Raw genomic sequence first — 144,179 nt, 5'->3', positions numbered from 1 at the left:
TGGCAAATGGACAATCCGCAATGGGTGGCAGGTGACGTGGCAAATGAACAATCCACAATGTATGGCAGGTGACGTGGCAAGTGGACAATCCACAATGAGTGGCAGGTGACATGGCAAGTGGACAATTTGTAATGTGTGGCAAGTGACAATCTGCAACTTGTGGCAAGTGGACAATCTGAAATGAGTGGCAGGTGATGTGGCAAGTGGACAATCCACAATGGGTGGCAGGTCACGTGGCAAGTGGACAATCCGCAATGTGTGGCAGGTGACGTGGCAAGTGGACAATCCCCAATGTGTGGCAGGTGACGTGGAAAGTGGACGATTTGCAATGTGTGGCAGGTCACGTGGCAAGTGGACAATCCACAATGGGTGGCAGGTGGACAATCCGCAACTTGTGACAAGTGACAATCTGCATCTGGTGGCAGGTGACACACTCGAGGCTCCCACTGATTCTGCATTATGATGAGTTGAACTATTTAATTTTCTATAACAATGCAATAATAGAAATAATGTGTTTCAATCATCCTGACAGCATAACACAAATGGTGCCGTGATAATTGAAGCGCCAACATCAGCCATTGCCCCCATAAAAGTATTTTCTATCAGTGCCCCTCCCGAGACTAGAATCTGGATCCGCCCCTGGGTGGGGGGGGGCCCATACAACATTTTGCTATGGGGCCCTGTGATTTCTAGTTACGCCCCTGGCCGCCACCTTCTGTTCTTCTGTTCCTCTGTTCTTCTGTTCTCTTCTTGAGCTGTTACCTCGTCGCTGTCTCTGGCCACAATGACAGGCACGCGGCGTGCGACGACTTATATGGCCCATTATGATGTCACAGTCCCAGCATCCTCTGGGACTCGAATTTGGTGCGTCACGGCCCGTAATTCAGTGCAGCATCGCAGTGCATTGCTGGCTGCTGATTGGCCAAGCATGCACTGTGACCCGCATGCTTTGGCCAATCACAGCGCAGAAAAAAACGGAGAGAGTCATGATTGACCAAAGCCAGGGTGGCTTTGGCCAATTATGTCTCGGGGTTTAGCACACGCCCCACACTATATAAGGCCGCCTGCTTGGCGGCCTTGTGTAGTGTGTTGCGGCGATGGTTAAAGACATAGAGAGAGAGAGAGAGAGACAGTGTCATTTAATTTGAGTTAGATAGAGTAGGCAGGCGAGTCAGTTAGCTTCAGTTACAGTGTGTAGAGGATATATATGCATCCCAGGTGTGTTGTGTATATATATTTATACACTGTATTCAGTTTAGCTAGATCCGCTCCTGTTATTCTCTTCATAATATACTGACAGGCGGGGAGCTGCAGTATTTTCACTTATGCCGCGTACACACGACCAGACTTTTCAACATCAAAAGTCTGACGGAATGATTCCGGCAGACTATTCGATCGTGTCTGGGCTGCAGCGGACTTTTGATTTGCAAAAGTCTGACAGACTTTAGAAATGGAATATGTTTCAAATTTTTCCACCAGAACTCCGCCGGACCCAGTTCCTACCGAGAAATCCGCTCGTGTGTGTGCTAGTCCGACGGACAAAAACCGATGCGAGGGCAGCTATTGGCTACTGGCTATGAACTTCATTATTCTAGTCTGGTCATACGTCATCACATTCGAATCCATCGGACTTTGGTGTGATTGTGTGTGGCCAAGTCCGTTCATTCGGAAAGTCCGTCAGAACTCTGTCAGAACTCTGTCAGAACTCTGTCAGAACTCTGTCGGACCTAAGTCTGGTCGTGTGTACGCAGCATTAGTGTACTGTGTCCTTTGCACAGTGTGCACCTAAAGCTTAACAGAATACAATTTCCAGTGTTCTCATATAAATACAGGCAGGGAGCTGCAATATTTTGTTTTAGTGACCTTTGCACAGTGTGTACCTAAAGCTTTATCTGAATACAGTTACCGGCGTTCTCATACAAATACAGGCTGGGAGCTGCAGTATTTTGTTTTAGTGTCCTTTGCACAGTGTGCACCTAAAGCTTTACATAAATACAATTGCTGGCATTCTCATACAAATACAGGCAGGGAGCTGCAGTATTTTGTTTTAGTGTAATTTGCACAGTGTGCACCTAAAGCTTACCTGAATACAATTTCTGGTGTTCTCATACAAATACAGGCAGGGAGCTGCAGTATTTTGTTTTAGTGTCCTTTGCACAGTGTGCACCTAAAGCTTTACATAAATACAATTTCCGGCGTTCTCATACAAATACAGGCAGGGAGCTGCAGTATTTTGTTTTACTGTCCTTTGCACATTGTGCACCTAAAACTTTACCTGAATACAATTGCCGGTGTCCTCATACTAATAATACTACAGGCAGGCAGTTGATTCTGCTAGCTGCAATAAAATCAGTGTTATATATATATATATATATATATATATATATATATATATATATATATATAACGTCACAGTTTTGTGCAGCTACATCTCCTTGCAGGCCATTAGTATTTCTGGAAGGCCAACAAGGAGAGGCAGACAGTCACAAGCCAATAAGAGGGCAAGCAGGCTCTGTGTCTAGAGGCAACAGTACTGGTCGGGGACACAGTACATCCTCCTCAGCACGTGGCCATGGGACACGCTTGTTCTTTTTTTCGGCAGCTGGCCATGTTGAGCCGCAACATGCCGAAGACTTGGTAGAGTGGATGACAAAGCCGTCCTCATCCTCCTCATCCTCTCTCACCCAGGCTCAGGGTCCTTTGTCTGGCAAAGCAGCTGCCAACGCGACCTCTTCCCTCGGCTCAGTGGCATCAGTCACTCCTTCCCTATCCCCACCATGCCCTCCTGAGGAGTCCCCCGAACTGTTTGACCACAGTGTTGGGTACATGCTCCAGGAGGATGACCAGCATTTTGAAGGCTCTGATGATGATACCGTGGTAACGTGAGCCCAGAGTGAGGGAGTGCCCAAGAAGGACAGCAATCTGGCAGTCATGTTCCCCCAGCTGCAGCATACTGCCAGGTTTTCTCCAGTGAAGAGGAGGGAGGGGGTGATGAGGTCACTGACTCCATGTGGGTGCCTGATAGGAGGGAGGAGGAGGAAGCACATCTCCGCCAGCTTAAGGGCGGCACACTGACTGCATCACACCGCAGAGCTTCGCATGTCTAGGGCGCTGCTGTCTCTGTGCATTATTCCAAAAGTTCTTTGGTGTGGGCCTTTTTTGAGACGAGTGCATCAGATCGCACCTCTGCTATTTGCAACATTTATCTCAAGCGTATCTCAAGAGGACTCAAGAGGGATCCTTCTTCAGGAGACTATGAGCCCAGGCCTGGGGTTCATCTGCCAGCAGAGAAATGACAACCCCCACTTTGGTAGCCTCGAGGGAAAAGGTCCTTGGTTGCAAGGCAAAGAAAAGTTCACAGGAAATGCGGAATGCCCTGAATTTACCCCGGTTGCCAGAGAATTTCAGGTGTGGGAACCCTGGGTTCTGGCGGCAACATCACCACCGAAGGCGCAGCAGTAGTCCCGGAAGCAGCTGGCGAGGATGCAGACAGGGCCTGGACACGTTCCTCCAGCTGGCTATAGCCTTCCTGCAGATTCTTCACCACCTGAGTAAGTCCAGCAAGGTAGCGGCAGAGCTTGTCCATAGGGGAAGCTCCCTGCGTGGGCTCGGACATGGCTGTCCAGTACTGTCACGTACCTGGTATAGGAGCCCAGAATGCAGGGAGCGGCCTCTCGTAAGCCTCTGGCTCGAGAACCCCTGGAAGTGGAGACAGGGACTCAAGAGTTCAGAGGGCACAAGTGCCAAGCTGGTGCAGGACTGGTCCGGACCCTTGGGGAAGCGGAAGAACCACAGGAGCGCTGGGTCAGCAGGCACTCGGCAGTCAGGCTGGAACAGCAGATGGCAGCAGGCACTCAGTGGTCAGGCTGGAACAGCAGATGGCAGCAGGCACTCAGCGGTCAGGCTGGAACAGTAGGTAGCAGCAGGCACTCAGTGGTCAGGCTGGAACAGCAGGTGGCAGCAGGCACTCAGCGGTGAGGCTGGAACAGCGGGTGGCAGCAGGCACTCAGCGATCAGGCTGGAACAGCAGGTGGCAGCAGGCACTCAGCAGTCGGGCTGGAACACCAGGTGGCAGAAGGCACTCGGCTGTCAGGCTGGAACAGTAGGTGGCAGCAGGCATTCAGCGGTCAGGCTGGAACAGCGGGTAGCAGAAGGGGGTCGAAGGTACGAACCGGATCGGTAACAGGCGGGCAGCAACAGTACCAAGGAAGAGGCAAAAGCGTAGTCAGACAAGCCGAAGGTCGGTGACGGGCAGCAAACAGACGTTGTCAGGAACAGGCTGGGTAAACAGCAATCAAAGACAACTAGGTAGCCGATAGCAGGATCACCGGACACGCTGTAGACTGGACAGCAAGGAGGCACAGTGACAGATTCCTTTAAGTAGCCCTTTGGGCGCCAAAAACGGACGCACGGTGTGTCTGCGTTCGTATCATCGCGCACCCGCGTGTGCCCGTTCGTACCAACGCGCACCCGCGTCCGTTCGCGCCAACGCGCGCCCATGGATACCGGTTAGCTCTTAACATGGGGATTCTGCGAGCAGGTCTCCCATATGCCACTGGATTACCGGGACGACCATGACAGGGGGTCTTGTCCCCCTCTTCGGTTCTTCTTGCCGGGTCACCACACCTTCTTCTAGCTCTTTTACAGGCGGTGGCCCGGTCTTCTGTCGCCACTGTTGCCGTCTTCTGTTCTTCTCTTCTTCTCTTCAGATGTTGCCTCGTCGCATCCTCTGCTCACAATGGCAGGGACGCTGCGCACGGCGACTTATATAGGGACATCGCCGGATGAAGTCCCCGCCTATTATGATGTCACAGTCCCAGCATCCTCTGGGACTGTGACATCATAATAGGCGGGGACATCATCCAGCGATGTCCCTATATAAGTCGCCATGCGCAGCGTCCCTGCCATTGTGAGCGGAGGATGCGACGAGGCAACATCTGAAGAGAAGAACAGAAGACGGCGACAGCGGCAACAGAAGACCTTGCCAGCGCCTGTAAAAGAGCTAGAAGAAGGCGCGGTGGCCCGGCAAGAAGAACCAAAGAGGGGGACAAGACCCCCGAAGTCGGAAGAAGAGGGCGGCGGCGGCGGCGAAGAAGAAAGCCGGGCTCCTCCGCTAGCAAAAGAGCTAGCAGAAGATAGCGGAGGAGTCCGGCGAGAAGACCCCCAAGATGGACAGAAGACTCCCGGAGCTGTGCAATAAACTACTTTAACCCTTGTGTGTTGTGTTTTATTTTTACTTTTTTCCACAGGTGAATGGGTAGGGGTACATTGTACCCCATACTCATTCACATAGGGTGGGGGGCCGGTATCCAGGGCCCCCTTATTAAAGGGGGCTTCCGGATTCCGATAAGCCCCCGCCCGCAGACCCCGACAACCAACGGCCAGGGTTGTCGGGAAGAGGCCCTTGTCCTCATCAACATGGGGACAAGGTGCTTTGGGGTGGGGGGGCCACGTGGCCCCTCCTTCCCCAAGGCACCCCCCATGTTGAGGGCATGCGGCCTGGCATGGCTCAGGAGGGGGGGTCCGCTTGCTCGTCCCCACCCCCTTTCCTTGCCGGCCGGGTAGCGTGCTCGTATAAGGGTCTGATGTGGATATAGGGGGGACCCCCACGCCGATTTTTCAGTGTAGGGATTCCCCTTTAACCAGGTGGTGGGGCCAGCGACGCCTCCTTCACTGGCCCCGTCTACCTGGAGACACGCTCAAAATGAGCGGACTTTTCTCCGGGCGGGAAAAGTCTGTTCATTTCAAAAGTACGGTGGACTGGCACTCACACGGCCGGATTGTCCGCCGAAATGCGGTAAGATTGGAGTTCAAAACTACTTTCTAAGTCCGCCGTACTTTTGGGTAAAAAAAGTCAGCCGGGGGCTACACACGGGCGGATTGTCCGGCGGACTTGAGTTTGCCGGACTTTTCTACCGGATTGTTTGATCGTGTGTACGCGGCATAACACTGCAGCCCTTGTGTATATTACTAAGGAGGTTTTTTCTTCAACCATTTTAAGTTTGTAGTAAAAAATTGGTGCTTTAATCGCATCCCAGAGTGGGACTAAGCGTAGGAGGTCCCCGTCCATTGCTCAGGACACTCATGCTGAGGAACAAGGGGTGAAAGATGACGAAGTTCTTTGAAGGATCAGGTTCACAGGAAAGGTTGTTGGTACAGTCTCACTGAATTGGTCCTCTCCACATTTTTACTGGCAATAACACAGTCAGTCGATGAGCCCACTTCTGGTTTGGGTTCACTAAAGCCTCCCCAATCTGTTCATGCTTTTCCTATCCATACATGGCTAAAAAAGCTTACCGTGTTTCCCCGAAAGTAAGACAGTGTCTTACTTTCTTTTTATCCCCAAAAGCCCCACTATGTCTTACTTTCGGGGTATGTCTTATATTGGAAAAAAATTGTCGAATTTTTTGTTTTAACCATAAAATTAACATTTATTAACAACCTGAACAGTATTGTATTCACCACAAAACAGTTTTATAAAAGGAAGTGCCAAGAATGTCTTGTTACAACATTGCATAACATGTAAAACAATGAAAAATGGTAAGAACAAACAGTGGAATACTGGAGGATAAAACAGATTTATGTGTGATACAGTACCACCTGCTGTATTTAATCCAGTGTGACACCTGCTGATACCCACTGGGTTACATACAGCAGATGATACCCCAGTATGCCAGTGTGTATGTTTTACTGATGTATGATTAATACTGTGTGCATTACCATATTTTAAGCAGGAGGCGGCAGTGACAAGTGCAGGGGACGGCGCGGTGACGTATGGAGAGGGGGACGGCTCAGGCGTGGGCAGGAGGCGGCGCTCATTAAGATCAGAGGGAAATGGCAGACGCGGCGACGTATGGAGAGGGGGACGGTGCGGACGTGGGCAGGAGGCGGCGCGCAGCTAGATGAGAGGGAGGCGGCAATACCCCCATGTTTCCCCGAAAGTAAGACATATGTCTTACTTTCGGGGTACGGCTTATATTAGCCGACCCCTCTGAAACTCCCGATACGTCTTACAATCGGGGGTGTCTTACTATCGGGGAAACAGGGTAGGTATTCTAAGTGGGAGCACCCAGATAAACAGTTTTTTCCTCTGAAAAAGTTTTCAATACCTTAACCTATGGAAGAAGAGTTCTATAAGAAATGGGGAATACCAGCAATTAACACTGCTATATCCTCTGTAAACAAAAACCTGACCAGTAGACAGTGCTCATATGCTAAAGGATCCAACAGATAAGAAGTTAGAATTCCTTTTTAAAAACAATATTTTGCTCGCAGGTTCAGCCATTCAGCCTGTGCTGGCAGCGATCGGTATATATCAGTCCTTAAAGGACCAGTTTATAGAGGTGCTCAAGGTTATTCCTGATCAGCAGGCCCAGGATTTGCCCGGCATATCAGAAGCATTGTGTTTTACAGCAGACGCTATGAAAGATTCTATTCTCCAGGCCTCACGGCTCATGCTAGGGATGGTACATGTGCATAGAATCCTATGGTTGAAAAATTGGTCAGCCGAAGTGCCATGCAAAAAGCTCTTGGCCAGTTTCCCATTTCATGGTGAATGGTTATTTGGAGATGATCTGGATAAGTATATCCAAAGAATGTCTAATGGAAAAAGTTCCCTTTTACCGGTTAAGAAGAAGTTTATGCATTTTTCTTTTGAACGTGCTTCTTCTCCAGTGCCAGGTACATCAACCTCCAGGCCTCCACCTTCAGGTTCAAGAGGTAAACCTCGGGGTCAGTCCCAGGGACAAAAGAGTACCTGGGGGAGGAAACCCACAAAACAAAATACTAAAGCCTCCTGATGAAGGGACGCCCCCGCTCGCTCGAGTGGGGGGAAGTCTTCTACAGTTTTCAAAGATCTGGCAGGGACAATGTCAAGACAAATGGGTGGCTTCCTCAATTTCTCTAGGTTACAAACTAGAGTTCCGAGAGTTCCCGCCTCCTCCTTTTCTCAGATCAAATTTTCCCAGAGATCCAGTGAAAAAGAAGTCTCTCTAGCTTTGGAGCATCTCTTGTCTCAAAGAGTGAAATCGGTGGTCCCCTTTGAAGAGCAAGGATTATTCAAACCTTTTCAGGAATCCAAAACCAAACGGGGATGTCAGACCCACTTTAGATCTCAAAGATCTAAACCAGTTTTTGAATAGTGATGGACGAACTTCCGACGGGACGTTTAGCGAACGCGGCCGATAGTTCGCGAACCGTAACGTTCGCGGCGGGCCCCATTGACTTCAATGGGAGGCGAACTTTGCAAACCTACAGGTCAAATTTGCAGCCACAAAATAATTACTAGCTGTGCAAACATAGTCCCACCACATAGCCAATGACATAACACATGTATGAGGTGAATTTGGGATCGACAACTACAAGCATTCTTTTTTTATATGTGAAATTGTTGTGACAATTCAGGACTGTGGCGCGCATGAAGGCAATGGAGGAGAGGGAAGGTCAGGGTAGGCAAAGAAGAGGGTGCAGGAGATGATCACCAGCAGCGTGACATACAGCAATGACACCTGCACCGTGATAGAGTGATCTGACACCAGCACCGTGAGAGAGAGCACTGACATCAGCAGCGTGACATAAAGCACTGACACCAGCACCGTGATATACAGCACTGACACCAGCACCGTGATAGAGAGCACTGACATCAGCAGCGTGACATAAAGCACTGACACCAGCACCGTGATAGAGAGCACTGACATTAGCAGCGTGATATACAGCAATGACACCAGCACCGTGATAGAGAGCACTGACATCAGCGGCGTGACATACAGCAATGACACCTGCACCGTGATAGAGTGATCTGACACCAGCACCGTGATAGAGAGCACTGACATCAGCAGCATGACATAAAGCACTGACACCAGCACCGTGATAAACAGCACTGACACCAGCACCGTGATAAAGAGCACTGACATCAGCAGCGTGACATACAGCAATGACACCTGCACCGTGATAGAGTGATCTGACACCAGCACCGTGATAGAGAGCACTGACATCAGCAGCGTGACATAAAGCACTGACACCAGCACCGTGATAGAGAGCACTGACATCAGCAGCATGACATAAAGCACTCACACCAGCACCGAGATATACAGCACTGACACCAGCACCATGATATACAGAATTGACACCTGCACCGTAAGCAGCCCCAGGAGGAAGTCAGCATAGCACAGGGATGGTGGGAGCCCCTCATAATGAGCATAGCACAGGGATGGTGGGAGCCCCTCATAATATGCACAGCAGAGGTACAGCCCCAGGAGGAAGTCAGCACAGCACAGGGATGGTGGGAGCCCCTCATAATATGCACAGCAGAGGTACAGCCCCAGGAGGAAGTCAGCACAGCACAGGGATGGTTGGAGCACCTCATAATAAGCAGCCCCAGTAGAAATATGACACTGCTCAACCTCTTCAAACAGGAGGGTACGGGCATATAGTACGGTGTGCTTTTTTTGGACAAGGAAGTGAGCCAAATGAAGAAAGGTCTGTGTGCTTGATTAAAAAAATCGTTTATAGACATATACATGGTCTACTGGTTACATGTGTTGAATTCCTCCGAGATCCATGCCTCATTCATTTTTAGAAATGTGAGGTAGTTAACACTGTCGTGAGCTAGGCGAGTACGCTTATCGGTCAGGATCCCCCCTGCTGCGCTGAACGTCCTTTCGGACAGGACACTGGACGAGGGGCAAGCCAACAGTTCGATTGCAAATTGGGCAAGCTTTGGCCAGAGGTCAAGCCTGCCCACCCAGTAGTCCAGGGGTTCATCACTCCTCAGAGCGTCCACATCGGCCGTTAACCCGATGTAGTCGGACACCTGACGGTCTAGGCGTTCCCTGATGCTGGATCCGGATGACACCTGTCAATGGGTGGGCTGAAAGAATGACCTCATATCCGAAGTCACCAACACATCTTCAAACCGGCCTCTTCTTGCAGGCGCTGTTGAATTGGTACCCGCAACTCCTTCTCTGGGCGTGGGAATTGCTCCTCTGCCAGCGCACGCAAAAGCAGAATGCAGCATTTCTCGAAGCAAGGCCTGGAAGTGCTCCATTCTGACAGCCCTCTGTGACGACGGTAACATTTCCGTCATTTTGTGTTTGTACCGGGGGTCTAAGTACGTTGCCACCCAGTACTGGTCCTTGACCCTTATGCTTTTTATACGGGGGTCCCTATTAAAACACTGGAGCATGAAGGCCCCCATTTGCACTAAACTGGAAGCGGTGTGGTGGTCTGGCTCCTGCTCATCATCCAGGATAATGTCGTCCTCTTCATTCTCCTCTCCCCATCCACGCACAACAACAGGGATCCCAGAAAGGTTTAAAGCATGCTCTTCTTGCTCCTCCTCATCCGCCCCGGTACCATCCTCCTCTGACTCCTCTTCAGACTCCTGTTGTTGACATGTCTCAGATAGAGTAGCCCCCCCTGGGAATTCATCCAGCATTGCGACTTCCTCATCTTCCCGCTCCTGCTCCTCCACAGCTTGATCAATGACACGACGCAATGCACGCTCCATAAAGAAGGCATAAGGTACCATGTCACTGATGGCACCATGGCTGCGACTGACCAGTTTGGTGATCTCCTCAAATGGCCGCAGAAGTCTGCATGCGTTGCGCATGAGCAGCCACTGGCACGGTGAAAAAAAACCCAGCTCCCCAGAACCTGTTCTGCCGCAGAGTTCATACAGGTAGACGTTAACTGCATGTTTCTGCTGGAGCGGCCTATCAAGCATATAGAAGGTTGAGTTCCATCGCGTCGGGCAATCGCAAATAAGACGTCTGACCGACAGATTGTGTCGCCGCTGAATGTCAGAAATGCGAGCCACGGGCGTGTAAGATCTTCTGAAATGGGCCGAGATTTTCCTTGCCTGCCGCAAGATGTCCTGGACCCCAGGGTATTTGACAACGAATCGCTGCACGACCAAGTTTAAGACGCGTGCCATGCATGGCACGTGTGTAATTTTGCCCTGTTTCAATGCACTAAGCAGATTGACACCGTTGTCACGCACCACTTTACCAACTGGCAAATTGAGCGGTGTTTGCCACTGATCTGCCTGTGAACCCAAAGCTGAAAGGAGTGCCGGGACAGTGTGGCTTTTGGCTTCCAGGCACAACAGACGCAGCACGGCATGGCAACGTCTCACCTGGCATGTCGAATAGGTTCTGGGGAGCTTGGGGCGGCACAGCGGAAGAGACGCTAGCAGCGGAAAAGGAGGAGTCAGCCAAGGAGGAGAGGGAGGAGGATGGAGTAGGAGGAGGAGGAAAAGAAGAGCCAGGCCTGCATGCAATCCGTGGCGGTAAAACCAAATCTACACGGGTGCCACGGGTTACATGCTTGACGGCCGTCAGAAGGTTCACCCAGTGGGCAGTAAAAGTGATATACATTCCCTGCCCGTGTTTGCTAGACCACGTGTCTGTGGTCAGATGTATCTTGGCACCGACACTGTGTGCCAGAGATACATTCACTTGCCGCTGAACATGGCCATATAGCTCTGGGATGCCCTTCTCTGAGAAATACTTCCTTCCTGGGACCTTCTATTGTGGTGTTCCAATGGCCACAAATTTTCGAAAGGCCTCCGAGTCCACCAGTTTATATGGCAGTAGTTGGCGGGCTATCAGTTCTGACAAGCCAGCTGTCAACCGTTGGGCAAGAGGGTTATCCGGCGTCATTTTTTTACGCTCGAACATTAGGCCCACGGAAGCCTGCCTTTTTGCAGAAAAACGTGAGCTTGGCGTGATGGAAGGTGGAGTGGAGGACAATTGTGAGGAGAGAGGAGAAGGAGAAGTAGAAGACGAGGCTGGACGGTGAGAGCCTGGAGTGTGGCTTTGTGTGTTCTGTTGCTCCCACTGGGCTCGGTGATGGCTGCTCATGTGCCTTCTTAAGACGGTCGTCCCTAGGTGAGTGTTGGGCTTACTGCGACTAATGCGTTGACTGCAAAGATTGCAGATGGCAACGCTATTGTCAGCAGCGGACACGTTAAAAAAAGCCCACACTGCGGAGCCATGTGCCGGCGTCCAGGGAGCGCCAGATGTGACCCCACATGGTCGATGACTCGCTCCTGATACATTAGCAGTCTGCTTTGTCCCTCCTGTGCAAGTTATTCCTGCTTCTCCTCCCTATCTGCTGGTCCATATCTCCCTCTGAACTCCCCTCCTCTTCCTCTCTTGTGGGCACCCACATGACATCACTAGACACGTCATCATCGACGTCACCTTCCCCACCGCTATAAGTAGAGATCTTGGAGTAGGCAGCAACACCGTGGACCAACCTCCTCCTTGGGCTGATCTGGGTACTGTCGTCAGACTGCTGAGTGGAGGTTGTTGCTACCTCCTCTTCCTGATCCAATGCCAAGAGTGGCTGCGCATCAGAAATGTCTTGATATGGATCGGAAAATAATTCCTGTGACTCAAGAGGAAGGTATGTGGTGTTGGTGGTGGTAGTGTCTTTGGGGGTGCACATAACAGAGAGTGAAGAAGAGGGTGCAGATTGAGAGGATGAGGAGGGTGCAGAAGAGTAAGGCTGAGTGAGCCACTCAACCAAGTCTGGTGCGTCCTTTAAAGTAATTGAACGCACCTTCTGCAACTTCCCACTTTGGCTCAAGCCTGTTGCTCCTGCCCTACCCCTACCACCCATGTGGAAGGGCCTGCCTCTTCCTTTGCCTGTCATTTTTTTAAATGACCCTGTGACAAAACGCTCAGCCCCTATACTGATAAAGGACTGCTGCAGTATAGGGCAGCAGTCAGCAGTAGTGCACCTCAACCCTATATATTGTGGACCTATACCAGTCCTTAAGGAATAGCAGACTGTACCTCACTCAACCTTATGTACTGTAGTACCCTATACCTTACCAGTCCTTATAAGGACCTTTGTGGAACTAGTAGGTTGTGAATGATTAGCAGATTGTACCTCAGTCCCTATACTCATAAAGGACTACTGCAGCAGAAGGGCAGCAGTCAAGTATAATATTCTTTCTACATTTGGAAGAAAGAATATTATACGTGTACAAGCCTATTACCATACCAGTCCTGAAAAGAACCTTTGTGGACCTAATAGTAACAGCTACTGATTAAACTGACTGTCCCTCACTGCCACACACAGCTTCCTGCCTGTCCCTATTTAAACTGACAAAACACAGGCTGCTGGAACAATAACTTGAATAGCACTCAAAACTATATCCTGTATTACTTTACCATACCAGTCCTGAAAAGGACTTTTGTGGACCTAATAGTAACAGCTGATGATTAAACTGACTGTCCCTGCTGCACACAGCATCCTGTCCCTCTCTGTACACTGACAAAAGACAGGCTACTGCAACAATCACTAGCACAGCAGTGCCTCAAACCTATATCCTGAACTACACCTAACACCTATACCAGTCCTGAAAAGAACTTTTGTGGACCAAATAGCTAGCGATTTGGGTCACTGCAGTCTCTCCCTGCTCCACACAGCAACCTCTCCCTATAGTGACAGTAGAAAGAATGTAAAATGGCCGCCGGATCGGGTCTATTTATAAGTTAGGGGGAATGTCCAAGTGTCCATGTGCTGTAATGTCTCAATTGGCTGTCCTGTACCCCATGATGGATGTGTCATCATAGGTCAAAGTTATTTTACACAGTAAACACGGAAGTCCGCCGGGCGAACGGCGGCAATAGTCCACCGATCGGGCGGACGGCGAACAGCCGAAATTCACCGTGAAACGACCGCCGGGCGAACCGTTCGGCCATCCCTATTTTTGAATACTTTCGCATTGAAGTCAGTAGTCTCCACCCTACAAGGGGGAGAATTTCTGGCATCAATCGACATCAAGGATGCTTATCTCCATGTGACAATTTTCCCCGCTCACCAGAAATATCTACGCTTCGAGGTAGAAAATCTTCATTTTCAGTTTGTAGCTCTGCCTTTCGGTCTAGCTACTGCACCGCCAGGTTAAGGGTTCAAGTTATAACGATACTAGCCTACTTAGACAATCTACTCTTGATAGATCAGTCAGTAGCCCGCTTAAACCAAAGTTTGGTAACCGCAGTCATCTACCTGGAATAACTAGGTTGGATTCTCAACCCAGAGAAATCCTCCTTAAAACCATCAAGGAGATTGCAGTACTTGGGGCTGATCATAGATACAGTTCAAAAGAAGGTGTTTTTACCCCAGGAAAGGATCAGTTCCATAAGGGATTTGATTCAGTTGGTCAAAACAAAGAAGAATCCTTATATTCCACTGCATGAAGTTATCAGGAAAGATGGTGGCTTCTTTCGAGGCCGTTCCTTTTGCAGCAGTCTTGAATGAAACTGTGCATAACAGTATCCTGTCAACTTGGAACAAGGAGATCCAAGCTCTGGACTTCAAAAAGGAAAATCCTTTCTTCCAGTAACCTGAAAGGTGGTAACAACAGATGTCAGCCTTCTGGGCTGGAGAGCAGTCCTGAAAGAAGCGTTTGTCCAAGGGAAATGGTCCAAATCAGAGAGGACCTTGCCCATCAATATTCTAGAGATTCGGGCAGTACAGCTGGCCCTAGAGGCCTGGATTCTCAGGACTACGGAATTGTCCTGTCAGGATCCAATCCGACAATGCCACAGCAGTGGCCTATATCAATCACCAAGGGTAGTTCTATCTTGGGTAGAAAACAAAATTTCTTGCCCATCAGCAATTTTCATTCCAGGAATAGAGAATTGGCAGGTGACTACTTGAGTCGGCAACAATTGTTCCTGGGAGAATGGTCCCTTCACCCCGATATCTTTCTGTCAATATGTCAAAGATGGGGAGTTCCGGACGTGGATCTGTTTGCGTCCAAGTTCAACAACAAAATTGAGAACTTTGTGTCAAGCACAAGGGATCCATTGGTATACGGAACAGGTGCCTTGGTTTTTACATGGGATCAGTTTTCACTGATCTATGCGTTCCCTCCTGTTCTGCTACTTCCACTCCTTCTTCGCAGGATCAAGCAAAAAGGGAAAGAGGTGATTCTTGTGGCCCCAGCGTGGCCCAGGAGATCTTGGTTTGCCGAGATCATAAAGATGGTGGTAGGGGACCCTTGAACCCTACCACTGTGGCCAGACCTTCTCTCGCAAGGTCCAGTATTCCATCCTACTTTACAAATGCTAAATGTAATGGTTTGGCTAATGAGACCCGCATTCTGAAAGACAGTTGGCTGGCAGCTTCAATAGTTTCTACTTTGGTTAATGCTAGGAAGCCTGCCTCCAGAATCATATACTATGGAGTCTGGAAGGCATATGTCTCCTGGAATGATTCCAGGGGTTGGCACCCCAGGAAATATGTCATAGGTAGAATGAATTCCTACAGATGGGATTAGAAATTATGCTGGCCTTGAGTACTTTTAAAGGACAGGTGTCGGCCTTATCGGTGTTTGTTCAACGACCACTTGCTTCACACTCTCTGGTTCGTAACTTTATTCAGGGGGTAACACAGATTAATCCTCCTGTTAGGTCACCCCTGAGCCCTAGGGACTTAAATTTAGTCCTGTCGGCATTACAAAAACCTGAGTCTATACGAGATATTTCCTTAGTCCTCTTGACGAGGAAAATCATTTTCTTGGTTTCCATATCTTCTGCAAGAAGAGTATCAGAACTGGCTTGTAAAGAGCCACATTTGATTATTCATAAGGATAAGGTTGTATTGCAGCCTAATCCTAAATCCATCTAAACCAGGATATTGTTCTGCCTTCATTTTTTCTAGAACCTCATTCTGTGGAAGAGATGTCACTACATTCTCTTGATGTGGTGAGAGTGGTCAAGGTCTATTTGAAAGTGACCGCTCAGATTTGTAAAACAGATGTTTTGTTTGTGTTGCCAGACGGTCCTAAAAGAGGACAGGCAGCGTCAAAATCGACTGTTTCTCAATGGATTTGTCAAGTGATTGTTCAAGCATATGGTTTAAAGAAGAAAATTCCTCATTTTCATATTAAAGCGCTCTCCACCAGGGCTGTTAGTGCTTCTTGGGCAGTGCATCACCAAGCCTCCAAGGCTCAGATCTACAAGGCTGCAACTTGGCTTACAGTCCATACATTTACCAAATTCTATCAAGTAGATGTAAAAGGTCATGAGGATATTGCCTTTGGGTGCAGTGTACTGTATATTCTCTTGGTGCCCTACTTTTGTTGTGTCTCCCTCCTTTCAGTTGGCATTGCTATGGGACATCCCACATAGTAACTACTATGGCTGTGTGTCCTGTGATGTACGATAAGAAAATAGGATTTTTATAACAGCTTACCTGTAAAATACTTTTCTTTGAAGTACATCACAGGGCACAGAGGTCCCTCCCTTCTTTGGTATGCACATGTATTGCTTTGCGACAAAACTGAGGTACTCCCAGTAGTAGTTTTGTCTGAAGGTGGCCTATAACCCACATAGCAACTACTATGGCTCTGTGTCCCATGATGTACTTCAAAGAAAATAATTTACAGGTAAGCTGCTACAAAAATCCTATTTTTTATCTTTCAAAAGGTGTTTCCCAGTGTTAAACCTTTCATCCAACTTCCAAACTGCTGCATTTGTAAATTTCAAAAGCCAGTATAAAGGAATAGTAGTGGTAAAAAAAAACATTTGTGTTTAATCCTTTTTTTTGTATATGCTTCCTTTAAGGAGGAGGTGGCAGGGGGTGTGTCCTATGTCAAGGACTTCTCATCCACTGCCCAAAACAAATTTGAGTCAGGCTAAGCACTGCTTAGCCATTCACAGGAAGTCTTTTTTATTTATTATCAATTAATCCTTCTTCTAAATGACTGAGGTGGACTGCAGGGGAGTTCAGCTTTAATTTAATCCTTGTCTAGAGCTGAAATTACCCCTTACTGTGCTGAAATTTTCCAGAGCCACCAACTTATATGAAAGAGAACCACTTACAAAATGGCGCCTGCAAATGTCTTAATATTCAGTCTATAATAATTATGCTTGTGCAGGATTACTCATTTACATTTCCCCCTTATTTACAAGTGCTAAATATCTTTTAGCCCTTGGTTGGGCACAGTGTAAAATGATAAAGCTTTGTAGGTAAAAGTAATAGAAGCAACTGCAAGGCTCTGTTTTTTATATTCCTATCACAAATCAGCAGTTAGGAAACAGTTTGTGAGGTAATGTGATTCACAGGGGAGCAGCTGTCAGGCCGGCATTGGTGCCAATACTGCATGAATGAGGCCTTTGCGTGCAAGCAGTGCATGGAGCTGAATGCAGAGGCAGCAACTGCATGAACACAGATGCATGTAAAAAATGTGTCTGCATTAACTTCCATAGGTTGCCTGCACATAGCTCTGATACAGGTGCAAAAACAAAGCCCTCATTCAGGTAATATGGGTGCCAGAGCCTGTGCAAATGAGTCCTTAGGGCTCGTTTACATGAATGTCACTCTACCACCTCTCTGAAAGTGATTTGCGGTGGATTTTGTTTCAGAGGGCTGTAGAGTAGTGGTTACTCAGTAGCAGACACTGTTCCCTCCAGAGTGCCAATTCAGTCCTTTAGATTTTAACACCACTATAGGCACAACAACAGTTTGAACTAAGCAGAATAAACATCAAGTAACAAAATAGTAAAGCACTCAATTTGTGCAGAAAAAACATTGCCGGTATGCAGGTTTAGGAGACTCAGTATTGTAAGATGAACCATTTGGGGGCCCCCATAGTACCCACAGGCACCTGTACTGACATCTTATATTCCAAATGATTGCTACTGACCACCAATGAAGGGGTTAAATAATACTGCCAAAGAGCACCTGTGAAGAAGGTGTTTATGTAATAAGGTGGAGTGTTCACAGTTTAACAGCTCTGCTACTGACCACCAGTGCTGGGGGTTATTACTGCAGACCTTGAAATTAATGCAGGTAGTACTTCATACTACCACTAACAGCAATGATGTTTTTTTTCTAACATTTGTGTGAACTGTGGTCCACTGCAAACAATTTGGGGCATTAAGGTGCATTACAGCTCATTAATTTAGAATTGAACGCCTAATTCACGCAATACTCCTCTACAACCAAAAATGTGATGCCCTCGCGCGGCCCTCTGGCAGTGTCGGGGGCACAGTTGGGGCCCTCTATAATATTTAAGTTGATTATACTGTTCTATGGCATCTCTCTTCCACTGTCTAAACAAGAGACGATTTCCTATCATTTCAGTTTTGGCAAACTAGAAAGTAAACCCCGTCAGATAAGTTTTCACTTTCATTTCACCAGTAGAAAGATAAACCCAGTAACAGAGTGGACTGTATGAATTGGCTTTTACAGAATATGCCCAATACAAACCCACTTTCAGGTAAAGTGTCTACTATAAACTTTTTCTCATTTGAGTAGTGTAGGTTAAAAAAAAAATAGTTTTGAGAATTAATGGAAATGAGAAGCTGTTATGGAGTCACCCAGTATAATGGTTAAATTAAAGCAAAAACACTTAAGGCAGCTTGTTTATTATTTTGCATCCATGGCTTTTTTATAAGGTACTTACCTATTAATACTCTCATATTTTGGTGTTTGCAGAAAGATTGTGCAGCAATAAATGCATCACCATTACTGGTGTCTAGAGATTAATTACATTCTGTTACTAGACAAAACACTCAACAAAGAACAAGCAGAAGAGGATTAGAAGGCTCTTTATAGATCAGTTGTATCATTTGTTCAAGATGTAGACAAAAGATGATGTACTTTTGTAAGAAGAGCTCTCCACTGGCATGGGAGTACAAAATGAAATTCTTCTACATTTAATGATAAAACACGGAGAGTGGCTCATTTGTCATTTTATTCAGAGACACGCATTAACAGTTGCTTTAAATTCTACATTTAAATGTTAAATGCATGGCAATATTATCATTATCTGTGCCTAACTAAATAAATCCCTGTAGTTCTAAGCATCATCTTCTTTGCTGTGACATGATGCAATTTGTTCACTGGTTCAAGCATAACCCTTACTCTGACCCCTCTGGTTACTCACCAATGAACAGAGCTTCTAATCATGTCACAAATCACTGTGAGAAGCCTGGTATAGCTAATAACACTAACTCACATTAAAGAGGAACTCTGGCAATTTTTCTTTTCTTTCGTTTTGGATAGACTACAAGGAAAGAATTATGCCCCATACACACAGTCGGAAATTCCGAGGGAAAAAGTCTGATCGGAATATGTTGTCGGAAAATCCAATCGTGTGTGGGCTCTATCGGACTTTTTTTTCTGTCGGAATTTCCGACGGAAAAAGCTTGAGCGATGGATCAAAAATTTTTCCGATCGTGTGGAGTGAATTTCAGACGCACAAAGTGCCATGCAAGTGCCATGCAGTGCCAAAATTTGGAGATGAAAGCTATTGGCTACTGGCCTCTACGTAGTCCCGTCGTCTGTATATAACACCACCTCATTCCGAACGATCAGATTTTCTGACAACTTTGTTACTACCGTGTGTATGCAAGACAAATGTTGGCCAAAATCCGTTGGAAATAATCAGACGGTTTTTGTGGTTGGAATGTCCGACTGTGTGTATGGGGCATTAGATCTTCAGATTTTCCTTCACTACATGTCCTGGTAAAATGCAGAGCATTGCTGCAAGATGTTTCCCATCTTAGGAGTGCACTTCCATGTATTTCCTTGGAGAAGTCACAGGAGGAGCAGTGACAATGCCTATGGGAAATCCACCAGAAAGCGTGTATTAATATCCTGAGCCTCCAGTGGAATATCCAGAAATATATAAGGACATACATCAGAAAGAAAACACATGAATTCATCTGACAGCAATGCTCTGGATGTAACTGGGACAGGAAGTGAGGGAAAATCTCCAAAATCATGACACAAAACGGCAAAAAAGACTGATGTAAATTGATCTATGTATATATACTGTACCTCTCTGTGAAATATGTCAATTATATACCAAATTGGAAATGAATAAATGTTGCAAATCATCTAACCCCTGCCCACTCTTACCCATATATTTTAAGGATAAGGCAGTGAATGTGACACGTTTCATGTGCTATTAGACCTTACCATCATGCAATTACTAAAAGAGCTTGAGGAACAAGGAGTTATTACAGAAAAATTGTAACAGCCATAGCCATATAAGAAAATGTATATATGGTTAACAGATCCATGCAAAAGGTGAACTACCTTTTCTACTCAGGAAAAATTGCAGTGCAAAGCGACAGGTTCACTTATAACATCATTTTCTTGGAGTACAATACAGGACACAGGTATTTTTTTTTTCAGAACAGATGGGTTATAAGCTGCCACCTGCAGGTGATGGGACACTGGCAAAGCCATTCAAATATTTTCGGTTCCATTCTTCTTTCCTGTATGATCGCTTTGGTGGAGTATGATCTGCTTCTCTAATTGGAGGATATTTTGCATCGAGTTTGGTTTTGGAGGAGTTTCTATACCAACTAGTTCCATACCTCACGGTTCCTCGTTGACCATCTAATCGATTTATATCAAAGATGTTTTGATCCTTCGGGCATATGTCTGTTTGGGTCAAAGACATCTGGTAAGCCTTGAATTTGTTCTAAGTGGTGGTATTCACACAAGGGAGTATTGTGCACTTTTTTGGATTTCCTGAAAGACTTTTTCATCATTTACTTTTCACGTGAAAGTGGGGGGCTGTTGTTCATCCCTTGCATAGACATTGCATTAATCCTTATCAGAAGGACTCTGTCAATTTATTTTTTGTATTGTTTTTTCACGTATAACGTATAGACACTTATTCAACTGATATAGGGGTCACCCGATAATTGTATACAAGTTTGTTATTTTTGTGTAGAGGTCTATGTTTGCACATTCATCATTATATTACTTTATTTAGAGCTGCACTTTCTTTTACAATTGACCTTACTAAGATTTTCACTTTTAGTGTGTCAGCAGCTGGTTTTCTAGAGATAGCGCAGTGTTTTTTGGTAATTTTTACATTCAAATATTTGGACTCCCCTCCCACCTTGTAAATCAGTTTTGTAGCAAGCAATGCAGGACCAACAGCACAAAAGAGAGGGGGTCCTATACTCTATTTCAAAAAAAGTATTTTACAGGTTATGTAAGAAAATCCAGTTTTCTTTATCATACAGTACAGGAAACAGATTTTCCTAACAGATGGGACATCCTAAAGCAGTCATAAAGGGGAGGGTAACTAATGGACAACAGCTATTTTACAGCCAAAAGAAGCTTCAGAAAGATCTCCAGGCCGAAAGGGCCACCAAAGTAAAAAACAAAAAACAAAAAAAACAATGAAAAGTTTTGCAGCAGAAACTGACACCAGCAGAAGCCACCATCCACCATGTAAAACCTTACATAAGTGTGTACAGAAGACCAAGTAGCGGCCTTGCAAAACTGTGGCAGTGCATTCTGATGTGGAAATGCCTAAGTACCAACAGATCTAGTAGAATGAGCCTTAAAGAGGCTGTAAACCCTCTTCGTTTTTCACCTTAATGCAGTCTATGCAGTCTTCTTTACTGCAGCAGTGCCTCCGAGTTCCCCTTATACTTACCTGAGCCCCGTAATTCCCGCAACGGGAATGAGCACACAAGCTCCGGCCGGTGTCTGGTATCCTGATTGAATAGATTGATAGCAGTGCAGCCATTGGCTCCCACTGCTGTCAATCAAATCCAATGACGCGGGCGCCAGAGCCGAGTCCTGCTGTCTGTGTCACCAGATGCAGCAGCAGGAGAAATAGGTTTTTTATCCATGGATGGGGAGTCGCATTAGAAGGCACCACCTCTCCATAATAGAAACATTAGTAATAAAGTGCAAAAATGGGAGTTTTAAGGTGCTAAACTAATCAATTGAAACAAAATCAAAAATTAAAAAAATCGTATTAAATAAACATTAAAAAAATTTAAAATTGACATATGAACATTCATACGGTTGCAGCACATATTTTTAGCTCTACGTGTTTTGCCATAAGCATGGCCTCCTCAGGAGCTTATTATAAACCTTGTGTACAATATCACTATAAACAAGCAGAGAGAAAAGAGAAAAACATTAAGTATATTCAATCAGTATAGGATACCCAATTTATAAGGACCATAAAGGTCTATTAAAGATATACAAAAAACTCACACACACACACAAACACACACACATACACACACACATACACATATATATATATATATATATATATATACACACACACACAATTAATTATAGGTCATTTGATAAATGAACTCTCACCCAGACTACAAGAACCGCTCCAAATAACTACCAGAACCCCAAGTGGACAGTCTCTTGCAAAGTATTAGTATGTCTCAGAGGGGACATATACCCCTAATTGAACCTGCAAGGAAACATTACTATTTAGGTTTGGACAAACTGAATGGTCTCCAAAGGTGTAAGATTGATCCGTCTCTACCTTCCCAGCATGTGTAGAAAACTCAGGGGAGGTCGAAAGTGACTTCAGAAAGCAAAAAGTCTCATCAAAAAAACACGTAAAAAAAAAAAAAAACACATCAAAAGATGGGTGTAGATTGGGGAGACTATGTGACCTTAAAGGACATATGATATGATAATACATATCTAACGCTATAAGCCCACTCATTCAGAATAACCTCAGAACTCAAATTTGTCTTACCTAGACATTGTAATATTTAGGTGCCACAGGAGCAACATCTCTTTATCAGCAGCAGGATATGGGAGTGCGCCCGCACAGGTGTCCAGTCAGAGAGTGATTTTCCGACTGGACACTCAAGAAGAGGAGGAGCCAGGAGAAACACGGAGGGACCCCAGAAGAGGAGGAGTGGGGCCACTCTGTGCATAACCAACTGCACAGCAGAGGTAAGTATGACATGTTTGTTTAAAAAAAAACTGAAACTTTACAACCCCTTCAATTGGTGAGGGGAGCTCCTTACCCTTCAGAGAATAGGACTGAGAAATTATCCCACTAATCCACATAGCAATTGTTGGATTGTGAAGCAGAAGAACCCTGTTTGGCCCCGAGAAAAATTCGATTTTCTGGTTGAGACAGTGCTTGCAATATAAAACCCTCACAGATTGTACCACATTCAAACAGTGTAGAGCTGCCTCCTTATGGCCTTAAGAAGGACATAGGGAGGGCAAAAGAATATCCTCATTTAAGTTGAAGCTAGACACCACCCTTGGTAAACAGAATTTGGACGCAACACTGCTTTATCCTTATCTAACACCGAAAAGGATTCCCTACAGGACAAAGCAGCCAGCTCTGAAACCTCTCTGGCAGAGATAATGGCCATCAATAAAGACCCCTTTTGGTAAAATACGCCAAGGGAATATCCTTTATTGGTTCAAAGAGCAGTTTTTGCAGTGCCGAAATTGCCATAGGAAGGTCCCACAACATCACTAAGTCTGGGGTGAAGTGTAACATCCATTGAACAAAGAGCCTTCAACGAGGAGTGAGAACCAAGGGGTCTCTGTAACAGAATTTCCAAGGCTGAGACCAGATATTTCAGGTTACTCAATCCAATTTGTGATAAAGGCCAAAATATAGAAAAGCAAACAAGTGACCCTTGGAATAATGGTGAGTGTGAAAGTTCCTCTGCTTACACCCATTTTCTTTTCACGTAAAATGGTAATCCTTATAAAAAGTAGCTTTTCTTGCCTTGAGAAGTGTAGGAATCATCGACTCCGAGACACCAAATGCCAATGACTGTGATGAAGGATGGTAAATAGGACCTTTTGCAACAGAGGGTACAGAGGTTCTGGAAGGTCATTTCTGACAACAAAGAATGTCTACGAACCAAGCCCATTATGGCCAATTTTGAACCACCAGAATCATCACAGCTCTTTCCACCTGGATCCTGGAAAAGAAACTGAAGGAGGGTTTGATGAACACGGCATCAGACCACTGCCACCTTCATCCACTTGTGACAAATATCCAGTCAAATTCACTGATACATGACAATGCCACTTTCAGCCTCACCCTGCACAAATATATTCCAGCTTGCAGAACCACAATCAAGTGCAAGCTGGGGACATGTATCAATGCAAAAAAAAGTAAAAAAACTAATGTTTTTTTGGGAGCAGTGATTTTAACCACTTGCTTACTGGGCACTTAAACCCCCCTCAGTCCCAGACCAATTTTCAGCTTTCAGCGCTGATGCACTTTGAATGACAATTGCGCGGGCATACAACACTGTACAAAATGAAATTTTTATCATTTTTTTCCCACAAATAGAGCTTTCTTTTGGTGGTATTTAGTTACAGCTCGTAGTTTTATTTTTTGCTAAACAAACAAAAAAAGATGCAAAAAAAATAAAAAATCATGTTTAATAGTTTGTTATAAAATTTTGCAAACGGGTGATTTTTCTCCTTCATTGAAGTGTGCTGATTAGGCGGCACTGATAGGCTGCATTGGTGGGCACTGATAGGCTGCATTGGTGGGCACTGATGGGCTGCATTGGTGGGCACTGATGGGCTGCATTGGTGGGCACTGATAGGCTGCACTGGTGGGCACTGATAGGCATAGTTAAGGCGGCACTAATAGGCACAGATAAGGCGGCACCGATGGGCACAGATAAGGCGGCACTGATGGGCAAAGATGGGCACAGATAAGATGGCACGGATGGGTGGCACGGATGGGTGGCACGGATGGGTGGCACGGATGGGCACTGATAGGTACCACTGATAGATGGGACTGATGGGCACTGATAGGTGGCACTGATAGGTGGCTCTGATAGGTGGCACTGCTGGGCACTGATGGGCAGCACTGGGGTGCAGCACCTTTGAGGCAGATTGTGGGCACTGTGGGTGGCACTGTGGGTGGCACTGTGGGTGGCACTGTGGGTGGCACTGTGGGCACTGCTGTGTGGCACTGTGGGCACTGCTGGGTGGCACTATGGGCACTGCTGGGTGGCACTGATGGGGGGCACTTACTTTTTATTAGGGTGGCACTGCAGGGGGCAGGTGGGCACTGGCAGGGGGCAGGTGGGCGCTTGCATTGCTGGCCGTGATCGGGACTGATGTCCCGATCACGGCCGCCGGTGATCGGCTTTTTTTTTCTCCTCGCGCTGTCAGCACGAGGAGGAATACTAGCCGATTACCGGCTCCGTTATGTCACCTGATCAGCTGTCATTGGCTGACAGCTGATCACGTGATAAGGGTCGGGATCGACCCCTTGCACGGATCGGTGATCAGGCGAGTCTCATGGACTCGCCGATCACAGAGCGCGCCGCGCGCGCCCCTCAGGGCGCGCGCAGGCCGCTCGTACACGGGACGATGTCAATAGACATAGTCCCGGAAAAGGAGATCCGCGCTGTAGCCGTCAATTGACTATAGCGCGGATCTCAAGTGGTTAATGATGCTTAAAGTGAAAAATATCGTACCTGGGGGGTACCTGGGGGGTGTCTATAGTATGCCTTTAAAGTGGCGTGTGGTTCCCCATGCTTAGAACAGTTCCTGCAAAAAATTACATTATTAAAGGAATAAAAGCCATTTAAAACTGCTTGCAGCTTTAATGTAATGTCTGATCCCGGCAATATGGATGAAAATCAGTGAGACAAACGGCATGGGTAACCCCCACAGTCCATTACCAGGCCCTTTGGGTCTTGTATGGATATTAAGGGGAACCCCGCACCCAAATTAAAAAAAGGAAAGGTGTCCGGCCCCCAGGCCCTATATACTCTGAACAGCAGTATACAGGCGGTGCAAAAAAGACAGGGACTGTAGGTTTGTTGTTAAGTACAATCTGTTTGTAATTTTGAACTGGTACATTGTTAAAGTGTAGCTCCAGCCAAAAAATCTATTTTTCAGCTTTTTGGAAAACATAGGGAAGGGTTATCACCCCTGTGACATTTGTTTTGCTGTCTGTGCACCTCTTCAGAAGATTTCACCTCACTTTCTGTCCCAATGACAAATGTTTTTTCAAAATTTGGGTTTTTTAGTGAAACAAGGATTGGTGATAAAGCATCAGTGGAGAGGAGACACGTTTTTCCCATATAAACTCTGAGGCCGCGTACACACGGGCGGATTGTCTGTCCAACTTAGTCCGCTGAACTGTGTTTCAGCGGACAATCCGCTCGTGTGTGGGCTTCAGCGGACTTTTTCAGCGGACAATCTGACGAACAAAGTCTTACGGAATTTCCGTAAGACAGTCCGTTCAAACTTGGTTTTGTCCGTCCAAACTTGGTTTCAGCGGACAGTCCGCTCGTGTGTAGGCAAGTTGGACGGACTAAGTATGGCGCATGCTCAGAAAGGATTTACACGGCCGAAGGTTGCATTGCAGTGTATAGGACGTCGTTTTTCTAGTCCCGTCGTACGTGCTGTACACGTCATCACGCACGCTTTCAGCGGACTGTCTGCTCATCGTGTGTGGTCAAGTGCGTTCATGCAAATTTTGAACGGATTGTCTGTCGGATTGTCTGACGAACTTAGTTGGGCAGACAATCCGCCCGTGTGTACGCGCCCTTACAGGAGAGAATTTCCCTTCCTAGGGGTAGATTTTATCTCACTTCCTGTTGTCTCCTTCCATTTGCAAGTAGGAGTCATTTGAGTCGTTTGTAAGTTGGATGTTTGAAAGTAGGTGCCTGCCCTATATGCTCTGCAGAAATTTGGACCTAAGGTTTTGGTGTTGCCACAACACTGTAAGCCCTCACAGTTACTTTTGGTGGGTGCTGGAACGCTCGGCTGTGAACTATTATTTCAAGAATTGTAATGACAAGCCATTGTTGAACAGTGGTAGAAAAATTGGGCCTTTGGTGGTGGTGGTGCTGGTGCCACAACACTGTAAGTCCTCACAATTACTTGTGGTGGGTGCTGGAACGGGCCCTGCTGTGAAATATTATATCAAGAATTGTAATTACATGCACGTGTTGAACAGGGGCAGAAAAATTGGGCCTTTGATGGTGGTGGTGGTGGTGTTGCCACAACACTGTAAGCCCTCACAGTTACTCTTGATGGGCGCAGGAATGGGAGCTGCTGTGAAATATTAGATCAAGAATTGTAATTACATGTCCCTGTTGAACAGGTGAAGAAAAATTAGGCCTTAGGCACTGGTGCCACAAAACTGCAACACCTCACAGAAACTCTAGTTGGAGTACAGGAATGAGCCCTGCTGCAAAGTATTGCATTAAAAATTGTAATTACACGCCCCTGTTAAGCAGGGCCTGAAAAATTGGGCCTTAGGCACTGGTGCCACAACACTGCAACCCCTCACAGATACTCTAGTTGGAGTGCAGGAATGAGCCCTGCTGCAAAGTATTGCATCACAAATTGTAATTACACATCCCTGTTATGCTTGATTCACACCTATGCATTTTTAGTGCTTTTTGCATTTTGCAGATTTGAACTACAGTCCATTTAACATGGTTTCCTATAGAACACATTTTGTAGTGTAAATCTGAAAAATGCAAAAAAGCACTAAAAATTCTTAGGTGTGAATCAAGCCTTAAAGAGGGGCTGAAAATTGGGCCTTAGGCACTGGTGCTGGTGCCACAACACTGCAACCCCTCGCAGATATTGTAGTTGAGAGCAGCAATGTACTCTTCTGCAAAATATTGCATAAAAAATTGTAATTGTAGCTCTGGCCAGTGATCCATCCTCAAGACCCAGTAACCAAGAGGATTTTCAGTGGGAAAGGTGTCCAAGTCTGATCTTGCCCCTAGGTATTCCTGCACCATGTAAATCAGACGCTGGCGGTGGTTGCTGGAACCGATCATACCTTGGGGCTGCGGACTAAAAAATTGTCTGAACGCACCGGTCAAATGGCTACCTTCTCTACCGCTCCTTCTGTGACTGACCAAAGCCTCAGCAACATGTTTTCCAGGACCAGGAATTTGTAACCTCTCAGTCTCTGGGAACGCGTTGCACAGACCTTTCTGCAAGGCCTCCCAAAGATGTTTCATTCTCTGCAATGGCAGGAGAAGGTTCGCAACCTTACCCTTGTAATGTGGATCAAGGAGGGTTGCCAGCCATTAATGATCCCTCTCCTCAATCCAACGAATACAAGGATCCTCCCACAGGCTTTGCAGGATCAGGCAGGCCCTGCAGCGTAGTTTAGCTGAGGCATTCGGTCCTCTGGGTCACTAAGGACGACATGATCCACAGCCACCTCCTCCCAGCCACGTACAAGTCCATGGGTTTCTTGGGACTGTAAATGATCCCTTAAAGACTGCTGCTGATGCTGAGTGCTAGGCTCCACCTCCATGCTGACACAATCCTCCTACTCCTCTTCCTGTGTTTGATCGGCAGGCCAGCAGGAACACTGGATGAAGGGGGCCTTGAGAGATAAGGAAGTCCTCCTCTTTCTGCCTCAGTTCTGCCTCAAGTGCCCTGTCCATTATTCCATGCAGCGTGTGCTCCAATATGTGGACAAGGGGGACAGTGTCACTGATGCATGCACTGTCACTGCTCACCATCCTTGTGGTCTCCTCAAATGGTCACAGGACAGTGCATGCATCCCTGATCAAGCTCACCTGACCCTGTCGTGGTGCCATAGTCGCACAGGTACTCATTGATGGCCCTCTGCTGCATGTGCAGCCACTGCAGCATGGCCAACATTGAGTTCCACCTGGTGGGAATGTCACAGATTAGGCAGTTCTTGGGCAGGTTAAATTCCTTTTGGAGGTCAGCCAGCCAAGCACTGGCATTATATGACTGGCGGAAATGCACACAGACTTTCCTGGCCTGCCTCAGGACATCCTGTAAGCCTGGGTACCTGCCCAAGAACCGCTGTACCACCAAGTTAAGGACATCAGCCACACAGGGCACATGGGTCAGTTGTCCCTGTCAGAGGGCGGAGAGGAAGTTGGTGCCATTGTCGCAAACCACCATTCCTGGCTTAAGCTGGCATGGTGTCAACCACCTCTCAGCCTGCCCCTGCAGAGCTAACAGAATCTCTGCCCCAGTGTGGCTCCTGTCCCCCAAGCAAACCAGCGCAATCACCGCATGGCATCGTTTTGCCTGCGTACTTGGGTAGCCCCTGGAACGCCTACGGAGCACCGCTGGTTCTGAGGACAGAGCACTGGAAGAGGCCATGGAGGAAGAAGAAGAGGAGGGGGTGGAGGAGAGAGCTGTGTCAGAATCACCAGTAGTAGCATTTTGGAGGCATGGTGGCGGAACAACCTCCAACACTACTGCACCTTGTCCTGCATCCTTCCCAGCTGTCAGCAAAGTCACCCAATGCGCCGTGAAAGATAGGCAATGTCCCTGTCCATGCCTGCTGGACCATGAGCCAGCAGTAATATGCACCTTAACGCTGATCGCCCTGTCCAACGAGGCCAAGACATTGCCTTTCATATGCCGGTAGAGAGCCTGAATCACCGTCCGTGAGAAAAAGTGGCGTTTGGGAACCTGCCACTGAGGAACCGCACATTCCACAAACTCGTGGAAGGGGGCAGAGTCTACCAACTGAAAAGGCAGCAGGTGAAGTGCTAGCAATTTAGCCAAGCGCTGGGCATGTGGATGGCTGGGAGTGAACTTCTGAAAATTGTCCATATATGTTCAAGTGCAGAGACCATCCAAAAAATATTCCAATATAGATGCTGTAGTAATAAAATACGTGCAAATAAACACAGAAATATGACCATAAAAAGGTTCATAGGTGAAGGTGTCCAAACGAAAAAATGTTTTTCCAAGTCAAAACCATAGGTCTGTGCTTTCCACCACTAGTGCTGCCCGTCACCTTTCAATAAACAATGGAGGCTTACTGGAAAGCCTGCGACCGCCCTTATTCAGGGGTGTCAAAACAGGCTTAGTAGAGGAAATACCAGGAACGCTGTTTAGGAATTCAGGAACTTCCCTCCAGGGTGGCCAGCAGACATCAATGAAAAACACCTTCCATAGCACACTTACAGGAAAGTAAACCCTGTGCACCAACGAATAAGTATTTCCACAGCGCTTGATAAGTTCACCACAAAGTATATGGAAAAGAAAGGAAATCCAATAGTGCAAAGATTCCTTTGATGATTTATTAAAGTATCAAAAAAAGTTCCAGTATATAAAAAAATTCCTTGCAACGATAAGAATAAAAGCTCCGCTAGTATCAATAAAAAACAAACTTGCGCATGCGCAATGCATGAAAACGTGCCGACCCTACGACTGTTTCATCACAACTGACATCAGGGGTACCCCATTTCTATTGATATCTGTTGTGCCCTATATCGGGGTTATAGTGCTTAGCTGCAGGATATCTTTCACGGTTTTTACTTTTTTGTTAAGAAGCATTTTTTATAATTTCTTATCACGCACCTAGCACAATTTTCTTTCTTTTTTTTTTCTTGATTATCGATTTTGTGCCCATTAACTGACCGAAAAAACGAACGAATGGTCTAATGACTGAATTTCGGCCCGTTTTTCGTATAGTGTATGGCCAGCATAAGTCATCCTGTGTCTATTAGGGGCACATGGTGACCAAGAACCCCAGTCTGAAATGCACTAATCAGACTCAGCGTACAACCCCACCGAACTCAGCATGTTCTTTTAGCCTTTATGTAAGGTCTTATATGTGTGGTTTGTATTGAAGGAATGAAGGGGGTCTTTCACTTGGGACATTGGTAGTTCTGAACAATATCCCTCAAGGATATATGAACATAAAGTTCACCTTTCATCAGAGACCATTGCTAGATGGTTTGAGATGGGGTGGGGGTTGCTATGTGTTTTTTAAGTGCCTGTATCTCATTGTTCTATTGTTTGTGTCTGCCTTGGGAGCAACCTATTATGGGATGTATATGTCTATGTGGATTAGCTGTGAGAAGGGAGGGATTTCTCCAGCAGCCCCTCCCACAGACGGTCTACTATTGGAAAGTTGAATACACCAGTGTCATGCCACAAGTGGAGGTACAGTTTCCCCCGCCCTGAGTAATTTACATTTTGACACTGCGTCGCTTTAACTTGTGTGGTCGTTCAAAGCTGTACCCAAACAAAATTTTTGTCCTTTTTTTCCCACAAATAGAGCTTTCTTTTGGTGGTATTTGATCAACTCTGCGGTTTTGCTTTTTTGCACTATAAATAAAAAAAGTGACAATTTTGAAAAAATATATATTTTTTTACTTTTGCTATAATTAATATCCCCCAAATCTTTTTTAAAAACACATTTCTTCATCAGTTTAGGCCAATATACTTCTACATATTTTTGGTAGAAAAAAATCACAATAAGTGTATATTGATTGGTTTGTGCAAAAGTTATAGTGTCTACTATGGGAAAGATTTATGGCATTTTTATTATTTTTTTTTTTTTTTTTTTACACAAAGAGTTTATTGAAAATTCACATCAATGAAAAGGTACAGAAACAGTTATGGACATATCGCATACAAACAGGTGTTCAACTGTAGGATGCCAAGAAATCAGTCTGAGATTCGAAAAATTCAAGCCAATCCATAAGCAACCAAGAGGAAATTTGGGTGAACTGCAAAAAGATGTCTACACCCCATGAGTCCTGGCAAGATAACAATCTGTCAGTCTAGGATTTACCAATTGTCGTTCTAGGTCAAGTGTAAATCATATAGCAGGATAACTTTATAATAAAAACGATTATGGAGGAAGGAGAACAACCTAGACTACTTACATGGGGAAGTGTAACATTCCCCAGTATAGAAAATAAACTGCGTTCTATCAAGTATACAGTCCCAGCAGGGTCAGACCTGTGGGCTAAAGTGACAGAGAAAGAGAAGAAAGAATGGATGAAAAGTCAGTGAGGAGAAGGAGGGGCTAGAAAGATGAGTGGCGTAAGCATTCCATGCTGAGGAGAATGAAGGAAGGGAAAGGTTGGAAAGGGATGAGTGGGGTGAGGGAAAAAAGGGGGGGTCCCTGGGGTGGGAGGAACAATCAATAATACGGCAGTGAGTTTCTCATTCACCATGATGTAGTTCACGCAGTTTTTAACTGCTTCAAAGCTGTGGGTCAGGGTCTTCCAAGCCCACGCTATGGTCAGTTTAGTTGTAGTAAAAATATGTGCTGCCAGCTGGCGTTCAGGACGGAGAAGTTCTGTAATCGGTTTCCATAAGAGGGCCTCAAAGGGGTCCCTCTTTATAGTGGCGTTGAAAAGATTGCAGAGTAATGCATATATTCTGATCCATAGTCTGCGTACCCTGGGGCAGGTCCACCAGATGTGCGCCATAGTACCCTCTTGAGAGCATCCACGGAAGCATAAGGGAGAGTAGGATGGGATAAAAAATGAAGGTGAAACAACTGTGCTAAGGTGAATAAACAATATATAGAAAATGAATCTCAAAGAACTGAATTCAGCTGCGGCTTAGCAGTATTAAATTATTACAGAAATAGATAATGTAGAAAAAAATATTAAGCCGCGCTAAGTGCACTTTAGCAAAATAAAGTGACAATATAAATGCAATACTATTCTGCCCCCAGCCAGTGGGGGAGCAGATAATGTAAATGTTGTTCCTTGCCACACCCTTAAGTGGGCAGACCACAAACTTAGTGTACAATAAAAATATGAACCAGATGATCACATCTGAAAAGCACCCCATGAACTAAAAGTCTCTATGAATACACAGATTGATGAACAAATCAATGAACAAAGAAAAAGTCCAGCTGTAATGGATTAGATACAGATGGAGTCCTCCATAAACGAAAAAGTGTTCAATCCGCCACCAAATATCTGAAGTTACTTCTTACCGGAACTTCATGACCCCCCACTACAGAGGATCACGGTGAGCATACAGGTATAAAGTTGTCCCCCACTTTAAAGGAATCCTTCCTGTTCGCCTTACACCACCCTTTCCATATACGAATAGCTGGATAGGTTTTTCATGGGATATCTCTCATATATTTAGAAGGCTCAAACCGTGCACCATGGAAAAGAGAATAGGGCTCCAATAATGTAAAAACCCTTTATTAAAAGAACTTAAAAATATAAAATAACACTTACAATGTAATTGAAGTTTCAAAGCCTTAAGTCCGTTGCGTCGGCCGGACGCACACGGACAGACCCGTCCTGCCTGGACACTGAACACGAGGTGACGTTTAGCGTGTCGCTCAGCCCTACGCGTTTCGCAACAAAATTGCATCATCCAGGGTTCATTAATTTGTTCATCAATCTGTGTGTTCATAGAGACTTTTAGTTCACGGGGTGCTTTTCAGATGTGGACAACTTTATACCTGTATGCTCACCGTGATCCTCTTTATTGACATCTAAGGACAGAAACATTGTTTCCAGGGATCTATTGTGTACTATATGTTGGATTTGAAGTAGCCGTCTAATGGCATCCCCTGCCTGTCTACGAGGGACAAAATCCACCTGGTCTATTTTTATCAGCCATGGGAGAAAGGAGTTCAAGCGATTGGCCATAATCTTCGTTAAAATATTCATGTCAATGTTAATTAGGGAGATTGGTCGGAAGTTGACCCAGGAAGAATGGTCCTTATCCGGCTTAGGGTTCATTACGATATTGGCAGTCAACAAATTTGAAGTAAATGAATGACCTTCCTTTACCGAGTTATACATGGCCGCCAAATGTGGGGCAAGCACATCAGCAAGTTTACGATAGTACAAAGCTGTAAAGCCGCCTGGTCTCTTTCCCACTTATAATTCTTTAATACAATGAAGAACTTCAGAGACCTGTATGTCTCGATCCATAAGGGACACCTGGGTGTCGGATAGGGAGGGTAAGCATAAATCCTTGAGAAAAGCATTCAGGTCCTGGGTAGAGGCATGAGTCGAGACGGAATAAAGTTTGGTAAGGCGATGACGGAATTTGTCTAAGACCAGGCGGGGGTTGCTCATTAATGTATTATGGCAGGTGCGTAACGTTATGGGAGTGAACTTCAGGGTGAAGGTTCGCAGTCTATTGGCCAGCATCGCGTTGGGTTTGTTTGCTTTAGCGTACCATTTCTGACGGCCCAGCGGAGAGTGCGTTCTGCCTCATCTGTTAGACATAAATCTAAGTCCAATCGGGCATTGTCTAGGAGCCTGCGGTTGGCAGGAGTGGGGGCTTGTTTGAAGGCCGTAGAAAGGGCCTCCAAATTTTGTTCTAACTTGCGCTGGGTCTGGGTTCGCTCTTTCTTGCACTGTGATGCTATATGGATAACATGGCCTCGAAGGACTGCTTTATAGGCTTCCCAAAGAATCACCGGAGAGGAGTCTGTCCCTGCATTGAGCTTGAAGTAGTCCACCGAGGCTCTGTGTATGTCATTAAGAATCGGCTCTAAGGACAAAAGAGTCATTCATCACCCATGAGGCACACTGTGGTTTGCTGAAGAGGGAATGGCAAACAGTCAAAACAGGGTCGTGGTCTGTCCAGGGGGCTGTTAGAATAGAGACCGAATCTACTAAGGGGAGATGCTTAGGTAACACAAACATATGATCCTGGAGTGAGAATGGTGAGGGTGGGAATAGTGGGTATAATCTCTACTGAGAGGGTAGAGCTCCCGCCAGATGTCAATTAGATCATGGTTTTTAGTGCATGTGAGAATTTTTTAGCTGCTGGAGAGGGAAGTTTGTGATCCAATGGATAGTTGTCTAGAGAGGGATTTAACGTCACATTAGAGTAGCCTGCCAACAGAAGGGTGCACCTCTGGTCGGCCCTCAACAGGGAGCAGACATGGGTCAGAAATGGGCCCGGGTTGTGGTTCGGGGCATAGTAGGTCATGATAGTGAATGAATGAATGAATGAAATACTTATATAGCGCACAATGCGAACTGAATCGCCTCTAGGCGCTGTGGCGAGCTTTGATCATCTGCTAAAAGAGGAAGGTCTTGAGTTTTTTCCTAAAAGCCAGGTGATTTTCTTCCAGGCGGATGTTTATTGGTAGAGCATTCCATAGCCGAGGCCCTTGGACAGCGAATCTCCGATCCCCCTTGGATTTATACCGGGCTTTGGGCACGAGGAGGAGGTTTTTGTTGGCTGATCGAAGACTGCGGTTTGGTGTGTAATGATTTATTTTCTCCATTAGGTATTGCGGAGCTTCTCTATGCACGCATTTGTGGGTGAGGCAAAGGGTCTTGAACGTGATCCGATTTTTTACGGTTAGCCAATGTAAGCTCCTCAGTGAAGGAGAAATGGATTCCCAGGGTTTTTTTCCTGTTATCAGCCTTGCCGCCGTGTTTTGGATCAGTTGTAATCGCGCAAGTTGATATTGTGGTAATCCTATGTAAAGCGAGTTTGCGTAGTCCAGTCGTGAATTAATGATTGTTCCAACTACCACTGCTTTGTCATTCTTTGGGATAAAAGGGATGAGTCTGTGAAGCATGCGCAGCAGATGGTGAGATCGACTGACTACTGCTCCTATTTGCGCATCCATTGACATTTGTGCGTCTAAAATAACCCCGAGACTCTTGGCTTTGGTCTTTGGGGAGATAGTCTGCCCAAAGACGGTTGGTGGAGACCAGGAGGTTTTGGTTGCGGGCTTATGATTTGGGTGTAAGATAAGAAGCTCTGTCTTTGATTGGTTCAGCTGGAGGGAGTTGGTGGTCATCCAGTCCTCTATTGATTTGAGGCAGTTTTCAAGTTGTTGTTGGTGATCTTTTTTTCCATTGATCCGGAAATAAAGTTGCGTGTCGTCAGCGTAAGAGTGGAAGCAGAGATCTGAGCATCTGATGATTTGAAGGAGTGGGCGAATGTAAATGTTGAAGAGAACGGGTGACAACGGAGAGCCTTGAGGGACTCCGCAGGTGACTGCCCGAGTTTCGGAGAGGAATTTTCCTAGTTTCACTGTCTGTGACCGATTTCCTAGGAAGGACGCGAACCAATGGAGATCTATGTCTTGGACTCCGGCTACTTCTGTGAGGCGGACGAGTAGAGTATTGTGATCTACTGTATCAAACGCTGCACTTAGGTCTAGCAGTACGAGGAGACACGGCTCTCCGTCATCTGCCGCTTCGAGGGCGTCATCCCAAATCTTGAGGAGAGCTGTTTCTGTTCCATGACCCGGGCGGAAGCCTGATTGCAGCGGGTCCAGGAGTTTGTGAGTATCCAGGTGAAGTTGTAGCTGATGTACTACAGCTTTCTCCATGATCTTAGAAATGGTGTTGAGGCTTGTAATTGGCCTACGGTTGTTTGGATCCTGAGGGTCCAGGTTTGGTTTCTTGAGTAGAGGTTTGACGATGCCTTGTTTGAGGATGCTGGGAACAATCCCTTCGTGGAATGATCGGTTTATGAGGTGGGTTATGGTTGGAGCCACGATGTCGGAGCATTCTTTCAGTAGTTTTGTAGGGATGATGTCAATAGGTGAGGTACTGTCACGCAGTTTATTAATGATGTTTTTTGCGGTGTCTACGGTAATTGGGGATAGTGAAAATTTTGGCGGTTGCGGTATGTTGGTGCGGACATCCTCTTTATGCATTTGCTGGCTGAGGTCGGATGTTTTCTTCTGACAAATTGTTTCCCTGATGGTTTTGACTTTATCGATGAAAAAATCTGACAGTTTGTCACAGTAATCCTGGGATTCGCTTTCTGGGGGTTCTAGGCACACCGGATTCATTGATTGATTAACCAGTTTAAACAGTTCCCGTGGTTGGTTTGCGGCCGTTGAGATTGTATATGAGAAGTGATCCTTTTTGGCTTTGAAGATTGCTTTCCGATAATTCTCTGTCAGACCTTTGTAGTTAAATAGGTTTTCCTCGGTGGGATTTCTTCTCCATGTTCTTTCCGCTCTTCTGCGTTCTTGCTTTAGTACGGAGAGGGAGCTATTAAACCATCCAGCATTTTTCTTCCTGATGAGAGCCCTGCGTTTTGGTGCTACCGAGTCTGCTGATTGCAGTAATGCCTTGTTCAGGGAGTTGAGCGTTTCCTCCGTAGAGTGGTTTAAGGTTATTGTAGATATTTTTTTGGACAGAGTGGTTTTGAAGGCTTCGGAGTACAGTTTTTTATGCGATCTGGTCCAGTGCGTTGTTACAGGTTTCTGTTTTGCGTTGGTGATGTTGGTAGTGATTTTGAATTTGATGGCGTGGTGATCCGTCCATGGCAGAGTTATGTTGTCGCATATGTTGACGTCGATGTTCTGTTTGAAAATGAGGTCCAGGGTGTGTCCTGACCCATGCGTGGGAGTCTTTATCAGTTGCTGTAGACCCAGTTCTTCTAGTTGATTGATGCAGGCAGTCGCGATGGGGTCTTTAGGCTCATTTGCCCAAAGGTTGAAATCTCCGAGTGCCAGGAAATTTTTGAATTTTAGGGTGTGCATTGCAAAGATTTCCGTGAGGGGTGAAAGAAGATTGGACTTTGGTCCCGGTGGTCTGTAGCACAGTAGAATATGAGTGGTGTCATGGGGTGTTGGTTGAAAATGTAGCGTCAGGGTTTCCATAAAAGACACTGGGTTCTGAGATGATGGTTTAGTGAGATCCAGGTGACCTTTAAAGATCACTGCTAGGCCTCCTCCTTTTTTCCCTATCCGGTATTCGGTTAGGATCCTGTAGTTTTCCGGCACCAATTCGGTGAGGATGGTGTTGCAGTCAGAGGTTAACCAGCTTTCGGTGATGAAGAGACAATCTACATTGTTCTCGATGATGAAGTCGTGTACTTCCAGTCTATGTTTGACTGCAGACCTGGCGTTAATCAAGGCGCAATCTAATTGTAGTGGTCGAGTAGATGTCTTCCTGTGGTTGGGAGCTGCTTGTCGTCCGGTTTTTAATAGTTGTTCTCTTTGAAGTATTTTTTGTATGGAAGATGGCAATGTGGTGTTGATGTTCCTTAGTCTGTGCAGAACTTCAGCTGAGTATTTGAAGTAGCACATGGTTTGTGGATGCTGTTGATGGTACTATGGGCCTAAGATGATGATCCTGATCAGGGTATTGATCCTGAGGTGGGGCTAGGTATCAGACTTGCCGCCGTGCTTGAGGCTATTAGCGCGCAAGTTGATCAGGGGATGCCTATATGGATGCGGAAGGAGTTGTTGTATTCGGTTGCTGGCTGTTCCAGCTGCCTTTACTTAAGGTGGAGGTCTCCGCTTAGAAAAGAAGTCTGGCTGTGATCTGGAATAGTCGTCCTAGGATAGCGTAAAAAATGGAAAGGAGGCCGGAGGTAGGGGTATGCTAACCTATGGTTGTTCCAGAGGAAGGCAAAAAACCCCCTGACAGTAGCAGCCAAATGCACCAGTGGGGCAAAAATTCCTTCCTGATCCCCGTAGGCGGTCGGACAGAGTCCCTGGAACAATCACTGGGGGGGGGGGGGAGTGGAGGTGCGAGCTTACCTGGCTGCGGTTGTCCCCTTAAAACACTCTGATCCGGTGAATCTGGCTTGCTGTCAGCCTGACATTTCTGGAAAGCTGTCTGGTTGCCCCTTGCAGTGGGATCTTTAAAATGGAGGGGAGGATGGATGTAGGATAGAGGTTAGAGACTCCTGTCTTAACTCCTGTTTTCAACTCCTGGTTATTAACTCTCCACTTTAGTTCAAAAAAATCCACTTATGTTCAGAAAATCCACATGCAAGCCACAATCAGGGAGCAAGCTCAAGGGGGAGTTTGTATAACTACCTTTATACACCTGTGAACAATTAACCCCTCCCCTAATTTGGGAGGAAGAAAGAGGGGAAAAAAAAAAATGCTGTTTAAAAAGTGTCAGCAAAAAAGGTCTTTTAAAAACTGCTAGCAAATGTATCAAATAAAGGAGGGGAGAAAATAAAACACCCCCAAAAACAACACTTGCAAGCAGAAGCAGTCAAGCAGAAGCAGTCAAAGCACAACTCCTGGTTATTAACTCTCCACTTTAGTTCAAAAAAATCCACTTATGTTCAGAAAATCCACATGCAAGCCACAATCAGGGAGCAAGCTCAAGGGGGAGTTTGTATAACTACCTTTATACACCTGTGAACAATTAACCCCTCCCCTAATTTGGGAGGAAGAAAGAGGGGAAAAAAAAAAATGCTGTTTAAAAAGTGTCAGCAAAAAAGGTCTTTTAAAAACTGCTAGCAAATGTATCAAATAAAGGAGGGGAGAAAATAAAACACCCCCAAAAACAACACTTGCAAGCAGAAGCAGTCAAGCAGAAGCAGTCAAAGCACAACTCCTGGTTATTAACTCTCCACTTTAGTTCAAAAAAATCCACTTATGTTCAGAAAATCCACATGCAAGCCACAATCAGGGAGCAAGCTCAAGGGGGAGTTTGTATAACTACCTTTATACACCTGTGAACAATTAACCCCTCCCCTAATTTGGGAGGAAGAAAGAGGGGAAAAAAAAAAATGCTGTTTAAAAAGTGTCAGCAAAAAAGGTCTTTTAAAAACTGCTAGCAAATGTATCAAATAAAGGAGGGGAGAAAATAAAACACCCCCAAAAACAACACTTGCAAGCAGAAGCAGTCAAGCAGAAGCAGTCAAAGCACAACTCCTGGTTATTAACTCTCCACTTTAGTTCAAAAAAATCCACTTATGTTCAGAAAATCCACATGCAAGCCACAATCAGGGAGCAAGCTCAAGGGGGAGTTTGTATAACTACCTTTATACACCTGTGAACAATTAACCCCTCCCCTAATTTGGGAGGAAGAAAGAGGGGAAAAAAAAAATGCTGTTTAAAAAGTGTCAGCAAAAAAGGTCTTTTAAAAACTGCTAGCAAATGTATCAAATAAAGGAGGGGAGAAAATAAAACACCCCCAAAAACAACACTTGCAAGCAGAAGCAGTCAAGCAGAAGCAGTCAAAGCACAACTCCTGGTTATTAACTCTCGTGACCTCGTTGTCCTGAATGGAACCCTGCAAAAGGAGGTATCTGCCGTCGGGGTCAGCTACTTGTTTACTGCAAATAAACTGGACTGGCTTTTGTATAGCAATGAGAACCCCTTTCTGCTTAGTGGGGCCATTAGCTAAGTAAACTTGGGGGTAATTCGCAGAAAATTACTTAGGGTAGGAAGAGGAGGAGAAGTGGGTTTCCTGTGAGCATGCTTTGCCTATATTGAGATGCTTGAGATATTTAAATATCTTGACCCATTTTTGGGGAGAGTTCATGCCCTGAACATTCAGGAACAGCCAATGAAGAGTCATTGGATCAGGAATCTGCGGCCGTGAGAAATCCTGTCCACACACCCCAGGGAGCAGGGGAGAGGGAGGGAAGGGGGGGGAGGAGGAGAGGAAGAGAAAAGAAAAGGAGGAAGGAGAGAGATGGTAGTGCATGAAGCGTAAGGATACAGAAGTGAGCTCGGAATGGAGCAAGTACTGAGAACATAGGTGTGTTACAGCGTGGGCTAAAAGTCCCACTTTAGGGTGCGACCATGGCCGAGAAGATCGTCTCAGCCAGGCGTCCACACATAAAGGGGAAGCAGTGGTCCGTTGGAACCACTGGCCTGTAATAAACCTATTGCAACAACTTAAATATTTTAACATAGAATCTAGGTTTTATCTGAAGATTCAATCAAAATGGTAGGTGGGAACAGTAACAATAAGGCAACATTTGTACATAAACAGCATATATAAAGATAGGGATGCGGAGGCCCCCCAAACCCCCGGCTCCAGGAGGCCAAGCGAACCCACGCGATCTGGCCGTGCCTCCAGTCCAACCAATCCACCAAGCAGGAATGGAGAGCTGTGGTGCATAGGTGATAAAAAAATAAAAGTATATGCAACCAACTAAACCAACAATAGAGGAGTAACCCCTCCTAAAAGCGTCCTCCCCCCCGCCCCGCCACAGTCCCAGAGTCTGCTGGATTGGATACACCAAAGGGCAGACCCAGCTGGTTGAGGAGTCATGGGGACGGCAGTGCAGGGGAGGCAGGAAAGTCACAAAGTCCTGTCTAGTGGCATTTTGGGGGGTAAACATTGCCCCAGACCACCATCCCACTAGCGGCGTGGCCTATAGTAGGGTGACCCCCTCGGGCCAGCAGAAAAGCTCAGAGCTGGGCAGAAATGTGGTGGGGATAACTTCCAAACACGCCACCCTGAGCCACGTGTCAAATAGTAATTAGACAGAGAACCATCAATGCGACACGGTGTCAGGTGGCCGGAGAAAACCAAGGTTGACAAAAGGTTGAGATTGGCATCCTCATCCACTGTTGGAGTGTTGAAAGCGTTGGGCCTGCAGGTCCCACAGCGCTTGGGATCCAGATTGGGATCTCTGAGATGTTTGAGATGGCTGGCGGGATGGTCTGCATGGTCCAGGCTTGGAGGGACCGAGTCTGGAAAGCGAGGGCAGAGCCTCAGGCTGAGATGGAGGAAGGTCCAGCTGTAGGTCCAGGAGGTGGCACCTCATGTCAGATGGGGAAGTGGCGTGAAATTGACGGCCAAGATGGGAGAAAGAAAGTTTGAATTGAAACCCCCATCTGTATTTGATCCCTTGGGATTGGAGAACCTGGAGGTAGGGTTTAAGGCCTCGGCATCTGGCAATGGTGGCCGGTGAGAGGTCGGAGAACAACTGGAGGGAATTACCTTGAAAGGAGAGGGTCTGCTGTTCTCTTGCTGACTGCAGAAGCCTCTCCTTGGTACGGTAATAATGAAATTTAATGATGACATCCCCTGGGGGGCCCTCGGAGGGCTTGGGAGCCAGAGACCTATGGATGCGGTCAAACTCGAGCCTTTCCACTGGGATCTCAGGGGCCAGTTCTTGGGAAAATGCTGTAGCTGTTCCCTGCAGGTCAGTAATCGCCTCAGGTTATCCCTCCGGGCCCTATTTTCTGCGTCCTCTAACTTATCTCTCAGGGCCTCCAATTCAGCGGACATCCTACCAACCTCCTCCTCATGGCCCTCTAGCACAGTGGTAACCAAGTCCATGCGGTGCTCTAATTGATTGGTGCAGTGGCCTATCTCTTTAAGGCCCTGCACAAAGTCAGAGGAGAGTTTGCGGGAGGCTGCTGTAATTTTTTCCCTCGCAATGCTGCGGAATTTGGCCAACATGTCATCAGTGTCTGCAAGGGGAGGACTCACCCTATCCGTAGGGAACAGATGCTGGGCCCACAGCCGAGAGCTGGGTGTCATCATCAGGCTCGGGAGGCTCTGGTGCCATTTTATTTCTGCCTTTGCCGGAGGCAGGGGAGGGCTTGTTCTGCTGCCTGTTCCTCGGATGCTTTTTAGCTGTGCATCACCGGAGGCTGCCTGAAGTGTTCCGAATCCTCCGGAGGTGTGTGCGCTGCGTCCCCACTGTGTCTATGTCGGATTAGGCCAGGTTTTGGGTTCCGACGGCGCGGAGCGAAGGAGTCAAGCAGCCATCTCCATCACTTGCGTGCATGCGCCCCCTCTATTTTATTTTTTTACTACTAATGATGGTGATCTGCGATTTTTAAGTGGTACTGCGACATTGCGGCGGACAGATCTGAGACTTTTGACACTTTTTGGGACCATTGGCATTTATACAGCGATCAGTGCTATAAAAAAGCACTGATTACTGTGTAAATGTCATTGGCAGGGAAAGGGTTAACACTAGGGGGCAATCAAGGGGTTAATTGTGTGTTCCCTCAGTGTGTTCCAACTGTGGGGGGATAGGATTGACTAGAAGAGGTGAACACATCGTTTTTCATACTTAGTAGGAACAAAAGATATGGCTCCTCTTCCCTGACAGCACAGGGATTAGTGTGTTTATGCACAAATCCCTGTGCTGGCACTCGTGCACGTGCGTGGCCAGCGACGATCGCGCCGCCTGCCAGATGCATCGGGTCCCCCGCTGTCCCTCTGATGGCTGCTAAAGGAATGCACGTAACCATACGGAATTTTGCCCTGGGGAGCCATTCTGCCACAGTATATATGCGTGAGTTGGTTGGGAACTGGTTAAACAAGGCACAATTAAGAAAATTTGTGGGGCGTTTATTTGCGCACTGTGGATGAGTAAAGCATACAGCTTAGCAGTACAACTAACATACCGTGTAGACAGTTCACAACTTTGGAGGAATAGAGCAGACAGGCATTTTACACCAATTGTTACATAGTTACATAGTTAGTCAGGTTGAAAAAAGACACAAGTCCATCCAGTTCAACCTTAAAAACAAATAAATAAAATAAAAAATAATCGTACAATCCAGATACCCAATTTTATGCCCACAATTGATCCAGAGGAAGGCGAAAAAAAAAACCAGCAGAGCATGCTCCAATTTACTACAGCAGGGGAAAAAAATTCCTTCCTGATCCCCCAATAGGCGATCGGATTTTCCCTGGATCAACTTTACCTATGTTAGTACCTAGTTATATTATGTACCATCAGGAAAGTATCCAAGCCTTTCTTAAAGCAATCTACTGAACTGGCCAGAACCACCTCTGGTGGGAGTCTATTCCACATTTTCACTGCTCTAACTGTGAAGAAACCTTTCCGTACTTGAAGCTGAAATCTCTTTTCCTCTAGACGTAAAGAGTGCCCCCGTGTCCTCTGGGTTGACCGTACAGAGAACAACTCAACACCAAGTTCACTATATGGACCCCTAATATATTTGAACATGTTAATCATATCCCCCCTTAATCTCCTCTTCTCAAGAGTGAATAAATTTAGTTCCTCTAATCTCTCCTCATAGCTGAGTTCCTCCATGCCTCTTATCAGTTTGGTTGCCCTTCTCTGCACTTTCTCCAGTTCCCCGATAATTGTAGATTAGTATATAATAAAGTGCAGCACTAGAAATTCAAATAATAAATGTGACATTATCTAACATATCAAGTGATACATATACAATCATAACAAAATCCATATACATAAATCTTGATGTTTAACATCCTCAAACAAACACATCTCCCAATTACCTCAAAAGCAAGATGCGAGAGACACTTCCATTGTGTAAAAACATTTCATAAAATTTATTATAAAATAACACATTGTCATATTTATTATGTAAATATGACAATCGCATCCAGATAGCGGCGTTCCTGTAGGTTGTTGCAAACGGGACATCAACATGTCATCAACACATGTTGGTGTCACTTGGGAATAAGAAGGTTTCCTCCTTTCTTCTTGAGCAGATTTTAAAAAAATGTTTTCATCTACTATGTACTTTCAATAATTAGTCTTATTCACAAGTTTTATGTATATGGATTTTGTTATTGTATACAGTGGGGAAAATAATTATTTGATCCCCTGCAGATTTTGTAAGTATGCCCACTTACAAAGAAATGAAGGGTCTATAATTTTTATCATAGGTGTATTTTAAATGATAGAGAAAGAATATCAACCAAAGATCCAGAACATCACATGATACAAATGTTATAAATTGAGTTGCAGTTAGGGTGACCACATTTCCAAACTGCCATTCAGGGACAGTTGCCCAAACAAATATTTTTTTTATACTTTTGTTTGCCAATTTTTGGAAAAAAAATGCAAACAGTGGTAACCACTCTTGCAAGCCACATCTTTGGAGCAGTGAAAGAGCTGGAGTATACACCGCTCCTAAACCGCTCCTGCCCATTGATCTGAATGAGAACCGCCAGCAAAGCACCACTGCGGCGGCACTTTGCAGGTAATTTTAACACTCTTTCGCCCGCTAGCAGGGGTTAAAACCGCCCCGCTAGCGGGTGAATAGTGCCACTAAAACAACGGTAAAGCGGCGCTAAAAATAGTGCCGCTTTACTGCCAATTCCCAGTGTGAAAGAAGTTCAATACCAAGCTGGTCACCCTATTTTGAATAGATAGCCAGACTTTCTGCCACACAGAAATGCATATGTAAAAAATAAAATAAAAAAAAAGGAAAAAAATAAAATAGAAAAAACAGGAAATTTTATTGTTACGAACATACAGTATCAGATTCTAGAAGACAGTTTGTTTGGCTGCTTCGGCAATGTTTATCAGGGTGGTGGACTGGCGGTATGTTTTTTTTTTCATTCCGGGACACTGTATTGTCCCGGAATGAAGGGACACAAATATGCATTAAGGGACAATCCTGGGCAATCCGGGACTAGGGATGAGCTTCGTGTTCGAGTCATACATTCGACTCGAACATCGGCTGTTCGCCCGTTCGGCGAATTCCGAACATTATGGGCCGTTCGCGCCAAATTCGTGTGGCGCTCACGGCCCACAATGCACTGCGTCATCGCAGTGCATTGCTGGCTCATGATTGGCCAAGCATGCACTGTGACCCCGCATGCTTGGCCAATCACAGCGCCAGCAGCGAGGAGAGCCATGATTGGCCACAGGCAGGATGCCTATGGCCAATCATAGCTCAGGCTGTGTAGTACATGCCCCACACTATATAAGGCCGCCAGCACAGCGGCCTTGTGTAGTGTGTTGGCGTCTGAAGCAGTTAGTGGGTGTTCTGTGTACCTTCAACACAGTATACACCGATCATTATCGGCCGATTTTCGATCTTGCTCTTGTGTAGTGGTTGTTGTCTGCGTGCCCTGACCGCAGTATACACCGCTATATTCACCTCACCTATATAGCTAGTGATCTATCTTTTATAATAGAGCTTGCAGTCAGTAGTGTTAGGAGCTTGTGCGTGCTGTCTGCGTGCTCTGTACCCAGTACACACTGCTATATCCACCTACATAGCTCTTCTCTATTTGAGCCATCTGCCATCTGCAGGAGTTATTGGAAGTTGTGTGTGCCTCCAGCACAGCACAGTATACATCTGTATATACCCCTTTATCTCTGGTGTTCTATAATAAAGGCATCTGCAGGAGTTAGTGGGTGTTTTGTGCCTCCAGCACAATATACACCTGTATCTACCCTTTATTGCTGTTCTCTAATAGAGCCATCTGCAGGGCTTAGTGGGTGTTGTGTGCCTCCAGTACAGTATACCCCTTTATCTCTGGTGTTCCATAATAAAGGCATCTGCAGGAGTTAGTGGGTGTTTTGTGCCTCCAGCACAATATACACCTGTATCTACCCGTTATTGCTGTTCTCTAATAGAGCCATCTGCAGGGCTTAGTGGGTGTTGTGTGCCTCCAGTACAGTATAGCCCTTTATCTCTGGTGTTCTATAATAAAGGCATCTGCAGGAGTTAGTGGGTGTTGTGTGCCTCCAGCACAATATACAATACCCAACTGCTGTTTTACCCAACTCCCTTCAGGCCATTACCATGTCTGGAAGGCCAGCAAGGAGAGGCAGAAAGGTGCGAGACGATAAAAGAGGGCAAGCAGGCTCTGTGTCTAGAGACAACAGTGCTGGTCGTGGACACGGTGCATTGTCATCAGCACGTGGCCATGGGACACGCTTGTCCTTCTTTTCGGCAGCTGGACATGTTGAACCGCAACATGCCAATGACTTGGTAGAGTGGATGACCAAGCCCTCTTCATCCTCCTCATCCTCTCTCACCCAGTCTCAGGGTACTAGCAAAGCAGCTGCCAACGCATCGTCTTCCCTCGTCTCAATGTCATCATCAGTGACTCCTTCCCTAGACCCACCACGTCCTCCTGAGGAGTCTCCTGAACTCTTTGAGCACAGTGTTGGGTACATGCTCCAGGAGGATGCCCAGTGTTTTGTAGGCTCTGATGATGACACTCAGCTAGAGGAAGGCAGTAGCGTGAATGCAGAGAGAGGGGATGCTCAAGAAGGACAGCAATCTGGCAGTCATGTTCCACAAGCTGCAGCATACTGCCAGGTTTGCTACAGCGATGAAGAGGGAGGGGATTATGAGGGCACTGACTCCACGTGGGTGCCTGGTAGGAGAGAGGAGGAGGAGGAGGAGGCACATGTCCAACGAGGCAGGATGCCCTCCGGGGGCCAGCTTAGGGGCAGCACACCGACTGAATCACACCGCAGAGCTCCGCCTGGGCAGGGCGCTGCCTCTGCGCGTTATTCTAAAAGTTCTTTGGTGTGGGCCTTTTTTGAGACGAGTGCATCAGATCGCACCACTGCTATTTGCAACATATGTCTCAAGCGTATCTCGCGTGGCCAAAACATCAGCCGCTTGGGCACCACATGCTTGACCAGACATATGTTGACCTGCCATGCAGCTCATTGGCAAGCGTACCTCAAAGACCCACACCAAAGAACAAAGCGGACCTCTCCTTGCTCCTCATCAGCTGGCATCTCCAACCCCACTAGACCTTCAGTCCTCTCTGAAACCTGCTCTGAGAGGAATGAAGGTGTAGAATTAGGTGTGTCACAGCCAAGTGCTTCCGGGCACTCTGCTAGCAGTACACCCACGTCCGATTATAGCAGGCAAATGTCCCTGCCCCAGCTGCTGGACCGGCGAAAGAAGTTCACTCCCAGCCATCCACATGCCCAGCGGTTGAATGCTAGCTTGGCTAAATTGCTAGCACTTCAACTGCTGCCTTTTCAGTTGGTAGACTCGGCCCCCTTCCGTGAGTTTGTACAATGTGCAGTTCCTCAGTGGCAGGTCCCCAAACGCCACTTTTTCTCACGGAAAGTGATTCCGGCTCTCTACCGGCATGTGGAAGGCAATGTCCGTGCCTCGCTGGACAGGGCGGTCAGTGGTAAGGTGCATATTACCGCTGACTCATGGTCCAGCAGGCATGGACAGGGACGTTACCTGTCTTTCACAGCCCATTGGGTCACTCTTCTGGCAGCTGGGAAGGATGCAGGACAAGGTGCAGTAGTGTTGGAGGTTGTTCCGCCACCACGCCTCCAAAATGCTACTATTGGTTGTGACACACCTCTCTCCTCCACCCCCTCCTCTTCTTCTTCCTCCATGGCCTCTTCCAGTGCTCTGTCCTCAGAACCAGCGGTGCTCCGTAGGCGTTCCAGGGGCTACGCAAGTACGCAGGCAAAACGATGCCATGCCGTGCTTGCGCTGGTTTGTTTGGGGGACAGGAGCCACACTGGGGCCGATGTTTTGTCAGCTCTGCAGGGGCAGGCCGAGAGGTGGTTGACGCCACGCCAGCTTAAGCCAGGAATGGTGGTTTCCGACAATGGCACCAACTTCCTCTCCGCCCTCTGACAGGGACAACTGACCCATGTGCCCTGTGTAGCTCACGTCCTTAACCTGGTGGTGCAGCGGTTCTTGGGCAGGTACCCGGGCTCACAGGATGTCCTGAAGCAGGCCAGGAAAGTCTGTGTGCATTTCCGCCGATCATTTAATGGCTGTGCTCGGCTGGCTGAGCTCCAAAAGGAGTTGAACCTGTCCAAGAACCGCCTTATATGTGACATGCCCACCAGGTGGAACTCAACGTTGGCCATGCTGCAGCGGCTGCACATGCAGCAGAGGGCCATCAATGAGTACCTGTGCGACTACGGCACCAGGACAGGGTCAGGGGAGCTCGTTTTTTTCTCACCACGCCAGTGGGGCATGATCAGGGATGCATGCACTGTCCTGTCACCGTTTGAGGAGGCCACAAGGATGGTGAGCAGTGACTCTTGTCCACCTCTTGGAGCATACGCTGCGTAGAATAATGGACAGGGCACTTGAGGCAGAACAGAGGCAGGAAGAGGAGGACTTCCTTGCCTCTCAAGGCCCCCTTTATCCAGACAGTGTTCCTGCTGTGCCACCCATCACACAGGAAGAGGATGAGGAGGAGGAAGAGGAGGAGGAGGATGATTGTGTCAGCATGGAGGTGGAGGCTGGCACTCAGCATCATCAGCAGCAGCAGTCTTGTATGGATGATTTACAGTCCCAAGAAACACGTGGACTTGTACATGGCTGGGAGGAGGTTGCTGCGGATCATGTTGTCCTTAGTGACCCAGAGGACTCCGGACCGAATGCCTCAGCTAACCTACGCTGCATGGCCTCCCTGATCCTGCAAAGCCTGCAGAAGGATCCTCGTATTCTTCGGATCAAGGAGAGGGACCATTACTGGCTGGCCACTCTCCTTGATCCACGGTACAAGGGTAAGGTTGCCGACCTTATTTTGCCATCGCAGAGGGAGCAGAGGATGAGACATCTCCGGGAGGCCTTGCAGAAAGGTCTGTGCAATGCGTTCCCAGAGACTGGGAGGTTACAAACTCCTGGTCCTGGACAACGTGTTGCTGAGGCATCGGTCAGAAGGAGCGGTGGAGAAAGTGGCCGTCTGATGCTTTCAGACAATTTTTTAGTCCGCAGCCCCAAGGTATGATCGGTTCCAGCAACCATCGCCAGCGTCTGATTTACATGGTGCAGGAATACCTAGGGGCAAGGTCAGACTTGGACACCTTTCCCACCGAAAATCCTCTGGGTTACTGGGTCTTGAGGATGGATCACTGGCCAGAGCTTGCACAATATGCAATTGAGCTACTGGCCTGTCCTGCATCCAGCGTTCTTTCGGAAAGCACCTTCAGTGCTGCTGGTGGCTTTGTTACCGATCACCGAATCAGTTGATCGACTGACCTTCTTCAAGATGAATCAGTCTTGGATCACCCACAGCTACCAAGCACCTGAAGCTGATGTAACCGAATAATTCTTTTTGAAATATCACATCCCTTCAAGACTGCCTATGCTGATGCTGAGTGACTGTCCTGTTATGTTGATTGTTTATCCTCTTCCTCCTCCGCTGATATGTTGGAAGAACATTTCTGGTTCTGGGTGATGTCATCAGCCCAATTTTTCTGCCCCTGTTTAACAGGGGCGTTTAATTAAAATTTTTGATGCAATGCTTTGCAGCAGGGCTCATTCCTGCACCACAACTAGAGTATATGGGAGAGGTTGCAGTGTCGTGGCACCAGCACCAGTGCCTAAGGCCCAATTTTTCTGCCCCTGTTTAACAGGGACATGTAATTACAATTCTTGATATAATATTTCACAGGAGGGCCCGTTCCTGTGCCCACCCAGAGTAAGTGTTGTGGCACCAGCACCACAACCACCAAAGGTCAGTTTTTCTACCACTGTTCAACAATGGCATGTAATTACAATTCTTGATATAATCGTTCACAGCAGGGCGCTCCAGCGCCCACCAAGAGTCACTTTGAGGGCTTACAATGTTGTGGCAAAACCAACACCTTGTTCCGCCATTTCTGCAGAGCATATAGGGCAGGCCCCTACTTTCAAACATCCAACTTACAAACATCTCCTACTTGCAAACGGAAGGAGACAACAGCAAGTGAGATGAAAATATGTACGACAAAACAAATTATACAGGGGTGATAACCCTTCCCTATGTTTTCCAAAAAGCTTAAAAATAATTTTTTTGGCTGGAGCTACACTTTAAAAATGTACCAGTTGAAAATTACAAACAGATTCTACTTAACACAACAAACCTACACAGTCCTTGTCTTGTTTGCACCGCCTGTATACTGCTGTTCTGAGTATATAGGGCCTGGGGGCCACACGCATTTCCTTTTTTTAATATGGGTACTGGGTTCCCCTTAATATGCGTACAAGACCCAAAGGGGCTGGTAATGGGCAGGGAGGGCTACCCATGCCATTTTTCTCAATGATTTTCAACCATATTGCAGGAACCAGATATAACATTAAAACCGCAAGCAGTTTTAAATGATGTTATTTCCGTTTAATGTCATTTTGTGCAGGGACTGTTCTAAACACGGGAAACACGTGGCACTTCACAGGCATACTGCAGACACCCCCCAGGCACCATATTTAAAGGAATATTTCACTTTTTTTTTTACTTTAATCGTCATTAAAATCAGTGCTCCCGCCAAAACGGACATTTTTAAAAACATTTTAGGCATTGACCCATGTCCCCTGGGGCAGGAGCCAGGTCCCCAAACCCTTTTTAGGACAGTATCAAGCATATTAGCCGTTAAAATTAGCACTTTTAATTTTGAACGTTCGAGTCCCATAGACTTCAATGGGGTTCTAAAGTTCGTACGAATTTGGTGTCCGGTCGAAAGTTCTGGTGCGAACCGAACCGGGGGGTGTTCGGCTCATCCCTATCCGGGACACGTGGGCACCCTAGTTGCAGTTCAGTGAGTAAATTAAGTATTTGATCCCCTACCAACCAACAATAATTCTGGCTCCCACAGACTGGCTATAGTATGTGCTCATGAAGTATACAGATTAGTTCTGTCAATTTAAGGAGGTGCCCCTAATGACAACTCGTTATGTGTATAAAAGAACCCTGCCACAGACTCTCTTTTTTCAATTCAAACCTCACTATCATGGGCATAACCACAGAGCTGTCAAAGGACATCAGGGACAAGATTGTAGATCAGGAAAAAGGCTTTAATGGGCTACAAAAGCATCAGAAAGAAGCTTGGTGAGAAGGAGACAACTGTTGGAGCGATTATTTGCAAATGGAAGAAATACAAAATAACCATCAATCACTCTTGCTCTGGAGCTCCATGCAAGATTTTGCCTGATGAGGAACGGATGAGAAAAGTGAGGGATCAGTCAATAACTACACATGAGGAGCTTGTGAATGATCTCAAGGCAGTTGGGACCACAGTCACCAAACAAACCATTGGTAACAAAATATGCTGCCATGGATTGAAATCCTGCAGTGCCCACAGGGTCCTCCTCCTCAAGAATGCACATGTACAGGCCCTTCTGAAGTTTGCCAATGAACATCTAAATTATTCAAAGAAGGGTTGGGAGAAAGTGCTGGGGTCAATGGAGACCAAAATGAAGTTCTTTGGCATTAACTTGACTCGCAGTGTTTAGAAGAAGAAAAATGCTGACTATGACCCTAAGAACACCATCCCTACAGTCAAGTACGTAGGTGAAAATATTATGCTTTAGGGCTGTTTCTCAGCTAAAGGTACAGACCGACTTTGCCGCATTAAGGGCAAATGGACAGTATTGTAAAATCTTGGATGAGAACCTTCTTCCCTCAGCCAGAACACTGAAGATGGGTCATGGATGGGTCTTCCCACATGACAATGACCCAAAACATACCACCATGGCAACAAAGGAGTGGCTCAAGAAGAAGCACATTAAGGTCATGGAGTAACCTAGCCAGTCTCCAGACCTAATCCTATATAAAATTTATGGAGGGAGCTGAGACTAATGCCACGTACACACGACCGGACTTTTTGACAGCAAAGGTCGTGTGTGGGCTCCATCGGACCTTTGCTTGCCAAAAATCCAGCGGACTTTAGAAATAGAACATGTTTTAAATGTTCCCACCGATACTCCGCCGGACCGAGAAATCCATTCGTGTGTATGCTAGTCCGATGGATAAAAACCGACGCTAGGGCAGCTATTGGCTACAGGCTATGAACTTCCTTATTCTAGTCGGGTCGTACGTCATCACGTTTGAGTCCATCAGACTTTGGTGTGATTGTGTGTGGCCAAGTCCGTTCATTCGGAAAGTCCGTTGGAACTCCGCTGAAAGTCCGTCGGAAAGACCGTTGTACCTAGTCCCTCAAAGTCTGGTCATGTGTACTGTTAGAGTTGCCAAGCAACAGAGAAGAAACCTTAAGGCTTTAGAGAAGATCTGTAAAGAAGAGTGGACCAAAATCCCTCCTTAGATGTATGCAAACCTTGTAACCAACTACAAGAAACAGCTTACCTTGCCAACAAAGGTTTATCCACCAAGTACTAAGGCATGTTTTGCTTGAAGATTAAATACATACTCACTGAACTGCAACTCAATTTATAACATTTGTTATGATGTGTGTTTTCAGGATTTTCGGTTGATATTTCTTCTCTATCATTTAAAATACAAATATAATAAAAAATATAGACCCTTTCTTTGTAAGTGGGCAAACTTACAAAATCTGCAGGGGATCAAATACTTATTTTCCCCACTTATGTATCACTTTATATGTCAGGTAATGTCATGTTTAATATTTGAATTTCTAGCACTGCACTTTATTATTGTAACAAACTCTGGACACCCTGTCTGGTATTTCCATCAAGAACCTGCTTCCCAAATACTGGAACACGTGACCTATGGACCTGGCTATAGAAATCCCAAGAACCAGACAAAACCAGTTTCAGAGTGAACTGAAATAGCAACTGTTTATTAGAACACGAATGCAGGTTTTTTAAACACTTGAGTAGGAGGTCCCCCCTCCTGATCATATTACCTAACAATACAGCTGCAACCAGAAAAATAAATTAACACGAGCTTATTAACTAATCATTTAACCAGACTAGGTAACTCAGAGATATGACCTTCCTGTCAGCCTTGTCTACTAGCTCAATGATTATCATAAATATCAACACAGAACTCCTTCACACAATAGCAGAGTTAATTAGCACAAATAACAATGGGTGAAAGACCCTTAGAAACCACACTAGACTTATTCACAATAAACACATTATAACAGACAGACTGGTGGCTGGAGTTGATGACATCAGCATCTGTCTCAACAGTATGAAGCAGTCATTATTTATAATATGGCATATAAAGGTTTCGCAGAATCTGTGTGTCTTGGGGGACATATACTTGAATCCAAAGTAACATTACTTTAAGGGTCCCCAGGCATACACCTCAAAAAGAGTATTGTTTCCTAGCATTCAGTCCCCTCCAAAAGCTTCTGCCTCAGGTGAGTCTATCACAATTACCTTATAATTGTCAGTTTATGTATCCAAACTCCACGTGCTGGCAGGTTTCCTTTGTTGTTTTTTCCTAAGAGTAGTGTTTTCTTTTATTTTTTGAGATTTACAAATTGTATATTAGTGCTTTTGTTTTGATCACTATTTATGTAAACAGCATACATCTTTGCAACACAACTTTGAAGCCTTCATTGTCAAGGCTGCAATTAGAGAAAGCATAATCAAATTGCATTTAACCCCCAAAAATGGACCAAAAATTATAATAAAGTGAAGCGCTCTAAAAAAAAAATATATATATATATATCACATTTATCCACAATACATTAATATACAAAAAAATAAACAAACAAAATAAATAGTGATCACAAATCCAATACACAATCCACTATATAATGTGAGACCAATCACAAAGTTGTTTTTAAATGCGGTGATATACAGTCCACTCTTTAACCAAGTCCCGTAAGCTGCTTTAAATAATGTGCCATTAAAAAGTCCAAGTCTTCCTTATCTTTCACACCCTTCACCATCAGTGTGCCCACCACCAAAAACCCCTAAGGGTGTCTTCTCATGGACCCTATTAATTAAATGGAAGTCAGATAAGCTTCATAAACAGAAAATGTCAGCCAGACTCCTGGTCCTATAAGCTGTCTTCTCCACTCCTCCAGCAGGTCTACTCATGTAAAAGCAGAAAGGAAAAGAAAAAAATAGTGTAGACTGCTAGAAGATATTTTTATTTTCTTACATCAGGGGACACAGAGCCATAGTAATTACTATGTGGGTTATATATCGGACCGACAGGTGCTGGACACTGACACACCCCTAGGGCGTGTACTTCCCCCATATAACCCCCATTACTGGGAGTCCTCAGTTTTTTTACCAGTGTCTAAGGAGTTGGGCACGAGTAAAGATGTGCTGTGCTAAGCTCCACAAGCAGTAATCCTTAATGAGAGCCAGCCATGCTGACCGGATGCGTTCTGATGTCTTTGTAATGGGCTAAATGAATGGTATCTGAGCCTCGTAATCTGAAGAAACTAGGTTTTGCTTGTGAACGCTTCTCTTTTAAAGTTTTACTGGCAGAGTGCTGTCGCAGGTCCAGGATTGTGGGTTAACCTGAGAGTTCCCCGGTTCCTGATGGTTTCCTTTAAGGTCTCAGAGCCTACCGTGAAGGGTGAAGATTGGGTTTTTATCTCTGATAAAACCTTGCTGTGAGGATAAGGTAAGGGAGATTTTCTCAGGAATTTCTCCTTCTATGTATTGTTTTTTGAAAAAAAAAAATTTCAGGGAGCAGACTGCGGTCGCTCGAAAGAGCCGAGGATTTACTCCCCCCGCCATGCTGCAGGATGCCGCTCTTGAGGGAAAATCAGCTCCTTTGAAAAAGGAAGAAGGGGGGTGTATTCCGCTCGGGGGGCATGGCTAATGGCGTCAGACGCTGGCCACATGTCTAGGAAGGGTTTAGAGCACTGTGAAGGAAGCTGCTGCCTGGCGGTGGAGGGACAGAGCAGAGAGGTTGGCTGGATCAGGTTTGGTGACAGGCATTTCCTTTTGACAGCATTGTACTTTAAAAGATAGGATTAATAGCAGTTATTGTATGGTACTATAGCCTTGCACGTTTACATTCTTTTGCTGGTATCGCCTCTGCTTTGTGCTGTAAGCTATGAGTGGCAAGGGACCAAGAACTCCTCTAGGGTTCTAAGGGGGCAATGGTTACACAAAAAACGAAAAACCCTTTCCAAAAGAATGTCATCCTCCCCTGAGAGGGATACGGCTGGTTAGATTGAGCCGTCAAGGGTAGAACACTTATATACACAGTCCCTGTATATATCATACAAACGGGTTTGTTTCTTTTAAAGTTTGAAAAAAGATTTATGCTATGATGTCTCTCCATAGTAGGACTAAACATAGCAGATTCCAATCTAGTCCTCGGGGCCCTTTTGTTGAGGCTGGGGATCAGGTAGAACTTCCCAAAGATTGGAAGATAATTATTTTTCCTCTTCGGAGGATCCTAACAGGGGGGAGTAGCCTCACAATTCAGGTGCTTGTCTACTCCCTTACTTAACCCGTTTGTTGCCTGCAGTGCAGGCTCTTGAGGTATCTACCTCTAATAAGGTTCATTTGAACCTCCCCCACCTGGGGATGTTTTTTTTTCCCTATTCATGCATAGCTTATGTATTCTGAATGGGAACATTTCTATGAAGAAATGTGGGGTTCCAGCAATTAATGCTGCAATCACCTCAGTGATCAGAGTCTCACATGTCCGGTGGATAATGCACTGATGTTTAAAGGATCCAGCAAATTAAAGTTGGAACTTCCTTTTAAAGACAAGATGCCTTTTGCAGTTTCTTGCTGCAATTAGTGTATCTCAGTCCATTAACCCTTTAACGTCTGCTCCACCATTTTGGTGGAGCACATTTTGAGTCACACTAACTCATTGGCAAAATGTGGACTTCAAATGGTTAAGGAACAGTTTGTGGAGACAGCTGAGATTCTGCCTGATCAGCAGGCCCAACAATGGGCTATTGTATCTGACGCATTATGTCTCACAGTAGACGCTATGAAAGACTCTATCGTTTAAGCCTTATGGCTTATGCTTGGACTAGTGCATTCTCGCAAAGTTCTGTGGCTGAAATATTAATCAGCCGAAGCACCATGTGAAAAAAAAAAAAAGAAGTCCCTCTTTCTGGCCTCTGGATCAGCTGTTATCCCAGTCGTAATATCAGAGGTTCCTTTAGTGGAACAGGGGGTTTTTGGCAGACCTTTCAAGGTTCCAGAACCAAACAGAGAGGTAAGACCCATTCTAGATCTCGAAGATCTGAATCGGCACTTAAACATCCGATCTGTCATGGTCGTTCCCGGAATCCAGTGACTCATGGAAGGCCTGCCCACGTTATCCCCTCGTTGAGAGCTAATAGGTATCCATGGGCGCGCGTTGGCGCGAACGGACGCACACGGGTGCGTGTAGGTACGAACGGGCGCACGCGGGTGCGCGATGTTGCGAACTCGCGCACGCGGGTGCGCGAGGGCACGAACGGGCGCACGCGGGTGCGCGGGGTCACGAACGGCTGCACGGTTCCACACGGGCGCGCACAGACACGCCGTGCGACCGTTCTTGGCGCCCAAAGGGCTACTTAAGGAACCTGTTACAGTATCTCAGTGCTGTCCAGTCTACAGCGTTCCGGTTACCTTGTCTCCTGACTACCTGATTACTTCTGATTCTTGCTACCCGGCCTGTTCCCGACTACGTCTGCTTGCTGCCAGCCTCTGACCTCCGGACCGCTTGACCACGCTTCTGCCTCCTCCCTGTGTACCGTTGCTGCCTGCCTGCTACCGACCCGGCTTGTACCTTGACCTTCGCTACTGCCTACCAGCTGTTCCTGCCTGCTTACCTGTGTCTGCTGTGGCCTGCTGCTTGCCTACCAGTTGCTCCGGCCTGCCCACCTGTGCCTACTGCTGTCTGTTGCCAGCCCATCAGCTGTTCCAGCCTCTTCACCTGTGCCTGCGGTTACCTACTGCCAGGATCCAGTTCCTCACCAGCTTGGCACTTGTGCCCTCTGAACTCTTGAGTCTCTGTCCCCACTTCCAGGGGTTCTCGAGCCAGAGGCTTACGAGAGGCCGCTCCCTGCATTCCGGGCTCCTCCATCAGGTACGTGACACGATCCTTTCATAATTCGATCGGCTGTGTCCATCCTGCAAGGAGGGGAGTTGCATATCTCCATGTGGCAAAGCTTCCCGCTTACCGGAAGTTTCTGCGGTTTGAAATATAAAATTATTTTTTTCTGGTTGTGACACTGCCATCTGGCTTAGCCACAGCACCACAAGTGTTCTGAAAGATTCTGGCACCTCCTTTAGCCAGGTTAAGGATTCAAGGGATAGCGGTCCTAGCCTATTAGAAGATCTACTTTTAATAGATCATTCAGTCTCAGGTCTAAAACCAGAGTCTGATCTCAGCCGTAAATATCTGAAATTTCTAGGTTGGATTCTCAACCTAGGAAGATTCTCCTTGAAACCATCAAGGAGATTACGGTACTCGGGGGCTGGTTATAGATACCATGCAGAAGAACGTTTTCTTACCACAGACGAGAATCAGTTCCATTGTAGGAAAATTCCTTCATTCGGCTGTGCAGGAGATTTTTAGGGGAAATGGTGGCCTCCTTCAAGGCCGTCCCTTACGCAGTTTTACTCAAAGACTGACACCATCCTGTCGGTCTGAAATAAAGAAGATTTAGGCCTTGTTTGCTTCCAGTACGCTTGGCTCCTCACATAGGTCAGAGCCTAAATTGGTGGTTGTTATCCAGCAAGAGTGAAAATCTTTATCCTGGAAGGTGTTAACAACAGATGCCAGCCTTCTAGACTGGGGATCAGCCCTGGAAGAAGATTCTGTCCAGGGGAGATGGTCCAGGTTAAAGGACCTTGTCTATCAACTTTTTTTTTGGAAGTTTCAGGCAGTATGTCTGGCCCTAGAATCTTGGCGGTCAGACTATGGGACTGTCCCCACAGGATTCAGGTGGCCCTAGCGGGTCCCAGAAGATTTACTGAGATCATAAAGATGGCATTAGGAGTCCTTCGGTCTCTGCCATTATAGCCAGACCTTCTTGCACAAGGTCCGCTTTTTCATCCTACCTTACGGACGAAAGATTTAACAGGTCTGACTGTTGAATCCCACTCTATAAAAGATTGTGGGTGATCTCCTTTGGTAGTGTCTACTTTGATTAACGCCAGGAAGCCGGCTTCCAGAATCACTTACTATAGAGTCTGGAAGGCATATGTTTCTTGATGTGGATCCAGGGGTTGGCACCCCAGGAAGTATGTCATTGGCAGGATTCCTGATGTCCTGCATATGGGATCTGAAATGAAGCTGGCCTTGACTTCTATCAAGAACCAGATCCCGGACTTTTTTCCTATGGCCTTTTGCTTCCCACTCTTGGTGCATAACTTATTCAGGGGATAACACGGTTTATTCCCCCTATCAAGGCACCGCTAAATCCTTGGGATTTAAAATTGGTCTTATCAGCTTTGCTGAATCAGCCGTTTGAATATTTTTCGGAAAGTTCCTTGATTCTTTGACAAGAAAGATAATCTTTTCTGGTTGCCATTTCTTCTGCTAGATGAGTATTGGAACTAGCGGCTCTGTCTTGTAAGAGCCATATTTCATCAGGTATAAGGATGAGGTGGTTTTATGTCCTCATCCTGAATTTTTACCAAAAGTGGTAACAGGTTTTCATTTAAACCAAGATATTATTCTTCCTTCTTTTTCCCCAGAGCCATAATCTAGGGAAGAGAAAGCACTACATTCTCTTGAAGTAGTAAGAGCGATCACAGTCTATTTAAAGGCGACTGCTCAGGTTCGCAAAACACAGGTCTGTTTGTACTGGCAGAGGGTCCAAGATGAGGACAAGCAGTGTCAAGATCCACTATTTTCCAAATGGATTTGTCAAGTGATTATTTAAGCTTCAGCTTAAAGAAGAACATTCTTCCTTCTCATATTAAGAGCACACTCATCCAGGGCGATTAGTGCCTCTTGGGTGGTGCATCATCAGGCCTCTATGGCTCAGATCTGTAAGGCCACGACTTGGTCTTCAGTTCATACGTTTATCAGATTTTATCAAATCGATATTAAAGGTCATGAGGATATTGCCTTTGGCACAGCATATACTGCAGGCTGCAGTATGAGTCCTCTGGCTTCCTGTTTTTTGTTCTGTCTCCCCCCCTTCAGTTGCCATTGCTATGGGACATCCCTCATAGTAATTACTATGGCTCTGTGTCCCCTGATGTAAGAAAAGAAAATAGGATTTTTAAAACCGCTTACCTGTAAAATCCTTTTCTTTGATGTACATCAGGGGACACAGAGGTCCCTCCCTTCTTCTTATACGCTTGTATTGCTTGGCTACAAAACTGAGGACTCCCAGTAATGGGAGGGGTTATATGGGGGAAGTACAGGCTTAGGGGTGTACCACTGTTAATTATGGATAAAAACAAATATGTACAATAATTAAAAATTCAAGTTAAAAACTTCCAGTTGCCTTGTGTCCAGCTTACAAACACTTTTTATTATAAATAATTAATGAAATAAAAGACAAAAATAGGAAATAAAAGGTCAGTCCATAAAATATAAAAATAGGTGAGTGCAATAAACAAGAAGATAAGGAAGGGAGAAACTAAAAGTATAAAATTAAATCCAAAGAAGGGGGGATTGGATCAAGGGTTCAAATCAAATTCTATGTTTAAACCTCCTGGTGTTAGAAACCTTGGTGGTATAAATCCATAAGGATAACCTACAGCTAAGCTGACACGTAATCTAGAAACCATACTGATTTTCTGCACAGAACTTTCTTTCTAACAGCTAAACAGCTGCAGAACATTTTGTGCTGAATGCTCTTGCAAAAAAACATCTATTGAATCACGTTTTAAGGTAATGGTAGCTGGCCTACCTAACAGACATGAGATGTTAACAGTGGCAGGTAGAAGGATGTGCTCATATTGGCTGGAGGTGCTAACAGAGACCGGACATGGCAATGATGGCAGCATGTGAGATTTTTTTTAAAGGAGAAATGTGGGCTGCAACAAAAAAATCTGGGAGGGTGGCAGGAATACCCATGAATTTAATCAGCAGCATCTACATTAGGGGCTTGGTAGTTGCTGCAGATTCCGGATTGATTCATTTTTTTAAATGTCAGCTGGTCTATGGTATTGGTGAACAAACGCACTTTTCTTCTCTCAAAGCCTTCCCTAGCCCTAAATGCATATTCACAGAACACCCTTGCTGCAGTGCAGCTCAGCAGCTTAATTGCATATTTGGCAACCCCTGGCCAGTGGTCCATTCTCATGACCCAGGGTTCATCTATTCAGAGACTCTGTACATCTACTCTACACCCCAGATTATTAGCCACCATGTAATGCAGATGTTACTGATAGGTGCTCACAGCAGACCGCTTTAGGCCCTGAGGACAAATACATTTTTTAAAGCCATTGCTATTACTCCTCCTTTCACCAATGGGAGGCTCAAATACACCTTGTCAATGAGACAGTAGCCTATAGATATGGGTTACACAGGTACAAATTAGTGGAGGCAGAGGAGTCTTCTGGGTCACTGAACATGGCCAAAGTTCACAGTTCCATCTGGTGGGCATGTCACATATCAAGGGCTTTATGGGTAGGTGGAGTTCCCACAGAGTTTCATCCAGCCTAACACTGGCTGGATAGGACCCACTAAAATAACTTTCTTGGCATATCTCAGAAAGATTTTGTAACCAAGTAGGGAACCGCTGCACAACCCAATTGAGGATATGTGTAAATTTTTCCAGCCAGAGGGTTGAAAGCAGGTTGGTACGATTGTCACAGACCAAAATTCCTGGCTCAAGTTGCCATGGGGTTAATCACGTCTGAGCCTGTCTCTGCAGAGCTGAAAGAATCTTTGCCCCAGTATGGCCCATGTCCCCTAGGAAAACTGGCTTCAGCACTGTATCTTTTATCCTGAGTCATTGCATAGCCTCTTGAGTGTTTAAAGGGGTGTTCCGGACACAATTTTTTGTTTTTTAAAGTAAGCAGCTACAAACACTGTAGTTGTTGACTTTTAATAAGAACATTTACCTGTCCAGCGAGCCCACGATGTCGGCCCCCCGAGGCCGATACATCCATTCGATCGGCTGCTGGTGCCTCCATCTTAACTAAGGGAAAAGGCAGTGGAGCCTTACGGCTTTACTGCCCGTTTCTTACTGCATATTCGTGAGTCTCGTGGCGCTTTGTCATTCACAAATGACACACACATGTCCCAGAAGGCAATGGGGCCACTCCCCGAAGAGGAGGAAATGCCGTGGAACAGGAAGAGGCAGATTAGGCAGATTAGGAAGACTGCCTAGCAACAGGGTTTTCACGTAAGTTAAAACCTTTATTTTATTTTTATTTTTTTTTTAAGAATATTAATGCAATTTGTTTATTTTGGGGTGGCCCTCGACTTTAAAGTGAAGGGGGAGAAGGTGCTACTGACAGCTTTGGCACCAACACCACTAACTGTATGGATGCATGGTGGCAGACCGAGCTCCAGCCCTATTCTGCATCCTTCCCAGGTGCCAGCAGAGTCACCTAGTGGGGGCTCAATGACACACGGGTAGATTTACTAAAGACAAATAGACTGTGCACTTTGCAAAGTGCAGTTGCACTCTAGAAGTGCAGTTGCTCTAGAGCTTAGTAAATGAGTAGAAGCTCTGCTGACTTCCATCGTCTAATCATGTGCAAAACTTCTGTTATTAAAATTTTCCTTGCATGCAATTGGATATTCTTTGCAAAGTGGAAGTTTACCCTATTTACTAAGCCTTGGAGCAACTGTATTTTCAGAGTGCCACTGCACTTTGTGAATTGCACAGTCTTTTTGCCTTTAGTAATTCATCCCCATAGTGTCTCAGCCTGAATTGCTGGGCCACGTGTTTATGATGTGGACCTTGCTGCTGACCACGTAGTACAGCGACATGGAAACATTTCTTTACAAATGATGGTGTAGGGCGGCAATGGCCTTAAGGGCGAAAAAATGGCAGCTGGGAACCTGCCACTGCGATACAGCACATTGCAAAAATTCTTTGGGCAGAATGCATCAGCTGGAATTGAGCAGTTATAAAGCCAGCAATCTCTCCAAGCTGACCCCCAGACAATGGGGTGTATTTTCTTTTTTGCTCTAGCGGCTTGGGCAACAAAATCTACCTCTTCATTGCTACAGTTGTTGGTGTGGTTAGCAGAATTTTAGCAAGACTCCTGCCTATGCATTTGCTTACTCTAGGCTGCCCTGTGTAGGCCTGTTGCCCTGCTGAAGGAGCCATAGGGTAGACCTCTAGCCCCCCCTTGCTATGCCATCTTTCCTATCGCTGGAGGATCCGGAGAAGGCATGGTGAGGGCATAGATTAAATGGGAGGAGCTGGGGAAGGAATGGGGCTCTTTTACTGACATGTAGCTTTCTGATGCTGTTCACAATGAGCTGCATGGTGAAAGATCAGGTGTCTTTTCATGTACATGGTACCCAAATGACCAATGCTTTTGCTATGCTTGAGGCAAATAACCATGGTGCAGTCTACTGCACATGTGCTGAACCACCTTTTTTTTTGTGTGTAGGGTTCGAAAGACCTTAAGCTCTTGTGACCATAGTATAAAAAGGAAAGGAAGAGGAAAGATATCCTCAAAAAGGGGTCCATACCTCAATGAAAAGAAGTGGGGACAGACTGCGGAGTGCTCCTTTAATAAGCTTTATTGAAAAATGCACACATCAATATACAAAAATACAATGTTGTCCATCTAAAAACGCACTCCTGGAATGCCAACTACGCCATAAACATTCATGCTAGACAGTAAACAGGTTTATGTGGATGACTTGGAATACGGATCTAAAGAGGTCCTGGGAAACCCATGGGACACTTGCAACTAAATTCTATGTGCCTACCTTCATGACATCCAGCCCAACTATGAGCCCTGTGTTATCAACATGCATGCAAAAAAGGGAAGTCTATGGCAAACCAATAGTCACAAGGAGCAATGAGTGATGCATGTACATTCTAGATTTCAAAAGCTTTCAGCGGTTATACGGCACCACTATCTACACAGTACCACTAATGGATAGCAAAGTCTAAACTGAAACCAAGAAGGGGATTCAGTATCAATTATAAACCGCAGGGAAGGAGGGCGCAGACAGAGGTAGAACAGCCCGGATATAATCACTGAACAGATACTGTAGCAGCTCCAGGCTATTCAGCTTGGTTTGTGACACAGACTGTATTTGCGTCAACACTGATAGCACATCAGTCTGCAGGGGAGTTTATAATTCAAATGCACAAGGCATAATATAAACTTGTCCCCACTCTGGGGGCAGTAATGACATATGGCTGTCAGGTCTTCTTCCGTATTAAGAGGAATCCTTCTTCCTGTGTCCACTCGTAGCTATTTACCACTGATGTTGTTACCGCGAGTCACTTGCGTTTTCTTTCTGCAGACTAGTGCATATCCTCCACGACCAGTCGGCCGCTCACTCCCAGTCTAACTTCTAGTTTCCGGTTTCCACTGTGTCACTATCCGTTGGTCATGAATGAACATGGGCGATAAGATGGTACATTGCCAGGGCACGGTTGGATAGATAGGAGTGCATGGGATGCTACACCAACGTGTTTAACCCACCTAGCACGTTGGTTTCATCAGTCTTGTGACCAAAGACCTCCTTTAAGCTTTTGGGATAAGGTTGTGGGTGGGGCTTACTTGGCCCTAAGCGGGAACCCTTCATGAATGCACTCGCCAATGCCTGGGAACAAGGTGGGGCCACGGTCATACGAGCATCAGTATGAAGGCAGCACCCCAGACATGGAAGTGAGCCATTCGCCTTGCACAGATGCATTTATTATACAAAGCACTTTACTGTGAAGAATTCTTGCCCTGACACTATACAACTTCCTTCCCAAATACAGAATTTTGAGGGGACATCATGAAGCCTGTGTACTGCTCCACCAGCTCAGCCATAGCTTGTCACCTCACTCCCAATGTCAATGTAGAGCAACATTTACTCTTTTTGGATCCAGTTCTCTTTCTTTCTCCTAGTACCTCCAGCTAGCGCCATAGGTTCTACGCGCTGCAATATCAGTCTTGGATGTGCGTGGGGCACCAAATGTTAGGGAGCCACCACCCCCTTCACTACTAGGGGACACTGTCACCTGTGCCTGGTACTAATATTCCGATGGCTGGCTGCTATAGCATTTTCACCAGTCCTGGTTACTCATTGCAATGGCATAATAGACCTCTTCCTGTCAACTTCACTGTACAATTAACCCCTTCATAGTGGCTCTCTTATTATCCCTCTTAATCCCCTGGATGTTACAAGCCCTGTTCTTTTGGATATGCCATGTATCATAACGCACCCCTTTAGAGCAGTGGTCATCAACCCTGTTCTCAGGGCCCACTAATAGGTCAGGTTTTATGTATTACCTTGGGGAGATGCAGACTAGAATATTGCAATCATGAAGCAGCAAATGATATCACCTGTGATATATTTCAGTTATCTTGCAAACCTGGCCTGTTAGTGGGCCCTGAGGACATGGTTGATGACCACTGCTTTAGCCCGGGTTCACACGTGTGCATTGCGAATTGAAGCTCCGGTTTCACTGTGAAGATAAAAATCTGCAAAAAAAAAAAAAACTGTTGTTCAGAGGTTCCTCTAGCTGCGGATGAGTGAGCAAGGAGAGGGGGAGGTGTAGTGAGGAGAAGGAGAGAATTCATGTTAAGAACGGAATGCATCTGCAAATCAGATGCATTCCCATAAAAGATAATGGGCTTGTAATTCACACTCCAATGTCCAGAAAACACACACTTTTTTTGTGCAATGTGCAGTGAGAATGCAATGCACATATGTGAACCAGATGCATTCAAATGAATGTATTTTAAAATGTTCTGTGAATTGGATGCGGCTCAGAGAACTTTAGACCAGGCACTTTTTAACTTGGGAATTTATACTCAAGTTTCTTGCATGTACAGGATTAAAAGATTAGTCTTTTAACCACTTGCCGACCGCCTCACGCCGATGTACGTCGGCAGAATGGCACGGGCAGGCATAAGCACGTACATGTACGTGATTTGCCTCCCGCGGGTCGGGGGCCCGATCGGGCCCCCGCCCGGTGCCTGCGGCGGTCGGTTTTCGTTCGGGAGCGATCCCGGACGAGGGGACGGCCATTCATTCATGGCCACCCCCTCGCGATCGCTCCCGACGAATGGAAATCCTCGGTGACATCACTTCCTCTCCTGTAATGTAAACACAGGAGAGGAAGTGATGTATTCTCTCCTCCGTGTCGGTATTTTTCGTTCCGACACGGAGGAGAGCGGATCAGTGAGTTGCACCAACACATCCCACACACAGTAGAACATGCCAGGCACACTCACACCCCCCCTTTACCCCCCGATCACCCCCCCAATTACCCCTGCCCCCCCAGTCACAGTGACACCAATGTCATTTTTTTTTTTTTTTTTTTTTTTTTTGCATTGGTGTCATTTGTGACTGTAATAACTGTTAGGGCAGTTAGGGTTAGCCCCCTTTAGTTCTAATGTACCCCCCTAACCCCCCCAATAAAGGTTTAACCCCGTGATCACCCCCCGTCGCCAGTGTCACTAAGGCTGGGTTCACATTGCAGCGGTTTATGAGAACGAATGTGATTCGCACCGCACTGCAGTGCAAATCACATCCGATCTCTGTGCGATTCGAGTTCAGCCATTCGCCGCACCCGCCGCACCCGCCACACCCGCCGCACCCGCCGCAAATTCGCACGGGACCCTTTTTTTGGCCCGCAGCAGAATCGGATCGCATGGGTGTTCACACCATGCGATCCGAGTTTGCAGATCGCACTGCGATATGCGAACTGATCTGGGGGTGTCAGTAACATTTCACTGACACTCCCAGCAGTTCGCATAGGGCAGTGTGAACTGCCGCCTGGAGGCATGCGATGCGGGAACCCGCCGCGGATTCGCGGCGTTTCCGCATCGCTCCAGTGTGAACCCAGCCTAATAAGCGATCATTTTTCTGATCGCCGTATTAGTGTCACAGGTGACGCTAGTTAGGCAGGTAGGTATTTAGGTTCGCCGCAGCTTTTTATAGCGCTAGGGACCCCCATATACTACCGCATAAAGCCCCCTGATTGCCCCCTAGTTAACCCTTTCACCAGTGATCACCATATAACTGTTACAGGTGACGCTGGTTGGTTAGTTATTTTTTTATAGTTTCAGGGCACCCGCCATTTATTACCTAATAAAGGTTTAACCCCCTGATCACCCGGCAGGTGTCATTTGTGACTAATAACTGTTAGGGCAGTTAGGGTTAGCCCCCTTTAGTTCTAAGGTACCCCCCTAACCCCCCCAATAAAGGTTTAACCCCGTGATCACCCCCCGTCGCCAGTGTCACTAAGGCTGGGTTCACATTGCAGCGGTTTATGAGAACGGATGTGATTCGCACCGCACTGCAGTGCAAATCACATCCGATCTCTGTGCGATTCGAGTTCAGCTATACAGATAGTATGGCTGAATTCGTGTCGCACCCGCCGCACCCGCCGCAAACTCGCACGGGACCCTTTTTTTGGTCCGCAGCAGAATCGGATCGCATGGGTGTTCACACCATGCGATCCAAGTTTGCAGATCGCACTGCGATATGCGAACTGATCTGGGGGTGTCATTAACATTTCACTGACACTCCCAGCAGTTCGCATAGGGCAGTGTGAACTGCCGCCGGGAGGCATGCGATGCGGGAACCCGCCGCGCATTCGTGGCGTTCCCGCATCGCTCCAGTGTGAACCCAGCCTAATAAGCGATCGTTTTTCTGATCGCTGTATTAGTGTCACAGGTGACGCTAGTTAGGCAGGTAGGTATTTAGGTTCGCCGCAGCTTTTTATAGCGCCAGGGACCCCCATATACTACCGCATAAAGCCCCCTGATTGCCCCCTAGTTAACCCTTTCACCAGTGATCACCATATAACTGTTACAGGTGACGCTGGTTGGTTAGTTATTTTTTTATAGTTTCAGGGCACCCGCCATTTATTACCTAGTCTCACTAGTGTACCCCTAAATTTAGGGGTGTCTACTTTCTAAAATGGGGTCATTTGGGGGGGGGGGTTTGTGCCATCTTGGCATTTTATGGCCTTCAAAACTGTAACGCCCTTAGAAAGCCTGAAGGCGGTGCTTGGTTTTTGGGGCCCCGTACGCGGCTAGGCTCCCAAAAAGTCCCACATATGTGGTATCCCCGTACTCAGGAGAAGCAGCAGAATTTATTTTGGGGTGTCATTTCACATATGCCCATGGCATGCGTGAGCAATATATCATTTAGTGACAACTTTGTGAAAAAAAAAAAAAGTTTGTAATTTTCCCGCAACTTGTGGCAAAATATAAAATATTCCATGGACTCAACATGCCTCTCAGCAAATAGCTTGGGGTGTCTACTTTCTAAAATGGGGTCATTTGTGGGGGTTTTGTGCCATCTTGGCATTTTATGGCCTTCAAAACTGTAATAGGTAGTGAGAAGTGAACTCAAAAAATTACGCCCTTAGAAAGCCTGAAGGCGGTGCTTGGTTTTCGGGGCCCCGTACGCGGCTAGGCTCCCAAAAAGTCCCACATATGTGGTATCCCCGTACTCAGGAGAAGCAGCAGAATTTATTTTGGGGTGTCATTTCACATATGCCCATGGCATGCATGAGCAATATATCATTTAGTGACAACTTTGTGAAAAAAAAAAAAAAAAAAAAAAAGTTTGTAATTTTCCCGCAACTTGTGGCAAAATATAAAATATTCCATGGACTCAACATGCCTCTCAGCAAATAGCTTGGGGTGTCTACTTTCTAAAATGGGGTCATTTGTGGGGGTTTTGTGCCATCTTGGCATTTTATGGCCTTCAAAACTGTAATAGGTAGTGAGGCGTGAAATCAAAAATTTACGCCCTTAGAAAGCCTGAAGGCGGTGCTTGGTTTTCGGGGCCCTGTACGCGGCTAGGCTCCCAAAAAGTCCCACATATGTGGTATCCCCGTACTCAGGAGAAGCAGCAGAATTTATTTTGGGGTGTCATTTCACATACGCCCATAGCATGTGTGAGCAATATATCATTTAGTGACAACTTTGTGTAAAAAAAAAAAAAAAATTTTTTTTTTGTCATTATTCAATCGCTTGAGGCAAAAAAATAAAATATTCAATGGGCTCAACATGCCTCTTATCAATTTCCTTAGGGGGTCTACTTTCCAAAATGGGGTCATTTGGGGGGGTTTTGTACTGCCCTGTCATTTTAGCACCTCAAGAAATGAGATAGGCAGTCGTAAACTAAAAGCTGCGTAAATTCCAGAAAACGTACCTTAGTTTGTAGATGTGACAACTTTTGCGCAAACCAATAAATATACAATTATTGACTTTTTTTTTACCAAAGACATGTGGCTGAATACATTTTGGCCTAAATGTATGACTAAAATTGAGTTTATTGGATTTTTCTAATAACAAAAAGTAGAAAATATCATTTTTTTTCAAAATTTGCGGTCTTTTTACGTTTATATCGCAAAAAATAAAAATCGCAGAGGCAATCAAATACCATCAAAAGAAAGCTCTATTTGTGGGAAGAAAAGGACGCAAATTTTGTTTGGGTACAACATTGCATGACCGCGCAATTACCAGTTAAAGCAGCGCAGTGCCAAAGTGTAAAAAGACCTCTGGTCATTTACCAGCAAAATGGTCCGGTCTGAAAGTGGTTAATCCATAATTGCCCCAAGGGTGCCTTGGGCCAATTATGCCTCAGGGGATTTAGTACATGCCCCACACTATATAAGGCCACCTGGAAGTCGGTCTTGTGTAGTGTGCTCCGGCATGCTTAGAGAGAGAGAGAGAGAGAGAGAGAGAGAGACAGTGTCATTTCATTTGAGTTAGATAGAGCAGGCAGGCGAGTCAGTTAGCTGCAGTCAGTGTATTTAGTATATAAATGCATCCCAGGTATTGTATGTATGTATATATATATATATATATATATATATATATATATATATATATGTACACTGTATTCAGTTTAGCTAAATCCGTTCCTGTTATTCTCTTCCTAATATACTTATAGGCAGGCAGCTGCAGTATTTTCAGTCAGTGTACTGTACCCTGTGCACAGTGTGCAACCAAAGTTAACTGCAGACAATTGCTGTTGTTCTCTTCCTAATAATACCTCACGCAGGCAGCTGCAGCATTTTCAGTCAGTGTACTGTATCCTGTGCACAGTGTGCAACTAAAGCTAACTGCAGACAATTGCTGGTGTTCTCTTCCTAATAATAAAACAGGCAGCTAGTTGATTCAGCTACCTGCAGTATATTAGTGTACTGTATACTGGGCACAATGTGCAGATAAAGCTCAGTGCAGACAATTCCTTTTGTTTTCTTCCTAATAATACTACAGGCAGGCAGGCAGGCGATACAGCTAGCTGCAATATAATCAGTGTGTAATATATATATATATATATATATATACACACACATCCCAGCTTTGTGCAGCTACATCTCACTGCAGGCCATTCCTTGTGTACCTATTCCAATACATCAAAGACAGTATGTCTGGAAGGCCAACAAGGAGAGGCAGAAAGTCACAGGTCAATAAAAGTGGGCAAGCAGGCTCTGTGTCTAGAGGCAACAGTGCTGGTCATGGACACGGTGCATCCTCATCAGCATGTGGCAGTGGGCATGCTTGTCCTTTTTCTCGGCAGCTGGCCGTGTTGAGGCACAATATGCCGAAGAGTTGGTAGAGCGGATGACCAAGCCATTCGCATCTTCTGTCACCCAGGCTACCTTGGCTGCCAATGGAGGTGCCAAAGTGGCCTATTCCTTGGGCTCAAGGTCATCATCATTTACTCCTTCCCTAGCCCCACCAGAGGAGTCCCCCGAACTGTTCGACCACAGTGTCTGGTACATGCTGCAGGAGGATGCACATTGTTTTGAAGGCTCCGATGATGGTACCCAGCTTGAGGAAGGCAGTAACGTGAGCCCAGAGAGAGGGGTTGCCCAAGAAGGACAACAAACTGGCAGTCATGTTCCCCCTGCTGCAGCATACTGCCAGGTTTGCTCCAGTGATGAGGAGGGAGTGGATGATGAGCTCACTGACGCTATGTGGGTGCCTGATAGGAGAGAGGAGGCGGAGGAGGAGGCACATCTCCAACGAGGCAGGATGCCCTCCAGGGGCCAGTTGAAGTGCAACCAACCAACTACATCACACTGCAGTTCTTCAGTGTAGGCCTTTTTTGAGACGTGTGCAGCAGATTGCACCATTGCAATTTGCAACATATGTCTGAAGTGTATCAAGCGTGGACTAGACAGCAAGCTCTTGGGCACCACAAGCTTAATCAGACATACATCGAGCTCTCATGCAGCCCATTGGCAACACTACCTAAAAGATCCACACCAAAGAACAAGGCGGACCTCTCCTTTCTCCTCCTCATCAGCTGGGATCTCCAACCCCCACTATACCTTCAGTCCTCTCAGAAACCTACACTGAGAGGAATAAAAGGTGTAGAATTAGGTGTGCCACTGCCAAGTACTTGCGAGCAATCTGCTATCGGTACACTAACATCCGATTCTAGCAGGCAGATTTCCCTACCCTAGTTGCTCCACTGGCGAAAGAAGTTCACTCCCAACCATCCACATGCCCAGCGGTTGAATGCTAGCTCGGCTAAATTGCTAGCACTTCTACTGCTGTCTTTTCAGTTGGTAGACTCTCATCCCTTCTGTGAGTTTGTGGAATGTGCGGTACCTCAGTGGCAGGTTCCCAAACGCCACTTTTATTCAAGGAAGGCGATTCCTGCTCTCTACCTGCATGTGGAAGGCAATGTCCATGCCTCGCTTGACAGGGTGGTCAGCAGTAAGGTGCATATTACCGCTGATGCAGTAAGGAGCATATTACCGCTGACTCATGGTCCCGCAGGCATGGACAGGGATGTTACCTATCTTTCGCCGCACACTAGGTGACTCTGCTGCCAGCTGGGAAGAATGCAGGACAGGGTACAGTAGTGTTGAGGTTTGTTCCGCCACCACACCTCCAAAATTCTACTAGTGGTGATTCTGCCACACCTCTCTCCTCCACCTTCTCCTCTTCTTCTTCCTCCATGGCCTCTTCCTGTGCTGATTTGTCCTCTGAACCAGCGGTGCTCAATAGGCATTCAAGGGGCTATGCAAGCACGCAGGCAAAAAGATGCCATGTGGTGCTTGAGCTGGTGTGCTTGGGGGACAGGAGCCACACTGGGGCAAAGATACTGTCAGCTCTGCAGGGGCAGGGTCAGAGGTGGTTGACGCCATGCCAGCTTAAGCCAGGAATGGTGGTTTGCGACAATGGCACCAACCTCCTCTCCACCCTCCGACAGGGACAACTGACCCATGTGCCCTGTTTGGCTCACGTCCTTAACTTTTTTGGAGCAGCGGTTCTTAGGCAGGTACCCAGGCTTACAGGATATCCTGAGGCAGGCCAGGAAAGTCTGTGTGCATTTCCGTTGGTCATATGATGCCAATGCTCGGCTGGCTGACCTCCAAAAGAAATTTAACCTGCCCAAGAACCGCCTAATCTGTGACATGCCCACCAGGTGGAACTCAACGTTGGCCATGCTGCAGCGGCTGCACATGCAGCAGAGGGCCATCAATGAGTACCTGTGCAACTATGGCACCAGGAGAGGGTCAGGGGAGTTGTTGTTTTTTTCCCCACGCCAGTGGGCCATGATCAGGAATGCATGCACTGTCCCGTCACCATTTGAGGAGGCCATGAGGATGGTGAACAGTGACAGTGCATGTATCAGTGACACTGTCCCTCTTGTCCACCTGTTGGAGCACACACTGTGTGGAATAATGGACAGGGCACTTGAGGCAGAACAGAGGCAGGAAGAGGAGGACTTCCTTACCTCTCAAGGCCCCCTCTATCCAGACAGTGTTCCTGCATGCCCATTGAACATACAGGAAGAGGAGGATTGTGTCAGCATGGAGGTGGAGCCTGACACTCAGCATCAGCAGCAGTCTTCAAGGGATCATTTACAGTGCGAAGAAATCCATGGACGTGTACGTGGCTGGGAGGAGGTGGCTGCAGATCATGTTGTCCTTAGTGAACCAGAGATCTCCGGACGGAATGCCTCAGCAAACCTACGCTGCAGGGCCTCCTTGATCCTGCAAAGCCTGCGGAAGGATCCTCGTATTCCTGGTATCAAGGAGAGGGATCATTACTGGCTGGCAACACTCCTTGATCCACGTTACAAGGATAAGGTTGTGGACCTTATCTTGCTGTCCCAGAGGGAGCAGAGGATGAAACATCTTCGGGAGACCTTGCATAAAGGTTTTTTGCAACGCGTTTCCAGAGCCTGGGGGGTTACAATTTTCTGGTCCTCCTGGACAACGTGTTGCTGAGGCTTCGGTCAGTCACAGGAGGAGTGGTGGAGAAGGTGGCAGTCTGACCAATGCGTTTAGACAATTTTTTAGTCCGCAGCCCCAAGGTATGATCAGTTCCTGCATCCATCGCCAGCGTCTGATTCACATGGTGCAGGAATACCTAGGGGCAGGATCAGAGTTGGACACCTTTTTCACCGAAAATACTCTGGGTTACTGGGTCTTGAGGATGGATCACTGGCCAGAGCTTGCACAGTATGCAATTGAGCTACTGGCCTGTCCTGCATCCAGCGTTCTTTTGGGAACGCACATTCAGTGCTGCTGGAGACTTTGTAATCGATCACAGGGTACGCCTGTCCACCGGATTGGTCGATCGGCTGACCTTCATAAAAATGATTCAGTCATGGATCACCAGCTACCAAGCACCTGATGCTGATGTAATCGAATGATTGTTTTAATAATGTGAGATCCCTTCAAGACTGCCTATGCTGATGCTGAGTGACTATCCTCTTCCTCTGCAGAGTATATAGGGCAGGCCCTTACTTTCAAACATCCAACTTACAAACGACTCCTACTTGCAAACGAAAGGAGACAACAGGAAGTCAGAGGAAATCTACCCCTAGGAAGGGAAATTCTCTTCTGTAAGAGTTCCTTGTTTCACTAAAAACCCAACATTTTCTAAATCCAATTGTCATCGGGACAGAAAGTGAGGTGAAATCTTCTGAACAGGTGCGCAGACAGAAAAACAAATGTTACAGGGGTGATAATCCTTCCCTATGTTTTCCAAAAAGCTTAAAAATAGATTTTTTGGCTGGAGCTACATGTAAAAAATGTACCAGTTCAAAATTACAAACCGATTCTACTTAAGAACAAACCTACAGTCCCTGTCTTGTTGCACCGCCTGTATACTGCTGTTCAGAGTATATAGGGCCTGGGGGCCCCACGCTTTTCCTTTTATTATTTGGGTGCGGGGTTCCCCTTAATATCCATACAAGACCCAAAGGGGCTGGTAATGGGCTGGGGGGAGAGGGTTTCTCAATGATTTTCATCCATATTGCCAGGACCAGACATGACATTAAAGCCGCAAGCAGTTTTAAATTACTTTTTTTTCTTTAAAGTTATTGTAAAGCATTACACATACTTAAACAATTTCAAACATATACATTACTTACATACATAGTGAATACATATCTTAAATACTTTAACACAGAAAAGAAAAAAAGAGAAAGAAAAAAGAAAAAAAAGGGGGCCCCCACCCCCCCTTTCCTCTCCCTTCCCTCTCTCCCCTCTATCCTTTCCCCTTTTCTCTCCTCCAGCATAGTCTTTCCTACCATTACTTTCCTCTTTCTACCTTCAGCTTTTTACCAATTTCCTATACTGCCTCCATGGGTTCCAAACCAGGTGGCACCTTTCGTACGAATCTAATTCTTGTGCTATAAATATCTCCATCCTCTCTATATTATCCATTTCTAAGGCCCATTCGTTTATCGAAGGATACTGAGTTGATCGCCAGTGACACGGTATCACAGTTCTTGCTGCAGTCAACCAATACCCAAGAATGGACTGTTCTAAACACTGGAAACACGAGCCAATTTACAGGCATACTATAGACACCCCCCAGGCATGATATTTAAAGGAATATTTCACTGTTATTTCTTCACTTTAAGCATCGTTAAAATCACTGCTACTGAAAAAATGCCCTTTTAAAAACTTTTTTTGCATTGATACATGTACCCTGGGGCAGGACCCGGGTCCCCAACCCTATTAAAGATAATAACTTGCATATTAGCCTTTAAAATTCACACTTTTTCTTTCTCACGTTCGAGTCCCATAGACTTTAACAGGGTTTGAAAGTCTGTGTGAACTTTCGGTCCGTTTGAATGTTCTGCTGCGAACTGAACCAGGGGGTGTATGGCTCATCCCTTCTAACTAACTAAGCTAACTCAGGCTAATTCAGGCTGCCTATTTCATAACTCTTAAGCAAGGAAAGAGTGCTCTAATCAAAGACCATATTCTGGCTTCAGTTTGCCAACTGGGTAGAGAGAGATTTCCTCTCACCTACTGCTATGCCTCTGGTACAGGAAATGAAGAGCAATCATGTCATTGGTAACAGACAGCAGCAAAGAAAAAATACCCCCTCAGGTGTTTTACCACTGCATGTGCCATAGACTGCAACTGTTTTAAAGCCTATGGTTACCTAGAAAAAACTAAATAAGCAAAAAGGACATTATTTACCTTCAGTGCAATGTGTCCCATGTACTTCTGTGTTCTACTTCAGTAGAAATCTTTCGTCTTCCAATATCCCCCCCCCCCCCAACTTCTGATGTGTGATCTATGAATAGAGAGGTGAACTTTTCAATCATCCACCCAGCCTCCATTCATCATTGATCCTGTTTCATGCACAGAAGCTGTAGTATGGCTTTTGTGAATTGAGGATCTGGGTAGAAAGTGCAGGCATAGTTAAGCACTCTTGATAAAAGCCTGTGACATCTCAGTTCTATTAATCCCTACTGCACCGGAAGATTACAGCAGTGGGGGAGGGAGGGGGGCATCGGAGGAGGAAAATTTCAAATGAACTAGAAAGGACACATTACACTGAAGGTAAGTAACGTCCCTTGAACTTATTTTTGGAATCTGGGCATTTGGGTATATGAATATGCATGGTAATCAAATAATTGAAGTAAATGATTTGCTTTTGTGGTGAACATTACGGGGGGTATTAAATGGACCTTCAGATGCATGTGCTATGTATATGCCACTACTCATCTGTTTAATGTAAAGGAAATAATATAATATTGCATTCCTTAACATCTATCAGAGACTCTCTAGAATACAAGGGTGTGCAATCCCCACTGTGTTCAATAAAGTCGCAGTTTCCTGCTGTGATTTTAAACACAGAGGAGCTCTCCAGGTGCATACAAAGCAACATCGACTACAAAAAATTAATAAGCAACTAAATTTTCATTCACAGCAATTGCAGCATCAACAATTTCTTTTACAGCTTTTCAACTCAAAGAAAAGGAAATTTAGGAATGACTGATAAAAGTGGATGAATGTATATAAAAAAAATAGGTAGGTTTATGAAGTCAACCAAACAACATTTTCTTTGATGCTAACACCAAAGTTTGTTTTTAAGAAAAACTCAATTAGACCGAGGAGAGACAATCCAGTAAGAATCCAAATGAAAGTTGCACTGATGTACATTGGCCTCAACCTGCAGGGAGAAGAAGCATAGTTGAATACTGTATACTAGATAATTAAAAAAGTGCGTGTTATAAATACTTAAAGTAGTTGTAAAGGCAAAAGGTTTTTTTTTTTTTTTAACCTTATTGCATTTTTTGCAGTAAGGTAAAAAACCTTCTGCATGCAGCTCTCCCTAAATACATACCTGAGCCTGAGCCAGCGATGTGCAGGAGAGCTGAGGCTGTCTTACTCCTTATTGGCTCAGATAAAGCAGCAGGAGTCATTGTTTCCTGGTGCTGTCAATCAGAGCCAGTGATGGGGGAGTGGAGGGGCGAGACAAAGCCCCATTGTGTTTTATGGATGCACAGAGCAGGGCTCGGGAGCAAGCACATACAATTGTCCTCATAGCAAGTGGCTTGCTATGGGGCATGCAGCAGAGGGAGGAGCCAGGAGTTTCGGCGGGGGACCCCAGAAGGGGAGGATCAGGGCTGCTCTTTGTTATTTTAAAACTTAAGCCTTTAATATTAGTTTAATATGTTGCTGTTGTTCACAATGTTGCTAGAGGTGGCCATAGGCATGATATGATCCTGACATCACTGGCCAGCAACACAGCATGCCAGATTTCTATGAGAAAAAAACTACTTACCATAATTTTCCTTTTCTGGCCTATCCTCATGTAAGTATACTTATGGGTCAGCTGTGCCCTCTGAACTCCCCACCCCCTTCTCATTGATACATCTGAGATCTGGGGGAGATTTACCAAAACTGGTGCAGCGGTGCATTAGTAACCAATCAGCTTCTAACTTCAGCTTGTTCAATTAAGTTTTTTTTGTTTTTTCACAACCCTAATTTATTTGCTTTTGGTTATGGTCTTAAATGTGTCCTTTTATTTCATAGCATTTTTTGTTTAGCCAATTTTAATCAAGTATTTATTTATTAGGCATGGTTCACACTGATCTGACTTGTGCTCCAATCTCCAGAGCAAAAGTCACATGACATATCAAAATCAATGGTTCGCTATGAGAGCCGTCTTAACTGGTTCTGCTTCGAAAATGCACTACTTTGGTCCGACTTGGGCACGATTTCAGCCCATGGATTTGAATGGAAGTAGAGATCATCATCCTAACTGATCTGACTTGTGGCATGCAATTTGTGCTCTGAAGGCGTGGGGTCCCCCTCAAAATCCATACCAGATCCTTATCTGAGCATGCAGCCCGGCATGTCAGGAAAGGGGGGGGTGCTTTTATTTTATATTCGGTTCGGTTCGGTTCGGTGCAGCTCTGGAATGGGTTTGAAAACTTTTATTGCTGCTGCCTGGTTGCTGGAGCTGTTTTGGTCGCCATTCTGAAAGGGACCCTTCTGCTTGCTGGAGATGCTGAATTGGCTTTGTAAAAAGAGTGCATGTTTACCACTCTTATAAGTGGGTCAGCATGAGAGTGAAGGGTGTCACTTGGCTTTCTTGGAGACTTATTTCCATCACGGCTGTGAAATCACTGAAACTGATGTTTTTGGGCTTTTTTGGACTTTGATCACTTACCGCATTTCACTTTTTTCCCTTTATGGACTATTGAAGTACAATTGCATGTACTATTTAAGCACTAGAATGTAGCACTATTGTTATGTAAAAAGTGTTTTGTATCAGGACACAGCGCACACCAGCTGCATATATTTTTCGCCCTAGAGCAGATCTACACCAATTTTTACATAAATAGATATATGAAAGAGATCAGAATCAAGGGCATAACCACCAAAATTACATGTGGAGTCCCTCAAGGATTACCCCTGTCGCCCGTGCTCTTTAACCTCTATCTCCGCCCACTCCTCAAAATCATCAGCAACGAGGATCTACTTTATCACTCCTACACGGCTGTCATCCAACTCTACCTACCCATCACCAACAAAAAAGATCAATACCAGGCACTGGAAAACTGTCTCTGATTGATGACTGGATGACGGAGAGCTCCCTTAAACTCAACGGATCCAAAACAAAACTCCTCTTCCTCCATGCAAACCGAAACAAAAACCCAGGCACAATGTCCACACCACTCACCATCCTCAGACAACCCATCGCCCTTAGCACTAAAGCCAAAAGCCTCAAAGTCATCTTTGACTGAAACATGACAATGGATGCACAAATAGGATCAGTAGCCAGCGGATCTCACTACCTTCTTTGCCTACTGTGTAGACTCATCCCCTTCATCCCGGAAGGCGATACAGCAACAGTAGTTGGAACAATCATCAATTCCCGACTCAACTATGCAAATTCCCTCTACCTAGGACTTCCAAAATGCCAAATTTCACATCTACAAACCATCCAGAACACAGCAGCTAGACTGGTAAATGGAAAAAAAAAAAAAACATGGGAATCAATCACCCCCCTCCCTGAGGACCCTCCATTGGCTAGCCGCAAAGGATCGAGTTACATTCAAGACCCTCTGCCTCAGTCATAAATGTACACAAGGAAAGCCCCGCAATACCTCTGTGACAAAACAAAGCACTATGCCCTAGGTCGCACTCTTTGGTCAACTAACCAGAACCTCTTCCACATCCCCAAGACCGTTATTAATTAAAAGGCGAACGAAGGTTCGCAGTGCAAGGACCGCATGCTGCTGAAATTTATGCTGAGTACCATCTCTAAGTGCCAATAATTGCTCGTAACCTAGAACTATATGAAGGTGACATTTGATTTCAGAAAGATTTGGGTTCAGGGAAGATTTCCATTTTTTTGGCAAGCATAAGGCGTGCAACTGCCAGTATGTTCACAGCTATAGGTATAACTAGAATTTTGCTATAGCTAGAATTTTGTGCATATTTATATTAAGGATTGCCTGTTCCACATTAGCTTTAGAGAAGCACCTAATTACCTCAGAGAGGAGTCTAAAAACTGAATTCCAATAGCTCCGGATACCAATGCAAGACCATAGCATATGGGATAGGGACCCCACCTGTCCAATGCCCCTCCAGCAAAGGTTGTTGCCCATTTTGAAAATTTAGCAATAGAATACAATGTTCGATACCATCTAAGATGTATATTTGAGCCGTCTCCCAGTAACGCACTTGGAACAGGAGTAATTGTATAGGATGGCTTTTTGTCTTTGTGTCTCTGAGAGACTTTAAGTATGCATTCCCATTTAAGGGGGGTTTTTGGTAAAGACCATCTTGGAGTTGAGTTCATGGTAGAACAGTGAAATATCTCTAGATGACTTGAAGGATAGGTTCCAGAAGGACCAAATCGAGATGGGTAGTTTCAGATAGGGTAGAGGATGCAGTTTTAAGGTGGGAAGCCAATCGAACATAGAGTAACTAGTCCATGGGAGGACTAGAGAACTGTTGCTGCAGAGTTGTAAAAGATATACATTTCCCATTCTCTAGAAGGTCATTAGTGGTATGGATGTTTCTATGCTCCCAGTGTTTGAGGGATAAATCTGACATTAGAATGTGTAGGGTTTCAAGAGGTATTAAGATCATGGTCTCTTTAAGGGACGGACTTCTGACTTTAAACTTTTTAAAGATTTTGGGTCATTGTCATGCTGGGAAACCCATCCACAATGTAATTTCAATGCCCTGGCTGAAGGAAGGAAGTTCTCACCCAAGATTTAAAGGTGCATGGCCCCGTCCATCATTCCTTTGATGTAGTGAAGTTGTCCTGTCCCCGTAGGAGAAAAACACCCCCAAAGCATACTTTTTCCACATCCATGTTTGATGGTGGGGATGGTGTTCTTGGGGTCAAAAGCAGCATTACACGGAGAGTTGATGCCAAAGAGCTAGATTTTGGTCTCATCTGACCACAACACTTTCACCCAGTTGTCCTGTGAATCATTCAGATGTTCATTAGCAAACTTCAGACAGGCCTGTACATGTGCTTTCTTGAGCAGGGGGACCTTGCGGGCGCTGCAGGATTTCAGTCCTTTGTGGTGTGTTACCAATTGTTTTCTTGGTGACTATAGTCCTAGCTGCCTTGAGATTATTGACAAGATTCTCACTTGTAGTTCTGGGCTGGTTCCTCACCGTTTTCACGATCATTGAAACTCCATGAGGTGAGATCTTGCATGAAGCCCAATGTCGAGGGAAATTGATAGATATTTTGTGTTTCTTCCATTTGCAAATAATCGCACCAACTTTTGTCACCATCTCACCAAGCTGCTTGGTGATGGTCTTGTAGCACATTCCAGTCTTGTGTAGTTCTACAATCTTGTCCCTGTCATCCTTGGACAGTTTTTTGGTCTTGGCCATGGTGGAGATATTGGAATCGGATTGATTGCCCTTTAAAAGAGTGCTCCTAATCTGAGCTCGTTACCTGTATAGAAGACACCTGGCAGCCAGAAATCTTGCTGATTGATAGGGGATCAAATACTTATTTCACTCATTAAAATGTAAATCTATTTATAACTTTTTTGAAATGGGTTTTTCTGGATATTTTTGTTGTATTCTCTCTCACTGTTAAAATAAATCTACCATTAAAATTATAGACTGATCATTTCTTTGTCAGTGGGCAAACATGCAAAATCAGCAGGGGATCAAATACTTTTTTTCCCTCACTGTTTATATGGTTATTCTATCCATGGGGAGAAGTGAATTATTTTGTTTTATTTAAAATAACGTAGCAAAATCCATTAGCGGGTGTTGTATAATTTTGTGATTATGTAAGATTGTTGTCTATGTCCATCCACAAATATAACTATGTGTAGCGGGGTCTCTTTAAGGACTATAAAACTACTGTTCCCAGAACCCCGCTGGTTCCCAGGATGTTTGGAGTTATGCCCCAGAGACTCATGGGGGAGGGCATATAAGGAGAGGGAGAGGCCTGGTTCGCTCTTTTTGGACACCCCCCCCCCTCTCCTAGCAAGAGGAGGTCTGTGCTGAACTGCTGGAGGCACAAGGCCTGAAGCCTGGGCCTTGTGCTCTTTTCCAAAGAGCCCTCTGGCAGCCTAGCTGCACCTGAGAGACATTTTCTCATCCTTGCTGCAGTACACCAGAAGGATTGAAGACTCGGAGGTCGGTGGATTCCTGTTCCTAGACGAATCGGCGGAGGAAACGGACTTGGACTTGTCCGGGTGGTGAGAGCTGTTTAAAGACAGATACTTTATCTTTATTATTCGTTTGGATTACAAAGTTGTTCTTCAAGTGCACCACCGAAAGATTGCTAGTGAATATTGTTTCACTGGACTTCCATCTAGATCAGTCAGGCCTGACTGCATAGGTAGATAGTGCTGGGTGTTAGTTTACCCATGCGGGGAAGTAGCTGAAAAAGGGCAGCGCTAGAGTTGCATAGCAATACTTTATTATGCTGATTACTCTGTTTATCTTTATTACTGGTTACTGCAGGGACCTGCTTATGTGTTGCAAACCAAATGTTCGATTCATGTTATTCCTTTTATAAAAACAACAAGTAAAGTCAGTTATATACTTTCAAAGATTGTCTATGAGCTTGAGTTATCCACCCACGCACACACACATATTTAGAGTATAAGCGATTTAATGTGTATTGCTAGATACTAACTGTGCCAGAGTGGGTAGAGCAGATTGCCAGGGGGGTTGGCGGAGCTGTGCTCAGGGCCCAAAACCAAACTTGCGGCCCTCTTAAGTGAGGGTATCGCTATATATGTATTGTGAATACATGTCTAATGAATAAATTAATTCATTTACTTACATATTTAGTCTGTATTTATCTTGATCGATTTGTGTTTAAAAAAATTTGACTGGTAAAAATGTCTCAATATAATCGTTCAGGCAGTCCTGACGCAAACACACAAAGTTTTGTGTGAGTTCCACAAGTTAAACGGATCTGATACTGACTTTTCGTTAAGTGCAAAGAACTCCTTAACATGGATAAGTATGGAATTGTAATTTTCTGGCCGAGGCATCCAGTAAACAGCATTGCACCATCTGTTGGCCCTAGTTTCCACCAGACCTCCAGTAATTGTAATAGAAACAGGTGCCATGTACTGTCATGTATTTTGGATTTACTGATGCTCTGTAGCAGAAAATTGTCTACTAGGAAAAGGTTGATAGGAGAGTAAGTTGGAGGGAAAAAAAAAAGGAGTAGTCCTTTTCCAAGGCAGGTTTACACACCTTTAATAGATTGGATGAAGAAATAAAACCCTGGAGAAGTGGTCTGTGAGAGTGGTTACATGTAGAGTCTGATATGCCAAGGAGCCGGTTTGGAATGGCACTGAAGTTGCCACACAGGATCACGTTGCCTTGTTGGACCATTTTGGCTTTTTCCAAGCTTTTTTTAAAAAGGTTTAAAAGAGGTTTCTCATTAGGGGAGTGGACATTGATCAATGCATAAACTTTGTTGTTAAGTTTGCATATTATACTGATGTAGCGAATTGAAGGCCACATTATCTTTAATAGCTATCCTTTTATAGCTATCCTCCTCTTTTTTTTGGAAGTTGCATTAGAGTAGAAAATGTGAGGAAAATTTCAATGATTTAGTGCGGGCAGGCTTGACAAAAGGTAGGTCTCTTGAACTCTGTTTTGCATGCGGTTGAGGACTTTCACATTAAATGAAACAATCTTAATCAGCATGGTGGAACAGGATCAGTAGGAGTGTACAAATCGACCATAAAGGCGAGCAAAAATGATATCTTGATGGAAGTTCTCAGAGTCTAATGAGAATATTAGCAAAGACTAAATTTCCAGCGTATGAAGACACTGCTGCCTTCATACACTGGAAATTCAGCGGAATTAGATGGTAAATATCATTGGCTAAAGTACAACTGTTTCCAAGAAAAACACAAAAGAAAAGGAGCAATAAAAAAAAAAAGAAAGCTCTCTGGGGACAAACAAGATGGTGGAATCTGGGCAGATAAAAATTCGCTATCTTTGGGGGTTCAGAAAAAGAAGTTGAGGTTTAACAAAACAGGGTAGCGCTTTGGAGGTCACCGGAGCAAAATGATGAGTAACAAATTATGAGAGAGGTGGCTAGGTTTCATCCCACTTCCCCATCTTGCCAGTCAGACATCTGAGATAATTGTGGAGAAGCATCTGGATCTGGCATAGGGGCGTCATCCAGAATTCACCATTTTATCAATATGGCCAGGCCTTCTTCCACTGTGGTGACTGTGACTCCCTCGTGTTTGATGAGAAGCTTAGCTGGGTAGTTCCATCTATAGGGAATCTGATGGTTTTGCAGCGGTTTTGTAATGGTCATTATGTTCTTTCTCCTTTGCATAGTGTAACGGGACAGATCAGCAAAGAGCGTGAGGCCCTGCAGACAATCGGGTAGGTGATCTTTGTTTCTGGCCAGGGACATTCGTTTTTTCTTCATGTAACAGTAATGTATCTGGACTATGCGTGTCCCAGATGCAGATTCTTAGGAGGCCTGTGAATTTGGTCGTCAGAAGGAGAGTCTGGTAGCACTGAGCTGAGGATGTTGGAAAAACAAGGCTTCAGCTTTTGCTGTTAAAATTTGTGGCACTCCAGAATCAATTAAACATTATTTGTTTGCGAGCAATCTTTAAGGTCTGCCAACTTGGATTTGATCCAATATGTCGTCCTCCCTCTCATTTTGTGCATCTACCATATCAATAAAATCTGTCGCAAATTCAACCATTTTGTTTTCTACATGTGACACTCTGTCTATGATTTCTTGGACCTCAGATTTAAATTGCTGAGCCAGGGAAAAAATATCAGCATGACTAGTGCTCCCAAGGGACACTAACATATCTTTTAGGGTCGCATCCATCACAGGTTGATTGTTAGTGGGAAAAGCCAAGATGGATTCCTGCAGCTCTCTGGTGTCATCAAGGGAAAAGTCTATGGCACACTTCTGCTGAAGCTGCTTTCACAGGAGATAGCTTTTGCCTTAACTTGGCCGGGCTGGTATTGCTGGAGGATACCTGGGATACTGGGCTACTCTGATGGGAGGGTCCAAATAATGCCCCTTTGCTGCTCTGACCCATGTTCTTCCCAGCTCTGTGGACATGTGGGGGCTGAGACAAGCCAATGCTGCCATCTTGGCCAAGAGATAGCAGAGGAGGATAGAAATCTGTCATGTGGCCTGGCCTGCTGGCGTCTTTTCTTTTCCGGGACATGCTCCCCTGGGGATGCTGCAGAGCGCAAAACCGCCTCTTTTTTTTTTCAAAGGACCAAAGGTCATGGAAGGGAACATATACTGACCTGAACATAGGCCAGGAAAGAATAATTACAGTAAATATAGGTAACAATTTTCCATTTTTTCAAGCCTCTGTCAGCATATTCATGGGATATAACAAAAATATTGTTGTAGAGCTCCCTAGAAGAAAAATATCATCTAAATAATATAGGTTTGATGATGTTGCAAGAGAAGAGTTTCTATATTATAAGGTCTCTGAAAAGGTTCAGGGAGCAATCGCCAAAAGGTAGAAACTGATAATGCTTCTGAATTGCTGAAAACCAGAGGTATTTCTGCTGAGATTTACCACCTCAAAAATGTAGGTAAGCATGCATGACATTATTTTCCCCTCTGCTACTCCTGTGATGATTGACTGCACTGATTTCATCAGAAATCTTTTTGAGCTGGTAAGAGTTTCACACCTTTGAGGTCAAGCCCATGTCTGAGCTTTCTAGGGTTTTTTCTACTAGAAATATTGGGGAATAGAACCTCTTGCCTTGTTCTGCCTGAAAATGGTCACTGATTGCATTGGGCTGCAACAATTCTCCTATGTATAGACCTAGTGATCTCTTCTGCTCAGTCTGAACTGTTAGCCCTTGCACACACGGTCAGAGATTCCGACAACCAAATCCGTCGGATTTTGTCCGACGGATTTTGTCTGAAACTGTTGTATACACACAGTCAGGCAAAGTTGTCGGAAAATCCGACGTGATGACGTTATTTCGTTACGACGGGACTATGTTCACGCTAGTAGCCAATAGCTTTGGTGTAGGAATTTGATCTGAGCATGCGTGGCACTTTGTCCGATCAGAATTCTCTACACATGATCGGAGTATGTCCGATCGGAGCATTTTGTCAGAGAATATTTCCGGCAAGTTGGAAAAGTTGGTCCGACGGATATTCCGACTGAAACAGTCCGATGCAGACCACACACAGTCGGAATATCCGACAAAACGCTCCGATCAGACACATTCTGACAGAATCTCTGACCGCGTGTACAAGGGCTTAGAATTCCGATCGGACAAAGTGCCACGCATGCTCAGATCAAATTCCTACACCAAAGCTATTGGCTACTAGCGTGAACATAGTCCCGTCGTAACGAAATAACGTCATCACGTCGGATTTTCCAACAACTTTGTCCGACCGTGTGTATAACAGTTTCAGACAAAATCCGACGGATTTGGTTGTCGGAATCTCCGACCGCGTGTACAAGGGCTTCAATGCATCTCTATAAATACATTTTGGGAAAAATGCTTAAAAACCTTGATATGGTAACCTCTTTGTACAATATCAGCAACCCATTGACTGGAAATTCTGTCTGGCCTAACCCTGAGAAACAGGGATAGTCTGCCTCTAATTTGAGGGGGAACAGAGGGTGGAGGTGACTCATGAGTTTGCGTTCATGAGAAGGTCGGGCAATATGAGTTAACTGTGGTGGTTAATTTTACATCATCACTTTTAGTTTTCCCCTGAGATGAACCAATTCTATAGGATTATTTGGGAGAAATCTATGACATTAAAAAAATATTTGGATTGTTGAAGCATATCTGCATTCTAATGTCTATAGCCACCTTTAAATTGTGATAAGCTCAGCTAAAGCCCAAACTTTTTTGTCTTGCTTTCTAAAAAGTAGGGAAGGGTTAAGACCCTCTTTTAGGTTTTCATTTCAGTTTTTTTTCCTATTTGGGTGGTTTCGTCTTTGTTCCTGTCAGTACACGATATGATGGAAAATCTATCTAACATTGTTGGAAAGGATTCAAGAATTTGGCTGGAGTCAGGCTTTAAAGTGTAAGTGTACTTTTGGACTAAATACACATACCTACCTCACCTAGCCAACTTAACCTTAAGACCCCTTTTAACACTAGGGCAGATTTCAGGTGCTTTAGCGCTGGAAATAGCCTCTAAGTGCCTCCTATTCATTCAAGTATGACTTTTCACACTTGGATGGTGTGATCGCGGGATGTTTTCAGAAATGTCCTGCAAGCAGCATCTTTGGGGCGAGTTGTAATCGCTTTATTCAGCGCTCCCAAAATGCCCTGCTCATTGGAATAAATGGGCAGCACTTCCGAAGAACCTGAAAAGTGATTTGGAAGCGACGCAACACAGAAGTTTTTAAACCCCTTCTTTGGGGTTAAAAGTGCCTCACTAGCGGCCAAAAAGCGCTGCTTAAACAGCTAAAACAAGCAACGCTTTACCGCGAATGCAGGCGTGGCCCCAATGTGAAAGGGTTCTTTGGCTGGATTCACACTGGAGAATGCAGTGGCTCACAGCAGGAGTCCAGTGCATCCTCCATTCATCACTTCAGGTCCAAATTCAGCCTGAATTTTTGGCTAAATTCGGACCTGAAATGGACCAAAAGACACACAGAAGCAGCTGCAGGGATGTGTGAACCGGCTCCATAGAGTGCCGGTCACAATCTTCTGACATGCGAATTGGATGTGGGGAAATCCACATCCAATTCACAATAGTGTGAACCCAGCCTACGGCTGGATTCACACCTATGCATTTTTAGTGCTTTTTGCATTTTGCAGATTTGCAAATCCACAAAATGCAAAAAGCACTAAAAAATGCATAGGTGTGAATCCAGCCTAAGACCCCATACACCGTGTTAGATTTTCTGCAGATTTTTGTCTTCAGATTTACCAAAACCATATAATATGATAATATATGGTTTTTGTAAATCTGAAGACAAAAATCTTTAGAAAATCTAATAATGTGTATGGGGGCTTTAGGGATAACATGTTCCACCTGTTTTTAGGTTGGATAATGTAACATGTTCCCAATGCTGCAGCTGCTGCTCGATCCCTGCTCTCCCTGTAAAAGCAGTACAGAGAGAAGTTCCCTATACTAGCTGTCACGTCTTGAAATCAGTGCAGCCATGCGGGGCTCCGTTCACACGGCTGCATCATTCATTCACACATCTCTATGTGTGAATGAACTACAACCCCCGACATTCTTTGCGGTTGTCGGCTTGTAGTTCACAATGAACTACTCCGTGGTAGTTCATTGATTCTTCCCGTCAGATTGTATCTGCACGCTTGTACGGGCAGTATGGGCACACAGATACTCTGAAAGATCTGGAGGAGACCTGCATGCCATCAGTGATCTGCTGAACGCGTGTGCAATGCTTTATAGGCTCCAAAAAAATAAATAAATGCACTTATCCTTTAACTAACAATCCTTACTAGTACAGTAATACCTTCGATTATGAGCATAATTCGTTCCAGAAGAATGCTTGTAATCCAAAGCACTCATATCAATGTGAGTTTCCCCATAGGAAATAATGTAAACTCAAACTGTTCCACAGCCACTGCTTGTTTATGCAGTACCGCATGTGGCCAGAGGTGCGGGGCACCAGAGACACTCAGGAATGGCGTGTTTCCGACCGTCGTCAGTGCCCCCACACCTCTGGCCAAATGCAATACTGCACACTCCAGCAGTTTGAATCCTGCCCTTCTTGCGAGTCAATGCTCGCAAAAAGAGTCAGGATTTTTTTTTAAATAGCTCATATTGCGAAACGCTCGTAGACCCCATTACTCGCGATCCGAGGTTCCACATTTTCTTCTTTTACAGTAACAATCATATTTAGCAGCAAATACCTGGTGATCTTGCCAGTCCCCTTCTCTGGAGCATTCTGTTAATGCTAAAAACAGAAAAAGATCCATGCTGGTGTGGTCAATTTTCATCCCTCAGCTTTCTGATCAGATAAAACGTCATGTCAATGCACAACATGCTTGTAGTCCTGTAGTCAACCTGGATGAAAAGCCCTTTCACCCAGCCCTGCTCAGCTGGACTGACAGCAGCTACAAGCAGGAGCTTCGCTGTCAAAACACTAGCTGCACATTGCAAGTACTGAACAGTGAAGTGGAAGCAATGCACAGCAAAGCACCCATGCCCCACTGCACTCAAGAGACAAGAAGAGATGTCCTGCAGTTAACCCCTTCCCTGTCAGTGTCATTTTACATTCATCAGTGCATTTTTATAGCACTGATCAAGGTAATAATGTCGTTGGTCACCAAAAAGTATCATTTGGGGTCAGATGTGTGTGCCACAAAGTCGCAGTCCCGCTAAAAATCACTGGCATTACTAGTAAAAACGATTTTAAAAAAAGTCCCTAAATCTATCCCAAACTTTGTAGACGCGATAACTTTTGAACAAACCAATCAATATACGCCTATTGTGGGTTTTTTTTTTTATTATACCAAAAATATGTAGAAGAATATATATGAACCCAAACTGATGATTAAATGTGCTTTTTTCAATATTTTTTTTTGGAAATGTATTCTAGCAAAAAGAAAAAAAAATTTTTTTTTTTAATTGTCGTTCTTTATTTATAGCGCAAAAAAAAATCTCAGAGGTGATCAAATACCACCAAAAGAAAGCTCTACTTGTGGGAAAAAAAGGACATCAGTTTTGTTTGGGTACAGTGTCGCACAACTGTGCAATTGTCAGTTAAAGCAACGCAGTATCCCAAAAAATGGCCTGTCCATTAAGGGGGCAAATCCTTCCGTGCTGAAGTGGTTAACCGTTCCCGACCATGTCACGTGGATATACTGTGGCACAATGGCTCCCCTGGGCAAAATCCCGTATGGGTAAGTCCTACCCTTTTTCAGCCACCAGACCCAATGCGGGGGACCCGAAGCGCAGAGCCGGCAGGCACGATCGACGGTGGCCACTCACGATCACGAGCGCCAGCAGGGGCATTTGCGTGTGTAAACGCACAAATCCCTGTGCTGTCAGAGGAGAGAAGCCATATCGTTTGTTCCTACTAAGTAGGAAAAACAATATGTCTCCTCTCCTAGTCACATATACAGTTAGAACACACTGAGGGAACACAGTTAACCCCTTGATCGCCCCCTAGTGTTAACCCCTTCTCTGCCAGTGATATTTACACAGTAATCAGTGCCTTTTTATAACACTGATCGCTGTATAAATGCCAGTGGTCCCAACAGTGTGTCAAAAGTCTCTGATCTGTCCGTCGCAATACCGCTAAAAATTGCAGATTACCGCCAGTAAACAAAAAATTTATAATAAAAATGCCATAAATCTTTACCATAGTTTGCAGATGCTATAACTTTTGCGCAAACCAATCAATATACGCTTATTGCTTTTTTTTTTTTTTTTACCAAAAACATGTGGAAGAATGGCCTAAACTGATGAATAAATGTTTTTTGTTTTTTTTTTTCATTTGGGCGACATTTATTATGGCAAAAAGTAAAACATATTTGTTTTTTGTTTTTCAAAATTGTCACTCTTTGTTTATAGCGCAAAAAATAAAAACCGCAGTGGTGATCAAATACCACTGAAAGAAAGCTCTATTTGTGGGTAAAAAAAGGACACAAATTTAGTTTAGTGTCGAACGACCATGCAATTGTCAGTTAAACCGACATAGTGCCAAATTGTTAAAAGTGCTCAGGTCAGGAAGGGGGTAAAATCTTCCGGGGCTGAAGTGGTTAAAGTACCTGTGCAAGATGAAGGAAAACCTGCAAACATGGCCTGTTGGGGGGACTTGAGGGCAGGGTTGAGAACCACTGGTCTAGAGAGATGGATCGGAACTAGCTAACAGTCAGAGGCAAAGAGCACACAAGATTTCTGGCAGGATCAAAAAGGTATTTTTTGCATTTATCGACAGACATAACAAAAACATGATTTTTAAAAACAGCTTACCTGTAAAATCCTTTTCTTTGAAGTACATCAGGGGACACAGAGCCATAGTAGTTACTATATGGGTTATAGGCCGCCTTCAGGTGATGGACACTGGCACGCCCCAAGACAAAATGTGCACTCCTTATATAACCCCTCCCACTACTGGCAGTACCTCAGTTTTGTAGCCAAGCAATACACGTGTATACCAAAGAAGGGAGGGACCTTTGTGTCCCCTGATGTACTGCAAAGAAAAGCATTTTACAGGTAAGCTGTTTTTAAAAATCTTGTTTTCTTTTCATACATCAGGGGACACAGACCCATAGTAGTTACTATGTGGGATGTCCCATAACAATGGTAACTGAAAAGGAGGGAGACACAACAAAAAAGTAGGGTATTAAGAGACTAGAGGACTGCGCACTGCGCCCAAAGACAATATCTTCATGACCTTTTACATCTACTTGATAGAATCTGGTAAATGTATGGACTGAAGACCAAGTTGCGGTCTTGCAGATCTGAGCCATGGAGGCCTGGTGATGCACCACCCAAGAGGCGCATCACCTGGTGGAGTGCTGTTTAACATGAAAAGGAGGAATTTTCTAGCATCCACCATAAAACATAGTGCTTCTGATATGCCAGCCCATTGCTGGGCCTGCTGATCAGGAATAATCTTGAGTATCTCCACAAACTGGTCCTTTATGGACTGAGATACTACAATAGCCGCAAGAGCTGGCTGCACCACTGAACTTGCAAGAGCAATGCTGTTCTTAAAAAGAAATTCCAACTTTTTATCTGTTGGATCCTTCAACATTTGCGCATTGTCTACAGGACAAGTGAGGTTTTTATTTACCAAGGATATCGCAGCATCAATTACTGGAACCCTCTATTTCTTATAGAATTCCTCCTCCATAGGATAAAGTATAGAAAACTTTTTGGGAGGAAAAAATTGCTTATCTGGGTGTTCCCATTCAGAACACATCAACTTTTTTAGCCATGAATGGATAGGAAAAGCATCCCCAGATTGGGGAGGCTTTAGTGATCCCAAACCAGAGGTGGGCTCATCAATAGACTGCGCTATAGGCAGCAAAAAAAGTTGAGTGAACCAACTTAGTAAGGGAGCGTACCAAAAGTCTTTCTTTTGGGACTGCTCCCTCCATATTAGGATCCTCAGAAGAAGAGACATCAGCGTCTTTCTGATCCTTTGAAAGAACTTCACGATCCCTTGCCCCTTGCTACTCAGTATGAGGATCCTGAGCAATGGATGGGGATCTGCTATGCTTGGACCCACTATGGGAAGCGAATATAGCATCAATCTTCTGTTCCAAACTTAAAATGGTAGAAGAAAGAACCTCCTGAGTAATAAATATAGGGGCTTAAGTGTCCAGCACTGCTGCAACACCATCCCCCCCTGATGGCTCACTCTGACCAGCTGCATCACTCAGAGGAGGATGACATTTTATTGGACATGGATTTAGGTTGTCGTAAAACAATCAATCCTCTAGAACCCTTTGTGGTGTTCCTTGTTCCCCTTCCGCTCATACACTGATGCACAAAGCAGAGGTACTACCAGAAGGAATGCATACGCTGCTAGGGCTATAATCCAACAAAATTGCTGCTTTAATGCCCAACCTGATGCAGCAGTAACAATGTGTCAAAGGAAATGCCTGTGTCACGAAACCTGATAATGCCACCTCTTTTGCTCTTGTGTCCCTCCACGGCTTGCAGTAGCACACAGTGTGCTTTTAAAAACTTGCCTTCATGTGCATCTGGCATCGAAGAACGCCGACGCCATTAAGCCCCGCCCCACCTGCGTTGCCTACGGCTCCACCCCCCATTTCAAAAAGAAGGGTTTTCCCACACGATCGGTGGACTACAGGTCCTCTCAGACCTAGAGAGAGAGCATGGCGGGGGGGTTACAAGCCGCTTATCGGCCGCTGATCGCACTTTGTCTTTGGGGCGTGCCAGTGTCCATCACCTTAAGGTGGCCTATAACCCACATAGTAACTACTATGGCTGTGTCCCCTGATGAATGAAAAGAAATACTTTCAATATTATATTAAACAGACCAAAAGAGAACAAAAACTTAGTAGGACAGCCTGACCTGACCCAATATGTGTACATCCTTTGTCCCTGTGCAGTCAGCCCTTGTGGACTTGTAAGGGCCAACTTCTGAGATTGGAGATGTTTAGGAGAAATTATACAAATCTAAGAGGGCTCCGTTAGTAGGTGCAGCCAGCAATAAAAGGGATAATGGTCAGAGGAAATAAACATACAGAAGCAGGATCTGGCTGTGCTACTCACTTTTTAGGAGCAGGTGGATCTCTGAATGAATGAGACAGCTGTGCGGTTAGAGCCTTGCACAGCCATGCCAATTTCAAAAGTGACAGCACCTGTGGGTGAGAGGAACCCCTGTGCTCTTTTTGGGGGGGTGCGGTTTGAGGGATGGTTATTTGCATCATGTTACAGGTGCAAAAGAAAAAATTGGCCTTTAAGATGTTTCATGTGTACAATATCCACATACCTTCCCTGCGCAGAAGCTGTATAGCCACTGAAATATTCATACCGGGCGTAGAGGTAAAAGAAACCACAGATGGCTGCAATTCCTGGGTAAAGTTGGAAAAAGGGTACAGATGATGAATAAAATGTTAGTATTCTCTGCCACGATGTCAGATCAGTTTACAATCAAAATACATTTTAAACAACATACAACACAATCTCCTGCGCTTGGGGTCTTAATATATAGGTATGTGGTACGAACAACCCTTTGGGTTTATGTGGAATGTCACTGGTCTTGCTGCCCTCCTCAGAACAATGAGTATTAGAGCTGAAATATATAGAGAAGAAAGGAGGGCGCACCGACCTTGTGCATTACCAAAGATAAAATGTATTAAAAAGTATAACAGCAATGATCATACTCACATACAGACATGATAAAAAGCTTGTCAATACGGCAGCAAATTAGACCGGTCCAGGTTGCAGATTTTAGAGACATAGGGGCTGATTTACTAAGATGAATGCGCTGCACCGGTTCATACCTCAATTTGTGCACCAGATAAATTATTGAGTGTATGAACCGGCGCACACATAAGCGCAACAGATGATAATATGTCGGCGCACGCGATAATAGTATCCCATTGATAATAGCGCACGCCGTATCATTAGCAATCCATTCACACAGGGGCAACACGACTTCCAGCACGACTTTGGGAGGCAACTTGGATACGACCTGAGTGTGAATAACAACGCGACTTGGGGCGACTTACAACATGACTTTAAGGCAACTTTAATTTTAAAAAAAAAAAAATGGCATAGGTTCCCCTCCAAGAGCATACCAGGCCCTTCAGGTCTGGCATGGATATTAAGGGAATCCAGCGCCAAAAAAAATGGCGTGGGGGTCCCCCTCAAAATCCATACCAGACCCTTATCCGAGCACGTAACCTGGCAGGCCGCAGGAAAAGAGGGGGATGAGAGAGCGCCCCCCCGAACCGTACCAGACCACATGCCTTCAACATTGGGAGGATGCTTTGGGGTCCCCCACCAAAGTACCTTGTCCCCATGTTGATGAGGACAAGGGCCTCACCCCCACAACCCTGGCCGGGTAGTTGTGGGGGTTATCAGAATCTGGAAGCCCCTCTTTTACAAGGGGGCCCCCAGATCCTGGCCTCCCCCCTGTGTGAAATGGTAAGGGGCACCCCTACCATTTCACCATAAAAGTGACAAAAGTGTTAAAAATTACAAGAGAGAGTTTTTGACAATTCCTTTAAGTCTTGTTCTTTCATCTTCTTTCTTCTGGTCTTCTTCCTTCTTTCCTTCATCCTTCGGTTTCTTCCTCCACCTTCTTCCTCCATCTTCTTCTTCTTGCTCCAGGAGCTATTAGCTACTGGCTATTGAACTTCCTTTTTCTAGTCCTGTCGTACGTGTTGTACGTCACCACGTTCTAAACTAACGGACTTTGGTGTGATCATGTGTAGGCAAGTCAGTTTCAGCGGAACTCAGTTGGAAAGATCGCCAGAGTTTATTCTGAAGGAAAAACGGGACGTGTGTATGTGGCATTATATGCCCTGTCATGGTTAGTGGATGTAGCATATTTATACGCAATATGTTGCCCTCTCACCACCTGATTTAAACCCACGATTGCCGTGCAATGCACACGATTTTGAAATGGTAGGACAATTAGGAACATAAATCAGGTGTGAGGAGGTGACACTGTGCCCAGTGATTTTTGACTTCTCCCATGTTGTTCAGGTAGCTCTCCACCTCCATAAGGTTGCCTACCCCTGGTGTACAGAACTCTCCCCCCCCCTCCCAGATATGCCATTACCAGCATGTGTGATTGGCTTATTGATTTTCCCAGAAGTCTGCACTAAGATACAAGGCATATTTTGAGCATCCCCTGCAACAAAGAATTACATTTTTGCTGAGATACTCACAAAGGAGTAACTTCTTTGGGATGCATTTTCCTTATTTGAACCAGTGGTGGTGGGTACATAAGGGGCGCAGGACTACCTCCCCCCTCTCCTGTACCGCTCTATCACCAATAGATAGATTCATACATTGTATGAATCTATCTATTGTCGCCGCTGCCGCCCCCTATTCAGGTGTCCGGCCCCTTGTCGGGCGCCACGCATCTGAATTACAGCGGCGGGGTTTCTTTGGAAGTGCCTGATTAGAGCCGTGGGCTCTAATAGGCTTCCAAAAGGGTAAACAGCGGGTGCACTGCTGTGTGTTCGCTGCTTACACTGTGTTGTGTTAGAGAAGCGAATACATAGTTTCCCTAACACTGACCCGCCTCTCAGCCAGGTTGCTGGGTCTGTGTTACCCGTCACCTGATTGGCTAAAATCACAGGCACTGTGATTGGACACATACCAGGCATCCAATCATTGCAGAAGATGAGGAGGAGCGTGGGAGTAGACATCAGGGTCAGATTTGGAGGACACTGGACACCGCTCGCCGCCTGCTGCCGTCACCCACTGAACAGTAGAGACAAGTTAAGTGCCGGGCACAGTGGCAGCACACAAGGGGCACAGTGGCAGCACACAAGGGGCACAGTGGCAGCACACAAGGGGCACAGTGGCAGCGTTTGATAGGCAAAGTGGCTGCGTTTGATGGGGTTTTTTTTGTTTGCGCCCCCCCCCCCAAAATTTTGAGCACCAGCCGCCACTGATTTGAACCCTGCAAGTGCAACAGCTGATTATAAAAACACTCCCATACAGATTCACATTGAACATGGACAAACAGAAAAGTTAACAAAAAGTTTAACAAAAAAGTAGGAATCTGCAACAAACTTTCTTCAAAACCCTCCAATTTCCCAACAAAAGTGGAGTTGCTCTGTAATGCTGAGACTGATAAAAAGTAAAACATTATATAGTTACATGGCTTAAAAAAAAAATACATGAATCAATCTAGTTCAATCAATAGGAAGAAAAAAAAAAAAAAAAAAAAATAGAAAACCTCCATATACACAATCCTATACCAACAGTTGATCCAGAGGAAGGCATTTTTTTTATTATTATTATTATTTTTGTTTTTGTAGTATCAGTCGGACCACCCCATCTGAGGAGGGCAGCATCTGCTTAGTTCTTTGGTATTACCATTGTCCTTGCTGTTCTACACTAAGGAAGACCTGATAGTGCTGGAAGTGACTGCTTGCTTTTGTACACTATTTTCCCTCAGAGCTAAAGCGGAGTACCGCTTAAAAAAAAGGCCGCTCCTCACCCCTGCCTCTCTGCATCGCCGGCATCGTCACTGTGGGTGCCCGGCTGGGCAGTTACTGTGCATGCGCGAACCGCGAGGTGTGCTGTGATTGGCCGGGCAATCATCTGGGGCCTGTGATGTGTCCCAGATGATTGCCGAGATGGAGGGTGTGCTGGGAGGAAGTGGAAGCTGGAACACTCTAAAATGAGGGATTCTTCTCCCCCCCAAAAAAAAAATTATATGTGGCATGTCGGAAGGTCACCTTCCCTTAAAGCGGAAGTTCCATTTTTGAGTGGAACCCCACTTTAAGTGTAAGGATGAGCGCAGGTGTGTCCGCAACCTGCATGCAAAGAGCCTGCCAGGAAGTCGGCACTGCACAGCTCTAATCACAAGCAGTGAGACATTTTACCGATCTCTAGCTGCAGAGATTGAGAAATGTCTCACTGCCGATGATTAAGCAGTAACTTTCTGACGGGTTCTGCACGTGTGAGTTGCAAACACGGCTGAGCTCATCCTTACTTAAGAGTGCTCCCTTGGATTTTAGCAGCCAGAGACTTTAGCAGTTCCTCAACCGGTTGTTTGGAGTTTAGAAGTTTTGCCAGTTCTGGGCATCCCATGTATCCCAATTCCTATCCAAGTTCAATGTTACCTAAATAAACAACCTAAATTAAAACCCAAAACCTGTCTACTTGAGCCAATTTAAGAGTGTGGAAAACTCCTTTTGCCTGGCTATGGGTGCAGTGTGGGGGATATAGGCCTGAATTTTTAGCTGCTCTTTCGGTGGTAGCGATACATATGGGTCCCAACATTGAACCTTGGGGTACGCCACTAATAACCTTAAACTATTGAGAGTATGGGGTTGATTTACTAGAGGCAAATAGACTGTGCACTTAGCAAAGTGCAATTGCACTCTGCAAGAGTGGTTGCTCCAGCAACTTCTTTTATTTTCCTTGCATGTGATTGGGTACTTTTTGCAAAGTGAAGCTTTACCTCATTTAATAAGCTCTGGGGCAACTGCACTTTGCAAAGTGCACAGTCTTTTTACTATTAGTAAATCAACCCCTATGAGTCATTAATCACTACCGCTGTGAATACAGTCTTTTAAACATCTTCTATCCATTTACAAACTGAATTTTTTAAGCCTTTAGACTGACTTACATATTAACCATATGTGGGGAACAAACACTTTTGCAAAATCCAAGTACACTATACCAGTAGCCACTTCTTTGTGTAAGGTTTTGCTGACTTCCTTTTAAAAATCAGATTTGTTTGACAGCTTCAGATTTTCATGAATCCATGCTGACAATTGCTAAAAAAAATATTGTTTTCTAACAAGAAAAATCTTCTATGTGGTCTTTGATTAACAAATTCAGAAGAGAGAGCTGGCAATGCCAATAGTCCTTAAACCATTTTGTCGACACATGAAAAAAAATAGAAAAGATACAAATGGGCTCACGCGTATTGGCTGATAAGTCTTGTTCACAACACCTTTGATTAAACTTTTAAGTATCTTCCCGACTGTGGAGGTTACACCAACTGGTCTGTAGTTGCTTGGCAAACATCTTGATCCCTTACACCAATCCAGTGGTACTATATCAGTCATTAAAGAGTATCTATTAATTAGAAACCATGGCTTTGAAATAACAGAGCTTAGCACTTTAAAGCGGAGTTTCACCCAAAAGTGGAACTTCCGCTCATTTGTCTCCTCTCCCCCTCCAGTGCTACCTTTCAGAGCTAAGCTCTGTGGTCTTTGACAGGTATCCTGTTCCCACTTCCGGGAGTCCAATGATGTCACCGTGGGACTCCCTCCTCCTTCCTCCTCCCCCTGTCGCCGGGCCAGTAAGAGAGAGGAGCGGGGCCTCGCGCATGTGCAGTAGGGTTCCCGGCGTGAAGCTGTAAGGCTACACTGCCGAGTTCACTTAACCACAATGGTGGCGGCAGCACCCGACAGATGATGGAAACATCAGCTGCGGTGCCGTCATCGCTGGACTCCAGGACAGGTAAGTGTCCGATTATTAAAAGCCAGCAGCTGCAGTATGTGTAGCTGCTGGCTTTTAATTATATTTTATTTTGTGGGCGGACCTTCGCATTAAGGACACGTAGGTAAAAGACAGTGATGGCTAACTTTGGCACCCCAGATGATGCTTATGCACTCTGGAGTGTAGATCATGGAAAATGTAGTTCCAAAACATCTGGGGTGCCAAGGTTCGCCATCACTGGTAGAAGACATCAGGTCCAGGCATTTTATCCACCTTTATTTTGTGTAAATGTTTCTGGAACTTGTCAGTTTTGAGTCATTTTGGATCATTTGAGGCTATGTTGCTATTCTATCCCTCATTTTCCTTTGTTTACACGGAGGTGAGGAAGGTTTTTAATAAGTTTGCCTTTGCAAGTGTATTTAAAGATAAAACATAACCTGCATTGTCTTACCTTGATGGAAAAAGATTCCAGCAACCCATAGGACAGAGAGGAAGACTGGAAAATATTCAGAGCAGTTCAGCCTGTGGGAAAATAAAGATACTTGTAACGGTCACGCACAATGTCCATGAAAAGCTGTATGCAACATCCATTTTGTTTCAGCCATGTTTGTCATAATAGCCATGATCTTACCTCCCCCTTCCTCCTCCATTAATTCATGGAATCCATAGGCTTAACTTTTAACCTCCCTGGCGGTATGATTCAGTCTGGAATAAGGTGCCGAAAGCGGTACAATTATTTTGCATGGAAATCTGGCTTTTATTTTGTAGTCCTGTAATTCTTAGGAATAACGCTCTGAAATCTCTTCAAACCAGAGTCTAGCGGACATCCCGGGTATGATAAAGTTTATAATATAATAAAGAATAAAAATTATTCAATAATGTAATCAAATCCCAAAAAAACTGAAAAAGGGACATGTTTTGGTTGCTATGGACAATCTCCAAATTCCAGGCAGTAAAAAACAGTATTTATAATATAAAAGTGCATGCAGGGCACTGCACAGACCACTAGGGACAAAGGGGGTGTGTATTTTTTAATACAGCACTGTAATCTGTAAGATTACAGTGCTGTGTGTGTTTTGTGTGTTTTTACTTTTTTGAATTTGCCGCCGTTCTCCGCTCCCGTGCGTCGTAACGTCGCAGGGAACGGAGCTCGGCGGCATTCGGCACTGTGAATCGAGCGGAGGACAGCTCGATCACACAGCGCGGCGGACATCGCTGGATCCAGGGGACAAGGTGAGTAACTCTCCCTGTGTCCTCCCCTGCATCGAGCGATGCGATCCCGAGTCTGGCTCGGGGTTACTGCTTGGAAGGTTAACACAATTCAAAGGAGCCTGTTATCTCAACTTCATGACAGCAGGAACCGCCACTTAGGCCTTTGCAGAGCTGTAAAAAGCTAATTGAGTTATGGAAGGATATTTGTTAGTTCTGCTAACCAGACCTACCGTAAGACTCTGACCAAATCCATTACGAATACATAGCATGCCATAAAATGTCTATCCAAAACTAATGGGGATCGTAAAAAGCAGTCAAACTTTATGCGACCTCTCGAAGACCTCTGCCCAATTCACAACTTAAAGTGAACCTTCAGTGATTTTTTCATCTTTGCACCTATTAAATATTCTGCCCTTGTTGTTTTAACTTTGGATAGTAAAACATTTTTTTTCTGCCAATAAATATTTTATAAAGCCCACTTTCTCTTTCTTGTCTGGTCATTAGGCTAGGCTTATGACATCATGCACAGCTCCCTCTTTTACGCTTGTGAGAGTTTGCCAAATGGGGAGGGGGTGAGTCATAAGAGGGCCAATGAGAGCTGCAGTTACAGTTAAAATGGATGCAGTGAGACTTAGTGGAGGGAGATTTCTGCAGCATATTTGACAAGTACAGAATCACAGTATATATAAAATTATATGCAAAGTGGTTGGAGGGAAGCTTCAGAATGGCAAAGATTTGTATTACAAATTATGTGAGCAGACTGCAGTTCCTCTTTAACAAAATCCACCCACTATTCATAAAATCGAACCAAAACACGACACATAATATTATTAGGTATATGTTTGAATGGGGAAAAGCATACTGAACAAATCGAGGTCATACTTATAACCAAGCTAGCACATATAGAAGGGAAGATAGCAGTCTCCTATCTCCTGGGTGACAGGCTTATCTGAGATACCCTGTGTTTACTATTCTTAGACGTGAAATTTAACGCTGAAAAGTAATCTATCAGTTTCAAGAATGCAACCGGCACTTCTTGGAAGATATTAATAGTAGTATAAAGCTGAATAAAAAAAAATTGTAAACCAATGGATGGCGTCCTAGGAGCTAAATGATCAAAAAACAATAAGCTGCCCCTTTAAAGTGAACTACTCACCAAGTCTGAGGGTATAAAATGAAAGGATGAGACACTAAAAATGTTCAGTGGAAGCCACTAATGGCTGTAGGGAAGATAAAGGGAATACAATGCCATAATCATCCAACATTCATAAATGACAATTGGGAATAGTAAGCAAAAAGTCCATAAGTGATATATTCCCAACACCAAAGTAGGATGCTCTGAAGATAAAACTTCTAGTTCTTCCACCACGGGTGCTCAATGAGAAGGTGGCCAAAGCCTTGTATGGGGTATCGATTAGGACCCAGAAGTAGAGGATCCGCTACTTCCAGGTCCTAATCTGATATCCCACACAAGGCTTTGTCCTCCGGTAAGAGACGCGAAATACACGTCATCTCCAAGGGACTAGTCGACTCGCTAGGCACTTCAACATGTGAGTGAAACTCTTTGTGGTGGCTTTCCAGGTGGCTCTCCAGGGAGGCTATCATCACGATAAACCACCACACATAACTGCAACAAATCTCGGAGGACATTGTTAATAAATTCCTGGAAAACTGCTGGGGCATTACAAAGGCCAAAAGGCATTACAAAGTACTCATAATGGCCTGTTCTGGTATTAAACACAGTTTTCCACTTGTCATCCACCTTAATACTCACAAGATTGTATGCCCCTCTCAAATCTAGCTTTGTGAAAACCGTTGCTCTTGAGGTGGTCAAATAACTCCGTAATCAACGGAATCGTATAGGTATTCTTAATCATGAAATGATAGAGACCCCTATAATCGATACAAGGTCTCATTTCACCACTCTTCTTCACATGGAAGAAACCAGCACCAGCAGGAGATGAGGATTTGCAGATGAAACCTTGAGAAAGTGCATCTGCAACATACTCATCCATGGCCTTGTCCTCCAAGACCTACAAAGAGTAAACCTGGCCACGAGGGTGTATGGCACCAGGTTGAAGGTCAATCATATGGCTGGTGTGGAGGCAAACTACTGGCTTGACCTTGGCTACCTTCTGGAAGCATGTCTTACTGCATTGTGGCGACCAGGTAAGAACCTCAGCACAGTGCCACTGTAACCAAGGATAACCAATAACAATTAGAGCTGTATATCGACGGACGACTTAGCCCAAGAAAGGGTAAACGAGACCAGGGGCTTATCCTTCTGGATAACTGGGGACGAAAACAACGCCACCTAAGGTCTGTCCGTGACAGGACCTCAAGGTTCGGGGCATTCCCTGAACGGGTAGGACAAGACTTCAAAAAGTGACCTGCCTCTCTCACCCGCAGAGAGATGCGTGAAGCCCAAGTGCATGGGTTCATCTTAACTGACCAACTGTACAATAAATCGCTGAACATACTGGTCTGTGGTGACAGTGTGTGTTACAGACATTTATTCTAAAATCATAATTGGTATTGCTAAGATTGAGTTCCTCCTCAGTCAAAAGGGGGTGGTGGTAGCTTAAAGGGTTAATTGCTTAATTCATTTAACCCAATAACAATCACTCTCAGGCTGCTGGCACCTAGATTGGGTCCCGCAAGCCCTGGAAAATCTTTATGCTGGGTGCAGCTGAGAGTGGCATTGTTACACAAGTGACGGCGCAGTTTGAGATTGACCAGTCCTTTGTCATGAGTTGGTAGGAGGGCAGGGATCTGATATCCACGTTTGTCACAATACTATAAAAGAATAAAATGCTTGGATCCTGGGTAATGTATCCTATGCTAAAAACTACTGTATATGTAAGCTGTCATTGTTGATCTCATTCTGAACTTGCTAGTTTCCTGGCTGTCATGCTGATCCTTTAAATAAAGAATATACACTGAGCAAAATTAGAAACGCAACACTTTTGTGTTTGCCCCTATTTATCATGAGCTGAACGCAAAGATCTGCAACTTTTTCTATGTACACAAATGGCCTATTTCTCTCAGATATTGATCACAAATCTGTGTTAGTAAGCGCTTATCCTTTGCCGAGATAATCCATCCACCTCACAGCTGTGGCATATCCAGATGCTGATTAGACAGCATGATTATTGCACAGGTGTGCCTTAGGCTGGCCACAACAAAAGGCCACTCTAAAATGTGCAGTTTTATCACACAGCACAATGCCACAGATGTTGAAAGTTTTGAGGGAGCAAGCAATTCGCATGCTGACTGCAGGAATGTCCACAAGAGTTATTGACCTTGAATTGATTGTTCTTTTCTCTACCATAAGCCATCTCCAAAGGTGCTTCAGAAAATTTTGCAGTACATCCAACCAGCCTCACAAACTCAGACCATGTGTAACCACACCAGCCCAGGACCTCCACATCCAGCATCTTCATCTCCAAGATCGTCTGAGACCAGCCACCCGGACAACGTCTACAACAATTTTCATAACCAAAGAATTTTTGCACAAATTGACATAAATCGTCTCAGGGAAACTTATCTGCATGCTTGTTGTCCTTATTGGGGGTCTCGCCCTGACTGCAGTTAGTCATCATAACCGACTTGGGAAAATGCTTACAGTCGATGGTGTCTGGTACTTTGGAGAGGTGTTCTCTTCACAGATGAATCCCGGTTTTCACTGTACATGGTAGATGGCAGACAGCATGTATGGCATTGTGTGGGTGAGCGGTTTGCTGATGTCAACCTTGTGGATCGAGTGGCCCATGGTGGGGTTATGGTATGGGCAGGCATATGCTATGGACAATGAACACAGGTGCATTTTATTGATGGCATTTTGAATGCACAGAGATACTGTGATGAGATCCTGAGGCCCATTGTTGTGCCATTCATCCACGACAATCACCTCATGTTGCAGCATGATAATGCACGGCCCCATGTTGCAGGGATCTGTACACAAATCCTGGAAGCTGAAAACATCTCAGTTCTTACATGGGCAGCATGCTCGCCGGACATGTCACCCATTGAGCATGTTTGGGATGCTCTGGATCGGCGTATACAGCAGGGTGTTTAAGCACCTGACAATATCCAGCAACTTCACACAGCCATTGAAGAGGAAAGAAACCAACATTCCACAGGCCACAATCAACAACCTGATCAACTCTATGCAAAGGAGATGAGCTCCAATGCGTAAGACAAATGGTGGTCACACCAGATACTTACTGGTTTTTGGACCAACACAAATTGACACATAATTGTGAAGTGGAAGGAAAATGATAAATGGTTTTCCACATTTTTTTTTTACAAATAAATATGTGAAACTTGTGTGAGACAATACTTTGTAGAACCACCTTTTGTTGCACTTACAGCTGCAACTCTTTTTGAGTATGTCTCTACCAGCTTTGCACATCTAGAGAGTGACATTTTTGCTCATTCTTTGCAAAATAGCTTAAGCTCTGTCGGATTGGATGGAGAGCTTCTGTGAACAGCAATTTTCAAGTCTTGCCACAGATTCTCAATTGGATTTAGGTCTGACCTTTGACTGGGCCAGTCTAACACATGAACATGCTTTGATTTAAACCATTCCATTGTGCCTCTGGCTGTATGTTTAGGGTCACTGTCCTGCTAAAAGATGAACCTCCGCCCCAGTTTCAAGTCTTCTGCAGACTCTAATGCCACGTACACATGACCGGACTTTGACGGACTTGGTCTGGCAGACTGAATCCGACGGACAATTCGATCGTGTGTGGGCTCCAGCGGACTTTTTCTTCCCAAAAGTCAGACGGACCTAGAAATAAAATATGCTTCAAATCTTTCCGATGGACTTGAGTCCAGTTGAAAAATCCGGTCGTCTGTGTGCTAATCCGACAGATTAAAACCGACGCTAGGGCAGCTATTGGCTACTGGCTATGAACTTCCTTATTCTACGTCATCACGTTCGAATGACTTTTGGAATGATCATGTGTGGCCAAGTCCATTTGTTTGATCATGTGTGGCCAAGTCCATTTGTTTAAAAGTTCGACGGACCTCATCTGCAAAGTCTGTCGGATTGTCCTCCGGACCAAGTCCGTCTGAAAGTCCGGTTGTGTGTACGTGGCATAACAGGATTTTTTCTAAAATTGCCCTGTATTTGGCTCCATGCATCCCCACAACATGATGCTACCACCACCATGTTTCACGGTGGGGAAAACATAGCGTTTAGCTTTTAGGCCAAAGAGTAACATTTACACATATACACATATACATACACACATACACACATACACACATACACACATACACGCACAAGGTTTTTATTACAGAAGAGACATACTATGGATAGCAAAATACTTAAATGGAGTAGTGAGATGCATTGTGAGTCCGATTTACCTATTTGTTAAAGCCTGGGTCATAAATTACTTTGGCTGCTATAAATAAGCTAAGGTTTTTCATTCAACCAAGGGGTTGAATAAAAAAAACTGACTCGATTCCTTCCTGCTGAGCTATTATATTCTGACACCGGTAGACTTCCTCGCTATAAGCATATATTGATCAGCATTGCAGGCTATAGCCGCAGCACTAATTGAGCAGGGAAGTTGTGCAGAAGTTTGTCTGTCAATGACTTCTGTACAACTACAGTGCCCATACACTACTTAAAGAGGAGCTGCACCTAAAAAAAAAATATTAAAAGCCAGCAGCTACTAATATTGCAGCTGCTGACTTTTAATAATATCACACTTACCTGTCCCAGGTTCCAGCGATGTCGGCGGCAGATAACGAGCGATCGCTCGTCTCGCTGCAGCCACCGCCGCCATCCTCTGTCAGGGAATCGGGAAGTGAAGCATGAGGGCTTCACTGCCCGGTTCCCTACTGCGCATGCGCGAGTTGCGCTGCGCTTCTCTTATGGTCCCCCGCTGTGTCTCTGGGAACTGTGTGTTTCCCAGAACACAACGGGGGGGGGCGGAGCCATGCGGGGTGGGCGGAGCCATGCGGCGGTCTGGCCGGAAGTGGGTGCAGATACCTGGATTATCCAGGTAACTGCACCCCCCTCCCCCCCGAAAGGTGCCGATTGTGGCACCGGAGGGGGGGAGGGATAATACTAGCGGAACTTCCCCTTTAGGGTGAAGAACCGCTTTAATTATGTGCTTGTTTAGAGTGGAAACCAGGGGTGGATTGACAACTCATGGGCCCCTGAGCAAAAGGAGATCATGGGGTCCCCTCTCACACTTAAGCAACATCCACCCAAAACCCACCTACATATTGCAGCTCAGCTGCATAGAGGGGGCATTTCAATATCTACTGCAGCAACCCTGCATGATAGCTCCCGGCTTCTTTTTGCAGAAGCCACTGGGCACTTTCAGGTTTAAAGATGACTGCCGTGTGGCAGCCATCTTTTTGACACAACCAAGGGCATTTTATGAAAGCAGTGGCCATGTCTGCAAGATCATAATTTTGGCCTTAATGGCAGAGAAGGAAGTGTGGCGTGTGTGGCGTGCCACGGAAAACATTGGGTGCATTTTTTTTGGGAGCTGTAGGTAGAGCCTGCTGGTTGCATAGTAAAGTAAAAATGCCAGATGATTGAGGGGTAATTGTCATGAGCAGCTGTTCAACTCTCACTTAGCTCCTTTCTGACAATGTTGCCCAACCCCCCACAACTTTTTTTTTTACACTGAAAAAATATGGAACTCTACTAAATAGAACTTTTTTTTTACTGAGAACCTGAAATAGGAAATAAACCCTTACTAACTATGAGCGGAAGAAGGGGTGGAGGGATAAAGACAGAAGGGGAGAGGGAGGAGAGATAATAGGAGGGAAAAGGGAGAGGGTGAGAGAAAGTGGGGGTGAAAGAGAGGGGGGCTGGGAGAGGGGGTAAAAGAGAGGGAGAGAGGGGTGAGAGAGAATGGGGTTGAGATAGGGAGGGGGATATGCGAGAGAGGGGGATGAAAAAGAGAGGGGGTGGGATATGGATGCTCACAGTGACGGGGCACTTACTGAGCAGTGCTCAGTTAGCGGGCCATTTGTGTGGCCCCAGGGGTTAGGCTTGGCCTTGGGGTAATCCCCCAGCTCAGGCATAATGGGGGCTTTCCCCTGCCACATAGTCCCGAGTCAGGCAGAGAAAAAAAGACAGGTGGAGGAAGCAAAGTTTGATCGGATCCAGCCGGAGAGGAAGCGACACCAGCGGAGCTGTCCCGAGACGCAGCATTGGACAATGATTGAGCTCCCTACTCATCAAGGAACCTCTCACCTGTGGAGGAGCCGTGCACCACAAGCATGTACACTGTCCCTAGCCCATACAGACTGTGTCCTCCATGTACACACCACCACATCCCATGTCAGCCTGCTCCTCCTCACCTTGACCCTTTCTGTACAAAAGTAGGAGGGAGTGAAGTCTAAGACAAGAATCTCTCATGGGGCCCCCTGCTACCCCCGAATATCTGTACACTGAGTGGCACTCTGTCATGTTATATATAGCGAATAGCACTCAGTGCATACAAAGATCAGTGTTATATATAGAGAATATCACTCACTAAGTGCTATTCCCTATATATAACACGGATCTCTGTACACTGAGTGCTAGTACCTATGACACTGATATCTGTACTACACTGAGTGCTATGTCCTACTAGCTCCGAGACCAGTCCATTCTGCAGTACACTCTGCCATCTTCAGCTCTCTAAGTTCAGCACCGGCTGTCCCTCACGCTGAGGATTTGGACTGTGGCACCACCGCTCTGCTAAATTTCCCAAGGGGGAGAGGTGGCTGGAGTGGCTGCCGCTGCCATCATCCCCATGCCCCCACCATCGCTCTCACATTCCGCCCAGCAAAATGAAAAATGGTCCCCTAGCATTTCTAGCTGCAGCCATCTTGAGTAAAGGCAGATGATTCATGTAGCATTTACTTCCTGAAATCAATCTGCCCTTAGCTCAGGCATACAGGCAGGAGCTGAGAAAGCTCCTCCTCTTCTCCTCCAGATGAAAGAAATAACTTTCCATAAGCACTCCTGAAACCAGGAAGCAACTGAAGAAATAAAAAAATAAAAAAAAGAGTTTAAAACAAGTAAATATAATATATATCTTCCTATTTATTAATGTGAGCAGCATGAGGATTAAAAATAGTTCATGTTGATAGAGAGAGTAAAATTCTGCTTGAATTAAAGGGTTAAATGCTCATTTATGCTTATGTTATCAGTAAAAAAGGACTATTATTTACCTAGTCCCTTGCTTCTACAGGTGCTTTGTGAATGGCCCCCTGTAGCCTTTCCTCTGCAGCCGTCATCAAGTACAATGCAGGGCCAATAGCCTAGTTTATGTGTGAGAACGGCAAGGAACCACCCAGAAGCTGGAGCATCTGGGAGAAGAGTAGAGCGTCAGTTGTCGGGGCATTGGCGAATAAGGTAAGTAAAAGATCTTTTTACACGTACCCTAGGCATAAACAAGCATTTTACCCTTGCAGTAGGATGGGGGAACCCACTGCAAGAGAGAATTTTTCTTTTAAGCAGTTTAGCTTTAAGCAGGACTTTTCAGCTGCAGTTACAGGAAGAGTTACATTCATGGGCAGATTGTACTATCTGATGAATAATGTAGCAAGAAAACCTTGATATGATAATAATCTTATGATTCTGTATTGTGTAAAGATAATATCCTATTGCTCATTATTAGATACTGCGCTTTGCATATATTCTTTGATTTTTGCACTGTCCTTATGTTCATGCTTCGGTTTGCTGTATTTTACTGGATAGGTAAACTTTGTATCATTGATTATAGCTGTGGTGAGGAATGAGAAACACTTGGATACAGTGGGCATGTACTTATTGCTTTTAATGGTAAGGGAGAACATTATCTCTTCATCTTGTTATTTTTGTATTTCCCTTTTGCTGACTTAGAGAAGGAAGGGACAACTTGAAAGTTAAATCGTTTTGCAGCCTACATTGTTGTTGTTGTTACACCCTAAAACATATGCCACCATTTATCAAATGGCTGTAAGCTAAGTTACATACAGGTTATCCCATTTTTGTTTCTGGGTAGATAAGGTGAATCTGAGAGTTTGCTATGACACTGTTGTAGGAACCCTGGGCCCTACAGTCATTTTTATATAAAGAAACTTTAACGAAGTTTAAAAAAACATTACAAAGAAATACAATAGAAAGTCAGTAAAAGGTTGACCTCAGATATCTGAGGGATTCCAGGATGGAGAAGGATCTGGGGGTCCTAGTAGCTGACAGACTTAGCAATAGCATGCATTGTCAAGCTGTAGCAAGCCTAGCCAGCAGAATATTAGCATGCATTAAAAAAGTGATTTACTCCTAAGATAAAACAATAATGCTGCCACTATATTTACTATTACTATTGTCTTTATTCATCCTTACCAATTATATACCTATATAAATATGCACATTGCACAGAGCTCCCAATGCAGAGATAATAACAGCAAAATAAGCAAAGTCCAGGTACAGAGTAGGTATCTTACAAAATATGATGAACAACCCTGGTCAAACCTAAAGAAGTGTACAAATGATGACAATGATGAGATGGGGGGGGGGGGGGGGGGGGGGTTGGGGGACAAGAAGAACTGAAAATCCTAACCTACTAAATCTGGGTGGAAAAAGAGGGTTGAAAACTTCAGTAATCATACTGCCAAACAATAGAGAGCAGAATAATACATCCAGCTTGACCATACATATTTAAGTTTCTGTTGGTTTTTAAGCATGAGTACCCAGTGTTTGGCTTCTATAAAAATTTCTACCTCCCTCTTCTAGTCTCAGAGTGTGGGGCAGGTGGTCTGTTTCCAAAACCTGGGAATTAAGGATTTGGTAGTATTTAACAGATGGGGAGTAACACTTTGCTTATAAAGTTACGTTGAGGAGGGGACCCCATTAAAAAGGAAATGAAAGGGAGAACTTTATATAGGTCTAATGCCACGTACACACGATCAGACTATCCGGTGGACAAACTGCCAGACTTTGCAAACGAGCGGACCTGCCCACACACGACCGGACTTTTGAAATGAACACACTTACCCAAACACGGAGAAAAGTCAGTTCATTTTGAGGATGCGGGGACTGTAACATAAGGGGACGGGGTCGCCATGTGACATCACCCAGTGACCCCGCCCCTTGTCCCTATATAAGTCGCACAACTCGGCCCTGCCATTGTGGCCAGAGAGAGCGTTGTGTCAACATTGCAAGGAAGAAGCGAAGAAGAGAAGAGGGCGACAGAAGACCGGGCCAACACTAGTAAAAGAGCTGGAGGAAGAAACCGGAGGCCAGCAGAAGAACCGAAGAGGGGGACAAGACCCCCGAAGAGCGGGACAAGGCCCCGAAGTCAGAAGAAGACCCCCGGATGGCAGCGGTGATGATGAAGAAGTAAGCCAGGCTCCTCCGCTAGTAAAAGAGCTAGAAAAAGAGCAGAAGATAGCGGAGGAGTCTGATCAATTATTTTAAAAACTTTTTTTTTTTTATTATTTACACTTTTTTCTCCAGGTGAATGGGTAGGGGTACATCGTACCCCATACTCATTGACATTGGGTGGGGGGCCGGTATTGGGGGCCCCCTTATTAAAGGGGGCTCCCGGATTCTGATAAGCCTCCCGCCCGCAAACCCCAACAACCAACGGTTGTCAGGAAGAGGCCCTTGTCCTCATCAACATGGGGACAAGGTGCTTTGGGGTGGGGGGCCCTGCACCCCCCATGATGAGGGCACGCGGCCTAGTACGGCTCAGGAGGGGGGGCGCTCGCTCGTCCCCACCCCCTTTCCTGATTGGCCAGGCTACGTGCTCGGATAAGGGTCTGATATGGACTTGGGGGGGCCCCCACGCCATTTTTTTGGCGTAGGGCTTCCCCTTTAAGTCCATACCAGGTGACGGGGCTCACGAGAAGTCAATCTCACAGATGGAGGTGGGGACATTGACTTCCTTTGCTAGTCCCGTCTACCTGGAGCCGCGTTCAAAATGAACAGACTTTCTCCGCAAGTCCGTTCATTTCAAAAGCCCGGCGGACTAGCACACAGACGGGGGAATTGTCCACCGGACTGCCGACATCAGCAGTGGCAAACATCTGAGCTAAACGGGATGGGATCCTCTACCACCTTGTGAGAGATGTATAAGACGAATACTGGATACGTGAATTAATAGAAGTAGTATATGTCAATTTAATAATCTTCTGAATCTGTAGAGGGGTAAATTCAAAGTCATATTCCCTCTCCCATTCCCTGATATAGTATGGAACAGATGAGGAAAGGGAGCCTAGAACAAGTTTATAAATTTGGGACAGTAAATGTCTTGGACCCGGGAACTGAATACACAAATGCTTACAGTCATTTACCTGTTTGATAAAGCATATTTAACCAAAACATATTGTCATGTAGAAACTCTGGTACTGGAGCTGTCAAAATAGGAGGAGGTTAGGTGTAGTTCCCAACAAACAGAGTCTATTTATCCATGTTTTCACCCAATATTCATGTGGCTTTTTCCAGATTGACAAATCCCCCCCCCAAGATTTATTTAAAAATGAGTGAATCTTGTGAAAACCTTGAGTAAAAACATTGATAAATATAAGAGAAGAGGATGCTTGACCAATAGTCCAAATAAAGCGTATGTAAAAAATAATCCAAAAGCAAGCCTTTTTCATAGTTGCTTCATAAAAAACTCGCTGGACATAACAATCTAGTGGTCAGTGTTCTAAGATTTTACAGAAAAAAGTGTTTTAGGCAAAAACGTTGGGGATGGGATAATGTAAGATCATCACCTAAATAATTTATATTTTAAAAAATTGCAGCTAATCCACATATAAAATGCATACAAAACAATGTTACTCACTGTGCTCGAAATACACGCTCAAACGTTGGATGACCTGATGTATTTGGAGGAGAAATTTTATATTTTCGGCGTGCCCATATGACTTGCATGGAGAAGTATGCTATAAAGAGAGTACGTACAGAGAAATACCAAAAACAACAATTTAGAATTATGGAATTAAAGAAAGAAATCATCTTTGTGTTTTACCAAACAGAACACAATTGACAGACCAGGCAACTTGTACAGGCCCAATAGTAAACAATATAAAAAATAACAACCCAGATCATCTGGATCAAAGTATCACAATTGATGGACGCGTGTTGTACCCCCTAGAACCTTACAATAAACAGACAACATCACACAATTATTATTCCAAGGTAAACATACTTAATGTAACAAAAAACAGAAAGGGGTCCATCTTGCCCCTTGTACAAGGGGGTTATGATAGAAGAGAGGACCAAGAAGGGAAGAAAAAAAAAAAACGTGAGGGGGCAAGGAATTGGGGGGGGACATTAGAAGCATGCAGGGAGGGGTAGGAGACCTCCACTCCATCTGCATCCCCCCCCCCAGGGGGGCGACTGAAGGTCACAGCACACCGTCATGCGTGGGGTTCTATTGATCTAAACAAAGAAACCATTGGTATAATAAGACAGGCTAGTAAAGGCTGTCCATGGCAACCAGATATCTCTAAACTGATCCTCTCCTCCACGGAGAGACGCTGTCAAGCTTTCCATCATTCTAATCTTGCCTAGTCTGGAAAATTAATGTTTTAAATTCGCAGGGGTTGTGAGCTTCCATAAGTCAGGGATATATGCCTGGGCAGCCTTCAGCAAATGCACTGTCAAAGACATTTTGTAACGGCGTAAGGGCACTGAGTTCAGATGTAGAAGATATCCCAGGGCGTCCACACCAAGGTCAACAGATGTCACTTGTTTGATTACGTTCCTTACCCCTGTGCAAAACTGGGTAAGCAGAGGACACTTTAAAAAAATATGTAGGATCGTGCCAGGCTCCTTGTTACAGCACCAGCAAAGCTTGGAGACTTGAGGGTAAAATTTGTTAAGTGGCACTGGGACCTTATACCACTTAGATAGGAGCTTGTAGCCCTGTTCCTGAAAACGGTTGGCAGTGGAGGATTTATGAGTAAGAGCGATGATCCTGTTAATTTGCTATTTCGAAAAGGAGATTTTCCAACTCCCACTGGGGAATGTATGAAGGGATATAACCTTCTGAGGCTCAATAAGCTGTTTATATAAGGCTGACAACAAATGTGACATGATTCTGAACAGAGATACACAAAAGCAGAGATCTAACGTACAGTCCAGTATATGGTATGGACTGCAGAAAATTAGACAATTGGTAGGCCAACCAAGAGCTCAAATTGGGCTGGGTAAGAATGGAAATATCTTGACTGGAAAGCCATACTTGAGGGGTGAAAAAATGCATCCCTGCCAGACTCCATGGTTTATAATTTTAAATTATTTAGTGTCATGATAATTGTCTTTTTGCATAAATGTTATTTTTATCGCCATGGTTTGGTAGTATGCCCAAATAACTCAATATTTAAACAGTGACATATACTTTGTACCATGGCTATATGAATGGGGGAACAGAACTAGCAATTTTAGTTTAATGTGTACTCTTTTTTTCGTACAAGAAAAATCAGATATGAAAGACTGTGCACAATCAGAAACAATAAACAACAACAACAACAACAAAAAAACAAAACAAAAAAAACAACAGTTGTAGGAGAATTTAGTACACATGATTTTTTTTATTCTTTTTGGTCCTCCTTGATACTCACTGCATTGGACAGGAGGAGTGTGACTGTGATGGACGGTCCACAGGTATTAGGTACAGGGCCAGACCTGTATATAGGGTGGGAGTGGGGGGGAGACCTGTTTAGTGATGGGTGGCCTGTATATAGAAAGGAGTGAGCTGTATATAGTTGGGGTGACCTGTATATGGTGAGAGTTGACCTATATATTATGGGGGTGTCCGGTATATAGTGGCACAGTGGGCTGTATATAGTGAGGGGTGAGCTGTATATGGGGGGGCTGTATATGTTAGTTGTCATTACATTTTATTATAGGGTTTTTCTCTTTCTACTTCTTTGCACAGTTAGCTTCTCCTGAACTCTCACCCACTGATGCCACAGTTATTGATCAGCTTGTACAACAACTACCTTGGAGCAAGTTAGCTGCACAAAGCACACAGCTACCTGGCTACAAGCACTGCTGCTGCCTGCAAACTCCTGAAACATTCAAAATATACAGAAAGGAGGTGTAGCCTGGATGATTTTTAGCACCACATCCTCAAATATATACGAAAAAACAAACAGGGGCAAGGGATCTAACCCTTAGGGACTTTCAAGGTGCTGATATATCATAATAGAAACGATATCAAGCAGAAGGAAATAGCGTAAAAATAACACCAATTTTTATTATACACAAGAAATACAAAACAATGTAAAAAAATAAAGTAAAAACACTTAATCACATTCTTTGATTAAGGATTTTGATACAGTTTATGGAGCTTATGAAATATACCACTCAACATGTTTCGCTCCGAAAGTGAGCTTCCTCAGGAGTAGTTGGTATATCTAGTAGATAAACTGTAAATCTTTTTAGTTGAGAGATTTACCAGTAATTTTTTTCAGTGCATATACTGTATATTCACATTTTGATTTCATTACTATTAAAAGTGGAGAGCTTCACTTGTTTTTTTATATAAATTAACCTATTTTTTGCTGCCTTGCTGTGAAGCAAATTTGATACAGCTCTCCCACTGTCTTACCACTGGTATTGTTGTAAAGGTTTGCACCAGGATATTGGCAGATTTTTAGGATTTGCTCACAGATTAAACACAATATGTTGCAACAGAGTATAGGTAATTACTATATAATTTATTTTTTGGTTGCCTTTTCTGGGTTTCCCACTTATAATAACCACAGGACTCCCAGAGCATCCTGTTTATTAGTTATGTTTATGGGTTGAACTCCCTAGGGGCTCATTACATACTTACCATCTCCAAGCTTGCCCATGTCTACAATAGGTTTTCTGTATTTAACATGCAGTTATCTTAAATGGAAAAAACACAATCTGCATACTTGATCAGTGTATGCCCTTTGACACCTGTATGATTAACCCAACCCAAACTGTTCTGGTATTAGAATTTATGGTTGTAGACTAAGCCCTCATTCACATTGACTGCGGCTTTGAAATCATGCAACTTAATCTGACATCTCATGATTTCAAAGCTGCATGTCAGTGCAACTTTGGGTGTGACTCGGAAGACATCTGTGCGGCTTTCTGCGCAGATGTCTATGCAAGTGGCACCCAAAACCGCCAAAAGTAGTGCAGGAACTTCTTTTTCAAAATGATGCGGCCCCACAAAGACGGAGTCACACCGATTTGAACAGCGTGATTACCGGCAAAAGGGTACAATGTGTCATGCAATTTGACCTGTCAAAACGCATGAGAAGTCGCTCCAATTTCAATGAGGTCTAAGCATTCTAAATGTAAATGGGAGCAAGGTGATGGGTCTTAAAGTTGTATAGATTGGTGGGGGTCCAGTGAGGGCTTTTTAAGTATGGCGATGATCTGTGCATGCTTTAGAGGGAAGGGGAAGATGCCAGTAGAGAGGGAGAGATTGAAGATGTGAGTGAGAGGGCAAATGATAGGGGAAGAGGGTGATCGTAGTAGTTGTGTGAAAACACTGTCCAGACGACAATTGGTTAGGTGAGCGTCTGAGAAAAGTTTGGTAGCCGTTTGGTAGCCTCTTATGTATTAGCCGGGTCAAAAGAAGAAAGTATTGAATGTGCTTTTAGACTGGGTATGTTAAGTGGGGAAGAAATCTGTACAGTGGAGCTGTCCTGACTAATTGCATCAATCTTTTTTTTGAAGTAATTGCTGATCTCTTGGGCAGTGAATGAGTAATGTCGTGTACACACGGCCAGACTTTGATGGAAAAAATCAGACGGACTTTAGATTTAGAACAATGTTTCAAATCTTTCCGATGGGCTTGAGTCCGATCGAAAAATCCATTTGTCTGTATGCTAGTCCGACGTACGATAACCGACTCTAGGGCAGTTATTGGCTACTGGCTATGAACTTCCTTATTCTAGTCCAGTCATACATCATCACGGTGGAATCCATTGGACTTTGGTGTGATTGTGTGTGTCCAAGTCCGTTCGGAACGTCTGTCGGAAGTCCGCAGAAAGTCCATCGGAAGACCGTCGGACCTAGTCTGCCGCAAAGTCCGATCGTGTGTACACGGCATTAGTGGTTGGAGGTGGTGGGGGAAAAAGATTAGAGTTAAACGTGTTGAAGAGCCGACATGTACTGGATGACAGAATATTAATAAGGCCGCGTACACACGCGCGGACTGTTCGCCCAACTTTGTCCGTCCAACAGTTTCAGCAAACAGTCCGCTCAAACTTAGCATGGACGGACATGGCCACACACGACGGACGAACAGTTTGCTGAAACCGTGCGCGATGACGTGAACGGCACGTACGACGGGACGAAAAATACGACGTCCTATACACTGCATTATAGCTTTCGGCGTGAAAATCCTTTCTGAGCATGCGCGCAACTTTGTTTGTCGAACAAGCCTACACACGAGCGGACTGTTCGCTGAAACAAGGTTTTAGCGGACAGTTTTACGGAATTTCCGAAAAACCTTGTCCGTCCAACTGTCCGCTGAAACTGTCCGCTGAAAGCCCACACACGAGCGGACTGTCCGCCCAAACACTGTTCAGCGGACAAAGTTGGGCGAACAGTCCGCGCGTGTGTACGCGGCCTAAAGGCCCGTACACACGGTCGGACTTTTTGACAACAAACATGCAAATTAGCTGTTTTGGAGCAACATCCGACTGTGTGTACGCTCCATCGGACAAACTTTTTCTGTTTTCATCGGACTTTTGTTGGCTGTGCGAACGGACAAACTTTCTGGCAACAAAAGTCCGATGGAGCAAAGTCCTACCGTGTGTACGCAAAAGCATCGGACTTTTGTACAAGGTACAAACACGCATGCTCAGAACCATTGCAAACGATCAGACTACAATACAGAAGTTGACCAAAGGTGGCGCTGGAGTCATTGAACGTCCTCTTTTGAAGCGGCGTCAGTACGTTGTGACGTCATTACGTTCGTGTTTGTTGTCAAAAAGTCCGACCGTGTGTATGCAATACAAACTTGTGGACAACACACTTTGTACAAAAGTCCACGGAAAAGTTTGTACAAGTCCGACCGTGTGTATGGGGCTTAAGAGTGACAAAATAGGTTTGTTTGTCAGCATGGAGGCAGGAATTGTATAGGGTGAGATCTTGCATAGATTTTATTTTATGCCACAGTTTTAAGGTATTGGTGCTCAACCTACAGTCTGGGTGCCACATGTAGCCCTTTGGTGCTTCCTGTGCAGTCCTTTGCAGACCCCAGTAGTGGGAGTGGCAGCATTGATTTGCAAAGGGGCTGTAATCACCATGTAATAATTATCATCGTCTCTGGTAGTTTCACAAAATGTTCCCAGTTGCTGGGCCTCAAACACCATTTTCAGAATGTCTGCAGTCTGATTGTTTCCTCTGTCATGTCTACATCTTTCTGGTCATCTCATCTGGTATGTTTGAAGTCTGACAGTTTTTTGTATCTTTACATATTTTGAATACCCTTAGGTACATTCAGCGGCTGCAATTGAGATCTCCTATTTTTTATAGGTTGACAACTATTACTCTAAGGTAATTTAATACTACCTGGATCAACGATGTAGAACATTTATTATAGTTTGTCAATTTAAAAATGCATCTGAACCTTTTTTGAAGTAATTTACTGAGTTGGATGGAACAAGCTCATGTGGAAAACTATTTAAAATTTTTATAGCTCATACTGTAAAGAAACTTTTCGTATGTACAGGTTAAACCTCTTTATCATTAGTTCTCTGGTATCTTTTTGGGGGACCTTAAAGTAAAAAATTATGCCAAGTTTACTCTAATGCCACGTACACACAATCTGATTTTTCTTGGATGGTAGCTTGGCTTGCATACACACGGTCACACAAAAGTTCTCGGAACATTCAACAGTCAAGAACATGGTGGCGTACAACACGTACAACTGGACTATAAAGAGGAAGTTCAATAGCCAGTGTGCCACTCTTCGGGCTCCTTCTGCTAATCTCATGATAGTAGAAGTTTGGTGAGAGTGGATTTGCGCTTTTCAGACTTGTGCTTTTCCGATCGTTACTGCTCTTCTGTTTGTGCTTGTGGGTAGTCAGTTTGCATCTGGGTTTCAGTGCGTATTATTATTATAGTACATATTTGATTTTCAGTGCATTCTTGTCTGCTCGTTTTTCAGCTCACTCTTCTCAGGCCTTTCTGTTTTTCAGTGCATTCAATTAGTTAGTTCTGACCAGCCGACTGTTTTGAAGCCATGTTGTGGTTACATACTTGTAGAGATGTGCGGGGGCTTGGTGTTGGGGTTCTTGCTTTGACCCAAGCCCAGTCCATGAACAGGGTGGGGAGGAGTTCATGGACCAAGAATTGGTTGCTCCAGCGTGGCCAATTCTGTCATATGCCTTTGGTGTGGCAGATCCAGGAGAATAATCCTGATGATTTCAGGAATTTTCTACAGATGACGGACCCCGTTTTTTGCCATCTGTCGACTTTGCTGTCCCCTGATATTACGAAGCAGGACACCTGCATGTGGCAAGCCATCACTCCAGAGCAGAGGCTTGTTGCCACCTTGTAGTACTTGGCAATGGGGAGAAGTCTGCAGAAGGACTATATTAAGGTAAGATTTCTCCTTTAACATAACATTATATGTATTTAATGTTTGCTAATGTATTGTATTTCTTTCATCGTTCCCTAATTACCGTGATTGTAATATGCTGTGAATGTCCTCTTTATCCTCATGCATGCTGTATGCTTTTAATGCTCCTTTGTCCTTCATACATATCTGCCTTCACTAACCTCCCCAGCATGCTATCCTGGGCCCCTATACACCTAGCCTAGTCACTTAATGTTTTTTTTGTCAGCTCCATCGTAGTGCTTTACCCAAAACACCCCCTAAAATGTGTACAAATTTTATTGTTGTTCTTAAATTTAGGCAGAGTGCCATAGGCTTTTTTTGGGGTGCCAAACTCATCTAGAACCCCCCTAACATTTTTACAATGGGCCATCAGAGGGGGTGAGGAATCTGATAAGTGTACCTCATCTTTTTGTCTTTAAATACTCCTTAAAATAAATGTTATACTGATGTTGGCCAAGAATGTTTTTTGTCTAATTTGCTTGCAATGTTATGTGCAAATGTACCAATTTTATTTTTTCTGTTTTGACTCCATAGTCTCCTTCAATGCCACAGGAATGGCCGAGCATTGAAACTTTCCCAGCTGCGGAGGGGCAATCGATGGGAAACATGTCCACATCATCACACCACCCCACTCGGGGTCATACTATTTTAACTATAAGGGGTTTAATAGTATCGTATTGATGGCAGTGGTGTCGGCAACATATGAGTTTTTATACGTGGATGTGGGGAAGAATGGCCAGATGTCGGATGGTGGAGTCTTTGCCCACACCGAGTCCTACCGATGTCTCCAGAGTGGTGGCTTGGGATTGCCACCTGCGGAAAAGAGAATGTGGAAGGACTCCCATTTGTGTTCATCACAGATGAAGCATTTGGTCTGGGTGAACATCTGATGAGTCCATTCCCCCAGAGGACCCTCACCCCAGAGAGTTTTTAATTACCGGCTGGCCAGAGCCTTAAGAGTGGTGGAGAATGCGTTTTGTATAATGGCCAGCCAGTTCCACCCATTTCTTATGGCAATAAACATGGCGGTGTATAAACTGAATCACATAGTGCTAGCGTGCTGTATTTTCCATAATTATTTTACGGATAAATGCTCCAAATTATGTGGCCTCAGTTGGGCCTGAGGCCACAATTCAGGACATAACTACAATGATGGCCCTGGAACCTGGCCGTCCCGGGCCTACCCCCCCAAAGTGCCTTGATGTGCTATCTGGACTATTTTACTGGTAGGGGGGCCATTACTATGCCAGAAAATTTGTGATCCTTTTATAAAATAAAAAATTATTTTGATCTAAAATCATCTTGAATTTGATTTACTGCTTGTGTTTTTTAGCTGTCTCCTCGGTTCTCCTAGTGCACTTGTAGTGCCAAGTGGATTTTGCTTTATTAAATAACCCAGTTGTCACTGTAAACAACAACTTAATAAAAAAATTGGCATTGAGCATTGAAAGAAGAAGCCACACAACTTACTCCGTGCACACTCACATGTGCGTTGTAAAACATTTTTCCACCAAAAATACTTCTTTGTTTAATGAAATTTGACATTTTTCGTTATAGATTTTGCTTTAACAGGCATGTTTAAAACCATAACATACACAACTCTGTAACTTACAAAGTTCAACGTACAAAAATTGAAGGCAATATCAGACAGTAGCATGTCAAAACTGAGTTGATATTGCCTTAATCAGATGGGGTGAGGTCACCCCTGTAAAAGCCAAATTTTGAAGATGCACACAAATTGAGATTTAAAATGGGCATTTCCCTCCTGATCTCGTGCCTAATGTCAACATGTGCTAGCTCCCATCATGGGGGATCAAAGGACGTGTTTTGGGGGTGCACCCCTTCCTCTCACCTACTAGAGTTGCGAGGAAGATGTTGCACCCACAAAACGCATACATTGATATCCCATGATGGCAGATAGCACATGTTGACACTCTTCAAAATTTGGCTTTTAAAATGTATAAAAAAGTTTAGGAAATGTTTCCAAAAAATAAAAAAATGGTTTCATGTAGTTGTTATTTAGATTCTCCCTAATACATCAATCATGTTCTTCAGTTTTTGTTTAACATCATTGGTGTTTTGCTTTATGATATCTAAATCCCGACTACACACCATTATGTCCTTGATTAGCATTTGTGCACTTTCACTGGTGAAATTAATAGATTGTTCTTCCACAACACACAGCACATCACCTAAAATCAAAAAACACAACATATATTATAAATATGCAGCATACATCTATTACCTGAAGCTGTGGTCTCAGACACTCACCTGTTGCAATTACTATTTCAACCATGTCATCCACCTCTCCTTCCGCCACATCCTCAGGTTGTGTGCTGACGCTGAGTTCCCCTTCTTTAGTAGGTGGGGGGTCCCTGGTGTCCTCAGATGCGTCTTTTCTCCCCTATGAGAATAAAACAAAAAAGGTATAGTTAGCACACAGATATTATAGCCAGAAATAGGAATATGAAACATTGCTTGGAAGTGTGGTACAAATGTCTGTTTTGGCAGAGTTCCAAGCTGAACAAATGATTTTTTCCCTTACCAAAGCTGGAATACTTACCTTTTTTGGACAATATTCACACATGGAGACACCGCTAGTATCCCATGGAGCACCTGTGAGGGACACCCTAAAAAGTTTGTACTGGTGTCCCACACTAGTGCGCCTGAGTCCAGATGTGTAAACAGCGTGTCTTCTCCTTTCATTACACTGAATCCAGTTTGCATTTCATTCTAGTTACAAACACATTTAAACAACAATGTACTAAAAACTTATTTTAATACAAATAGGCATGAACAAATTAGGACCGATTCCTAAACTGTACATCAGTAAAGAAAAGCACATGGAGCAGCATGCAAGTAATAATAATAATAATAATAGGAACACATGACAACTACTTACTTTTTAGAAGCACTTTCTTGATCCTTCTGTACGGTCCATACTTCGCATCATAGTCGGCCCTCTTCAAGATGTCCACCATATTTGAGGCCTTAAATCTCCTCTGGGATCGTGACATTTCTGGCTCCGGCCTTTCCTCTTCCTCCCTACTAGAATTACACACCTGCTGTCTCTCCGCCATGTCCTCTCTCACTGCGCCGAAAGAGAAGGAGCGGAGAATATACTAGAAAGAACATCAGGGGTGGGAGACGCAGGCGGAGTTTCACGCATGCGCAGTGTATATAAAGCGACGGATGTATGATCGGTGAGTGGAGGAAGTGAGAACGAAGGTAACATTTCAATTTGGGGCATCAGTGGCCTATACTGCTTTTAGATTGAGGCCTATATTGTGATAAGATTATGAGAGTTTAGCCTGATATTAGGGCTTTTTTTTGTGTTGCAGAAATATTGAATCCCTTCAAAAATCTGGAGTTTATGAGCCAGTTTATAGATAGGTAAAGGGAGCTGCCCAGTTTGTGGCGAGTCAAACGTAATTTATACCATAACAGACCAGCTAGGAAGTCAGTGCTGGAAAAACTGTTGGAATTTATGTAGACGGAGGTCCCCAACGCAGACAATGATTTTTTTGGACAAGAAAATTGGTAGCTTGAGGAGCACATACAAGAAGGAGCATAATAAGGTCCTGGCATCCCAGAGGTCAGAAACAGCAGAGGATGTGTATGTACCCAGTTTGTAGTACTATGACAAAATGCATTTTTTAGAAGACTGATATGAGGCCATCACTTTCCACACTTCCTTCCACCCCCAGCTGAGGCTTTTGAGGACCAACCTGGGCCTTCCAGCCAGGAAGAAGTGGAGGAGCCCAGCTAGTATTTTTCTACATATTTCTTGTGCTAAAATGAATGATGTTAACTAGATGTTAATGATAAGAAATTAATGATTGAGCAAAAATTGTTTTACATATCAACAGACAGTAGTGGCCAAAAGTGATTGGGGCAAGATTCAAAAATGCTGGGGTCAGAATGATAGTCTTTTCTATTTACTAACATTTAATTTGCAATAGTCTTGAGCTGAAAATTGTGTGTGATTGATGAAGCAAAAACGAAAACTATGTTCCTTTTTATACACAGGAAAGCCTCAGCCAGGATGAGGGTCTGGAATGTGGCAGACAGGAGGTGGCAGGGGGAAGTGGCAGCTAGGAGGTGGCCGGGCCCACTGGACTGACCCAATCCCAGGTCCCTCCTCTCCGCCTTCCACCAAAAAGGCCCAGGAAGGGGAGGAACGTGGAGGAGGCAGCACTTGCCTTCATTTGGGATGCTCATGCAACCCTGAGGAACCCCACCAGTGTTCAAGAGGGCTATGGCTGCATAATAACAGCAAAAAAGGCAGGAAATGGAGAAGGGACAGCGCCTCTTATGTGAGAACATAATTTTACAGACCCTAAATAAGGGGTTGAGTGGAAAAATGACAGAAAATGCTCACCTTTGTAAGTTCATCCATCCTCCTCCTCCTCCTCCTCCTCTTCCTCCTCCTCCTACACCACCTCCTGCCACAACTTGCCAAACAAAGCCACAGCCTGGAAGCAAGCGTGCAAGTAAGACAAGAAAGTTATGGCCTGGGTTCAGTCTGGTCTGACAGAAGATGCAGGCTGTGGTAGTACCACATAGTATATGTCATCTGCTGCTGTTCCTGATCTCTCGGAGTACAGGAACAGATTGTGCTCACTATTGTATGGACTCCTCAGGCTACCAAATTTTCTTTTTCAAATAGTTGATGTCTGCCCTGGGGTCCAAAGTCTTCGCAGATTTCTGCAGTTTCTCCAGCATTGCCTTCCCTCTTTCTTTTGTTATGACCCAGAATAAATTGTAATTTTGTTTTTAAAAAAAATACTTGCCTATGTGTTTTTATTAAAAAGGCCAGTTTGTTTGGGAGTAGGCAGGTACATTTCAAAAATACAATGTCAAATTAACAAGGGACACCAACCAACCTCCTTGAAGTTAAAAAATACAAGATAACAATGTTAATGTGGTAACTTGACACAAACAAATTTAACAAAATTATGGAGATCACAAGAAAATTTTTTTTAAATAATCAAAAAAAAAAAAAAAAAAAGGAGATCTTGATTTAACTAAAAAAAAAACAACATTTTTTATATATCTTTATCTATAATAATTGTATTATCTTTTCATGTGACAACACTGAAGAACTCACACTTTGCTACAATGTAAAGTAGTGAGTGTACAGCTTGTACAACAGTGTAAATTTGCTGTCCCCTCAAAATAACTCAACACACAGCCATTAATGTCTAAACCACTGGTGAGTACACCCCTAGGTGAAAATTTCCAAATTGGGCCCAATTAGCCATTTTCCCTCCCCGTTGCCATGTGACTCGTTAGTGTTACAAGGTCTCAGGTGTGAATGGGGAGCAGGTGTGTTAAATTTGCTGTTACCGCTCTCAATCTCTCATACTGGCAACTGGAAGTTCAACATGGTACCTCGTGGCAAGGAACTCTGAGGATCTGAAAAAAGAATTGTTGCTTTACATAAAGATGGCCTAGACTATAAGAAGACCCTGAAACTTAGCTGCAGTACGGTGACCAAGACCATACAGCCGTTTAACAGGAAAGGTTCCACTCAGAACAGGCCAAAGAAGTTGAGTGCACCTGCTTAGCATCATATCCAGAGGTGGTCTTTGGGAAATAGACATGAGTGCTGCCAGCACTGCTGCAGAGGTTGAAGGGGTGGGGGGTAAGCCTGCCAGTGCTCAGACCATACGTGATAGCATTACCATAACATGGCTCCCAACTGTCCCTGATTTGGAGCAATGTCCCTCTGTCCCTCATTCCTCCTCATTTGTCCCTCATTTTGGTACAATTTATATAGCTGTATATAAAATGCACCTTTTATTTATCAAAAAGTGTTTTCCAGTGCTAAACCTTTCATCTGATTTCTAAATTTCTGCATTTGTAAATTCCAAAAGCCAATGTAAAGGAATAGTAGTGGTATAAAGAACACTTGTGGGTTTAACCAATCTTGTTTTTTTGTACAATTCTCCTTTAAGGGGGCATGGTAAGGGGTGTGTCCTATGCCTGCATACTTTGGCTGATAGGTGTCCGTCATTCCCATATCAAAAAGTTGGGAGGTATGCCATAATAGTTTTACATTTTGCTTAAAGTTGTGGGTTTGTGTTAGGCTCATGGTATATGTGTTGTAGCTTACAAAGTATCTGTCAAAAAATCAGAGAAATTCATTTTGAGGTCTTGCAAGTTCCATGGCTGTCAACGTTAACCTTGCTGTAGTTAAAATAGGATTTTTATAACAGTTTACCTGTAAAATCCTTTTCTTTTGAAGTATATCACGGGACACAGAGCCATAGTAATAAATATGTGGGTTATAGTCCACATTCAGGTGCTGGACACTGGCACACCCTAAACAGGAATTTGCCTCCCTATATAACCCCTCCCATACCGGGAGCATCCCAGTTTTGTAGCAAAGCAATACACGTGTATACTAGAAAGAGGGGTGGGACATCGGAGCAGTCATCTTTAAGTAGACTGCTCTCACCACACAAGAGAATGTAGTGATTTTTTTCCATAGAACAGGGTTCTGGAAAAAATTAAGATAGAACAATATCCTGGTTTAGATAAAAACCTGATACTATCTTTGGTAAAAAGTTAGGATGAGGACGCAATACTACCTTATCCTTGAGAACAATAATAATATGGCTCTTTACAAGAAAAAGCAGCCAATTCTTGTAGCAGATATAATTACCAGAAAAAATAAATAGTTTCCTTATCAAAAAAAAAGAACCAAGGGAATATGTTGTTTCGATCCAAAATAAGGCTGCTTTGTAATGCCGCAAAACTAAATTCAAGTCCCAAGGGTTTAGGGGTGACCTAACCGTGGATTAAGCTGTTATCCCCTGAATAAAGTTATGAACCAAAGAAAGCGAGGCAAAAATGGTCGTTTAAATAATACCAATAAGGCCGAGACCTATCCTAAAAAGCACTTAAGGCCAGCTTTATTTCTCACCCCATCTGCAGAAAGTTAAGGATTCTACTTTTGACCTATTTCCTGGGGTGCAACCCCTGGTTTCACACCAGGAGACATATGCTTCTTAGACTCCATAATATTAATTATGGAGGCCGGCTCTCTTGCATTAACCAAGATAGAAACCACTGAACCTGACAGCCCACATTTCTTCAGAGTGTGGGTCTTAATAGCCAAACTGTTAAATTTAGCATTTGTAAAGTAGGATGGAATACTGGACCTTATGAAAGAAGGTCTGACCGTGGCGGTGGGGTCCATGGGTCCCCTACTGTCATTTTTATGATCCATGCATACCAAGATTTCCTGGGCCACGCTGGAAGCCACAAGAATCACCTACTTCCTAGGAAGCTACATGATCCTACGAAGAAGTCATGGACGCAGCAGAATAGGAGGGAATGCATAAATCAGTGAGAACCGATTCCACGGGAATAGCAAGGCATCTGTTCCGCATTCTAGTGGATCCTTTGTTTATTTCTTTGTTGAACCTGGACGTAAACCGATCTATGTCTGGGATTCCCCCATCTTTGGCATATTGACAGGAAAATATCTGGGTGAAGGAACCATTCTCCCGGGAACAACTGCTGGCGACTCAAGTAGTCCATCTGCCAATTTTCTATTCCTAGAATGAAGACCGCCGATAGGCAAAGTACATTTTTTTCTGCCCAAGATAGGATATGATTAACCTTTCTCTGGGCCGCACAACTTCGTGTGCCCCCTTGGTGATTAATATAGACCATTGCTGTGGCATAGTTGGAATGAATAGACCATTGCTGTGGCATAGTTGGAATGAATCCTGGCAGGACAATGCCATAAACTGAACGTTCAGGCCCTCAGAACCAAGTGCTCTGCCTGAATTTCTAGAAAGATAATGGGCAAGGCCATTTCTGATCTGGGCCACTTCCATGGTAACTGAAGGAAGGATTTTCCCCTTTGCAGATTTTTGGATATTGACCATAAACTGAGGCTTCAGCATACCCAGCCGACAGTACCTGGTATTTCCAGGTGGTCCATCTGGGTATTAACCAGACCCGACCCTGCTTAGCCTCCAAGATCAGACGAGATTGGGTGCTTTCAGCGTGATGTGGCTGTAGGCTTTGGCATCAGACACATTGGCAATCTATAGCTTGAACCCTTTGTTCCAAGCTCATAGGATAATGTTTTGCAGCAGTCTCAAATGAAACTGAGCATAAGGAACGGCCTTGAATGAAGCCACCATCTTTTCCAACAACCTCATGTAAAGTTGAATAGAAGAATTCATCTTGCTTCGACCACCTAAATCAGTTTCTTTATGGTGCTGATCTTTGCCTGGAGCAAGAATACCCTTTTATGGGTGTACCTATGATCAGACCCAAGTATCTTAGCCCTTTTCATGGTTTTAAAGAAGATTTCTCCTAGGCTGAGAAACCGACCTAGATATTCCAGGTAGTTGAATGTGGTGACCGTAATTCGGTCTAAGCGGGCTACCGACTGGACTATCAAGAACAGATCATCCAGGTAAACCATAATCATTATAGCTTGGGCCCTTAATCTGGCTAGAAGAGGGACCAGAACCTTTGTAAACACTGAAGGTGCAGTAGCTAGACTGGAGACAAGAGCTACACACTGAAAAGGAAGATTTTCCACCTTGAAAAAGGTAGATATTACTAGTGGGCAAGGAAATAGGCATCTGGAAGGTATGCATCTTTGACGCTGATTGACGCCAGAAGTTCTCTTCCTTGTAGGATGGAGATAACTGATTGGATGGACTCCATGTGAAAAGAGTGGTTATATTTAGGAATTGAATTTAGATTTTTGAGATCCAGAATGTCCATTTGGATTTAACCAAACCCCAACCTCTGCTCTTACATGGGGGCCACCGTGATCACTTTTTGCCAAAAGATGGTCAAATGCTTGAGAGAAAGATTTATTTTTGTCTGGATCCTTAGGAACGTTTGATCTGAGAAAACGAGGAGACAGGAACTCTTGGAACTCCAGTTTGTACCTTGGAGCTATTGAGGAAGTCCTGCCAGATCTTTGAGAACTGCAGAAGAATTCCCCTATTGAGCGAGCGGGGGCACCTCCTCAAAAAGGAGGCTTCAGTACTTGTAGGTTTCCTCCCCCAAGACCACTTTTGTCCATGGGGGTTAACCCTGAGGATTACCTTTTGAATCTGACAGCGGAAGCCATCGTGACTGCCACTTTTCCACTAGAATTTCTTTGGATGTATTATTAAAAAAAATCTCCAAATAACTGTTTCACCACAAAAAGGAAGACTAGCCAGGAGCTTCTGCATGGTACTTAACGAAGGGCGCAAGGCCTGAAGGATAGAATCTCTCCTAGCAACTATTGCAAACATAAAGCTGCCAGATCCTGGGCCTGCAGTATACCCTTGAACACCTGTTTAACCACTTTCAGACCGGACCATTTTGCTGATCAATGACCAGAGGTCTTTTTACAATTTGGTACTGCGCTGTTTTAACTGGTAATTGCGCGGTCATGCAATGTTGTACCCAAACAAAATTTGTGTCCTTTTTTTCCCACAAATAGAGCTTTCTTTTAAAGGTATTTGACTGACTCTGCGATTTTTATTTTTTGCGATATAAACATTAAAAGACCGCAAATTTTGAAAAAAAATTATATTTTCTACTTTTTGTTATTAGAAAAATCCAATAAACTCAATTTTAGTCATACATTTAGGCCAAAATGTATTCACCCACATGTCTTTGGTAAAAAAAAAAGTCAATAACTGTATATTTATTGGTTTGCGCAAAAGTTGTCACATCTACAAACTAAGGTACGTTTTCTGGAATTTACATTTACATTTCTTGAGGTGCTAAAATGGCAGGGCAGTACAAAATCCCCCCAAATGACCCCATTTTGGAAAGTAGACACCCTAAGGAAATTGATAAGAGGCATGTTGAGCCCATTGAATATTTTATTTTTTTGCCTCAAGCGATTGAATAATGAAAAAAAAACTTTTTTTTTTTTTTTTTTTTTTTTTTTTTTTACACAAAGTTGTCACTAAATGATATATTGCTCACACATGCCATGGTTATATGTGGAATTGTACCCCAAAATACATTCTGCTGCTTCTCCTGAGTACGGGGATACCACATGTGGTCGACTTTTTGGAAGCCTAGCCGCGTACGGGGCCCCGAAAACCAAGCACCGCCTTCAGGATTTCTAAGGGCCTACATTTGTAATTTCACTCCTCACTACCTATCACAGTTTTGAAGGCCATAAAATGCCAAGATGGCACAAAACACCCACAAATGACCCCATTTTAGAAAGTAGACACCCCAAGCTATTTGCTGAGAGGCATGTTGAGTCCATGGAATATTTTATATTTTGCCACAAGTTGCGGGAATATTACAAACTTTTTTTTATTTATTTTTTCACAAAGTTGTCACTAAATGATATATTGCTCACACATGCTATGGGCATATGTGAAATGACACCCCAAAATAAATTCTGCTACTTCTCCTGAGTACGGGGATACCACATGTGTGGAATTTTTTGGGAGCCTAGCCGCGTACGGGGCCCCGAAATCCAAGCACTGCCTTCAGGATTTCTAAGGGTGTAAATTTTTGATTTTACTCCTCACTACCTATCGCAGTTTTGAAGGCCATAAAATGCCAAGATGGCACAACCCCCCCCCCAAATGACCCCATTTTGGAAAGTAGACACCCCTAAATTTAGGGGTACACTAGTGAGACTCACTGGTAAAAAAGCACCTAGGCTGTCAGCGACTATCAAAACGCTACAAAAAAAAAAACTTTTAAGCGATCGCAGGGATCAGGCCTGACTCTGCGAACGCTGCAGTTATGTGTGTTGTGTTTTGTAAGTGACAGTGATCGATCGATACTGCACTTGGGTGGGCTGGGCTGGGCTTGGCGGAGGGGCTAAACGCAGGTGCTAGCAGGTATCTGGGCTGATCCCGCTAACAATGCGTTTTGGGAAACCTAAACTGCTGGCGACGCTAATATAGATCTGATCAGATACTATATTACTAAGGGAGGTGTATGCTTTGCGCGTGGGTGTTAGCGGTACTGGCACTAACCTGACGCTGCCTGGGGCGACGCAGACCTTATCTGACCCTCAAACTTATATCACCCGCCGGGTGATCAGGGGGTTAAACCTTTATTAGGTAATAAATGGCGGGTGCCCTGAAACTATAAAAAAATAACTAACCAACCAGCATCACCTGTAACAGTTATATGGTGATCACTGGTGAAAGGGTTAACTAGGGGGCAATCAGGGGGCTTTATGCGGTAGTATATGGGGGTCCCTGGCACTATAAAAAGCTGCGGCGAACCTAAATACCTACCTGCCTAACTAGCGTCACCTGTGACACTAATACAGCGATCAGAAAAACGATCGCTTATTAGGCTGGGTTCACACTGGAGCGATGCGGGAATGCCACGAATCCGCGGCGGGTTCCCGCATCACACTGCCCTATGCGAACTGCTGGGAGTGTCAGTGAAATGTTAATGACACCCCCAGATCAGTTCGCATATCGCAGTGCGATCTGCAAACTCGGACAGGAATCGGATCGCATGGTGTGAACACCCATGCGATCTGATTCTGCTGCGGACCAAAAAAAGGGTCCTGTGCGAGTTTGCGGCGGGTGCGATGCGAATTCAGCCATACTATCTGTATGGCTGAATTCGAATCGCACAGAGATCGGATGTGATTTGCACTGCAGTGCGGTGCGAATCACATCCGTTCTCATAAACCGCTGCAATGTGAACCCAGCCTTAGTGACACTGGCGACGGGGGGTGATCACGGGGTTAAACCTTTATTGGGGGGGTTAGGGGGGTACCCTAGAACTACAGGGGGCTAACCCTAACTGCCCTAACAGTTATTACAGTCACAAATGACACCAATGCAAAAAAAAAAAAATGCAATTGGTGTCACTGTGACTGGGGGTGCAGGGGTGATTGGGGGGTGATCGGGGGGGTGAGAGTGTGCCTGGCATGTTCTACTGTATTGTGTAGTGTTGGTGCAACTCACCGATCCTCTCTCCTCGGTGCCGGAACGAAAAATACCGACACGGAGGAGAGATTACATAACAGGAGAGGAAGTGATGTCACGCTGCACTTCCATTCGTCAGGAGCGATCGCGAGGGGGTGGCCATGAACGAATGGCCGCCCCCTCATCCCGGATCACTCCTAAACGGATTCCGACCGCCGCTGGCACCGGGGGGGGGGGGGGGGCACGATCGGGCCCCCCACCCGCGGGAAGGCAGGGACGTACAGGTACGCCCATATGCCTGCCCGTGCCATTCTGTCGACGTACATCGTCGTGCGGCGGTCGGCAACTGGTTAAACTGGTCTCTCAACGATTAAGCAATTACTGTCAGCACAGGCTGAGACACTCAATCTGCCAGAGAAAATAGGAATTTTAATAGGAATTACAACTTTTTATCCGCTGGATCCCTAAGCATTTGAGCATTGTCTGCCAGACAAGTCAAACTCTTATTCACAGAGGATATAGCAGCGTTATTTGCTGGTATACCCTACTTACTGAATTTCCTTCACCATAGGATAAAGTGTGAAAACTTTTTAGGAGGGAAAATAATGCTTATCTGGGTGATCCTCTCAGATACAAAAAAGCTTTTACAGTAATGAATGGACAGGAAAAGGCATGCACAGCTTGAGCGAACCCAAACACTCAGTTAAGGGTACATAAATGTGTAGCGGACCATTCAGCAAGAAATTGCACCATCAATCTAAAGATTCAAACAGCTGATTCTCCTGCATTTGACACCTCAGTAGGGGAGTCATTAGCCTCACCATGGTCCCCTGAGGGAATTTGTCTTCTCCTGCCCCTAGTTCCTCAGTTTGAGGGTCCTGGGCAAAGAGAAGCTGCCGCATTTTGACCCACACTGGGATGCAATTAAAGTCGCAAAAAACCTATCATGGCTGAGGAAATTTTTTTTTTAGTAAAATAAACAGGGGCTGCAGTGTTGAAAGCAGATGCAACCGTTTCATGGCCCCGATGCTTACTCTGACCAGCCACCCCCTCTCAGGGGAGGATGCCATTTGTAGAGATGAGTAGGCTTTCCAGACCTTGAGGGAGACCCTTTTAGCTCTTTTTTGGGGGTGTTTCAAACCCCCTCCTGACCTTAGCATGATACACAAAGCAGAGGTACTACCAGAAGAAATCTCATCCACTGCTTGAGCAATAGTCCAGCCACTGCCGCTGCTATCTATGCTCAGCCTGATGCAAATAGTAAATGTGTCAAATAGAAAATGCCTGTGTCACCAAAACCTCTTTCATGCTCCTCTTTGCTCTTATGTCTCTCCGACAAATTTTTAAAAACACACTCCCACGTTGAAGGACACCAACGTTGCACTAAGCCACGCCCCCACCTCGCATCGCACCCCACCCCCCTTTCTCTTTCAAAAAAAGTTTTCCTACACAAACATGGGCCTCCGATGGCGTGGAGGAGACCTAGAAGCAGACGTCAAGTAGGGGCAGTGAAAGAGAACAGCATTGCTGATCATTTTCAGTTCTCCTTATACTCAGCCTCATGTAGAGGGGAAGAGTGCAGCCCAGGTGGGGGTGTCTGGAGGAAGCAAAACCCCCCAAACTTACCAGAGGTCTGCCTGCTAGCCAGAGGAAAAAAAGTCTGCTGCTTCTGTGACACAGCATGATTTCTGAGCAAAGCATGAGAAGGTATGTGCTCCATACAGCCCCCAGTGGTGACAGGCATGACAACATTTACTTTAAAGGAGACATTTCATAAGAAACTTAAAAAATTGCTTAGAAAACTCCACTTACCTTTCCCATCACAGGCTTTTCTGTGGTAAAACCAACAGACCCAATCGTCACCCTTCACGGTGGTTTCCGTTAACAAACCTTCAGGAACCAGGGACCCTCGGGGAACCCACACTCCTGGGCCTGTAATAGCACCCCGCCAGTAAATCTTAAGGCCTTAATACCAAAAGTACTGGATCCCTGGATACAGCTCTCTAAAAAGAGAAGAGATTACAAGCAAAACCTTGTTTTCTTCGGATACCATTCAATTTGGCCTAAAAGACACTTTGAATGGATCTGGCTGCATAGCTAGCCTCAGCAAGGATTGCTCCAGTGGAGCACAGCACATCTTCACTCGTGACCAACACCTTAGACACTGGCGAAAAAACTGAGATGCTCCTGGTATGGGAGGGGTTATATAGGGAGGCAACTTCCTGTTTAGGGTGTGCCAGTGTCCAGCACCTGAAGGTGGACTATAACCCACGTAGTAATTACTATGGCTCTTTGATATACGATTAAAGAAACTGGGTATATACTAATATAATTTTCTGTGAAAAAATGTTGTGTTAAGATTTTGCAGTAATAAATGGGATCAAATCGGTGCTCTTTTTCGATGGCAGCAACAAGAAATTTCGAAGGCGCAAGATGGAAAATTGTGATTGTTGTTCAAGAAATTACATTTGTCCCAAAATCGAATGTTAAAATCAGATTAAAGCGGGAGTCCGCCGGGAGTTCCGCCGTTTTTTTTTTTTTAAAGCCAGCAGCTACAAATACTGCAGCTGCTGACTTTTAAAATAATGACACTTACACGCCCAGCGCGCCCGCGATGTCGGCACCCGAAGCCGATCTCTCGGTTGTCTCTCGGGTTCTGCCGCCGCCATCTTGGGTATGGGAATCAGGAAGTGGAGCCTTTGGCTTCATTTCCCGGTTCCCTACTGTGCATGCGCGAGTCGCGCTGCACAATAAGGATGGTCCCCGCTGTCTCTGGGATCCGTGTGTTTCCCAGCAGGCAGCGGGTGACTTTCGGAAAGGGGCGTACCTTCTGCAGAATCTACGCCGGAAGTGGGTGCAGATACCTGTACTGTACAGGTACCTGCACCCCCCTCCCCCCTGAAAGGTGCCAATTGTGGCACTGGAGGGGGGGAGGATTCCAATGAGCGGAAGGTCCACTTTAGGGTGGACCTCTGCTTTAACTTTGTAATTTCACTTGTTGGCTCCCAAATTTACATCCCTGTTCTCTGATTTTTCTTATTTGGAGTTGCTGCCTGAATCCATGGAAGAGGCCATTGTTGTGTTGGTTTCCAAGACTGGCAAAGATCCTCAGGACTGTGCTTCTTTCTACCCAAATCCTTATTAAATGAGTTTTTTTGCTAAAATATTAGCTAGTCACCTTTCTAAGGTGATTATGGACCAAATTTTGAAGTACTTTCGAAAGACATCAATCCCGCCATTAAATGTATGAAGACTTTATACGAACATCGAATTACTGTCTTGGAATAAAAATAGGCTTATCAGGTTTCAACACCTACAATAGTTTCTTTAAATGCTGATTATTGCACCGGGTCCCGGATCACTGAGCCGACAGGTGTCACTCCACTCGAGTGCTGCTCACACCTCCCCCCTGCAATGCCACTGCCTTGCCTGGCTCGAGGTACATTATGGGTCCTTAGGGGGGTCTGTGCACTGTAGGGGGGTTCTTTACTGTGGGGGGTCTGCACTGTAGGGGGGTCTGCACTGTAGGAGGGGTCCTGCACTGTAGGGGGTCTGCACTGTAGGAGGGGTCCTGCACTGTAAGGGGGTCTGCACTGTAGGGGGAGGGGTCTGTACTGTAGGGGAAGATTCGGCACTGTAGGGGGGTTTGCAGTGTAGGGGGGTATGTACTGTAGGGGGAGGGGTCTGTACTGTAGGGGAGGATACTGTACTGTAGGGGGGTCTGTACTGTAGGGGAGGATTCTGCACTGTAGGGGGGTCTGTACTGTAGGGGAGGATTCTGCACTGTAGGGGTCTGTACTGTAGGGGAGGATTCTGCACTGTAGGGGGGTCTGTACTGTAGGGGAGGATTCTGTACTGTAGGGGAGTCTGTACTGTAGGGGGGTCTGCACTGTAGGGGGGAGGCGTCTGTACTGTAGGAGGGTCTGCACTGTAGGGGAGGATTCTGTACTGTAGGAGGGTCTGCACTCTAGGGGGGTCTGCGCTATAGGGTGGAGGGGTCTGTGCTGTAGGAGGGTCTGCACTGTAGGGGAAGTTTCTGTACTGTAGGGGGGTCTACACTGTAGATGGGGGGTCTGTACGGTAGGGAGGGGGGTCTGCACTGTAGGGGGTCTGAGTAACATGCAGGGGGTCCAGAGCTGTGAGGGGCTGTGTAATGTAAAGGGGTGCAGAGGCGCAGGGTGCTGTGTAATGTAAAGGGGTCCAGAGGTACAAGGGCTGTGTAATGTAAAGGGGCCAGAGGTTCAGGGTGCTGTGTAATGTAAAGGGGTCCAGAGGTACAAGGGCTGTGTAATGTAAAGGGGTCAGGAGGTTCAGGGTGCTGTGTTATGTAAAGGGGTCCAGAGGTACAAGGGCTGTGTAATGTAAAGGGGTCAGGAGGTTCAGGGTGCTGTGTTATGTAAAGGGGTCCAGAGGTACAAGAGCTGTGTAATGTAAAGGGGTGCAGAGGTGCAGGGTGCTGTGTAATGTAAAGGGGTCCAGAGGTACAAGGGCTGTGTAATGTAAAGGGGTCCAGAGGTTTAGGGTGCTGTGTAATGTAAAGGGGTCCAGAGGTACAAGGGCTGTGTAATGTAAAGGGGTCAGGAGGTTCAGGGTGCTGTGTTATGTAAGAACACAGAGGTACAAGAACTGTGTAATGTAAAGGGGTCCAGAGGTGCAGGCTGCTGTGTAATGTAAAGAGGTCCTTAGGTGCAAGGTCCTGTGTAATGTAAAGGGGTCCAGAGGTGCAGGGTGCTGTGTAATGTAAAGAGGTCCTTAGGCGCAAGGTCCTGTGTAATGTAAAGGGGTCCAGAGGTGCAGGGTGCTGTGTAATGTAAAGAGGTCCTTAGGCGCAAGGTCCTGTGTAATGTAAAGGGGTCCAGAGGTGCAGGGCGCTGTGTAATGTAAAGGGTTCCAGAGGTGCAGGGTGCTGTGTAATTTAAAGGGGTCCAGAGGTGCAGTTGTGGAGGGGGGGGGTACACAGTAGTGACAAAAAGATATTGAAGGATGCAGAGGTATGCAAGGGGCACAGTGGGGTGTTTTTACATTTTATGGTGGGGGGTGCCAGATATAGGATCTGCCCCGGGTGCCAAATGCTCTAGATACGCCCCTGGTATGATGGCCTCTTTAGTGTGCTGGGGGTGAAAACTGGAACTGTGGAGTTGCATCTGTCAGTCGGTTTCCTGTATATCGAAGTGTGAAGTTTGTGTTGTTTTTTTGTTTTTTAACATAATGCTAAAACTTTTGTGAATCAGTACTAGTCCTGTCAAAAGTAGAAACAGTATATCAAACACTGCAGCCTGTGTCTCGCTCTAGTACTATACTAGCTACACTGGCTCAATAAAAGAAAAAAAAATAATCTTAACCACTTGCCTACTGTGCACTTTGACAATTGTGCGGTCATACTACACTGTACCCAAACAAATGTTTTATAATTTTCTTCACACAAATACACTTTCTTTTGGTGGTATTATATAACAAAAATGTTATATATATATTTAGTGCTGCTTTTACCGTCGTTTTAGCAGCGGTATTCGGCTGATAGTGGGGTGGTTTTAACCCCCTGCTAGTGGCCGAGAAAGGGTTAAAACCACGCTGCCCCATTAATTTCAATGGGCAGGAGCAATATATACACACCGCTCCTTCACCTCTCCAAAGATGCTGCTAGCATGACTTTTTTTACTGCCAGTGCACCACTCCAGTGTGAAAGCCCTCTGGTTCAGTGTGAGGAGCGGCTCTTTCAGGGCGCTTTGCAGGCACTATTTTTAGCGATGTAGCGCCTGCAAAGCGCCACAGTGTTAAAGGGGTCTAAGTAATTTTTCGCCTTCACTGGTGTGCGCTGATGAGGCAGCACTGATAGGCTGAACTGGTGGGCATTGATGGGGTGGCACTTATGGGCACTGATTAGGTGGCACTAATATGTCGCACTTATGGGCACTGATAAGGAGGCACTGATGGGCACCCCCCGACCCTCTCCCTTATATACGTCCCTGGTTACGACTATAAAACACCTCCCCCACTCCATGACATATGGAGAGGTGTTTTGTAGTCAACAGAGATAGCTGGGAACAATGCTTGCTCATAACAACTATCCAGAGAGGAAGAAAGTACAGGAAGTTAACATGACTTATGGCTGGATGAACATCTATTTTCATTTATTTATTTATTTATTTTGCTTCTGTCTAAAGCCCCATACACACTATCAGTTTTTCTGCTGAGTTTTCCCTTCAGGTTTACCAAAACCATGTAGTGCAAGGGCCTACCTGATTGCATACAAATTGAAACTCCTAAGGTTTGACCTCATATTATATGGTTTTGGTAAATCTGAAGGAAAAACTGATAGTGTGTATGGGGCTTAATAAATATTACAAAATGCTTTAAATTAAATGTCTAACAGGCCATAGGTGAGCAAATGAGCAACATTTATTGTAAGAGCTTATATACACTTTAAAGCGGAGTTCCGCCCAAAAGTGGAAGCTCCACTTATCAGTCTTCTGCCCCCTTCGGTGCCACATTTGGGGGGTGGGGGGGAACGAATATCTGTTTTTGACAGGTACCCACCACCCACACCCACTTCCGAGAGATCTTGCTGCGGCATGATCACTCGGAAGTTCGCCGCCCTTCCCCCTTTCCCTGCCACCGGGCATTTAGAAAAGCGCAGCACGCTTCACTGCCAGGTTCCCTTACTATGAATGGCGGCGGCAGTGCCCGAGAGCCAATGGCTGGGGTGCCCAGATCGCTGGATTCCAGGACAGGTAAGTGTCCTAATATTAAGTCAGCAGCTACAGTATGTGTAGCTGCTGACTTTTCATTTTTTGCTGGGGGGGGGGGGGGGACTTCTCTTTAAGTAGTATTAGGGCTTGTGTTATGGTTTAGGATTGGTGTTGATAGCTAGTAGTAAAGGATCAGGATGATGAACCCAGAATCTTTACTTTCATAAACAAGTAATATCCGCTTCCGTAAATCGCAAATATATCCCCACAGATTCTCTTTAAATGTATTTACTTTGTCAGCTTGGAAGGTCTCAGCTGACAAGTCTGTGACATGCTCTCAAGCAATCTATAGAATTTGTATGATGAAGGTAGTCCGATCTAGAATGCACATCCAACAGCTCTCAAAGTCTGTTGCTGGCTTTAGTACTGTTGGCAGCATAGTACCCATAAACATATGGATATCATTATATTAATACGTTTCATCTGACACCCTCAGCTAAATGATTTGGCTAAACTTTTTTCAGCCAATCAGGCTTATGTTAGGTGGCCTGATTTTTGGGAGGTAATGCCAGCAGTACCTGTGAAGGTAGAGGAAAAAGACAATAAGATTTTGAAGTTGTCTATGAGGAATAATTAATATTACCTTGTTCCAGCACTGCTACAACTGTGATAAAAGCCAGCTGAGCCACTTGGTCATGCATGTTGGAAGAAATGCTTGGATCCTGGTGTGAATTGCTCTGGAAATGAAGATTCTTTGTCCGGGACTGGGTTGGGAGGGTTAATTCACAAGGTTTGTGTCTTTAAGGAATATAAATGCCATATGGTTCAAGCAGGTTGTTACTTTGCAGCTTTTTCTGGAAAAACTTGATGTCACGTTATCAGCAGCAGGAGATGCATGGGACTGTGGCGTGGTGTAGGCTTTAGGGTGTGTATCCATACAGCGTGTGTTCGCCTTTAGACAGACAGGCTCAGTGCTGTACTATAATATGATACCCAACTTCCTCTTTTCACAGGCAGCTTTGCAGAAGTCATTATCTTGTTTTACATTCCAATTTTTCAGTAGTAGCTGAAGTCTTGCCTGCAAATTGCATTGTATGCTTTGCTTACACTGCACTCATTGTGCACACGCTACTAATCATTTTTTGATTATGTATTCCCATTTTTTTTTATAAGAAATTAGCCTGCCTATGTTACACTTATTGTTATGTCCTCCTGTTCAATGCAGGGTGCAAAGTGGCGCAATCTGTGATCGCTGTGTCCACCAGGCAGTTCACATCACAGTTGTTGGTACGGGGCTGATGGGATGACACTGCACTACTCTGGAGATGCTATGTAACCCCCTCCTCACCCACCCCCCAGTCACATCTCCCATTCTGAGAGCCGGGAAATAGCCATATTAGGGGTCCGTGGCTTAGAAATCCCCACAGCTGAATCTCCAAAACTTACCCTGTCAGGAGGGACGTTTTGGAGCATTCTAATTGGTCAGCGCTGTCACATTGGCACCGCCGACCAACCAGAACCTACGCAGCCCGTCCGGTCAGCGGGGAAGAAGACTCGTGAATGCTGAGGGGATTTCTAATCTCCGGACCCCTTAAGCGGCTATATTGGGGCTCAAAACGGGAGATCACCATGCAACAGGTCAGCGGGACGGGACGGGACGGGGGGGGGGGGCTGTCCTGTGTAAGTTCACCTTACAGATTTCTCGGTAAAGGTAAACTTATATTTTAATCCCTTAGACCCTGCACAAGCAACCCCATTCACTTGAATGTGTCAGGCTCAGCAGCTATATAGGGGGTATAATTCCTACAACAGCTGTGCAGCAGAGCACTCCAGCCATGGTATGTGTACACCTCCAAGCGCTGTTTCTGCAGCAGCAGGGGGTAGTGGTTGAGAGGTGGTAAACCTGCGGTTCAACAGTGAGGTTTTTACTTTACCTCAACCTCATGTGTGAACGAGCCCTAATAGTGCAGAGGGTCACAGTTCTGATTACAACCACACCAGACACTGTGTTGCCAGTGTTCCTGATTGTCACCACACCAGACCAGTGCAGTAAGCAACAGTTTTCCTGACCATGCCAGTCCCAGTGTCACCAGATCAGTGTATGCTAGCAACAGTGTTTCTTATCCCCGCCACATGAATCGCAGTGTCACCACACCGGTGTAAGTCAGCAGAAGTGTTCCTGATTGATTCCACACTAGTCCCCGGTGTCACCAAACCAGTGTATGCCAGCAATACTTTTCTTGATCACTGCCACACCAGTGCAGTTGCCTCTTCCTGCCACCTGTACTAGCCCAGTCCTGTTAATTGAGCAAGTTTCTGCCTGTTCTGATCCTTGGCTTGTTTGCTGACTATGTCTATGCCTGCACCTGAACTGACCCATCTGCAGGTCTGACTGACTATGTTCCTGTGAGACACCAGTACCAGCTATCCTCTATGGATACCTGCACTCCTGGAACTACAAGAACACTTTTGTATTTCCTTTCTTCTACCTCCTTTACTTTTTTTTTAATTCTTTATTTCTTTGCAAGAACAAAACAATATATAGGTTATTAACAACCATTATACATAAGAAACACTTTCTCATAACCGTATCTTGCCAATTTTAAAAAAACAAAACAGTATCCGTACAATCTCGATACCTTATCACTTCCCCTCAATGATTCCCGACCTTCTCCTTAAGAGAAAAAAAAAAAGGGAGGAGTCTGACATCACCCTTCCAATAGGTAGGGTTTACATCACTCAGCCCTTTGATTTAGTCCTCAGTTTCCTCTCCAATCAACCTCTTCCCTTCCTCTGACTGCAAATATATTTCCCATGGAGCCCAGACTTGCGCTATAGCCTCCCTTTCCTCGGGAGGCATCAGGATCAGACTCTCCAAGATCCCAATTTTCCTAACTTTATTTAACCATTGCGAATTTCGTGGAGAACCCGTTTCTTTCTAGCATGTGGTGATGCAGCTTTTAGCTGCATTCACCAAGTGACATAGCATTGAGTTCTTGTATCTCTCTAATGGGATGTGTATACTTTGTAATAGAAAAAAGGCCGGATCTTCCTCAAGATGATGTTCAGTAAACAATTGAGAAATTTTCCGAACCTCTTCCCAAAACTGTCTAATCACTGGACATTGCCAAAAAATATGGACAATAGTGCCTCTCTCCTTACCGCACCTCCAACACCTATCCGATAACTCTGAAAAAAACGTATGCGTTCGTGATGGAGTATAATACCAACGCATTAATACTTTATAATTTAATTCCTGTATCTTAACGCATCTGGATGATTTAAAAGTCAAATGTATTATTTTCTTACGTTGGGCAGAAATAAAGGTTTGTCCAAGATCTCTTTCCCATTTATCCAAACTCCTTATATCGATATCCTCCAAAGGGGAGACTAGTAAAACATATATTTTAGAAATAATATGAGAGAGGGGCTCCTTCCTCTCGCAATACTCCTCAAACCTAGTAAGGGGTCAATCGAAATCCTCAGATGAGCCCAGAGTGTCCAAAAAATGCTTAACCTGTAACGCCTGCCATAGGGGTAGTTCATATTGTCCTCCTACTTCCATTAACATTTCAATTGTTAGCCATTTTTTAGACTTCAAGAAATGTGATGCCTGAAAGCATCCCCTCTCTCTTAATTTCCCAAATATTCCTGATTCCAGACCGGGTAAGAAATGTGGGTTCCCAAGAATGGGAAATAAGGGAGATTTTGCTGTTGAAATTCTGGGGATGCATACGGCTTTAGCTCCCATCTGGAGCGTAGGTCCTATTAAAGGATGGGCTCTTAATAACGGAGGTATAGCTGTACCGCACCACATGGATCTATCTAAAGGAATAGGGCTTACTTGTTGTTCCATGACAACCCACCTTTTACTGTCTCTATGTCGGCACCAGTCCAAAATTCTACCAAGCTGAGTAGCCAATCTGGTGCTGCGATTCCACCTGCCTCTTTAGGCATTGTTAGTAACTTCCTGTTAATCCTAGGGCGCTTACTTGCCCATATGAACTTTGTAAAAATTGTTCGGGTTTTACTAAAGAAGGCTTGTGGAATCCGGATTGGTAGCGCCTGAAACGGATAAAGAAACTTGGGGACTATATTCATTTTCTAAATATTACTTCTCCCGAACCAGGAATGTGAGGATTTGCTCCATTCAGTCAACGTTGTACTAATTTCCCTTAGTAAAGGTGGGAAGTTCAATGCATATGCATCTATTAAATTAGGTGGAATCTGTATCCCTAAATAGTTCAGCGCTGTAACTGTCCATTTAAACTTAAAGTTGTCCTCTAGATTTTTTTTTAATGGAACCCTCCAGTGATATCCCCATCGCCTTCGACTTGCTATAGTTTATTTTAAAGCTAGACAGAGCTCCGTAGCGCTCTATTTCCTCCAGTAGATTAGGTAGTGATATTTGTGGATTAGAGAGTGAAAATAATAAATCATCAGCATATGCTGAGAGTTTATATTCCTGGTCCCCTAAAGGAATACCTTTAATATCAGGATTCTGTCTAATTCTATTTAACAAAGGTTCTAATGGCGGGTCCCATTGGTTATCCCATTGACCTTCACCAATGCTTGTGGCTTTGAATATAATCCTGCTATCCAATCCAACATTCGATCACCAAAGCCCATTTGTTTTAATACTCCTAGCATAAAGGGCCAATTGACCCTATCAAAGGCCTTTTCTGCATCTGTATTGACAAAGATACTCGGCAGCTTCCTATGATTTGCATATTGAATTAAATTCAAGACCTTAATTGTACTATCCCTAGCTTCCTGTGTGGGAACAAACCCCACTTGGTCCAGGTGGATCAACTGCGTCATAAATGACTGTAGGCGTGATGCGAGTATCTTTGTAAATATTTTATAATCGGTGTTTAATAATGATATTGGACGATAGTTACTACATATTGATTGATCCTTTCCTTCTTTTGGAATAAGTACAATATGTGCCTTTAATGCTTCTACAGGTGGAGGCTCGGTCTTTCCTTGTATGTTAAATGTTTTAACCATATAGGGGACTAGTTGTGGTTGAAAGCTTTTAAAATATTGCAGTGTAAATCCATCTGGACCGGGAGCCTTTCCTTGCTTTAACATCTTTATTGCCCAAGTTACTCCTTCTACTGTTATTGGTAACTCAAGCTTATTTCACGCTGGAGATGACAATCTTATTAAATTTGAGGATTCGAGATATTCTTCTAATAATGAAGAAGGATAGGAGGGAGCTGAGAGATTATACAGTGAAGTATAATATTGTCTAATTTCCTCTGCAATATCTTTCGGGAGTGAGCATTTGAGATTTCCTTTTGTTCTAATATAGGGTATATATGAATGGAGTCGTTGCTTTTTTAATTTCCTTGCTAATAGTTTACCACATTTATCTCCAAACTCATATGTTATTCTCCTCTCTTGTTGTAAAATAGCCCTTGCCTTATAACGTAAGATATCAGATACCTGTCTTCTTAAATGTGCTAGTTCAATCCCTGTATCCCTATCCATTAACCTCTTATGTTGTATCTCTATCTCCCTTATCTTCTCTAATAATCTACCTGTTTCCTCTTCTCTGGCTCTCTTTATTCGGGACCCATGTTTTATCAGAATTCCTCTAATTACTACTTTATGAGCTTCCCACACTATCCCCATTTTAGTCTCTCCATTATCGTTCGTTTCAAAATACGAATTGATTTCCTTTGCCACCTCTTCTCTAATTTCAGGACGTTGCAAAAGACTTTCATTCAATTTCCAGTTCCAATCTATCTTATGTTTAGCTTCCTTCAGAAAGATATTAATCGTAACTGGCGCATGGTCAGACCATGTTATATTTCCATTACTTATGTCCTGTACTAATGATAGTAATCGTTGAGGTAGCAAAAAGAAATCGATTCGTGAGTACCGTTGATGGGGGTTTGAAAAGAATGTATAGTCCCTTTCATCTGCATGAAAAGCCCTCCATACATCAACCAATTGAAATTCATTTAGTTTACGTAGGATATTTTTCCTAATTTTTTCAGAGACAGACGATGTCCCATTTGAGGTATCTAGTTTTGAATCTAGAGGGACGTTAAAATCCCCCCCCCCGATAATAAGAATCCCTTCCTTAAATTCCATTAATTTTGATAGGGTTTTATTCAAGAACTGATCTTGATGTATGTTTGGGGCATAAACTGTAGCGAGAGTTACTTTAACCTGACCTATAAGTCCTTTAAGAAATAAATATCTTCCTCCTGGTTCTTGACATTTATCCAACAGGGACCATGTTATTCGATTAGAAATTAGAATAGCCACTCCCTTGGTTTTAGCTTCATGATTTATGGCATGGTAAACATTTGGAAAGTTTCTATTTTGAAGGTAGGGAAATTTTCCCTCCTTTAAATGGGTTTCTTGTACCATGCCAATGTCAGTTTTGGAGCGTTTTAAATCATTTAATAACATTTTACGTTTTTCGGGAACATTGAGTCCTCTAGTATTAAGTGATGTTACTCGTAATCCCACCATCGTGCCTGGGCTAGAATGGGGAGAGAAAGAAGAAAAAAAAGAAAAAAAAAAAAAAAAAGGAGAAGGCCGAACCCCCCCGGGGGAATATCAAGTTTCCCCCACACCTACCTATGGGTTCTTAGTTTCCCGTAGGTGTAAGGTATGGGAGGGTGACTAGCAGATACAGAGCACGTGCAATGCCACTCCCCCTCCAAATAGTCCCTTTATATTCACATCCATTCCCGCAGCTTCAGTAATTTAATCCCGTTTTTTTTCTCATCATTTCCTTCTCCCTTTACTCAATACTATACCACCGGCCATATATATGATTTTCCCCTACCCTTATCATAACTATTTAAGGACAGAACCCAATTCCTGTCCCCTACCCCTACCCCCTACCCCTTAAAAAAAAAAAAGACAAAAAATTTGTTTCATTTATATTAAATTCTCATAATCCTTATCCCCTTAACCAAACATTGAGTGTATATTTTTAGTGTGTACTTTTTAGTGTATATTATAATTATAATCTTTATATCCCCCCATCCCCCCACTTACCCTTCTTACTCCCCGCCCTACCCATCCCCACCCTTTTACCCCTAAATCCTCTATTAGGCCAAATACCTGTGAGTTCTAAGTCAGTGACATCAATTCCCCATATTTTATTGTGTAAAAAAAAAAAAAAACACCCAAGTTTTGTTTTATTAACTACTGTTTTGTGTCTTATCCCAAAAAGAAATTATATAGAGGGGGGGGGGGGGGTATCATGACATTCATATGCATATTATTTTATATCGTCCTATATATAATTAATGTAAAGTATATTATCCAAGGACATATTATGCCTTGATCCTTAATAATGAGGAGCATATCACCCCATATATATGCCTAGGCCTTATTCGCTTATAGCACTTTTACCAAGAAATTTAGGGCAAAGAGCCCGCATCAGCTATTTGCTTTGCAGGTGCTTCCCTACTCCCCATCGTGACTTTTCCCCATCAATCCTTGAAACCCCCACTTTTACACGTCTTTTCATTATTGGCTGGAGCCAGTCCTGCACCTCGCACCCATCAGTTTCCAAAAATAAAAAATAAATCCGGTAGGTCCTGTAGAGATGAAAGCACAAAAGAAGCCCCTTCCCTTTTAACTGTCAAGGAGATTGGGTATCCCCATCGATAAGTGCCCCCGAAGATTTTATTTTCTCTAATATTGGCCTTAGTTGAGCCCTCCGCTGTAAGGTAGCTTTTGATAAGTCTGGTAGAATACTGATCTTGGCACCTTCATACACTATCGGGCCTACTTCCCATGCTTTCAGACTGATTGTCTCCCTGTGAGTGTATCTATGTAGACATCCGATTACATCTCTCGGTCTGGATAAGTCTGTAGAGCGTGGACCTAGGGCTTACCTCCTTTACTATCTGGCCACTGAACATGGCATTCCTGGGGGAAGCCACATACAGGTTTAGGAGATATCCGGGGTAACTACAGTTAAGCCTTATTATAGGCTTACCTGTATCAAAAAAGTGGTTGTGAAGGGTTTACAACCACTTTAATTGTTAATGACACCCACAGGCATCTGCTGACAGGTGCCTTGGCACCGTATGATCTTGAAAAAGGGTTTGGGACTTTCTTACGCATTTATAGCTCATAAAGCAGTCCATTGAAATGAATGTGCTGCCCTACACGTGACCTACATTTTTATCCACTCTATCAGTACACTTTTGCTTTCTAAAATCCATGCTAGCCTCTGCACCTCAAACCTCCCCCATCCTCTCCACTCCAAGCCCCTTCCCCTTTAACTCTACCTGCCTCCTCTGCTCATCTTTGCACCCACCTTCCCTACCTCTACACATCCCCTCCTTGCTTACCTGTGCACTCCAAACTGTAATTCCTTCTCTGCCTACCTCTGCACACCCCACACTACCCTCCCCCCCACTAATTTGCTTACCTTTGCAGAACAGGCTGATGGTAGGCTTAATGATCACAGTTGTAGGCAGGACTTTCAAGCATGCCCCTTTACCTCCCCAGTAGGCAACATTCAGTATAGGTGATGGTAGATATGACCTCAGGGGGGCATGATATACATATGAATGGCAACTCTATTTATATATGAATGCTGCCATTCAGCGGCTATTTACATATTGTTAAATCAGGCTAAGGATGAGACAGTGAGCCCAAATCAATAAAAAAGAAGAAGGTGCTATTTATTCCATACACTGCAGTGGAGAGACACAACACACAGTTCTAGGCAACATAAAAGTGAAAGTGTTTCTGAGCTTACATCTACAGGTTATAAAAATTTTATACATATGAATATGCTTAAAATATGGGTGTGTGTTAAGTCTATTCTAGGCGTGATATAGGTGTGACTGTATAGTTTAGTTCAATCAATGTCCATATCTTCTTAATAGCAAGGGAACAGTTAAATGGTTGTATGTATCATGTGACTGGCAAAAAAAAGAGATTTTAGCAGAGATTTTTCATAAGGAAGACATTTTGAGCAGCTTTTTGGGTTCTTATCAGTAGTTTGTGTGTCACATTTCCAGTAGTTTCAATTTCCCAGGAATTGAAACAAAACAAAGAAAATGCCTAGGGAAAGTAAAAATAAAGTGCATTACCAATTCTTAAATTCTCTCTCTCTCTCTCTCTCTCTCTCTCTCTCTATATATATATATATAATCAGCATTATTAGACGCATATAATTCTACTCCATATGAATATATGAATGTCGCTGCTATTTACATATCAATGTCAATGACAGTATTTACATGTAAACACAAGGTCTGTAGGTGAGTCATCTGTACACAGCAATATGGCAGAGCTGGGCAGCATTAGTAACAGAACTTCACACTGGCATATCAGGTCACAGTATGGGAGTAAAACCTCAAAGAAAAGGGGAATTTAAACT

The 144,179-nt window shown here is 44.7% G+C and overlaps 1 protein-coding gene and 1 pseudogene across 1 annotated transcript; both read right to left on the bottom strand.

Annotated features, from left to right (window-relative positions):
* Nucleotides 1-68,035: 68,035 nt before the first annotated feature.
* Nucleotides 68,036-135,743, bottom strand: LOC143964517 (leukotriene C4 synthase-like). Its single transcript, XM_077474292.1, has 5 exons — nucleotides 135,447-135,743; nucleotides 109,432-109,531; nucleotides 96,876-96,946; nucleotides 91,272-91,353; nucleotides 68,036-75,040 (listed from the first exon to the last, which is right to left on the bottom strand). The coding sequence occupies exons 1-5, from the start codon at nucleotides 135,502-135,504 to the stop codon at nucleotides 74,905-74,907; spliced, it is 447 nt and encodes a 148-aa protein (XP_077330418.1). The 5' UTR covers nucleotides 135,505-135,743; the 3' UTR covers nucleotides 68,036-74,904.
* Nucleotides 124,138-124,253, bottom strand: LOC143965486 (5S ribosomal RNA; annotated as a pseudogene).
* Nucleotides 135,744-144,179: the final 8,436 nt, after the last annotated feature.

This window comes from Lithobates pipiens, unplaced genomic scaffold (assembly GCF_037356315.1).
Source record: "Lithobates pipiens isolate NorthernLeopardFrog02 unplaced genomic scaffold, aLitPip1_a1.2 Scaffold_8, whole genome shotgun sequence".
Lineage (NCBI taxonomy): Eukaryota > Metazoa > Chordata > Amphibia > Anura > Ranidae > Lithobates > Lithobates pipiens.
Note: the sequence above shows the minus strand (reverse complement) of the source record. Positions and strands in the feature narration are given on the sequence as shown.

What these genes read in the sequence shown, in the direction of transcription:
- LOC143964517 (XM_077474292.1), bottom strand. Translation starts at nt 135,504, where the DNA reads ATGCATGACCAAGTGGCTCAGCTGGCTTTTATCACAGTTGTAGCAGTG. An exon ending in TGTAGCAGTGCTGGAACAAG is followed by an intron (nt 109,532 to 135,446) that starts GTAATATTAATT and finishes CTCTCTTTATAG; the next exon opens with CATACTTCTCCATGCAAGTC. An exon ending in TGGAATCTTTTTCCATCAAG is followed by an intron (nt 91,354 to 96,875) that starts GTAAGACAATGC and finishes AACTTTACCCAG; the next exon opens with GAATTGCAGCCATCTGTGGT.